The sequence below is a fragment of the Rhea pennata genome, chromosome 11, assembly GCF_028389875.1.
Source record: "Rhea pennata isolate bPtePen1 chromosome 11, bPtePen1.pri, whole genome shotgun sequence".
NCBI classification, from domain to species: domain Eukaryota; kingdom Metazoa; phylum Chordata; class Aves; order Rheiformes; family Rheidae; genus Rhea; species Rhea pennata.
In genome coordinates, this window is record NC_084673.1 from 12174180 (window position 1) to 12317594 (window position 143415).

Here is a 143415-nt window from a genome sequence, read left to right on the forward strand (position 1 = left end):
AGAATAAAATCACATTGCTAGATAACTCACACCTCCCCCCTCACACACACAGACACACACACTCTCTCTCTCTCTCTTTCTCCTCCTCCTCCTCCTCTTCTCCGAAGGTGGGTAGCAGGAGCCATGCAACATCTGCAGAACCGGATGGCAAAAGAGCAGGAGGAAAAATAATCTAAGTGGAGTGCTCAGGGGACACTGAGTTCTTTTTTTCTTTTTCCTTTTTTTCTTTTTCTTCTCCATCTTCTGTGTACCTGTGAGATTCAATTTCACATTTTGCTGAGCCCATTTTGGGGCATTTTATTTTTCTTTCTCTTGGGATTTTCTCCATTGCCAGAGGATGTCTCTTGTTGAGAGGATGCTGAAAGGAAGAAGAAACGAATTCTTTGACTGGCACTGAAGGGGGGGGGATATTTTTCCCCCACATTTTTTAGGTTTTTTTTGTTATTCTTTTTCTTTAGGAAATCATTAACGGGGGGGAGGGAGATTGGTTTGCTTTTTCCCTCCCCCTCTTTTTTTGGAGGGGGATTTCAGAAGATCCATCCTTCTTTCCCCTCCCCTCCAAAGATTTTTTTTCATCCTTCGTCTTTGTGGAAATGTGGACATTTCAGGCAGACAGATTGAGTGGAATTGTCTCTGCTTTAGCAGCGCTTTGTCTCGCCTGCTGTGCGCAAAGGTAAGGATTGCGATCCCAGGCTGTAGGGCAGGGGGGCTGAAACAGGATTTGTTTGTTTTGTTTGGGATTTTCTTCATTGATCTGTATGTGCAGAAGGGGAGGGGGTTCACTCTCCAAATTGCTTCCCCTTCTGCCTGCTTTTATTATTTCCCAGTCTGTGTCATTTTAGGGGGAGGAGGGATGCTCATACATGAGACGTGGAGCATGGAGCAAGCTCCCTGCAGATGGAGCCCACCTCAGCCCACTTGCAGCATGTCCTCCCCCCCCTCCCCGTATGCGCCTAGGGTGGGGGGGAATGGCAAAATGAAACGTTTTGCTGAGGAACATGGTGTCCATAGAAGCTGCCGGACTGCGTGGTACCAGGCTGTGTGCATACACACGCGGGCATGGGGCTGCCTTGGCCATGCCTGTGCCTGCACAGACAGTACACACATAGCCTCACTTGCATCCAAGCATGCTGTGCCTGTCCCCAAAGCCCTGGCTCTGCAGTGTGCGGGAGGCAATGCCTACATCTGTGCCTACATGCAGCTTTACGGTGTGCAAAATAATCATCTGTGTGTGCAGTTAATGAAATACATCGCTGCATGTGTGCATTCATCCGTGCCCATTTGGGTGCACACACATGTGTAACACAGCAGACTTGCAGGGCACGGCGTGGTTCACCTGCTTCTGTGTGTATCCAAATGTTTGTGCTGATACACTGCATACCCAAAATGCAGCTGTTCCTGGAATATGCATTGAACACTCAGAGGGATCCGAGCAACCAAGGGTGCAGGCACAGATCCAGCCTGGACAAGGTGTACAGAGCACACCTGTTTGCTCCAACACAGGCGTTCATCCACTGCCTTCACACCCAGGCGCAGCGCTGCATACTCCCCCTCACACTCCGCTCTCACACGTGTGGGCAGGTGCCTTTATAGCTGCGTGCTCAGAGAGTGCATGAAGTCTGCTGGGGAGGTATTTCTGGCATCTCCTTGCTCAGCCATGCACACTGAGCCATGCGCTCCCAATGCACGCATGCAGGTCCCTGCTCCAGCTTGCAGAGCTGTATATACAAAGATTTATGTTCCCATAGTTATAAACATGCACATGCGCAGCTTCGTGCCCACCTTATCTATACCATTCCTGCGTGGTTCACTGTATACAGAAACGCATACAGAGACATGCTTAGAGGGAGTGTTTGACCAAATAAGTAAAGAGCAGGGTCCACATCAATAGCATTTGCTCAGATATGTCCTTGTGTGTGCATTTATATCTGCTAATGTGCTGAGATTCAGCCATAGCCACATGTACATCTCTACACACCTTGCAGAAAGAACACTCTTCTCATGTGCACACGCCTTCCTTTACTCCCACACATCCTAGCCAGCAGCACACTATGCATGTATGTAGATGTTTGGCTGCAAGGGTATGTGTATTTGTAAAGCAAATGCACACCCACACAGAGTCAGGGACATAATATTCAAAAATTCAGTTCACAGGCTGGAGGCACATGCTTCCTGAGTTGATGCAGACCAGTATTTGCTTGGAAGAGCGCTTACATGCAGCTGTTTGCCCACAGCTGGGCAAATACATGACTTGGCTGTTCACTGGGAGGGAGGTGGCCTTAGAAATTAAAGAGAGCACCAAGAGAGAAGAGACTTTGTCTTTAATCACGATGACAGTTTACAGCCTCCTTGGGCTAACTTGTAGCTGATGATGAGGAAGGGCCCCTAGATCCCTCTTTTCACTCTGTCCATGCCTGCGGGACCTCTGCCACAGCTTCCTCTCTCTGCTTCTGTTTCATTGCTTATAGACAGGGAGTAATGCCACTTCTTCAGCTTATGGCCTCTGTGAGGCTAAACAGAAGTGCCTAAATCCCCTTAAGACATACATTCTGTGTCTATGCTAGGCATATAGATATATGAAAATCTATGTACACAGGAGTAAATATCTGGAGATGAACAAATGCTACTGCACATTATCAACCCACAGTGAACCTACAGTCCAAGCACAATCCAAAAATTCACATAGCTGCCTAGAGATCCACAGGTGCAAGAGGACTTTGCAAGCACAGGCACAGTTTTATGAAAATGCCCAACTGTGCATACTTCTGTGGCCTTGCTTTTACAGTTAATAAAACAATGTGATGAAGACCTATACGCCTACAAGGTGCACATGCAGGACCTCTGCTCAGACACAATGTCCCCTGGCACCACTGGCACAAGTGCTGAACAGTTTGTCCCTGGGCCAGAGCTGGGCCCTGTGAAGTGTGCTGTCTCACATTCACTGTCAGCTGTTCAGATGAAAAATCTGTGCACATGCACAGCCCAGGCATCCAGAGCCTGAACACACACCTAAACTTCCCAGAGGTCCCAGGTTCCCCCACCTACACCTGTGCAGAGAGGCTGGACACTAGGGAACCCCATTTTAGGCACCTGCAAATATCCATTTCTGTGCATCTGCGTAAGTAGCATCTACATTCTTTCTGCAGGCTGAGCAGGCTCTGCACCCACACTCACTTCCATGTGGACCTGGCTCTGGTCACACGCGTGCACAAACATGTTTGTGCACATGTCGCATGTGCTGTACCCTTGAGCTCCAGAGCGCTCGTATGCCTGTAAATCTGCGTTGTGAGGAGAGTGTGCACCGACTGCACAGCCAGGAGATCATGCAGATGTGTATGTATGTGTGTGTGTGTGCATGCATGTACCTGCATGGATATGCTAGCACAAACCCCCACGTCTGATGAGACACCAGGCAGAGGTAGTGCGGCGGTGCAGCCTTCCGGCCCAACTTGGACTGATGCGGAGGCAGTGCTGACAGGGAGACATACTGTTCTGGTGATGGACTGCAAATAGCAGTGTTTGCCACTGGCCCGGGATCTCTGTTCTCATGGAAAATAGGGGACAGAGGGCGATACACAGGCTGGATTTTAAGGTGAGAAGACCTATAAACCCTGCAGCATTGAGTAGGTTCAATATTTTAGCATCCTCTGTTTTCTGGTTTCTCTCCCTTAAATTTGCTTTGACTCCTGGGCTGCTTTCAGAGGGAGCTCCCCTCCTGCTGAAATGGCTGGAGGCACTGGAAGAAGATTAGCGAGGACAGCCACCCCCATCCTGCTGGCAGGCAGAGGGCAGGGGACACAGCAACCCATTACCCTGGCATACAAAGCCAAAGATGGACTCTCCTCCCTGTCGCTATCTCTTGGTTTGTGTTGCTAAGAAGCCACAGTGATGCTGAGTGATAGAATTTTTTTTTTTTACATGCCAAAGATTGGCTGTATGTTGTGGTTGTAGGAAAAGAGTGTTGGTGTTTACCTTCAATGACATGGAGAAATATCTGGGTGCACTGAAAAAAAATAGAGGTTGCATTGGGATGCCTGACAGTGTAGGGTACATGTGTTGGGGGGACAGAGTTGTGTATTGAGGAACTCACTGCATGACCAGTCTGTGTTTGTTCTGTGTAAGACAGGGAGAAAGTGTCCAGTGTGGTGGGGAACAGGAGTGAGCCTTGCAAAAGAGAGATTGCAGCAGCCCTGTGCGCAGAAATGCCGATTCTGTGCACAGCACACTGCGTGCGTGCGTGCGTGTGCGTGTCTGTACCCCATCTGCGGGCAGGGAGCAGTGAGAAGCCCTGGCGCATCGGGTTGGTGGCCACAGAGAGGTCCATGTGGTGACTAGGGCCACGCAGGGGTATGCACTAGCCTGGCAGGATGGCCTGGGACTTTGGGGAGTCCGGGCAGGGGGTTAGTGCAGGAAGAGGAGCCAAAAACACCTGCTGGGACACCTGTGCCATCACCCAGGACCGTGGGTGTTCCAGCAGCTCGAGGCAGCCCGGTGGCCCCTGTGCAGAGCGCACGCGGGTCGGGGGCCAAGAGCTGCGCCACAGCGGGCAGATGCATGTGAGGAGAGGGGAGGCCCTGCCCGCAGCTGCGGTGCCCAAACCCCGTGTGTGCCAGGCGCGCGGCCGTGCAGGCGGTGCCGTGGCAATGGCTGGCTGCAGAGCGGGACCCTGCCCTGGGGCCCGCGGCGTGACGAGGACTCTCTTCTTTTGTATTTCAGCCCATCCACTGGGAATATTTCTGTGGTGAAAGAGATTGTGGACAAATTGCTGAAGGGCTATGACGTCCGCCTCAGGCCTGACTTTGGAGGTATGGCGATCCCTGGTCGTGTGCTGCCCCAGCACTGGGGCCCGGTGTAGCTGAAGAGTGGGGAGCAGAGCACGGGGGCTGCCACTGCACAGCAGTGAGGCTGGTTTGGCTGATCACAACTCGCACCAGCCTGCAAAACTCTCCCCTTTGCACACTGATGTCTCCTGAAACCCTGCTGTTCATCAGCCTTCCTCTCCCTCCTTCCTTCTTCCCACTTTTCTTTCTTTATCTCCTAGTTTCTCCCTTCCTCTCCCACCACCTCCTCTTCTCCCTCTGTTATCTCCTCCTCTCTCACCCTGCTCTGTCTGCTCCTTTCCTTGCTCCGTGGTACCCATAGAACATGTCATCGCCTCCTCGGTCCCACACTAAGTGCTGAGCTCTGTAATGCATCAGTCAGTCAGTAAAACTCCTTTGGTCCAGGCTCAACTTTGCTGAGTCTCACTGAAGACCAGAAGTAAGGGGGAGGGAGGGAACCACTATCCCAGATTCACAGTTTCCACAGGCAGTGACTGGGGTGTTCCCCATGGCAGGATGTGTCTGGGGAACGTTTCTTTGGGACAGAAACACACTGATTTTCTCTGCTCCAGACTTCCCCATCTATCCAGCAGACTTAACCCATCCAGCACTTTTGCTGCTCCTGAGGTCATATTATTTTGCTGTTTTCCCTCCAGAGGGTCAGGGTGGCTGCTGGAATGGCTGTCAGTCAGTCTGTATCTACTGCATCTAGCGGGCTGCAGCGGAAAGCCCTGCCAGGATGCACCCCCCACTAACCATGTGGGATGAAATATTAATTGGGAAGCCAGTGGTCTTGCTGCTATTTGATAGAAGATGCTGGTATCTGCAGAAATAATTCTTGGGTCACCTATCCCACTCAAGAGTACTGTTGGGTCTGTTTATTGGAGAAGCAGACTGTGGAAAGCCCACAGCTGACCACATGGTGAGCAGAAGGTTGGAGTACTTCTGGCTTCAGCTTGCCAAGCTTGGCTATTTTTGGTCTTTCCTCGGCAATGCTACTTCCTCCTCAGAAGGAGGAGTGTGGACTTGGAGGATCTTCAGGCTGCTGGAGAACAGGAACCATATTGAGAAGTTCTTCTCCAAACAACTTCTGGGAAGCAGATTCATGTTTGTGGTCTCAAGAGGGACGTATGCAAGGGCCAGGTCAGTGGTGGTGCAAGAGAAGAATTCTCTTATGAAGGGCCTGGTCTGAGCTCTTGAAGTCAGGGAATATCCTCACTGATTTCAGCAGGTTTGGAAGTCACCCCCAATTTTCTGTGATACTATAAAATAAACTATCTCCCTCTGTAAGCTGAGGTCAGGCTTCCCTGCATTTAACACAAACCTGCACCATTCGCTCCCTGTTTGCTTACCTTCCAGTAGACTGCTCTCCCTCCCTGCACACAGTGTCCCCATAGCCCTCCACATGTCCTTCCCCACAGTGGAGCATGGGCTTTCAGGAGGGCAGCAGAGAGGGCTGCTGCACTCTGGCCCCAGTGGAGAGCTGCTGACTGCGGGAGATGCTCATCCCTCTGAAGGCATCCTTCCGTAGTGCATGCTGGTGCATTTGGGAATTCACTTCAATGCAGTGGGTTACTGCTTTTAGGAGGCTTGTAGCGCTCAGCAAGGAAACGGGTAGCAATGAGCCCCCCTTCTCCCTTCTCTCCTTTGAATGTGGAATACAGCTGGATTTGATTTAAAGGGTCTGTCCAGGAATCACCAAATGTCCCTATTAGCTGACCAGCACCAATCACAGAAATTGGCGCAGTCACATTTTACGAGGGGGAGAACTGCAGAGATGACATAAAAAACTGCAAGAAAACCATCTTGTAAGCTATTGAGATGATTATGATACAGTAAAGCAGTAGGTGATCTGGCTCTGCACAGGCACAAAGTAGAGGGGTGAAGGGTGATGCAGTGGGGAGCTGTGGAACTGGAGTCCAGCTGCCTGGAGGCATAGGGGTCCCAGCTCACAGCATGTGTGCTCTAATGTCTGGTGCAAACAGGCACACGTCCCCCAAGGGCATCCAGCTTGCCCACCAGGACATAAAGCACTCCTTCTTTCAGCCTGGGCAAGGCTGCCAGGTCTCAGTGCAGGCATTGCTGCCTGACCCTGCCAGCCTTGTGCGGTGCAGGAGTTGGGCTAGGCAGACACTGAGCTCCTGCTGACTGTGAGATGGATGTTTCTGGGGAAAACATTGCATTTTATTTCATTTTACTTTGAATTCCAAAATTACAAACAGCATTTTCCTCACTCAAGCAGAAAGACAACAGTAACCTTCTTTTCTGCATATATCTCACTGTCGCCTTTCACCCTTTCTTGTCCTTCTCTCTGCTCGTAAGTGCAAAATCCCAGCTGACAGTGATGGGTGCTTTTGGTACACATTATGCAGGGACACCCAGACAACAGCTCTGGCTGTCCTGCAGTAGGTTTGGCCCTCTACCCTGGAGCATAAGCTTCTCTGGACATAATTGCCCCTGCAGCATTTATAGAGAAGAGAAAGATGGGCTGAGAAGGGGATCTGAAAGCTGGAAATCTTTAGCATTATAAGTCTAGGCAAAAGAGGTGGAAGTTTCCTTGCACTGCTGTTGTCCCCAGAGCTCATCAACTCTCTGAGATCTTGGGCCAAATCCATTGCTAGGATAAATCCTGTGGGATCACTTCAGGAGCTGATCTAACCCCTTATGGCTTCTAGTTCATCTGCAACACTGCCATGGAGAAGGTTAGTCTTTGTACCCCTGCAAGTGGTGTGGGCAGCTGGAGAAGTAACACTTTGGGCAAAGCCTCAGAAGCTCTCCAGGCTCAAAATTAACCTCTCAGGTGAGAGGCAGAGAGAGCAATAGCAAACCCATCCCCACATCTTTATCCATCCTCTTCTACCCTTCTCAGTCCAGGGTTGTGGAGCTACTGTACACCTTTCTGCTCTCTCACTAGCTCTCTTCCAGCTGAAATTCATCTGCCTTCCCACATTATGAAGCTAGTTCCTCTCTTTCACTCTCACACCTCTCTTTTGATCTGTCTCTTGCTCACAGCCCTGCTCTGGCCCCAGCCCATCTGCAATGCCAGCCTAGGATCTGCATGAAATGGGTAGGCAGAGGGAGCAGGGATCAGTTCGCTGGACTCAAAGTGGTGATACTTCCCTCCTCTCCCAGGAGAATAAATGATTTCCAGAGGCACTCAAGGCCTCTATATTGTTGCCCTCAGACAAGGACCTGCCCCATGTCAGTCCACTCACAGCCCCCAGGATATGGTGCTTCCACAGCCCCAGTCCTCTTTTTTGAGAAAGAAAGAGAACTCCAGCTAATGCCAAAAGGAGGACAGGTCTGCTGGGGATTGCAGTTCACTTTTTAATTTTGAGATGCCTCGTTAGCTCTGGGCTGAGCTGAGTGGTTGAGAAGCATCAGCCACTTACTTTCCTTCTCTCTCCCCCATCCTCTTGAAAACCCATTAGGCTGATGAGCAGGCTGGCTCTCAGGGGTGGTGCTATGGCAATGAGTGTGACGTGCTCACCTGGGGACAGAGCTGAACAGGGGGGACACAAGGGAGAAAGGGGCAAAGTTGAAGCCTTGCAGGGGTACTGGAAAATGCTGGGACCAGCTCCTCCAGAAAGCTATTCTGACTCATCTGAGGCAGCCCAAGCAGATCAGGAGCAAAGGGATGGCATTGAAGAGGATGCTTCGGGCTCATCACGTTCATCATTTGAGGTGCAAGTGATAAACCCTTCCAGCTTGAGCAGCCCTTGACTGCCTCCTTTTCCCTCCCAGCCTCTGTACCCAAGCTCTAGGGGAACAGACAAGAGTAGCAGGGTGCTGAGCAGTGCATGAGAGCCCTGTGGTACAAGGACAGATGTGAAGGAGCTGAGCAAGGAGATAGCCTGAAGCAGAAAAGGCAGAGGGTTATTGCAGAGCAGGTATAAGGGCATATATATGGTCAGGACTGTGAGGGAGGATCTGGAACAGGCTTGAAGGAGGGATCTGCAGTGTAGAGGGAAGATTTGGCCAGTACTGTTGAAGACGGAGATCTGTGTCCTGATACTGCAGGAACAGCAACAGTGAGGTGCGAGGTGTTCTGGCAGGGCGTGTTGGGGAGCACTCTCAGCTCTGGGAGAGCAAGGCAGCATGTCTCACAGGGTGATCAAAGGCAAGTGTGTGGGATCCTACTGGCCCTGGTCAGGGAAATGGACAGTGTGGGGACCAATGTCTCCTTTTGGCACGTGTGTTGCAAGTGATGTGTTGCAAGCCAGGCCACAGTACAGAAAACAGGATGTCCACAGTTTGGGACTGGATGCATAGGGGCTGCTGCAGATCAGATCTGAGAAGCATTGCAGAATCAGTGGTGAGGGAGGGAGGGAGCTTTCAGAGCAGCACCTTGGTTATTGAAAGTACTCTTAGCCTCTCACTTTCAGAAGCATTAGTCCATAGGAGGAAAAAAAAAGAAAAGAGAAAAAGCAAATGAAGACTGTATTGCCTTGGGGTAGAGAAGGCAATGAAGGAATGGCAGGAGGATCCCACTTGAGCTCAGTGACTCAGCTGCTCTGTTGGTGCAAAATTTCCAGCTCAGAACTTTGCAAGAGTTTCAGACAGAAGTCTCTGCTTCCCAGGAGTGGATGGAAGGGGGGTTCTGTATGGTTTCCCAGCATCTTTTATAGATCTTGTTAGCTAAAAGCAGGTTGAGGGCTTTCTCTGCTCTTTGTCCCCAGCCCATCTAGAAAGTGTAGGATTCCTGGGTGTTTCTTCCCAGGGTGATGTGTGCAGTGTCTGCAAATACCTGGTGAAAAGGGAGTGATCAGAAGGCTTTGTGATTACACAATAAATCTTTGTTTCAGTGCCTGCGGGTCCAGCAGCCTCCCCTGCTTCATTTTTGACTCAAATTTCCCTAAAGAGAATTAGAACTAAGGGGGTCTTGGCTTCTCAAAGGGACAAAAATGAGCCTGTCCTCTGCTCTTCATCTGCTCTACAGTAGGGACCTGGATTCCAAGTTCCCACATCACCCTTGCCCCCTCTTCTTTGAGAGTTAAACCCCTCCTTAGCTGCAATATCCAGGCCTCCCTGCTTTCTCTCCCCTGCTCCTCCTGTCCTCAGCCCCTCTCTCCTCCCTCACTTGTGCACCTCACCCTGGATCTTGGTTGGTCCCTGCTAGTTCCCCAGCATTTCTTCTTCAGGTGACAACAAGGGCTACACAGAATTCAATAGACATGAGATGAAATCCTCAGCCATTCTCTGTGTAACAGCATCACTTGAAAGTCAGAATTGTAAAAATAAACGATTGCTGATGCACAAAGTATTGTAGTGAAACATCTTCAGTAGTTCAGGGTTCTGAAACCAGCAGGGCTGGGAGGCTGGGCAGCTGTGTTGGCTGGCAGTAATGCAGCAGGAGGCGGAGGGGGAGTGGGGCAGGACATGGAGCTCTGGCTGACCAGCCCTGGACTGCTAGAAGAGATCTCACCATAGAGGTGCTGTGCCATAGGAATAAGGATTTGGCATCTTACCGTAGCCAAGATGGGCAGTGTTGCACGATGTGAAGGTTTCCTGACAATGTCCCCAAGAAGCCTGTTTTCTATTGTGTATAACAATCAGCCGCTCTGGCTGTTTTTCTTTCTTTCTTTTTTTTTTTTTTCCTCTATATGGTTTGCTTGTTTTGACTTTTCTGCTTTTCTGAGGGGAGGGGGGAGATTTTAGGCAAAATGATTCAGGCATTTCTGAGAACAAGCTGAGGCATGTATGTGATACTATTTTTCTTCTTTCAAAATGTTCCAGAGCTACAAAATGGCAGCTCTTCCAGCAGGCCTGGCCCCAGGTGCATGCAAAGCAGGCAGGTGCCCAGGGCCAGCAGCTACTGAACTGACAGAATGATTGTGGCCCCACCATCTATTTTGCCTCTGCAACATCCCAGACTGGCAGGTGCCGCTGAGGGAAGAGGCAGGATCCATAGGGCAGGGGAGTTTGCTATGGGAAGGAGGCATCCATCCCCAGTGGCCCTATGCACCTGCCTCCCCAGTGGCAGTAGGAGCTGTAAGTCCACCTTTCCAGAGCTCTGCCCACAGCTCTCCATCTTGCTCTCCCTCCCTTTCTGATCCAAAATCATTTAATTCTCAGAGCAACCAGATTCATTTTTCCCTAAATGCTTCTGACATGCCTTGAACCAACTCTCTCCCACAGTTTGGGGAAGAGAATTGAGACTTCAGTGGGAAGAGACTCCTTCCACCAGGGCCATGTCCTTCATCTTCACTGTCCACAGGAGAAACTGCCCAAACTTGGACACAGGATTAATCTGAAATTCACAGAGACTTACTAGAGTGGCAAATATCATCCTTTCTTTCCTATACTGAGGCAGAGAGAAGAGAGCAGCTCAGGATTTGAAAGCACAGAGATGAAATGTGGATCAGAAGAAGAGAAGGAGTAATTGAGGAAGGAGAGGCAGGAACTGTTTGGGAAAGTAGGCTAGGGTTTAAGGAGCCATTTCATGGGGAGACTGCTGGGAATGGAGGACAGGCTGGACCTGGTGGAAGGCAGAGCAGGCATCCCAAGTGGAACAAGAGACAGGAAAGGAAGATGTAAACAGCACTGGAAAGGACAGAAGGAAGTGAAAGGGGAAAATGTGGAAAAGACTGTGAGGAAAGGTGGGAGGACGGGAGAAACCCATGAGAGGGAAGAAGCGGGTGAGCTGTATTTGGACCATGTATTTGGGCAAGAAAATGGGGATGTATGGACCTGGTGCTTTGACTTCACCTGGGAGGGTTTTTCCCTGCCAGGGAACATGGGGGCTGGGACACTGAGGAACCTGGGGCCTGGAGGACTGAGCATCCTGTGGCTGGCCTACCCTGAGGAGGGGCAAAACCATCTAGTCAGGGAGAGAAAGAACCAAAATGGATGAGAAAGAAGATGGGGACAGAAATAAGCTGGTAGGAGAAGACCTGAAAGACAGAAAGGACCACACTGGAGAGTATGGTTAGAAGAAGATGCTAGGCCATCTGGGTTGCATTCCATTTCAGAAAAACCCTAACATTCCCAGGTCCCACTATTCCTTCATGTTCAGCAAATGCCAGTGTAACCCAGGGTCAAAGCAAACGTGGGTATTCTACCAGGTATGGCAGTAGCCCTACTCTCTTGCCATTTGGGAGGGTAAGGAATGGGTGTTCTTGGCCAGCAGTCTTGGCTGCAGCTGTGCAGCCCCAACTTCCTCCTCCATTTACATGCCTTCTGGCCCCAGACCATGGGTCACATCATCTCTAGGGCTAATGTAGAAGGAAGATGACAACCTCCTGCTGTTATGTCTTACTTTGTTAATTCAAATGGCAGGAAATGAAAGGATCCAGTCCTTCTTGGGACATATGTGGATGTTAACACATTGCCACATGATGGAATTTCTATTTTTTTCAGTTTGCTCTTTTTATAGGAAATACATACTGTTAAAAGGTTTTTTGAGGGTGTAAAGTCAAACACTCAAGACTTCAGAAATATCAGAACTGAGGTTGTTTCCTAGACCTGGATTTGGTCCCTTTTTAAGTGTGCTTCAGGAGGCACGGTCTGCATCTTCCTGAGCATCTCTTCCTCACAGAGCACACGGCAGATACCATTTATTTAGGGAGCCATTCTTTCTTGTTTCCCTTATTAGAAAGGGGAACAGGCTGGAAGCATGGCAGGGGGGACTAGGTGAGGAGATCATGGCAGACAGTTAAGACAGGTTGAGCCAGGAGAGACTGGAGTGAGATGAATGTCCAGTGCAAAGCCTGGGACTAAGCAGGTAAAGACCAGCCTGGACTCATGCCTTCTTGACTGCTCTGTATTCAGACCTGCTGCTAACACAGAATTAGTTGTTTCTATGACTGCTGTCAAGCACACCAGTATAGCCTAAACATGTACACAGCTCCCCTCTGAGGAGTCAAAAGTATTCCCCACTGTGGGGTGCCTGGTCAGATACGTAATTTTCCAGAATATTTAGCAGCATTATATTCAGCATGCTGTATGTTCAAAGCACAGCTCCTATTGATTTCAGCCACAGCTGTGAGTGCTCAGCTCTGGTGCCCCAAGAGAGAGACATGCAGAGTTCATGAAAACCTGCAAGGTTTAGGTGCCTTGCATAGCACCATGTAGGAACCCCTGTGACACATCCAGTCCTGGAGAAAAGGATTCAGTGACCATCTTCCTCCCTTTCCTGGAGGCCTGCCCCTCACTCACTGCACGGTTATTAGCTTCTTCAGCAAATCAGGCAGTGACCCCATTGAAGATACTCTCCTTCACTATATAATCCTGAGTCATCCTCAGAGCAAATCCATCCTCTGTCAAACAAGGAAGGCGAACAAACAAGGATGTTGTGGATTGTTTTATTAAGAACTGCCTTTATAACATCCTTCAGCAATGGGCATCCTTACATCTGATATACATTTTGAGAGCTTACTTTTCATGCAGTTTTTTAGGTGCAATAATATTTTAGGACATTAGATCAATTCCTTCCTTCAGTGTGATAAAGCTTGGGAACTTCTCTTCGCATGTTGAACATGTTCGTGAATTCAACTAGGGACCCACAAGATCTTTATTATCATCCTTCAGAGATTGGAAGCTCTGACATAAAGTGATGGAGAGAGTTTTAGGTGGTTTGACCAAGACAGCAGTGAAGATGAGTTCTCTTGATTCTCAGTCTGGAGTCAATGGGAGGTGGGTATCTAAACACTGCATGCCTGCCCAAGAGCAGTGCTTGGTAGCACCAAGCATTTTCTGGATTTGATATCAAATGTAGCGCATGCAGTCCTGCTGTCATGCATTAAGCCACTATACTTTTGCAGTAACAGAAGTGATTTTGATTCTCATATTGCACTAAATCCTATGTAGTATAATTGCATTTGGTTGCTCTCCTTCTTCCTTTTCACCCTTGGTTTTTGTAGCTTTGCCCTACCACTCCATTCCACCATGGACACAGCCACTTTCCAGTGCTGTTGGAGCCAGTCTCTGGGAGTGCACTGTAGCTAGTGAAAGGCTATGAGATCTCTTTCCACAATAAAGACCTCATCATAATTTTAACAAAGCATTTATTCCATGAATGTTGCCTCTTTTCTTAGGCACGGATTTTTTATGATTGAATACAATACCTTTGAGTTATTTATTAGTAGAATAATTCCAATAATTATTAATTAATTAATTAATTAACAGATCAAAAATGAGTTGCTATTTAGAGCCAGTTTGGAGGATGTGCACCATCTCACTTGGACGCTAAAGTCAGACAGTGTTGTTCTTCCTCATTGATTAATATCTACATAATGCTCACCATTTCTGTGAATGTTCTTGCCAGTAAACTTGTCCTTTGCAGACTGTCATTGAAGGCAAAATGTAGAAGAGTGCAAAATCTGTTAATATGAGTCTTTCTGATTGGGCAGAACATATTTTCACTGTCCTAAATCTATTCATCACAGTAGCTTTACATATCTGCATTGTTTATTTCCTATGACTGCCAATATCCCAGTCAGGCAGAAAAATACCTTTTTACTTGTACTGTGTAGAACATAAAGGCCCAGTGATATGCTGTAGCTTTAGTTCTACATGAAACACACAGACTACGTGTGCATGTCATTTTTCTCACCTATGTCTGGTTCAAAGAGAAGGCTATTAAAGTGTCAAGCTGAACTGATGTGATACAGTTCTTCAGTGGTAGTGACAGTATTTGGTGTGAAGACTGTAAGATCCTCTCTTGCAGATAGTTTTTGATGGGATTTGTTATGTGTTTGTCTGTATTTCTTGATATTTCTTGGGAAATATCCTGCACTTGTTAAAACATAACTAGAAACATAGACAAGACCAAGATCTTTTTAATGACGGCATAAGGCCCACTCAGGGAACTCACATCACATACATGAAAAGAAGAGAAATGCTAGAAGGTGGAGCCCTACAGCATGAATAGATCTGTGGAATAAACCGGTGTTCTGCAGATCCAGTGATTTCTCCTGTTTCCATTAAATAGAAAGCAACAGAGATCATCCCTTATTAGTAGTCAGTAGGAGCACTGCTGTTTGCTTTGAGCAGGATACGAATTTCAGGATGGCTTGGAAAACACTACATATGCAATTCCAACAGGCTATTCTGTTTTCAGCATTTATGCTTGGTTCTGTGTCAGAGTTAGAAACTCTTTTTCCTCTCTGATCTTTTCTTCTTCCCCTTTCCTTTTCTTCTCTTTGCAGTCCTGGTGGAATAGTACTCTTAAGTGCACTTATAGATGTCTGTGCTTGTGACAGGGGTGAGCCTCAGCCCAGTCTAGCGTGGCTTGAATTTCCCTCCCCAGACCTCAGGACCTCTTACTGCAAGTCTGGGATGGCTCAGAGTACAGCTATAGTTGGAAAAGAGCCTCTGTAAAAATTACATCTTGTTGTTCCATATTTATTCTCCCTCAGTGGTTTCCATGTCAAATTTGCTCAGTTTACCAGTCAAAACAAGATATTTCTACCTGCCAGCTCTGCCAGCTCAGCCTGGGCTCCGGAAATCAAGCTGTGCTCTCTCTGCTCTGGACATCATCACCAGCCAGAAAGAATTCTGGAATCAGGGCTGAGCAGGATGTGATTTTGGTTATGCACGAATATAATTTGTTCTCAGGTAGCATTACTGACTGTGTGTGACAGATAGCAGCAAGGCTTCTGCACTGTACAAACACTAACAGGTCTTTCCTGCTACCTGTGGGTGATGGACTGCTACTACTCTGTTTTACACCTAGCAGATACCAAGGGGGGCAGAAAAACCTGTGGCAGAGCATTGGATAGAACCAGGAAGTTCTGCTTCGCACTATTACTCTTTATTCACAAGAACAGACCTGAGCACCTTCAGTGTTCTGGTCCACTGCTTGGTCACCAAACCGTGACACTTCCTTTGATTCTGGTAACCTGTGAAATCCCCAGAGGGAACAAGTACATGTACTCACTTCTCACTGCAGAGAAATGGAAGGGGTAAAATCATAAGAAAAGGCTTTCACATGCAATGGGCATTAAGTTTGTTCACAAATAGTTCCCTCTCTGACGAATGGGGCAAGAGGGCATTTCCCACCAGCCATTTCAGGAAATAGATTCAGTTATCTCAGGGCTGGCTGAATACTTTTTAAAATGATGTATGGAAGATAATATATTCACTGTGTATGAACATGTCATATAGTAGCAAAAGTGGAAAGGGTATACTCACTATTGCGCTAGTTCCAACCTTTACTCTTCATATGCTTCTGTAATGAGATTCACCACAGGCTATCAGCAAGACGTGACATGAAGGCCTTCTGTGTCACAGTGTAGGCCTCAGGTCTCAGAGCCAGCAGGATCATTTCAGCCACTAAAAGTAGTTTTAGGCTTTTATCTACTATGCAGACTGGCCTCTACTAGTGAGCAGCGACCCAGAAGTAGCATGTCTTACTTGGTTCCTGCGACAGTTTATCGTCAAATGCTTACATTTAAAATCAAAGCTCATCCATTTCAATCCGCAGAGAAGTGAGTATGCCAAACTTGCCCTTTTTGCTTCTACTATTGTGGGTCATAATTGCAGTGATGCCACAGAACCAGACCTGATTTCCTGATCTGGACATCTTTCCAACACCTCTATTATCAGTTAATAGGCAGCTCCTTGATATTCTTCTTGCTCTTCTCTTATACCTCAGCCACAGTGAGTTGTGCAGGTCTTTCTTCAAGTAGTTCTACATTAGTGAGACCACAGCAGATGACTCCTTCAGGTTGGGGGAAGTTTGTGCCATGGGAAAGGCTAGCCCTGGGAAAGGTGTTGTGAGGCTACACTGAGCAGTTCAGCTTGGGAATGCATAAAGAAGGGGAAACCCCACTGCAGTTGGCAAAGCTCTGGTAGGACACTGGGACACTCCCCATGAGAGGAGGCCACCCAGATTACAAATTGGAGTTTACTGGTGGGACATTGTTGCTGGAGGAGGAATCCTCCTTTTCAGCTGGGGAGAGAAAACACTTCTGGGGAACTGGGCTGTAAATCATATATGCAAGAAAGCCCTGTGTGTCAGCCTCTGGGGAAGGGGCTTTTAGAAAACATGGAGCCTTGGCTTCATGCTGATCCTGCCGATAGCATATGTAAAACTCCCACTAGGTTCAGAGTTAATGTGGGCCTACATGTCTCAAAACCTAATCAGGCCTCAAATCTGCAAGCCTTTGTGCTTATCTGCAGTCCATGTTCATCTGGTTTAATTATGCTACTTCCACATGTAGCATCTATTTGGACAAAGCTCTGCTAAAAGTTTTACCAGGCTGAGACTGCACTGACAGAGCAATTGACCCAGTCTAGATTTTTTTTTTTTTTTTTTTCTGTTTTAGAGCAGAGGGGGCCTGTCTAGTGCCCATCGAAAGCAACCAAAATGTGTGGTTCAGACCCTTGAGGAGAACAAAGGCAGCGGGGATCAAAGGTGTGACTGACAGCATCTGCTCTGTTCTTGCAGTCAGGAGGTTTTATATGTTACCTAAAAATGAAAACGTCTCGGCAGATCTATCTCAGCTTGGGCAGGAAATTTTTGGAGGTGGGTGAAGGGTAGACTATGAGCGGAATTTTTCTTCTTATCCTTCTTTCATAGCAAAAAAGCAGAACATTGATCAGAAGTTCCCCTACATGTTTTTCTTCTCTTTTTAATGCTAGCTCGTTGCTAGTATTTGAAGCTAGAGAAAAAAATGATGAGTACTCAAGTTAATAATGCGTGATTATTATGTTGATGAATTGCCGGAGATGAATATATATGTAAAAGCCCTGCAAGATTTGCTCATCCATGCATCCTGAGCGAAAGCAATTATTTTGGCCAACAAATGACAGTTAACTGTATTTCTTAGTAAGAGGTGCTGGGGGAAAAGGTGGCCTGATAACTTTTTTCCTGGTGAATTTCCAGGACTCTTGCAAACTGATCTTTGCTGAAATGTTGGAAGCACCAGCCGAGGGGGCCAATTGTTCAGGAGTGACCAACTTACAGGCTTGAATTCTCCCTCCTATACCCTTCTCGCAACTCTGTCATCAGTGAGTTGAGTCAGAGTTTCTCTGTCTTGAGACTGTAGAGGAAAAGCAGAAAAACCTGAACATGGCACATCCAAGGGACTCATAAAATGGAAGATGGAAACATATAATCCCGTATATAACATTTGGAAAGGGGGAGGCTTGCTTATGAGTGCGCTTTTCTTCTCACACGTTCCAACTCAAGCTCATGCTTTTAACGTGAATGTCATGGTATTTTCGGGTCTGACTCAGTCCTTTCCCCACTGGTAACGCTCACACCGTACGCTGTCCGTACTCCGCCATGTGCAAGCCGCGGGCACACGGGTGACCCCGGGACGGGCTTTGTGCCGTACCGAGGGGTGAAGGAGGGTGTCCAGTGCTGCCAAGAGATCGGTGGGGCGATCCGCTGCTGCTCCCGGGTGCCCCGGTCCTGTGTCCGTGTTTGCCCCTGTGTGACGCGGCCCGGCCTGGCCTGGCCCGGTCCGGCCACCGTGCCCCTGCCTGTGCCCGTGCCACTGCCCGTGCCCCTGCCTGTGCCCATGCCCCTGCCCCGTGCCCCTGCCCGTGCCCGTGCCGCTGCCCGTGCCCGTGCCCATGCCCATGCCCCTGCCCCGTGCCCCTGCCCCGTGCCTGTGCCCCGTGCCCCTGCCCATGCCCCGTGCCCCTGCCCATGCCCATGCCCGTGCCTGTGCCGCTGCCCGTGCCCGTGCCCCTGCCCATGCCCCTGCCCATGCCCCGTGCCCCTGCCCGTGCCCATGCCCGTGCCCGTGCCGCTGCCCCGTGCCCCTGCCCTGTGCCTGTGCCCGTGCTGCTGCCCACGCCCCTGCCCGTGCCCGTGCCCGTGCCTGTGCCCCATGCCCGTGCCCATGCTGCTGCCCATGCCCCTGCCCTGTGCCCTTGCCCCTGCCCGTGCCCCTGCCCGTGCCCGTGCCCGTGCCCCGTGCCCCGTGCCCCTGCCCCGTGCCCATGCCCGTGCCTGTGCCCCTGCCTGTGCCTGTGCCGCTGCCCGTGCCCCTGCCCGTGCCCGTGCCCCGTGCCCCATGCCCCTGCCCCGTGCCCGTGCCCGTGCCTGTGCCCCTGCCTGGGCCCGTGCCGCTGCCCGTGCCTCTGCCCGTGCCTGTGCCCCTGCCCGTGCCCGTGCCCATGCCCGTGCCCCTGCCCCGTGCCTGTGCCCCGTGCCCCTGCCCATGCCCGTGCCCCTGCCCCTGCCCCGTGCCCCTGCCCCTGCCTGTGCCCCGTGCCCCGTGCCCCTGCCCCTGCCTGTGTCCCGTGCCCCTGCCCATGCCCGTGCCCCTGCCCCGTGCCCGTGCCCGTGCTGCTGCCCATGCCCCTGCCCGTGCCCCTGCCCATGCCCCTGCCCCTGCCCCTGCCCCGTGCCCGTGCCCGTGCCCGTTCCTGTGCCCGTGCCACGCACGCCCGGCGGGATCGCCCCCGGCACCAGGCAGCGCGGCACCCTTGGCAGCCGGGAGCCTGCAAGCAGTGGTGAGGAGGTGCGACTAGCTCATTAAAACCGGGGAAAAAGAGGAAAACAACACCTTGCTGTCGTTGCTTTGATAAAAACGACGAGTCGACATACCTTGTTGTCATTACAAGTACTTCCATGTCGGAGTAATGGATTTGCTATGAGCGGAGGAGCTCGTGTTAACCCATTTAAATTAATTTGGTTCGGCTCTCTTTCAGCTCGGGGGATTGGGCGGCTCGGGCTCCGGCAGCGCAGGGGCGCGTTTTCCCAGAGGGGCCGCGGACGGCAGCGCCGCCCGGGTCTGTGGCTGCGTGGCGGACACGCAGTCGGGGCCCGGCGAGAGCCAGCCTCGCCGGCCCCACGGCCGCCGCTCCGCGACGAGGGCCCACGGGCCGGTGGGGCGGCCGCGGGGGCTCCCGGGTGGCGGGACCGCGTGTCCGCCGCCCACGGAGCAGCGCCGCGGGCGGCGGGGGCCGGGGTGGGACGGGCGCCCTGCCTCCGGCCTCCGCGGCCTCCGCGGCCTCCGCGGCCCGCTCCTCTGGCGCTCCCGGCCCGGCCTCCCCGGGGGTGCCGGGGTGCTGCTGAGGCGGGAGGCAGCCGCTGGGGTGCGGGAGCGTGGGGCGCTGCTCCGCCGCGGCTCGCGCCTGGTGCCACCCCTGGGGGACAGCGCCTGGCGCGCGTTGCGCCGCTGTGGGCCTGCTGTAACGCGCTGTGCAACGCGCTGAGGACGTGCTGCTGCCCGCCCGCACGTCGCCCTTGGTGGAGGCTGAGTAAGCAAGCGCTGAAGGGGTCCGCAATGCCCGGTGTCTCGGGTGTTCCCTGGTCAGCTCAGTGTAACCACAGGGAAACGCAGTGTTTTGCAGAAATGCCCTACTCTGCAGCGGGGGGTGGGAGGGGTACAAACACAAAAACCTCCAAGCTAAGCGTGTACGCTGCAGGCTGCAAAGTCAGGGGGCTGGCGTGTGCAGGTGCGCGGGGAGGACACGCGGAGGGGCTCCTGCCCCCTCCGGAGGGGGCCCCCGGCGATCCCTGCTCGAGCAGCACAGCACGCCAGCAGGTTAGGGGCCTCTCCACCCCCTGAGGGCTGGCTCTGCACCTGCAGCTGCCCTGCTCCGGCAAAGAAACCTGTGCCTCTGGCAGCCCCCGCGAAGGACGCGTCGGTCCGCAGCTTGCTGCCATCTGCGCCAGGTGTTGCCTTCTTCAAAGGACGCCTAGTGTTTGGGAATCTTGGTGCTCTTAGTGAGCTCTCTGTTGAAGCAGCGATTGCTTGGAACCTGCTAGTGATGCCAGGATGGAAACAAGCAGATCCGGTATGGTGATGCAGCTGTGTATGTCTGTGACGGAGAGAAAATATCTGAAAAGCATATCCAGTTGATGATAATTCTGGAAACTTATTTTCCCCTCAATTTGTAGTAACCTTAACAAGTGTATATCATCCAGGCAATAATTAGGCATAGAGAAAGCTTGAGAAAAAAATCTCTTTGTCAGTAAGGGTGAAACACCTTTAAATCTCTGACTTCTGAATATTGGCCTAGGTCTCTACCAAGAACAGATGGTATCCTGAAAAGTCAGTTATTTTTCTTAATCTTGAAAGTCCTGTGTGTGTATGTATGAGTATGCTTTGCTGAACTGAGTCCACCAGTAGTGCAGATGTTGTAAGGGCTTGTTGTCTACTCTCTTGTTCATTTTTAAGTCTGTATATATACGACCTTGTTTTTATTCAGTTTGGGTAGCTGTCTACCACCATTTTTTAAAATCAGCCTTGATTTAGCTTCCTCAGTAATCCTTCAAAACCTTTGGGACATCCTTTACACTGTTATTGCAGCCAGTTGATTGTTCTCTGTAACTTCTAAATTTCCATAGGATATTTGCAATATCCCACTCTAATACCTACTAATCCATTAAAAATACCCATGAGATAGATTAGGTAATCCACTGTGCCTTGCAGATTGTGCTCTTTAGTTCTCTGCTTTCCCTAAAACAGTCACAAAATGGTTGCTACATCTGCATTGGAAAAGCATTATTCCTCGGAAAGATCCTTCAGCATCGGCTCACAGGCACAGCTTGTTTGGGAGAGGAAAAAGAATCCTCTCTATCTATTCAGACCTACAGGGACAGCTTCAGTAGACAACACGCTGGAAATGTGGTTGTTACATCAAGGTTAACCTGTAAGTTTGTGAAGTGTCACAAGTTGGTAGTATTTGAGTGGTCAGTTTTATCTTCTCTGCAAGTGCAATGTTGCCTGAAGAACTGGCTTCACTCTTACTTGGAGGAAAGCCTGTCTCCTATTGAAGCCCATGCATATTTTCCATGTTTACATATTTCAAGGATCTAGTCAGGTGCTGTGTGCAGCTCTCCTGGCTCATGAGCAGCTAGGAGCCAGGAGGTGGTATGACTTACAGTATGTGGCTTGGTTACACCCTCCTCTAGCTGTTCCTCTAGCACCTGGTGTGCTGTCCTTGATATCACTGTTCTGGTGAGAACTTGCTCTAAAGCTTCCATTTCTTGGGGGAAGCCCTTAATATTTCACCTTGCTAAATAAGTCTTACAAACTTGATCTGCTTGGTTAATGCCAAAGTCAGGCTTCCAGCCTGTATTGTTATGCTTTCATTAGCTTCCTTGCTCAGGATTGTGCCGTGTCTGGTCTAATGTTAGGCACAATCCTGTTCTGTGTACAGGCTTAATGGCTTAAAAAGTGTCGTGAACTCCCTAAAGAAAGGAAAGGGAAAGGAAAGGAAGGATAGCAAAGGGAAAGAAACCTTCCAGGCAGGAAGAACTGTCTTCTGACAGTCTTACTTGGAAGAATAGCTGCAATCTCCATGAGAATCAGTGATAGATGCTGCTCCTGCCCCTGCAAAACAATGAATCCCTGTGGAAGCATAAAGCATTGACAGCCCTATATGTCCTGGAGACCAGGGCCATATCTTTTAGCTTCACAAGACTGCTTTCCTGACTTGAAATAAGGAAACCTGTTAGCAGCAGCAAGTTCCTTATCTTCCCTGTGCTCCCGGATACCAGAAGACAATGTCGTATTTGCTATCTTCCCATAGGAGCATCTTTCCTCTTTCTGGCAATGTACAAGAGTGGCCCAAAACATAATGTCATGGTATGATTTGCTGTTATAAATCCAATGGATATCATGGAGTGACCCACTAGGAATAGCGGGAGAGTTTTGATATCAACCTCTATTTGATGTTTCCGGCTGTTGTGCTGAGCCTGGCAAGCTTACTGTGTAGCTATTGGCTGGAGGGTAGGGAAGAGGTCAACACTGAGTTATGGAAATAAGAGTAAAAAAAAACAAGTAGAAGAAAGCTTGGAGTGTTTAATGAGTATTTAAAGCTAGATTTTGCTGGGAAAGTTTAAGCAGGTTAAATGACCTTGCTGAACTCAGTGCTTCTAGATGTTGCCCATTCCATCCATGCTAGATGAAAGCAGCTCCCAAAACATTTCCGTTTTCGTAATATGTGGCCAATGTTTCTTGCTCCTTAAGCAATGTTAACTTTTGCTGTGTTTGTGTTTGATGCTGAAGGTAGGTACCTAAGCTAAAAAAGGAAAAGAAACAAAAACTTAGTATTGGAAATTTCATTTTGATTTGGCTTCTGTGTAGCCTGCTGGGATGGCATCTCCTAGAAATGCTTCTCTGAACTGCTATAACAGAGCCCCATTCTTGTTTGAGGTCTGTGAGAACAGCCATAGTGTTGATAGCAATGTCTGAATCTTAAAATCCATCTGTATTATGAAAAAACAGGAGTGTTTTCAGTCTCCCTCTCCTGGGAAGTAGGTGTAGATTAGTCCAAAGTGAACTCAGAAGCATGCTGAGAGCAGGCTAGCTTCTGAGTTACCTTCTGGGGATGTTTCAGAAGAAACTTCAGAGGTGTTTCTTCCCTACCATGACTCAGGACTTCAGTCTGTGGGCTGAAAATGGGGTCTGGTTTGGGAAGGACAGAATGGCATTTCTTAGACAGATACTGCTGCATCCAGGCTAGCGACTGCTTTGTCATTAGGAAGCCTAATGCTGAATTTGAGTTGTGTCCTGCACCTCTGATTACCTGGGAGCTCTTGCCTGCTAACTAACTGTGTCTGTCAGACCTTGTAAAATCAACTCATTGTTGCGCGTAGCAATGACGTGGACTGTGGCTTCAAGTTTTAAACATAAACCCAGGCTGCCCTGAGGTTCAGTACTGTGAACAAAGCGGGGGCAGTGGTTTGGGTAAACCTTCCTGTGCAGAAGGAGCATGTAGATACTGAAGAGCTCTCCCTGATCCAGGAAAGCAGGCATAAGAGCCCCGAAGGAAAAAGTCCTGGGAGTGAGATTGATCTGTGTGCTGGTTTCTCCTTTGGCAAGCCTGAGAATGAACTAACTACTGTTCTTGATGAGAGTGAAGGTTCTTGGAAATGCAAGTGAGGAGGAAAAGGCAGTGCAGTCCTATAGTCATGTATATCGGCTAAGGTTACCTTCCTGTGTCTGCCTGTATCGCCCTGCTTTTGCAGAAACAGCTTTGCCAGGCAGTTTAGGGCAGCTTTATCTGGGCCTTTCTGTTTCTGGACTCTAGTGCCACTGCTCTCCTCCAGCTTCTGAAGGGCTGGGGATAAAGAGACAGGTTTTACATGATCAGAGTCTATGCCTGTGGATACGTGCCATTCTAGGGTAAAACACTGTTATTCTATATGTAAGCTTAGTGGCTGAAAACTCCTTTTCCCTGGCTCAGCAGAAGACATTAAAGTAGCTTTAATGCTGCTGCAGGGATCCCTGAAAACACTCAGAGTGCAAGAATGCAGGTCCCAGGACCATCTCAGGTAGCCCCCATAGGCAGGGTTCAAGCAGAGGATGCTGAGGCTCGTGTGTACAGCCGCATTAGAAAAAATCTCCACTCTTGGCCAAAAGAGAAGGTGCCATATTCCCTCTTCCTGCATGTACGTGCTCTCTGTAATGCTAGGAGCTAGGCATCAGGCACAGGGAAGTTGCTCATTCCCGAGTCAGGCAAACTGCTCCATTAACATCTGTAATCTCCTACACAAAGTGAGCAGCTTCCAGGGTTGGTGCAATGAGGCTGGGGAAGCTTCTTGTCATGAATTCACCAGAAGTGGTTTTAAGAGAATGCTGTATATCAGAGGTTGTTTTTTCTCTTCAGCATGGTGACATGTCATCTTTGCTTCAGTAGTTGCTTTCTGGGTATCATGCTTTGAAAGAGATGTAGACAAATTGGCAAGACACCAAAAGAGAACAGCACTAATTGTCAGAGGTTTAGAAAACATGGTCTCTGAGAAGAAGGTTGAAGAAATCAGGTATATTTAATCTAGAAATGACAGTTCTGGTGGTGGTGGTGGGGATGTCATGGTTTCTCAGTATATCAAAGCTGTTGTCAAAGGATGATTGATTTGTTCTATTGCAATCATTGGGGAGAATGATGAGATGAAATGAACTATGTTTACAGCATAGAGAAGAATTAGTTTGAATGCTTAGGAAAAACTTTCTCAAGTGCAGTGAAATGCATGAAGAGATCATCCAGGGGAGGTGTGTAATTTCTGATGCTGAGGTCTTATAAGAAAACCCCATTAAAGAGGCTGTAAGCCTACTTAGGTCTGCTTCCATGAAGGATTTGGGCTGTACGGCCTCCTGAGATCCTTGTCAGGCCTTTGTTCCTTCAGTTTGGGCTGACGAGTAGGTTTGAGGCTCATGCCTGTCCCTTAACAACTGCAAGCACTGGCTGCACTGGCATTGCCAAGTTCATGTGATCAGAAAAGCTTGAACCAGACACCTCAAAATGTTGACTGTGGCTCATAAAAATAATGATTTTTTTTTAGTGGAGCATAATACAATGCAAACTCTACTTATCTGCTCACTATTTTTTGAGTCTTTTTGGCTGCATCTATATTGCAGTTAGAAATCTGATGGGAGAGAATCAAGCTCATTGCAGTCTAGTTTTCTTGAGTAGGAATGGAGAAGGCAGCACAGCCCTTCCTACAAGCCAGTTGCCCAAGTAAGCATCTAATGTTTTGAGAGACCTACTACACACACTGCATTTTGTGCTGTTATCTCTGGTGTGCTCTGCAGCTGAGCTACCAGGATGAAATCTGGAATGGAGGTACTGACCATGCTGTCATCACCGCTAGCTGAAGTGCAGGCAAACACAGGTGTGAAAACACCTCTTCTTTGCTACAGTGAAGTAAGAAAGACTTCTCCAGTAACATGACTCTAGATTCTGGGACTTAAAATCACGATAAAATAAGAAGTGAATCAATAATTGATTGTTAGAAGAATTTTGCAGTTTAGCACAACTTGTTACCTACCTGAACTGTTTGGTTCTTGTATTTGACAAGTATCACTTGCAGAAAAGGGACTATTTAATTTACTCTCCCTCTCAACTTCCCGAAGTACATTTTTCACAGGCATCATACTGCTTTCTGTTCAAACTGTTGAAGACTTCTCTAGTGATGGTGAGAAATGTGGAGGTGAAAGGGTGTCTTTCATTGAGAAATTCTGCCACATTCACCATGCTCCCTCATTTATGAACTTGCCTACAAATCTTTTCCAGACATAAGCTTTTTCTTTAAGGGGCTGGCAGTGGGGGAAACGGGTCTAGTTTATGCACACATTGGCCAGGCACAGATAAAAGCGTAGACCTTTAATATCAGGCTTACCTCTTTTGCCTCTTCTCAAATTCAAAAATGCAAAGCTCTGCCTCCTGGACAAATTCAGATGACGTTATCTCGTGTTTTAACTACCCTACTTTTTGTATCCCTCTTCCCTGAAGCTATTAACATTGGCAGATTCAATGTCCTTTGTTTGTTTTGTGTACTACTTAAAGCCTGAATGTTGGACACCAGCTGGTCTAGTTTCTTTGGGCTGTGATAGGAGGTAGGACATGCTTTTTTCCCTGCTGGCTTTGCACATGCATCCCTATCCTGAGGAGACTACAAGCCAGCTTTTGTAGCAGGAACAGAGAAGGTGAAATGGCTTCCTTGAGACTCAGCTGAAAATGGATTCAATAAAGTCAGGACTTTACATACGTTCGTCTTTGGCATCTGTATGAAGATCATGTGGGAAAAGCAGAGGCTCCCACTAGCCATGATCTATGGGGAGTGGAGGCCTTAGCAGTGCCTTAAGTGGATGAGCACGAAACACTGCTAAGTGAGCATGAGCTGGGCTGAGCTGAGCCCAGGCTCATGGGGAGCAGTGCTCTGCTGAGCTCAACTCTGTCGTTCATCTCCAAGCTGGGAGCTGGAGCTCTGGATCTTATCCATGGCTTTGACACTGAGTCACTGCATGACCTCAGGCACTCAGATACCATGGTGATGAATACAGCACAAATGTCTAGACAGATAGATTAGATTGAATAGACTCGGCATTTGACAAATACTTGTATGCCACCCTTGTCAGTATTCCCCTGCTATAGCCACCCAGTCCAGTTGTATCAGTGGATCTCTTACATAGCAATGGGGAAGAAACACTTATTTCTTCACTGAGGAAGGAATGGGCACATGACCACAGTACCACAGTTACCACTGGTGACACACAGACTGGGAATAAAGCAGGCAGGAGGGCAACACTTGAAGGTAGCAAAACTGCATGTCAAAAAAGCTCAAGTTGGGAGAGCTGGCTTCTTCCCAATCTGCTGCAGCTCTGCTATGTGGCTCCATCTTTCTTCATGTAAGCAATTACCTGAAAGTTCATCGGGGCAAGGGCTATTTCTTCCTCTTTCTATGGCTCCTATTACAACAAGGCTCATTTTTTTCAGGTAAACAGACAAACTATCAAAAATGAGATTTCTTAAAGGTTTATTGGTGCCCCTCCAGCCTCTGGCATGAGGGAGAATAAAGATAGGATCAGCTCTCCCAGAGTTCTTCTCTGGGAATGACTTTTGGTTATTTTTCACACCTGGCTCCCTTGTGAAGTTGAATGCAACAGTACCACAGAGATGTGGCTAGGAGTGTGCCCCATCTGTAGAGATTTTTGGAGGCTCTGCTAATGGCCTGAGAATGCTCATCTCTGCACAGCTGACAGTAAGTTGTCAGTGCTAGACAGGAGCTCTACCTCTTTAAAATGATATGCATAGTGGGGTCTAATTACAGTTGTTGTTGTTTCTGATGTTTTCAGTGTTGTTCATATTCCATTAAAGGATAATGCTGCTTAATTTGCAGCAGAGGGTCTCAGTTAACAGTACACCCAATCACAAGAAAGCCCTAATGACACTACTTCCCTACTTCTGGTAACACATAATTAAAAAATCACTTCATTTCCAGTTGTGTGGTTCTCCCCTCTCCCCTAGTCTCCTAATTACTTTCTAAGCCATTTCATGATTATCTGTAAATATTTCAGTACTTAGGTCTACAAATGAGTCCATGGAAGAGTTAATACCTTGAGTGGCATAAAGGCTTGCCATTCCCTTTCTAGTACTGCATCTCAGGGAATGGTTTCCCACTTGGCATGTGCAGGAAGAGGGGCTTTGATTGCAGTAGGATAGGTTTCTGGTTTGGCTTTGGAGCTAGGATGTTGATGAGCAAGGGGAGGCACCTGGAAACCCCTACCCAAGCTGCAGGAGGCTCTTTGCTGGTTTTGCTGCTGGATGCAGAAAGTTCTGAACAGCTTAAATTCCACTGAAAGGGCTATCCTCCTGGCTAACTATGGAAGCTGCTATTCAGAGGGGCTTAGGTAGAACTGGGTATGCATAGGGATCTGGTTGGAGATGCTGCACATGTGGAAGTAGGGGCTGAAATGTCCTGTTTCTGCCCTGACACTACCCTGCTTGTGGGAAGCATAATACATCTCTGCTCTTGTAGGAGAAAAGGCTATAGGTCTACCTGCAACTGCCTTTCAGTGTTGTGCTTCTTCACAAATTGGTCTTTGTGGTAGTGAGGCAATGGCACTTGCTTCAGAGTGAGGGTACCTTGGTAACTGGTAAGGGAATAGCTGAATCTCCCAGAAAACTGGCAGATGGATGTCTACCACGGCTCACTGCTTGCTGGAAGAAGATATAGGGGGAGATGTGCACCACAATGCAAATAGTAAAATGGGGAATCATATCCCTGAATCAAGTGCAGTCCTACTATGAAAAGCCACTATAAAAATGATATTTCTCAATCTACAGGTGTGATATCTGTAATCATCTGGTATCTTGAATATTAAAACTCACTTGGGTTTTCAAGCTGAGTACTGCAGAGCTGACAAGGTGAAGGAGGAATAAACTGGATTATTTTTCCTGCGCATATGTTGCACGGGCTTGATTGCTGTGTTCTTTGTATGATCAATCAGCAACACCTTATGCAAGCCCACTGGGAGCCTAGTGATGTCTCTGAAGGCGTTATTTGGACTAAGCAGAGAGAATTGTATAACTGGGGGGTAATTAACTTCCAGAAATTAGAGAATCAAGCTTAGGCTGCACTACCCCTAGGGGTGACTTTGTAAGGCCAGGAGTTAGAGCAATATACTGTTCTCTAATTTGAGCACATGTGGCTTGGAAATCCTTGAGACTTGAGGAATTTGAGGCTGCTTCAAATCATGTCTGTGCACTTCTAGTTAGTGCTGTAATAACAGATGAGGGAAGAGAGCATGAATATGGTCCTAATCTGCTACTTTTGTGTTTCAGGTAACCCTGTCACGGTGGGAATGAGCATCCATATCTCCAGCATTGACCAGATCTCAGAAGTCAACATGGTGAGTTTGAAAGAAAAAAAGAAAAGTAGCAAACTGTTCTTCCTTTTGAGATATGTATTTTCCATTTGAGATACAAACCCAAGAAGGTGTCTCCTTGGAGTAAGCTGAGATCTGAGGGTATACTTCTAAAGAGAAGGGTGCTGACACTTGCTTCATTAAGCTCCTTTTGCAAATCTTCCCTGCAGTTGTGGGAGGAAGAGTGGCACTTGGCTGATAAAGAATCAGTATTTTTTTTGTTCTCCTTTGGAGATGGCTAGAATTTTGTGAGATGATGGAATCTCTGATTTGAAAGACAGGATTCTTCCTCAATAAAGTGTAAAAAATTCAAGTATAATTTCTCTCTATACTGTGACGAAAAAGAAAGTTAATCACTTCTCTAGGCTCTAGTAAATGAGTTTGTCTCCAAATTTTTCCCATTGTACTGGTTTCAGTCTGAGCCTTGCTCCTTCCATCTGCTGACTGACCTGTGTCACTGGGGCTTGATATCTGTTGGCTCCACACTGTCCAACCTCAGACTGAAACAATGCTGAAATTAAACCCTTACAAAACAAGAGAGGCGTGAGTGACCTCTCATGTGTTACACACCTGTTTCTGCTAGTGTTATCTACAATGTCGATGAACACACTGAAAGACTATAACTAGCTTCTTGACATGAGGTAAATTCTAGTAGCGTTATTAAACGCATCTGTAATAGCTCAGGTATTACTAGCTGAGCTGTGAATGTGTTAGCTGTGAATGTGTGAATGGAGGATCTTGAGTCGCATCTCTGGTGCCAGCTGCTCCTTATCTGTAGTAGAGATGCTCATCACTTACCCTTCTGTCCTAGTTGCACATACATCTCTCCTGGCCATTAAATATTATGCCTTGAAACAGTAGATGCTTGCTGCTTGTTTTCAGTGACAAAAAGGCAGTGGTAGCTTTACAGTCAGCTTATGACTGCCAAGTTGAAAAACAGTCAATCACTTCGCAGGCTTATTGGTGGAAATTTGGCATTTATTTGGAAATTTGTACTGGAAGGAGGAGGAGAAAAAGACATGTAATGTGGTTTTGGCTGGCTTTGATGGGCTGGAGCTTTTCTCACAGATGAAAACAAAAAGGTCTTTGAGTTGGCAGCTTTTTGAATATGAAATCTGTTAATGGTGCTGAAATCTATTAACAGTTCTGATCATGGGATGGGTGTACACCCAGGCCTGTGCTCTGCCTGTCTAGAAGAAGCCCTTAGAACTTAGCAGAGGTTGTACACAGAGCTGACTTCTTTCATCTCTCCTGCGTAGGCAGTGGCCGAGTGACTTCTCCTCCAGGCTCTTCTGCTTTCTGAACAGCTGAGTGGTGTGGAAAGCTGGCAGGGGCCACACTTGGCAGCACTTACCCCATTCTTCTTTACTTGACCGATCTAGAAGAGTCCTAGGACAGTTTAGAGCTCTTACTGATCAAGTCAATTAAAACATTGGTCTCCCAATGCTCCTGTCCTATTTATCTGTTTCTGGACTCTCCCGCCCTGCTTCTTTGGCCCACCAGTTCTTTTGCTGTTTTAAGGTGGGAGGAGGAGAAGTAATCATCTGACTAGTAGCTTTTGTTCTAAATTGCTTGAAATTTCTGAATGTATCTGTTGATATAGTCCAGCCTGAAGGGCCAGCTGTGAATTTTCAGGTTCTCATATGAAACCATTTGTTTTGCATATTCTTACACAAGAAGCGTGGGGGAAGGAAGGGTCAAACCAAGACCTGGGGCACTAGTTACGATAAGTGTTACTGACCTAAAGGTTAAATCTCTGCCAAACAGTTACTATTTCTTCTTGATCTAAACTATGGAATAAATTGCTAGTTGAGCAGACTCTCCCTTATAGTCCTCCCATGATCATAATTACCTGTATGGCATGTTATGCCTCAGTCTCTAATGACAGTGACACTGGACAGTGTGCACATATGGAAATTCAGGCTTTGGTACAGACCCTATGTCCCTATCATATTGAGTAGCTGTGCTTGAATGTAGGCTCAGTGCAGAAGAACAGATGGCTTAACCCAGTTACATCCATCTTACCTTTTTGGTCAGAGCTCTAGTCTAAGTCATGTTCTCTCCCAGTCTCGACTTGGACCTGAACTTCCCTGTGTGGTGAGCTAGTTGTCACTGTCTTTGCTAGTCACTGTCTTTGCTAGTGCCAGCATGAACAATTCAGGGTCTGGGCCTATAATGTGGGACCAAGACCCAAACTTACATAAATTTAGCTGGAGGGAGTCAGAGATTTATCTCAGTTGTTACGACTGCCCTGAGCTTTCTCCATAGATGTGAGAAAAGAACTGGACAAATGCAGAGGCAGGTTCAGGATGAATCTTTTTCTGGAAATGTGTTGATTGCCTATAAAGGGTAATCAAGTGCTTTGCTGTACATTTGTTGCAAGTAACTGTGATCAGGCATGTTTACTAGGGAAATAGTACTAGCACAGCCATTCTCAGCAATGCTTTTCAACCCTTGTCATGCAAAGACAACACTCTTCCCTTTCCAGTGACACTCACTTTCCTTCCCACTGGGATCTCTAGGGGAATGTGTATATTTAGTGCTGGAGGGAAAGAGCAATGTTCATATCTCTGTGAGGCACATGCGAGATGGGCTTCCTGGCACCCTAACATGGACCTTCATGCACATGCTGCTCTGGATCTTATAGAACTTGAGGGTAGAACCACTGATGGACACACTGAGCATTTTTGATAGTTGTGCACAGTTTATGACTACGCTGGGTGGCAGGCAGTGTCTCTACCACTCTCCTAGTGATGTTTGAAAGGCAGGTCGCTTCTGTGCTTTTAATTATCCCTCCTAGTCCCTGCTCTAACTTGTCAAGCATAATCTCCTGGTCATCTTTCCTGTATATGTTTGAAGGAGGAAAGATGAAAACAGCTGCACATGAGAGCCTACTGAAGATCAAGATCTACAGGTGTCATGGGAAGGCAGCTTCAGAAGGGGTTAAAAATCAGAATCATGTTAAAGAACACACATTTAAAGAGTGGAAAAGAGAAGGGATTTTATGTGCTTCTTTCTCCTGTGACAGATGCCCCAGAGAAAGGGCTGCATCTTACTCCTGCTCCAGACACAGGTCCTGGCAAGAAAAACAAGGCATTTTTTTGGCATCCTGTGTGATTGGGGAAGGGACTATGCAATGAATAAATTAAAGGTACACAAGTAGAGCAGAGTTGTTATGGCAACCAAATAGCTTCTATTGTTACACAAGGAGTGTTATTACTTACCGCCCCTTGTAGGATAATTAATTAATCCTTAGACATCCTTTCTGGAACAATGAGCCTGTTGCTGAGGCTGGACAGGTTGAGGGGAGCCCCCAGCTCTGCCATGCCCTTTCTTGGGACCCTGAAGCCTGCTGCCTGCACCCATGGTGGACGAACAAGTACTGCCAGTGACTAGCTGTTCCAGGATTCAGAAAGTTGTTTTCCGTAGGATTCCAGCTGAATCCAGTACTGTGGAGTAATATTGCTCTGAAGAGTGCTCCTTTGAGAGCACTCTTTGCCCATGCTCCCATGGGAACTGTATTCCCAAAATGATGATGTGGTGACATTTAATTCTGGAGGCTACAGGGTTTCCTGCTGGAGCAAAGGCAATGCAGTTATGTCTTTATGCTGGAAGTCCCCAGATACTGTGTGATATACAGACTAGGTTGCCTGTCTAAGCTTAATGGTCCTGATGCCTTTATCTACAAAGGTGCTGCATCTCCATCTCCTTGAGGGCCATGCCCAGATTCAGTGACGTGACAGTCATGATGGAGTTGTGCTGTAGTGCAGGAAGTTTCTAGGTGCAGCATTGGCATTGTAATGTTCTCTCAGTGATGATGGACAAAGCCCCCCAAAATGGCAATTTCTTCCTGCCTGTATGTGGTCAGCCCTGTTTTCAGACTCACTTGCTAGAGTAATGCTTTATTACTTTGTACTTATCTTAGCCCTACTAAACAATGCTGAGATGCAGCCTCTGTTCATGTCTGTGATTAGAAAGATTATTTGCTGAGCCAAGATCAGTGATATCAATTGAACTGCCTGAGAAAGCATGCCATGGGCCAAGCCAAATAGATATTGGGGAAGGCATGTTTCACAAGCAGACCCTCTGGGAAGTGCTGATCCGAGAGGAAGAAAGGCCTAGCTGGAGTCTTCTCAGATTCCATATGAATTTGCAAGTGGAGGATTTAAAGGTAGGGAGAAAGAAGAAACATCATGATGATACTCTGTAGCTCATGCAATCTGCAAATAATGGAATCTACTAATTGTCCTTTAAGGAAATGGGCTGAACAAATTTATCTGGCAAATGTCATTTTGCTACAGATGGTTGAATTGTTGTAAGCATGAAACAATGTACTGCTATTTTTAAAGACTTGTTGGTATATAGTGTTAACTGGACAGTGCTGTATTCACACCTCTCCCTACTGTATCCAAGATGCTTACAGATCTAGTAGTACATCCCGACTCTGGAGAATGAAGAGCACTGGCAGCCCAGACCTCGAGTCACTCTGCAGTCAAAGGGGCACACAGACATTTCTATGTCATTGTGGTACATGGCCTGAATGCTGCCCAAAGTCACTAACAGATTAATGGTCTGGTTCAATTGACCTGCTTCAATGGATCCATCTCTAATAGTATCCTGCAATGACTGTCTCAGAAGGAGCTGCAAATCTTTATCCCACTTCCATGTGTCCTTTCAAAGGACAGCTATAGACTGACCTGTTTAGGATAAACTGTAATTGCTGGGTGGTGGGAGGAGAGGCTGGTGCTTCAAGCTGCAGCCTTTTCTCTCTAGATAGTCACTGGGGTCTTATTTTTCTTGTACCAGACATTCACTCTCCCTTCAAGCATTAATGAACTATTTCAATAAGGAACAGAAACAACCAAAAGCTTTGTATGCATTTAAAATAAGAGACAGTTACCCTTCATAACGCTTCAATTTTCCTGCCCTATGATCTGTGCAGTCCTAAACCTGCTCCCTCCTGTGTATCTGCACACTGTAGGCAGCTCAGAGCATCCAGCCGTTGTTGTCATCATGATTTCTTTGTGGCTCCTATAATTTATTCATCCCAAGATGCTCTCCTACATCTGCAATAACATTGTTTCAGTTTGTTATAGCACTAGCTTTAAAGTTTTATAAACCTGGTGACAAGTTGAAAAGTTACAAGCGGATTATTGTAGAAGGGCTAGTGTAAGAAGGAACGTATCCAATGGAAATGTTTGCAGGAATACACTGTTGAAGGAATGATGCTGGTGGGACTGATGTCCCCTTTATGGAGGACACTTTGCAGTGCAGACAGGTTGGTGGTTGGCGCAGCATACTTTGCAAAGCTAACCCTGATGCTTTCCTTCCCTCCTGGTCTTGTGTGAGCCTATTGCCACATTGTTATCAGTGTATTTTTGTAGAACTGGCTGCATCGAAGTTGGCGTACTGCATAGTCTGTCATGACCTTATGGAAGGAACCATTGTGCCTGCTGTTTGCCTGCTTCTAGAAGCTTATTTGAAAGCAAAGTTTTGTCTTGCTTGGAAAAGAAGTTATCCCTCTTCAGGAGAGACATAAAGCATATCTCAAGAAAGTTATGAGCTGCAAGAGTTTTAAATTGGCTTTCAACTCAAATGAAGGTAGATCAGGTATGTGTAAGGGCATTCTTGACTAGGAAAGATCATCCTACCATCTGTTATGCCATCACTAGCAGGGCATCACTCCTTACATTATGCCAATATTTCCATCCATTAGGCATGTTTGAATACAGATTTTGTAGTGGAATCTGTCCCAGCCAGGCTTTGCAGTTCTCTGTTTTCACTGGGTTATGAATGTGCACTACCTATTTGGATTTGATTTTCAAGGTAACCCATATATACTAATACATGTGCATCACTCTGCTCTATGTTGGGCATCATTGGTGAAAGCAGGCATTGTAGATGGCAAAAGTCTATAGAGCAGCTTTCTTTGATATAAATCACCAGTCTCTTAGCTTATAATTTTTCAGAGATGGAGCTCTTGGCCCTTGAACTTTTCCAGAAAGTAGAAAGGAAAGGCAGGAAAATGTACATAACTGTGATCACTGATCAGTATATGTGATCTTCAATCCATTCTCAGTCTGTTCTCTGACAGTCAAATTGTGTATACAGACCCCTGGTTTCCCTGAGACTAAAGCAGCTTTGGCATGAGTCTTAGAGGGTCAGCAGACCCTCTGTATGCCTGCAATAATAGACAGGAAACACCTTTGCTGCAATAAGCTCCTGAAAAGAGTTTTCCATTGGTATCAGTGTCTTGAGTTCAAAAAACAAAATTTTTAAGGAGACTCTTCTGCTACATATATTCTCTTCAAATATATTATCATTTTTCTTATTTTTAACTGAAATTATTCTATTTTATTGTCATCTCTTCTTAATGGAGAAATGGTATAGTCCCAGTAAATGTATTCCATCCCTGGTTATCCAAAAGTTTTAAAACAGAGTTAAAGCATTTGAATACTACAATCAGAGGTTTCTGGATTTATGTCTACAAGATACAAGTATGACAGGACATTCTGGTGCTGTAACTGTTTCCCTGTCGCCTTAGGAATCTTCAGCCCTGTGACACACTGTGGTATCTGAACTGTGTGTATGTATACAACATCCTTGTTAGTATTTAAAACTTCTGAATATTGAAGACTGCTGAAATATGTTAAAGCTGAAAGGCAGCTTTTCTTAACTGATGGACTGTGGATGGTGCACTGTGATAGTACTGCAGGGCTATAGTCATGTTGGATTGCTAGAGGCTCTTAGGATGATAGTGTTGGAGGTAGCAAAGGATGCAGTGGTGCCTTAGTGCTGGACAGGGGCTCGATCCTTCTAGTGTAGCATGGTAAAAATGGTACAGCTCTGAATTATGGAAAGATATCCATAGATTCCATGCTGGCATGAACAGCTAGAGGTTATGTGTTTTTTATAAGCTGGGTATCCAGCTGTGCAGAGTGCCATCAGTTATGCAGTCACCTTGGCTGCCTTTTTGTGTCTTGGCTTCTCCAACAATAGAAAGGTTGTGCATAAACACACAGCCTCTTGGTTAGCAACAGCACCTTGATGCTTTTTCTGTCTGCCAAAGGGGTGTTCAGAGAAATAAAAGATGGTTGCTGAAGGGGAGAGATGAACCTCCAAACCGTTCTAGACATATCATCTCTGAGTAGGTCTTTAGTGCAGGCAGCAGATATAACTGCCTGCTCTGTGGCTCATCTAGATCAATGATAAGGGTAGAAATCCACTGAACTCCTAGAAACATCCTGATGGCAACGTGGATGTCAGTTACCAATTTTCTCTGCTATTGCTGGATTTGAGGTTGCTTCATCCTTGCAGTGTTGACATCCTGTGATGGACTGCTGGGACTCAAGATGTCTTTCACCTGCACTTACATGGTTTTTAAAGCCAAGAGTCAGATTTGCATATCTGCTTGCACCAAACTGGATATAACTTTCTTTAGCAAGAGTTCCACTGATGATACTCAAAGATCTCTTGAACTAAGGTAGTGCATGAAGGCAAAGAAAGCCTCTGGCTCTGCAGTGTGATGGGATGGGGGAGGGGGAACTCAGTTCTGAATAAACAGTGGTCCCCTTTGTGCTGGAGAGGATAGACAGGGATGGTCCTTCTACAGTAGGATGGGGTTCCTGCAAAGAATAGTTAGAATAAAGCAAACAGTTATGGAGTGGCCGGAAGTACTCTCAATTTATTGGTTCTGCAATTGGTTACCGAGAGATTGTCCTGGCTTAGAAACTAGAAAATAGGTCAGTGTGACTCATATGTCAATATTTACTGCATTTATGGCAACTTGTAGAAGGGAAAAGATCTTCTTTCTGATATCTTCAAGGATATTACACAGGTTATCCCACTATTATGGCAGAATATTTCACATCACTTTGGCTGTGGTGTTGGTTGACTCTGCAGAGACATCCTAGTAAATTCACTACATCTCACAGAGCATAGTTGCTAAGTAACAACCCCAATATCACCATACAGTCTCTTCAAATGCTGTGGCTAGCTATAAACTAGGATCTGCACAAAGCACAAGTATTTCCTTCCAAAATGGAGCTCTCAGGGATTAGGTGCATTTGTGATAGATGGTGGCCTGGGAAAGGAGCAGTTCTGCCAGGCCACTGTCCTGCCTAGAGGTATCTTCTCATGCATGGGGGTCAGCCTCATAGCTAGCCCTATCAAGGGGCTTCCTATGGTTGTGCTGAAGGACTCCGAATGTTTTGATCATTACTGAAGTCCATGAATGAAGTGTTTTTGTTGGCTGAGTGAATGATTCTGCCATGTACCTAGGTCAGTAGATATGTAAGTTGTGGAAACAGCTGGAGGAAAAGCTCAGGTGCCTCTCAGCTGAAAAAAAGATTGGAGACTGCTAGACTGGGGAACAAACCCCTCTCCATGAGATTTTATACTCTACCATGTTGGTTTTCTCCCAGTAATCCTGTAGTATTTACTCAGTATCTTAATGGAGGGTTTGGAGGCACAAACTGAAACACAGGAAGTTCCGCCTGAGTATGAGGAAAAACTTCTTCCCTATGAGAGTGACAGAGCACTGGACCAGGTTGCCCAGAGATGTTGTGGAGTCTCCTTCTCTGGAGATATTCAAGGCCCGCCTGGATGCAGCCCTGTCTAACATGTTCTAGGTGACCATGTTTGAGCAGGGAGGTTGAACTAGATGATCTCCAGAGGTCCCTTACAACCTTTCCCATTCTGTGATTCTGTGTTGGAAAGAAGAGAGTCCATGGTCTATTTGCAGCGTGCTTTGAGCTGAACAGTGCTGTGCATTGCAATGCCCTATCTGTTCCTATATCAGCCAAGTTATCTTTAGATCTGAATATGCTGCAGTGTTGTGTGGTAGTGGTATGAACCACTTCAGCTGACACTCCAGCATTCCTGTAGTAGAATTGTTATTGCAGAAGACTTTGCACAGGATAAAAATGTATCTTTTCTATTCAGGATTTTATTCAGATTTTTACACAGGCAGAACTCCCACAGCCTATATATATATGTATATGTGTGTGTGTATATATATATATATTATATATGTAAATATATATCTGTTAAAAAAAAAAGCTGTCTGTATTTGAGAATAACGTGCCAAACTGCCACCTGTTTCAATAGCAATGCTGCAGCATTGGAGAGTATTACTGCAGAATGATAAAGTATCTTCCCACAAGTGAAAGCTTCATCTGGTTTGATTTGATTGAAAACTAGATTAGATCTTGAACATCTGACCTGCTGACATCTTGTCATACATACATTTAAAGTATGTAGCGATAGAGTGTATGTTGGCAAGAGTGCCAGCACCTCAATATAGAATCTAGATCCAAATATGAGTGCATACGTGTTGTGTTGCCATTTGAATATGTAAATAATTCGGGCTATATATAGCTGTATATGTTATGTACATGTTAAGTGAAGGTGGCAGATGTGACATCTGAATAGCTTTGCTGTTTGCAAATGGTAGAGACTAGTAAAGGCTCCCTGCATGCTCCCTACACCTCGGGTGCTTGCTCCTACCACTCTCAGCTTTTCTGCTATCACATTTTTCAGGCCTCTGGAGAAGATTGCGTGTGGGGACAGGAGCTGTTAATATTCTGAGTCTGTGCTGAGTTGCTAGGCTACAGAGAAAAATGAACATTCAAGGAAAAAGGATGGTAAAAGAGAGAGGATCTGCTGAGCTGTTTGAAGGTCCAGAAAGGCCCTTTAATTAGATGAAAGGGGTCATTTAGGGGAAGGAGGGTGTGCATGCACATGGGATGAAATGCAGGCAGTCCTTGCTACCCTGGCAGAAGTGGTGTCTCTGGGCAGCTCTTGCCAGAGAAATGGCAGCAGAAACAGTAAAACAGTAGATTCTCTAGCCACTGTCCCCTTCTGTGTTGCTGTTTGCAGGCATGTACAGCTGTCCTCTTACTGTTTATGCTAGGGTGCAGCGGGTCACCAGGCTGAAGTACGCCCTTTTATACATCCTTCCTCCCTTTTTGCAAAACACTGAGCTCCAATGTGAAGCTCTAGTAAAGAGGGAAGCAAACCCAAGACATGTTCACAACTTACGGGTTGAACCTAGTCTCTGCCTTTCATTGCGTCCAGCCGCTACCACAGTATCTCCTTTAACTTCAGTATGACTACAAAGGAAGACAGCTTGTGGTCTTGTATCTCCCCATTCACTCCCTTGGTCTACTGCATTCTAGGATAGGTCACAGACACAAAATGCTGACCCTTCTGTCTGTCATGAAGTTGGAAATGAGGCTCAAGGGGACTTGAGGGTTTACAGTACTCCAACGCTTATCTGAACCTATCTTTCTAGAGTGTCAGTCTCATTCTTGAACACAGACTAACTTCCCTTTCAGCTCTCTGCAAGTCAGAGTGTTAAGTATCTAGATGTACAGGCTATGAGCAGTCAGACCTGCCAGCTGTCTTGTGTTCCTCTTGCGGAAGGGCAGCTCTGCCCCTTGCTCCTGCCTGTAAGATTTCTATTCCCTCTCAGTATTGCTAGCTGTATCAGAACCCTCAGAAAGATTAAATAGTGCCTTTGGGTGTTTTTATTATCTGGATACTTTATTTACCGAGTTCACATGGGCTCTCTGCCAATAACTTTCAGCCAGCTCTGCAAATAGAGCTCCTTGGCTCCAGGACTGTTGGTCCTGGTACTGCAGAGAGCACTCACTCAGCATGGACAGTGACTGCAGCTTGCTCTCTGCCATCCCGTTGGCTGTGAAGTCAAAGTCTGCTTGCTTGTGGACCTCCAGACCCTGCTGAAGTCTGCGCTTCTTTTCTTCATGCATCCTGTAATAAGCTTGATTTGTTCAGCAGAATCAGGAATATTCCACCCAGCTGCATCTCAGATGCTATCACCAGTTAAGCACACTGCACCTGCCCATCAGGTTTGCACTCCCACAGCCAAGATTTGGATTGCTAAAGTGGAAGATGGGTAGCACAGGATGTATTATGTGGTTGCTGATGCTGGTGTAAATCCTGGCTGGTTCCACTGACTTTATCCTGGCATAACTAATGGCACAATTAATCCATAACTGGAGGCAGAAGGAGACCATTTCTATTGTATTACACCATTTGGTCAATACACTTGAGAATAGAAATTGTTCCCTGCAACTGATTATCCAGTTGGTACTCTTGTCCTTTTTTCAGCTATACTAGTATGATTACAGAATGCACTGTTGAGATGCACTACTGTTGAGGTACTTTATTTCCACCTCTTTTCTCTAACAATAAGTCAACCTTATTAATTCTGTCAACTTAGAGATCACAGATATGGTTATGCAGTGTTCATGTATGGAAGCAGTCACCTTAGGCACAGGACTGGGTCTCTGTGCATGCACATGTTTTGGGATATTTAGCAGTACAATTTTGCAGATCCATTTGGCATAGACTTGTTGAAAAATGGCCTGATGTTTTTCAAACCGTGGGGCTACCATACTCTTCCTCAAGACTACCCTGGATATAATGAACCTTATTGCCAGAAAGATGCTATGCTCTTTTGTCTGCCTTTCCTGCATCTAGTTTCACACCACTGCATGTTCTTACCCTCAGTTATCCTTAACCCTTCTCCATTATGAAACTCTGGAGTCTTCCACAGGGAATTAGCACTATCCTCTCAAACATTTTGGTCAAGCTATTTTGTGCAACCCAAAACTGCATTGGCCTTTTCGACTGCCACAGTGAATTGTAAACTCTAGTTAATATTTTTCCCATGGGAGAAAGTAGTTCTGATGTGCATTACACACTTGGCACTTGCACTGAGATCTAGGGATCCCGAAGTGCTGCATGGGGAAAGTCAGTATCAGTGTGTTAATTTTATAGATGGAAATCAAGGCAGGTGAATGTGCCCGAGTACTCCTAGAGAATTAGCACTGAGTGAGCTGGAATTGATACCCAGAGATGATGTTTTCTAAAGCACCCAATCCCAATGGGCTTTTAAGTCTTTAGAAGTCTCCCCTTTACTTTCCCATTCCTGCAGGTTTTTATCCTGCAATCAGTGTCTATGGGGAGGACTGCAGAACTTATCCTGTTTTGGGCAAGATTTGACAGGTTGGTGTCCAGAAAGACGACTGGCAAGATAGTGAAGATGTTTGGTTAAAAGCCAGCCAAACAAACAAAAATAGACCCAGGAAAGTGAAGAGTTCTGGGACTGCTTTAGAGAGATTGCTTTGTTCCTTACCATGTTGCTTCTGTTAGAAAGCTTTTTGCTTTTTGATGATTACTTGAAGTGAGCATCTCTCAGCAAGCAAGAGGTAAGAAAGCAACTACAAGGCAAAAATTCTCTGAGGGTATGCACCAAGGCTGTGAAGCCTTTTTGAAAGAGTGTAGGTAGCATCAGTGTTCTTCCTATATGACCTCTCCATTGGTACAATCGTTTTCTTTCTCTACCCTTCTGAAGGCTTTTGAAACTGATATCTTCACCAGTCACTGTTTAAATGTCTCGCTCAAATTTAATTTAGTCTAATATGCTAGTTGTTGCATGTTTAATTAAATACAAAATGATTATTTAAAAACATTTTTGAGCTTTAATGGTTGTTTATTAGATATGTCTGCATGTGTATGCAGCTGGCCACTGGAAACAGAGATGCTGTAAGGGCATGTAATGGGCAGGAGAGGAAAGTACCAGAAGATAGACTGGGAGAAGCTGGCTGGGAGATGGGAGAAGAAGAGGTAGGCTACAAGTGCTAGCACTATCCTTGAGCTTGTTGTAGGTGTGCTGAAGGCAGATATATAGCATACTAGTATAGTGTGAGCAAGCAGTAAAATGTGAAGATGGTCTTTCTGAAAGCATCATGTTTTCCTGTTACAGGGCAGCAGAAGCCTAACACAGCATAATCCACTTTAAATTGCCAAGGACTCCAAACCAGAAAGTGTATTGTCATATAAATATGCCTTCAACCTCCCTTTTGCAGCTATGTAGTGGGTGATCATAACACTTCTCTGAGACTTCACAGAGATATTGCATTAATACTTGTGTGAGTCTCAAAGCCTGTGGTAATGAGTAACGTTGTGGATACCCAAGTATCCAGAGAGAGGTAAGGGAAGCAAGAAAAGGATCTAAAATAAGATTTTGCATTAAGCAAATAGGATAAAAATTAGTATAGGGATTTGGAAGGACTTGATGAAGCCCTTTTGAGATATTTGATACAGTAGCAGAACCTAGAAGATGTATGTAATTAGCCTTTATGTCCTGGAGGTGGAGAAAACCATGACATGGGGGCTGTCTGTATGCTATGCTGGTCAAGTCATTCCTTGAACAGACTTTACCAGAGAAAAGCAGTATACTGTACTTCTCAGGGAGAGTGTCAGCTTTCTCCCTTTCCCTCACTATCCAAGGCCACCCTCTTGCTTACCCTTCCCCTGAAAGGGATTGTTCAGGCGGTGACTTCCTGCCTGAACTATTTCCTGGTTTAAATGGGCTTCTTATTAGTTTTTGGGTCTCCCAGGTACTACAGGGAATCCTTACGCCAGTTTCCAGCCCATCTATCAACCAGAAGGTGGTATAAACACCATCCCTTCAACTCTGTGGCTGAATGTCAGTCAAATTGATGCCTTGCCTTGTACTTAACTTAATGTATTACCTTGCTTCTTGGTCTCAGCTGGCAGGCTGGGCAGAGCATGCCCTTCTGCTATGTTGACTTAGCATGATAGGTATTGGCACCAAATATTAGATGAGATGGGATTGATCAGCAGTTAAGGGGCTCCTACTTGGAAAGGAAGGCACTTTTTCAAGTTGTGTTGGAGTTTGGAGTGAAGGCTAGGAGGTGACTCAAGAATGGGAAGACCAAACCATCCTGCTTTTGGGGTAGAGTGGGCTCTGGGATATGTCTAGCCACTGGCCTTCATGGGGAGCAGAGGTAGGAAACCAGAACAGCAGAAGCTAGTATTCAGCAGCTCACAGATTTACAGCTTAAGAATAGAAACTGTTGGGCATTATTTTCTAATAACATGGCATACTGCAGGTGGTGATTTGGGGACTTCTGCCTCTAACACTGAACAAAATTGCTGTTTTGCATATGCTCATAGAGCAGGTGCTATTCATCCCTGTGCCCATCACTTCTACCTTTCTCCTCTCAACCTCTGTTTCCCACATGACTGAGACTGTTAAGCAGCAGACACCTGGTGCTGCCTCCTGCTCAGATGGAGCTTTGCTATACAGAATTAGAAATCTGAAAGCCTTTTCATGAGCTGATCAATCTTCTTTTGGTTTAGGACCCAGTTGGGTATGTCTTCTCTCTTATGCCAGCAGGATCAGCACCAACCCAAGTGCTGCAGTGATGGAGCAGGGCAGGAGAGAAATAGGGCAACAAAATGGAAGTTTACTTGCGCACTCATACCTGTTGAGAATACAGCTGGTATCTGTCCCAGTTTCTGGACATGTGTTCAGCAATTAAATACATGCAAATTACTATAAAAATAGATCAAATCAGTGAGGGCAGCATCTCCAGAAAGCTACTTTTCAAGTCCTGTAAGAAAATCAGTTCATGAGGACAAAGACCTGCTGCACAGAGCATGTCCTAGAGGCCAGCACATTTGTCCCCTTTCATTAATGGCAGAGAGATAGCAGGTGGAAGGGGCTTGCATTGTCAAGAGCCTTTCATGATCCCCAAGTCAGTACTGACATCCGGTTACTCAAAAAAGGGAGAGAGGTAGGAAGAGAGTCTGAGTTTCTTGCCCTCTGGGCTGAAGCTTAGGGAGAAGAGCAGTATCTGGTATTATAACAGTTGTCATGCAGAACTTCAGAATTGTAGCTCAGTCACTCAGTCACTAAAAGAGGAATTAAAGCAATACTCTCCCTAAAGAAAACATAGTAAGTACCAGCGCTGCTGCCTCCTGCCCTAGGCAAAGGTGAGAGTCTAAACAGATTGAACTGTCTTAGAGCTGGAAAGATTTCTATCGTGTCTTTACTGATGTCGGATTCCGTGGTGCTGTTTAAGGTCTGGAATCCACTGATTTATCCTATCTAGGTAGAAATGGACAATCCATTAAGAGGACAAAGCGGATTGCTTACTTAGCAAGCCCATGTGAGAACTGTGGCCTTCTTACTTGTCCTTGTATTCTCCTGTATTATTACACTGCTCCGAATCTTGGCAGCTGGCTGCAAGCATATCCTGTCTCCTCCCCTTAAAAATAATTCCTCTTACTTCCCTTACCTCCTCTTTAAAATGAAACATACTTGAAGACTACTTAGTCCTTTAATTTCTCTTCCAAGAATGATGGGAACAGGAGCTGGTGTTTAATCATTAAAGAAGTTGAAGCCAACAAACTGTTCATTAGCTGCTGGCAGTGGCAGCTTGGTTTTCACCAAGTCAAAGATGTTCCATTTTTTCCCCCTTTTCTGGAGCATCTTGGCTTTCCTAATGTTCTTTTAGAATCTTGGACAAGGAGACCTTATATCATTTGCTTATATGGGGTAGGACTTTTATTTGGTGACTTCCTCCTTCAAAAAGGAGATGCTTTATTAAAACCGAGGTGGAGGGGAAATGAGGAATGAAAAGTCAGGTGGCATAGCTGACTGGAGAGGTGAGTTGCAAAACCTCCTTTTTCCTTTGTGTCCCAAGTAATGCAGCAATGTAAGAGTAGTGTGAGCTCTCCCTTGTAGAAAAGTTAATGCTTCCAAGTAGCTTACAGATATGCTTGGTGAAATGCAACTTTCGCTAGCAGCCTGGAGTAGCTACCTTTCTAGGGAAAGCTTTGAAAGTAAAGGTATCATCTAAGTTATTTATCATAGACAAAGATGGACTAAGCAAATGAGACATCCGTATAGCCAGAAATGCTATATTCTGCATAAAGACATAACTGTGCTCACAGTGCAAGGAGTGTCCCAGCTCACCTTTGTTAGGCCTTTATTAGTCCCTTTTCTTATCTTCCCAGGGTAAAGCATTCCTGTAAGCTTATATTCTCTCACTGATTTAGGCTCCTTAAACTTTACACAAGCAGGTTTGTTCCCATTAGGGCAAGATCTGTCATCCTTCTCTGCTCGGACAGGCAGCTTTGGGCTGCTGTGGCAGGAGGGCCTGTTTCTGCTCCCCAAGTGCACGTGCAGCAGAAATGGGAAAAGGTCCAGGGCAAGTTGAAGACTGCTGTCTGAAGAGAGATGAGCATGGAACTGCCAAAGGGGCACCGTGTGAAGAAGATAAGGAGCCTGGATGTTGGGGGGGGGGAAGATGTTTGGAATATCAACTGTTGGAAACTCACTCTTGAATTCAAACTAATGGTGCCAGCCTATTTCCCTTCTTACTTTGCCCCAGCTATTGTTCCTTTAGACATATCGACCATGTCCCTTGATAAACTGCGGAATACCTGTGCATGTTTCACTGTGAATTTGTTTCCTCTGTAGCTCTCCAGGAAATATCTTCACCTTTGTCCCTTCTTTGCCTCTTGTGTGTCAACATCTCAGCCTTTCACTTATGTGATCTTTGATTTGGGATCTCTGCTGAGTTTCAGGAAAGACTGAGGTAGCTGATAGAGCTGGAACTATCAGCCTCCTTTGCCTGACTGGAGGTGGATGCTAAAACAGCCCTGTGCTCAGGAGCTGGTAGGGTGCACTGTTGTTTTACCATGAGAGTCCCTCAGGTGAGCTTCTCATCCTTCTCCAGAGCTTTTGCAGGTCTCTAAACCAGTTGTCCTGCTTCCTTGGAGGGGAGCAGCTCTGGTATGCAAATGTCTGCCTGCTCCACGTGCTGCTCTTACGTCTATTTTATGTGTGTGTCACATGTGGCAAGAAGAGAGAAAAAAGAGAGCAAACCCTTTGCAAAACCTGAGCCTGGGGAGCAGGGGGAGGTGAAGAGGGCTGGAGCTGGCACCTTGCTCAGAGCTGCTCATCGGAGCAGACTGAATGGAGGAATGTGGGGGGATCCCACTGGGACGGCCATGCTGACAACCTTTCCAGCAGGCGCAGGTACCATCTCAGCATCTTGAGGGGCTGAACAGAAGCCATACTGCTGAATGCAGCCCCGCACACAGCTGCGCCATGAGGCAGCCTAGCGAGGCAGGAAGGGAGCACAGAAGTGCTGTGGTATATAAAAGGACTGCATGCAGCAGCAAGGAGCCATGCAACTTGTGAGCTACAGAGTGCTGGCTTTTGGAGCAAACCAAGGGAGCTGTCCACCATGGAGTGGAGGTTTTGGTGGATACAGAGAGAGGAGCAACTTGTTTTGAAACACCTAGGCTCTTTTAGCATAAGCAGAGTGTGGTTTGTAGGACAGCCAAACTCGGTAAGGCTCATCTGGATCTGAAAGAGGCTCTCCTTGCAAGGCTGTTAACTGCAGCATTTCAGCTTCCTACAGTGGGATGCTGCTCCGGGGAGGAGTGGGCAGATATGGCAAGGCAAGCTGCAGTAGTAAAGCCTGGCTTAAGAAAGGTTGCAGGTTTCTCTGGAAAGCTTGCTTTTCCTGGGGGTGAAAATCCAGAAGGACCAGGTATTGAGGCATGTAACTTCTGAGTAGATCTATTCCCCTTTGCTTGTCCTGGCCTCAGTGTTTTTTCGGAATGAAATCTCAATTCATGATGAATGATTTTCTCAGGTTTTTGCAATGTAGCAAAAAGGATCTCCCTTTTCCTGCATCTCCCCTCCCAGCAACCATCAAATGAAGCAGGAGGCTGCACAGGATGGCCTGGTACATGTGCACTCCTTCCTAGTTCCGCTCCTTCCTTTGCTCTGCCAGTGCAGAGAGCAAACAGTGCCCTCGGCAGAGCGAACTGGAATGGAAAGCTCTCCATCCATGCCACAGCAATGGCTAGCCTCAGCCAGACTTGCCGTTCCCAAGCATCTCTAGAGTCCTCTAAAAAGACTCAATAGGCTCAATAGTAGGAAACGTGGAAGCATTGTTTATTATGTACAAGAAATGTATTGTGTAAAGAAGCCCAAGAACAGTCAGAGAAACAGAGAGGGCTCAACTCAGGGCCTGGCTGGCTGCTGTTCCCTAGAAAAGTCTCTGTGCCTTGGGAGCTTCCTTAGCCCACTGGATCGGATCTAGGCTTTTACTTCTGTACTTTTCCAACTTCGTTCCCATCAAGCCTGGAAGTGTGTAAGAAGCAAATTTTGAAGGTGTATCCCTTGGGTGTTGCTTACCCTCTGCTTTGTAAGCATTTCACTCTTATTTTTTACTTTTGGAGGTCAGTGCAACCTCTTGTCTGCCACTCCCAGGGACTGGCTGGAGCCTGCGATGACAGGAGGCTAGCCTGGTTGAGGGCAGAGGTGTTGCAGAGCTCTGTCGGGGATTAAGAAAATGCAGGTTGCTAATGCAGCTTGCTGCAATGTGCTGTTGAGTTCTTGGGGAGGGAGGATGGAAATGGTTGCCTCTGAGGCGAGTGTGACTGGAGAAGGGAAGAGCAGGTAGTGTAAGGGTAAGAGGCTCCAAGCACTTATGCTCTGCTCTGTGCTCTCACTACAGTTCAGGTCCAAACCCCTTGGGAGGCACAGCAGGGACGATGTTTTCCTTTGTGAGGTCTTGACCAAACAAGAAAATATTGGGGTCGCTGAAAGATTGTCTGTCAGGCTTTTGAGGCAAGAATTTAGCAGTCCTTTAAAAAGCAAAGCAAAACAATTTCTTGGCCAAAAATCTGTCACTATGTTTTTGTTCTTTTCAATACAATACAGAAGATGACAGATACAGCTTATATCCAGATTCCACCAAGGATTTACTCCATGACCTTTGGAATATGCGTATGGGTCTAGATTTCTGAATCATAGTTAGATTCCTGAAGTTGGCATAACAGTGCTGTGGGATTGTTTGAGCTTGTTTTCAGAGGTGCTGAATAAACCTGGCTTCAAGTGAAGCTGTCAGTGGGAGAAGATAGGCAGCGTGGCTCTGTGCTCAGCCCAGCTGTTGGTGCACATGCAAAGTCCTGACGAATGCCTTGCACAGAGGTGGTATGCGCTGAGCAGAAAGAGTCTTGCTGCCCCTTGTGCAAACTGACATGGTCAGGAGTCCCTTGGCACTGTAGGTATCTGCTTATGAAGAGATAATGTGTCCCCTAGCTCGGGGCATTACTGTGCAAGTTCATTTTCATCCATTTGCAGAATGCTTTTTTGTTTAAAGACTTGTGCAAAATTACTGACACTTTTGCTGCAAAGCCTTACAGAGCTTGAGACCACTGCTTACCCTGCCCACTTCCTAATCTACAAACGCTACTTCCTAGCTCTGTTTTACCCATTCAGGCTTCCCCTATAGCAAAAGAATCTCAACTTCTAGCCTATTAGGCTGTTGTGACAGTATTTTCTGTCACTGCGTACTAAACACCTTCCTGTCCTACTAGCATATCCAAGAGGAAATAGGTGTTCTTGTAGTACAGTGCTGTGATACTGTATCTTTGAATAATCTGGTTTAGGACCTCTGGGTCTCCACTGGATGTGTGCTTAATTGGAGATATGCAATGTTGTTTTGTCCCCTACAAGGCTCAGGCTTGCTTCCTTTCTTTCCCAGAAAAAAAGCATATTTCTTATAGGAAGTGCCAAAGACTCTGCTTACCTATAAAGGTCTCGGCAGCATCAGGAGTGAAAGGACTGAGAATTATGTTCCTACCCTGAAGCCAAGCTGACACTTGCATGTTTCTTCTCCCAGGACTACACCATCACCATGTACTTCCAGCAGAGCTGGCGGGACAAACGCCTAGCATATAGTGACCTTCCTCTCAACCTGACCCTGGATAACAGGGTGGCTGACCAGTTATGGCTGCCTGATACCTATTTCCTGAATGACAAGAAGTCCTTTCTGCATGGGGTGACAGTGAAGAATCGCATGATTCGGCTCCATCCTGATGGGACTGTCCTATATGGCCTGAGGTAAGTCTGAGGGGAATCTTTGTTGGTTGTGGCTGAGAACAACGACATCTCATTTAAATTCTCACCTATTCCCAAAGAGATTCTGGCATTTTCTTTAAGCACAGGCAAAGATCAAAAAGAGCAAAAGGTGCTTGAGTGTTGCTCAGTTTTAAGCATCTGCTCTTTCTCCAAGCTGTAAATGGTTGTTTCCCCGTACTGCTATAGACAAATATGGGAAATGGGAATAGTCAGTTCTCTGCATTTCAGGTCACTGTCACTCTTGTTGCATAACACTTTCATTTGAAACTCATTTTAAGTTGCTTATAATTTTCTGCAAGTTTGGCCTATGGAGATGAGCCTTCATTAGTCTGGTATCTAAGGCTGAATTTCATAGCATTTGAGTCAAATCACTTAAGTCCTTTTTGAGTATGAGATAGGAGGCATGTTTTTGTACTATTAAAAAAGTCTCTTGTCTTTACCAGAGCACTTCTAAAGATTGAAGCTTGAAAGTTGATATTTAATAGGGAAATAGTCCTTGGTGAGGAGGGTTTTTGTGGTGTCCGGAATAAATTAGTGTAGCTAAGTTCACAGCCTTTGAAAATGCTGTGCTGGTGTGCAGTGGAGGTGGCAAAGATTGGCCTTACTGTATTATCTGAATGTGTGAAATGCCAGGGTATAAAGGAAAGTTAAATGGGAGGGAGCAGAGGACTAAAAGGGAAGTTTGCAGCCATAGGTAAGATTTAGATGCAAGTTTTGGACTCTACAGCTGATATCCAGGCAGTGATTTTTCTCAGTCCTCTATTTGTGTGCTCTGAGCTGCACTTCTCACAAGTTTTTTTTTTCTTTTCCCTTCTTTTTGAATACCAAAATTCACAGCTGGTTTTTAGACCTGCCTCCACATTCACAAATGATTGTGATAGAAGCTCTGGGCTTACGTCCCAGTGCAACAAAGGGGGAGGAAAGACCTTTCTCTCTCAAAGAAGGTATACCCACCCTTCCCATTTACAGTATCAGCTCCTCTGCTCCTTCGTGTTTTGTAGCAAAGTCTGATTCTATGATGATTTCCTCCTCCTTAACTTGCAGGGCTGTGTCTGGGAGAGCAGGCCTGAATGTAGGCATCACAAAGTAGGAGGCTGCCCAGGACATCTTCCTGCTAGGGCAGCAAGGTGGCTGTGCCTGCTATTTTCCCCATGGCAGAGCTCTGGAAAGCTGAATGAGCAATGGCAGCTCCTGCTGCTGAGGACCAGGCTGGGGTACATGGGGTGATGTTTGTACTTAGTTGTCCTTCCTATTAGCAGATGCCCATTGCTCCAGGCCTGGAGACAGCAGAACGTGTAACAAGCCCAGCTCTATTTCTCTGTCCCAACTCTGCCTCTCTCTTCTTGGGACAAAAGTACCCAGGTCTCTCTTCTCTGACCACCACAGTGATGTTGTTCGGCCTGTACTGACAAGGAGCCCTGAGCAAGCTTTGTTTACATAGCAAAAGGCATGTAGCCTTCACTCACATGACTAACGCAGATTTCCTAAAGAGCAAAGGCAGGGTGAGAAAACACTTTGACTTGGGGCAGGTTGGAGCATGAACTTCAGCCACTCGGGGAGGAAGAGTAAAGAGATGATAAACTTGTGCTTCACCAAAGCTCAGGTTGCTCTCTGTTGCTGAGTTAGCCCATCCGAACACAGAGCTGTCTCTCCTAACTTTCGGGAAGCCTTAGCGTGCACCTGCAAAGCAAAAGAAGCAGAAATGCTAGTATATAAATATCAGCTTCAATTTAGTCAGCTCAAATAATGAGTGGTGTGAACCCTGCAGCACAGGTGACAAACAGTGGAAGTCCTTGGAGGGTTTGCATTCATGCTAGTTCCAGCTAGGAAGCCTGTGCAAGCACCTCCTGCACCTTTCCCTTCCCTTCCTGGCAGGCCCAGTCCCCAGGGGCATGTGCTGAGAGGGGAACTCTGCACTCCCTCAGATGGCCTGTGTAGACAGGTGCAACAAAAGGAAAATTACATTCAGGCCAGAAGGAAGAAAATGACAGCTGTTTTGCCCCTGTAATTTCCAGGGCTGTAGTAAGAGCTGACTGTATTGTGTTAACATTTCACTGTTCTTCCTGAAAACTGTTCTCTCAACCCTGGAAAAAACAGCAATTGCAAAAACCAAGCACTGAGCAATTTCAGCCACTCTTCTCTTCAGTGGGAGCTCCTGGGGCTGTACCTCAGGTCAAGGTGGCTTGCTTTTACTATCCTGAAGACATGCCAGGTTTCAAGAGAGAAGCCAGATCACCCCCTGAATGCTAGAACTCTCTCTAGTTTTATTTATAGGGGTATGGGCAACATTTTCATTAGGGCTTCCTTCCAGCACCTGTGAATTTTGCTGATGTAGGAGTCCTAGGAACAGCTTTGCAGGTGCAAATAATTGTGATATATTCAGTAATACATAAACACATGCACAGCAGGTGTAAGCAGGTAAGAAAACAGTGATCACATTCACCTTTATTGCTATAAAACTATGCCTATGCTTGCCCTGCAAATAGAAGGGAAAATGCATGTTCTCCCTGAATTTTGAAGCCTATTCTTGTTGGCTGTTCCTAAAATGGAGCTGCCCTGATGGAAGAAGGCCAAAGAAGGCAATTTCTGTTTCTCCTCATTTATTTGCTTATTTGTTTTTCTGCAAGCAAGATTCCACGGCTCTGCTCCTTCTCCTGCTACCTTCTTGCTAGTCACTTCCCCCTCCTTTGAGCTGATCCTGTAGCAAAGTGACTCAATCATGTTATTTGTAGCACAACAGTCATTTTTCTTTCCAGCAGTCTCTGATGTCAGAGACCTGGGAGGATGACACCCTGGCAGGCCCCAGCTCTGAGCATGTGATCCAGTGACCTGCAGGATCAGTCTCAAACCCCGAATCAGACCCCAAGATCCAAGTTAGCTCATATAGAAGTCGACAGGTATTTTGTTTCCAACTTCACTGAGACAAAATCAGGCTTCAGATAACTTGTTTCCACAAGGAAATGAAGCCTTTTCTTCCTCCACTTTGCTCCATTGTGACAGTTCTGTGTCAAAGAAGCATATGCTTGTTTTTGATAGAATTAGCAAGTGAGTGGATGAAGGGAATGCAGCAGACGTAATATAACTACGTCCTAGGAACGCATGTGATACAAAGGCTTACTCCAAAATTAATTCACGCTGGGCTTGGATTAAAAGCTGGTTGCCAGGTCTCCAACAAAAGGGATGCATAAACAGTACTGGTTTGAATCAGGGGAGGCAATTCCAGGGCTGCTGCATGGATAGGAGTTGAGACTGGTATTTCCCAGCTCCTTCCTTTACAAGTTAGCAGATGGCACAAATCCCAGAAGGACAAATTGGGGCCTCGAGCTTAGGTGGTTGAGAAGGCACTCTTATCTCTGTGAACATGAAGTGGTCGGCAAGGATGTATAGCTGCGATGGGAGGATACAAACCCACTTGAGCTGTCAGGGCCTGAGGGAAGCATAACCTGGCATGGTCGTGTCTGAACTTGTCGAGCCTCCAAACACCTTGCTGGAATTAAAAGTGCCTGTCGAGCACAGGGAAGTGTCACTTGTGGCACGCAGCAGGAAAGTGCTAAAGCAATACAGAAGCCTGCAATATGAAGGTAGGCTTAAAGCAGCTCCCCACAAAGACAAAGTTATCAGTTGTTAGAGTAGTGGAACTAAGCAGATAAAATAGTGAGGAAAGGCCGACTAGAACCAGTTGAATTTAATGTGCTTTCTCCTCCTAATGTTTTTTTCTCAGAAATTGCATTGGTTTCATCAAATTTTAAACAAAAAAAAATTAGAGAGGAATATTTCATTTAAGAAAAAATGTTTCAGAAAATATTGACATTTCACTCCTAATTTTATGCAGAGAATTTTTTGTTTTTATGTCAATACTTCCCCCACTATTTCAGGATGCCTGTGCTACCACAGCTGACATTTGAGTATCATATAGAATCATCAAAGGCTTTCTCTGGACCTCCAGACAGTGTCTAGCCCACGGCTGCTGTAATACTCAAAAAGCTTTACCAAGCCAGTCGTACATTCTGAATCTCTACATCTAAAGTAATTGAGGGCAACTAGTATATAATATGCGCTAAGATTATTTCCTTTTCTAGACCACGTTACCTTCATATAGTGGTGAAATAAATGCTAGTGTCATCAATATTTTGCTATCTGTTTTCAAAGAACTAAAAATAGAAAATCTGTAACAATGCTGAAATTCTCATACGGTAATCTGAAACCGCATTCCGAAATGAGCTTTAAAATGTTTTTTAGGGTACTCTTGAAGGTATTTGATGTAGTTCTACTTAGGGACAAAACTGAATTTCAGCAAAACGGGTGCTTTGAGTAGCTCCAACTGCATCCTCCAGCTTGCAGGGGGAGTGGAAGGACTGGGACACTGGGAAGCAGAGTGAAGCTGAGTGGACTGCAAGTGAGATGCAATGCCTGGCTGGCAAGGAGCCCAGACAATGTAAACAGAGCAACAGAAAAGCTGCAGAGGAATTTGATGACAGAGAGAAATTCTCTCCTGTGCGGAGAGAACAAGGGATCTCCTGCGAAGGTGGTGGTGGTGGGGTGTGCATGTGAGTTTTGCGTTTCTCATACCCATAATAGTCACTGCAATGAAGTGTGTTTTAGAGACAACGCAATAGCAGCGCAGTTTGGATGGTGTTGAGGCAAAGCAGGGCACTGAGACCAATGAGTGCTCTCCTGGGAAAGCTGACCTCTGCCATCCTCATCAGTGTAAACATTCGGTGCTTGAAGCAATGAGGAAAGTGAGTTGTTATACTTCCAACAACTAAAATTTTGCATTTTGAAAATAAGAAAAGCTGAGTATATCTGCTTTGGCAGCACTTAGTTTCTGCTTGTCAGAAAGGTGAGTTCCCATCAGTCAGCTGCTCCCTGCGAGGCTGTGGCTCCTGGGGGAAACTAGCCCTAGCATTACAGCAAGTTACTGCTGACATGTCCACGGGAAGATCGTGCTCCTGGGAAAGGCAGCAGCTTGAACATTACCTTTAGCTCCCCTTATGTGGGGTATAGACAGAGGCTAACAGAGCTGTGTCTAGCATCCCACTCAGCTGCTCATCCCAAACCAGGTATGCTGCCAACATCTGAGAGCCTCTCTGTCACTCAGGCATGTGAACTGCTTTGGTGGTAGGACTGTCAGAGCTCCTGGTTCAGGGTTAGAGATCCCCATGCCACCCCGCTGTTTAGTTGTGCCATGCTGGAGCTCCTCTGAGGGCGCTTCTGCTTCACAGGTCCCAGCTCCAACTCGGCTCTTGATCAGGACCTGACCCTGTCTGTGTTACATTCCCCAAATCCTGAGCTCTTACTAGTTCTCCAGCTAATTTCTCCCACCTTTGTTTGCAGCTGTCTCCTTGCTCTACCCATGGATGTTATTTGATTTCTTTCAGAATAGAGGCCTGGTAGGTTAAGACTGGAGAGCTGTTCTTTCTTTGCAGCGAGGCCACTGAGCAATTTTCTGATCTCATCTTACAGGTCAGAAGAAAAGAAATCTACTACTTCTCTTTTTGCTTTCTCTTCCCTCTATCAGAAAGGCTGCTCTGAAAATGAGTGAGGTGTAAGGTGTGAGCTAATTTGGGCTCTATCCCCCTAGAAGCTCTATTTGCTCCCCCTTAGTAGATTGGACAAGAAAAATCTCTCCTTTGGCAGCTTGGGCACAAAGAAGTGGATTTGTGTCCATCCAGCTGGCCCCTCAGAGCTGAAGCTGCAGATTTGTACTGTTCTCACCATGGAGCTCTACCGTAGGTCAGTGTCTTAGTGGAAAGATGTGGAGGGACAGGAGTGGGGTTGGGAGAAGAGTTATTTAGGTGAGGGTGAGGAGAAATGAGAGAATTTAATTAAGAACCTTGTTCCCCACTTGGGGTTAGGGAGAGATCCCCATGTATATTTTAGCTTCCATAGCTGGAATGAGGTGCTTAGCTGGGAGCACTGGAAAGAAGTTTAAGAAAGAAAAAGTATTTTAAAAGTATGAAGTTTCAGAATAATAACTTAGAAGTTGGGGAAGAAATTGGAGCTAACTAAAACTTGAGTCAGAGCTGGTCCTCAACCCCTGATGTTGAAAAGTCAAGTGTGGCTTGACTTGCTACCTGTGCTGCATCTCCCATAGCTGTTTGTTAGCAAAATGGAGGTCAAGGCGTATGTAGAAGCAGCTGATCCCCCATTATGTCCTCAAAAGCCACTGGGCAGGCTTGCATGGCCTGTACCCACAGTTAACCCTAGTAGTCCTCTTCAGAGAGTCTGGAGCTGCTGCTTTTGGAATCAGATGGTGTTTTGAGGAAGCAAGTTTTTTCCCTTTACATTTGTTGCTGGCAAGTTTGTTTCTCCTGGCCTGTTGAATATCTGAAGGGTGAAATGGTGTCAGAGGATCTTAACAGTAGAAGTTTAGAGGAAGATCCATCTGAGAAAGAAGCTAAAGGGGGTAAGCAACAGGATAAGAAGAAGAAGGAATGGAGAGATTCAAGTATGGTTGGTTTTAGTAGCAGATCTGAACTCTATGCTGCTCTGTGTCTGATATCTTATATAATCATTCTAAATAAGACAGAAGAAGCCATTAATAAGTAAACAGCAATGAAGAGGATCAGAGAGGGAATAAAATGGCTGATGGCATGCATGCCTGCGAGGAACTGAAAAATTTGTGGTGGACTAGTATACAGGAGAAGTTTTAGCACTCCTTTTTGAGCTACAGATGTGATGGGACTGTCCCACCCCACTGCCTTAGCTCACCTCACAAGAGGTTGGTGGTGGAATAGGAGGGTGAGGTTTCCCTTCTGTGCTGGCAGCTGCTAAACCAACACAAGCTTCAGGTGGGCATTGCTTCCTTGCTGTAACAAGCTGTGACCTGGCACCCATGCTGTGTGACTTAGTGCTCACAGGCTGCTTTTCTGGAAATGGTTTATATCTGTCCCTTGGGTTGAAGGATACTTTCCATAGTGAATTATCTGGGCTCCTGCTTGGGTCCTCCATGTGCTGACCCGAAAGGTGGACATTCATCAGCCCTCAACCTACCAGAACTGCTTGATACCCCATGAATGCATGCTATTTTTTGTTGGTGATTTTTGATTGGGAGGGTTTTTTGAGATACACGGTGGTTTCTCCATAGCCCTGTCTCCCCCTAGAACTGTGCTCCCCTGCCAGCAGTGCAGCTGAGTAACAAGTAAGAGACAACCTGGCTGCTTGATAGCATGACTGTCTGTAAGACCTGAGGAGGAGTAACTAGGACAAGGGCATGAATATGTTCTTTTTGTGGGAAGAGAAGTAGAAGGGTTGTAACATGTAAGGGGTTGATCCTGAATCCTTAAGGAGTGAACAGAAGGAAGTAAAGGGGAGCTAGTATGAGAAAAGGGTGGTGGTGGCCAGATTCAGCAGGTGGTGGGAGGCTGGGAAAGCAGACCACTTCACTGAGTGCATCACACAAAAAGCAGGTGAGCCTCTGATGGGCAGTGTCTCTGTGAATCTCCATTAAGGCAGGTGAAATTTCACACCATACAAATATGAAAAAGGATAGAGATGGGTATAAAAGCAAGAGAAGAGGAGAAGAAAGGAGAAGACACAGCCTGGCCAGGTTCCAGTGCCCGTTTGGAATGTCACAGGGAAGGTGACATCCTTCCCTGGTGTTCCCCCCCCCCCCTACAGCCCATACTCCTTTTTCTCTCTCTCTCTTTTCTCTCCTCCTGGAGGCGGTGTGCCCTGTCTGAAACTGTTTACAGGGGGATGGTTTGTTCTGTCTCTTCATCTCCTTTCTCACAGAATGAGTATTCACTCCTCCTCTGCTTTCTGTCTTTTAACCTCTTGTTCTTCTCCCACTCTCCTTTCCGCAGCTTGTTCTCCCTTAGTTCTCCTCACCCCTCTTCTCTCCTCTGTTCTGTTCTCTCAGTTGCCTCCTGTCATTTGCTATATACTCTCCTGTCTCTCTTCTCTACTCCTGCCTTCTCTATCAATGCTTTCTCATCACTCTTTCTTCCTCTTCTCATTTTTCCACTTCTTACTCTCCTATCAGCCCTTAAGTATGTTTGCCCACTGTGGTGCTTACTGTGCAGCCACCACCTCATACATCTATCCAGTCAGTCCTCCCTATGCAGTATTTGTTGTGGGTGCCAAGCGAACACATCTTTTTATGCAACAATTTAGAGCATATCGAAGTAGTACATAACCATCAAAGCATTAGGTAGAGGTTGGTCCCATGGCCTTCTGGATGAGCTATGCATGGCATGTGCAGTGACCCAGCAGGGTCACTGGTGTGCCCTAATCTTGCTCTAGCACTCTTTTGGCTATATGAGGTGAACAGAACCTCTCATTATTTTGCTGTGTCCTGTGGGTCTATATTACACACCCACCAAAGGAGCTAGAAAAATCTCTTATTGGCTTCCTCTAGGGCACCAACATCCTATATTTTAGGGACAAGTGGGTGATGAGGTTACAGCCAAGCTGCAGGCTTCACTGAAGTTGATGGGTGCTGCATGAAGCAGCAACAGCCAGGCCTGCCTTGGGGGAGCAAGAATGTGACTGTGATGCTCTGGTTCACCTGTGGACCCCAAGCAGGGGACAACAAAGGACCATTGGCGTCTAGGATGCTTCTGAGACCTGATGAATTAAAAATCTTCCTCATTGGGATACCACTTGCTTTAACCATCCCAGGAAGGGCTGGTTTATTAAGGTTGAGGAAGCCCAGAGATAAGATGCAAATTGAACCCAGCACCACAGATCAGCTGCACCTCCCATCTTATCACACTGTAGGAGCTCCAGATCCAGGTGATTCCCATGCTGCTGGTCCCTTAGGGCTTCCTGTGTATGCCTGCACTGTGGGCTATGGCACTGCAGCAGAAATGCTCTGAAAAAGCAGGTGACAGCAGTGAATAATTGTGCTAGCCCAGACTCAGAAATAAAACACGCAAGCTAGATATTCCCAGTTGTAACTTGCCCAAGCAGTGTTGCAGTAAGATCACTAGAAATTCTGGACCTGGAGCCAACTGAGATATCTCTGAAGGATGCTGAACAATGTAGATACACCCACCCTTCAATACAGAGGAAGGGGAAATGCTGTCTGATTCTCTGGGGTTGATGGCATCTTAATCTGTTTTTCTCCTTTCCATTCTACTGTCTTTAGATTCTTTTTACTCTGAATCAACAGGGCTCAGTTCTGCTCTGATGTAAATCTCTGCTGATGTAAATTGGTGTGATCTTGCAAAAATCAGTGGAGTGGCTCTGGATTTATGCTAGCTGTTAGTGTGAGCAGGATTTGGCGCATGGAGTGTGGTAGCCATAGCTCACTGTGTCGTGCTCTGCATTTCCAACAGGCACTGCAGGTGATAAGCAAATCCTGCTGAGAGGCTAGAGGATCCTTCTCATGCCAGAAAAGGCTTCCTCCAAATGTCCTTTGTGTGGCAAAATTAGCCAGCCAGGCAGCAACCCTGGGACAGACATTATGGAAAGGTTTTAGCCCACAGGGTCCCACAAATGGGGTGGAAATTTTTCATTTAATTCATTTTTGCGTCTCACACTTTAGGGAAAATAGAAGAATGCATTTGTCGCTGCTCTTTCCCACGGGTGCGGTATAATATATACAATATATGCTGTGTGCAGCACAGGGGGGATGAGTCATACCTGTTCGTGACTCTTGGTCTCAGTGCCTGGCCATGATGGACTCTGCACCTGCCACTTTGGGCTGTTCTGTCAAGGTATAGCTACCCCCAGGTGTACCTTCATTTCTTCTCCTACACCACACCATCCTGTGTCCAGGTGCCCTGGTTTAGGAGGCTTAGGGTGGGAGAGGTAGTGTATTTCCAGCAGTCCTCCCAGAGATGCCAAATTTGGAGGCTGTAAAACTAATACTTGCATTCCCAAAGCCACTGTGATGATTTTTAAGTGGTTCCTGTGCTGTTATCCTTCTCCCCCTCTGTGCTTTCTCCTACACCCTAACCGCATTACAGATAAAAGGGTTAAGAGCTCACTTAGGCCCCCTGCTCGGAGAGAGGGCAGTTGCAATGTTGTATCTAGACCCAGTGAGGATATATATAAATTCCCTCCGTCTCTTTGAATCTATTTATAGCACGACAGGCAGTGGCAAAGGCTCTCCTCAAGGCTTCATCTCCTACAAACAGTCTTCACAGACAGCAGAGAGATAAATTTAGCACACGAGATTTCTTAAAGAGACAGCTGCTCAGCGGTGCACGCTCGCCTTCCTTGCCTTTCTCCCTCTTACCCCGATGTATGGCTGTTTCAAATGAGTGCTTTATCTTTCCTATCCTTCTCCCCATCCCTTCCAATTTTCCATCCATCTTCACCTTCCCCTTTTCTGGTCTGACTCTTCCTCCTTCATTGATTCCCCCTGCCTTTTTTTTTCTTTTCTTTTTCTTTCTTTTTTCTTTCTTTCTTTTTCTTTCTTTTTTTTTTTTTTTTTGCTTTTTTGCTGTCTCGTTCTTTCCTTCTTTCTGCTCTTTCTTGTCTTTCTTTATTCCTCTCTTTCTCTCTCTCTCTCTCCCAGGCCACAGGGCTCAGAAGATAACAAAGCTTTCTCATTAACAGTTCACTGGTTATGCCTACATAGTAAAAAATGTGCAGCTTGATTAATGCCTTCCAGATGGTTAATTGAAAAAAGAGGGGGGGAATGCACCAGTCTCTCCCCCCTCTTCAGTGCTACATGCGCACACACGTTGCACAGGAAGAAGACTGCATTAAAGGGTGATGGGAGCAGTATATTTGAGAAATAGGGGCAGCCTGTTAACTCTAGGGCAGCATGGCCAAGCTGGTAAGTTAACTGTTGATTTGCTCCATCCCTGCTTCATACCCCATCTAACCCACTCCCCAAAATCACCCCGGCCTAGAGAATGATGCTCCTTTGTGTGCAGTGTGTAACATGCACTTGCACGAATCCTCCTTGCTGGTGCAGCTATCAGCACATGCAAAATTTTTGCCCCAATTTTGTACCCCCCTGCAAAACTGTGCTGTGGGTACCACATGTCTCTGCCCTCCCCATGTGCTCTGATGCCAACCCCCAAAGCAGCATGGACCCCCTTCTCAATCTCTGTGTATTTTGGGGGGTAGGGAGGAAGGGAGCGCACCCCTCCCATCTTAGGCAAATCTTGAATGTGAAATCACTTGTACTAGAATGAATCTGTTAACAGAGCCAAGAGCCGATGGAGCAGGAGCGATGCACTTCATTGGGAAGGGAGGGCCACATTGCTGGGCTCTGGGTATCCACATTCAGAGATTGCAAGATGGATGTGGGTGGGGGGGTATGAATAAGGGGGGCTGGCTTCAGGTCACCAGGACAACTGGGGAGGAAAGGGGGGAGATATCATGATAAATGATTCCTCCACATACCTCATTGCAGAGCAATTTAATCAACACATTTTCTGTTTTGTGGACACATGTCCTCTGTCTCCCTTTTATAAATGGAAACATCTCTCCTCTTCTCCCCTGTCCATAGCCCTGCCTACTCCCAGCTTTTTTGTCTCCCTCATGGATAGATAGAGGAGGAACACAAATCCCTCCCCACCTTGTTAATAAAGATACTGCCTTGCTGACGTGAGTCATGGAAGATTTAAGCTATGCAGTTGAGGGTGATCTGCATCCAGCCCCCCACCCCACACACCTCCCTCCCTCCCACCATGGCTCTCCCTGGTTACCAGGGAAACAGCAGCCCCAAATGCTGCCTTTCTCATCTGCCTTTAATTCCTCATTTCTTTATTTTCCTTTTTTTTTTAAATATATATGTTTTTCCCCTTTCAGAATCACCACCACAGCCGCTTGCATGATGGATCTGAGGAGGTACCCCCTGGACCAGCAGAACTGCACACTGGAAATCGAGAGCTGTGCGTATGCCTTGCACCTTCCTCCTGCACCACCCCATGACAGCCATGCACGGGCAGTGGGAGGGGGAAACTGCCTCCCTGGGGGGCATTATAGGCCACCAGTCCCTAAGGACGCACACCAAGCTCCATGGATCCAGCTGCAAGTGGCTGGAGACCTGCAGCCACTCCAGGGGCTGCAGGTAGGACTCCAGGCTCCCCGTTGAGGGAGCTTCATGGGTGAAAAGCCAAGAAAAATGGAACTGCAGTGGTGGGTTGGGAAATAAGATCCTCCTTGCTCTCAAGAGGGCTATAGGAATCTCTGTTAGCACTGAGGAAGCCCTGGCTAACCTGGCCTGACCTTGTGGCTGACCCTGCTTTGAGCAGGAGGTGGGACTAGAGACCTCCAGAAGTCCCTTCCCACATGAATTTTTCTTTGATTCCTATAAAAAGCTTTTCCTGACCACAGTGGTGAAGGTAGTCCAGCTCTCCCTCATAAAAATGCACCACAGTATCCCCACAGGAATGGTCCAGAACAGCAGATCTCACAGTAATGATGATGCAGCTTCAGTGGTGATTATCAGAGAATTGCTTTTTTCATAAAAGAGGTTCCACAGCATTCGTAGTCAGAAAGCTCTGTGTTGCCTTCGCAGCCCTGCCTGTGCCTGGGAGCCCCAGCTCCCGCTCGTGTTTTGGGTTGCTTAGGATGCGCAGCGATTGCAGCACTTGGCGTGGTGGGTAATGGAATGTAAATTAGGTCCTGCTGGAGGCACTAATGACATGTCATTTCTGGCACTTTTTAGTATTTTGAGAATAGCTTACCGTACAACCAAGAAAACAGAAGGCAGAGAATTACCCACAGTTCCCCATGTTGCGATTTTGTTCTTAATGGGACACGTCAAGCCAATTTGTTAGTCAAAGCTATATTTCCTTACAATATTTCTAAAATCCATGCAGAGATGAAGAGATTTAACATTTATTTCTTCAAAGCTTTTGTCTCTTACACGCTTGGCACATATGAATCCGCAGGGCTCCATTTTGTTTGTTTCCATGTCCATGCACTTTGGAACAATAATCCTGTTCATGGCTTGCTTAAAAAAAGAAAAAAAAAAACCCACCAAAATAACCCTTTAATAGTTGGTTGATGGATTTGTTAAGCAGCAGTGGGTGGCAGGAGTCTCCTATCCCACAGCAGCTAGTGGCAATTGCAGAGGACACCCATACGGACTGCAGCCGTGGGACCTGTTTTTGTGCAAATTGGCCTGGTCACCCCGTCCCCCCTCACAAAACAGCAGACACCTGGGTTAGTTGGTCTTCCTAGGGCGGGACGGCAATCCTCCCTGAGCTGTGCAGTTCATCTCCCTGGATATTTTGGGTGTCCTGCCTTGTCCTGTCACTACCTTTAGCAGTGGTACCTTCCCTTTTTCTCCCTGGCCCCAAAATTTGTCAAATGCCCGTGGCAAAGGGACAGTGGCCAACGGTACAGCTAGATGACATGAACGATGCTAGAAGAAGATTGCAGGAGAGTCCAGAAGATAAACCTGCATTGCCAAGGTAGGTTTATCTATCAGTGATCTATTGATCAGACAGGATTCCCCCTGTCCTGAAGAGCAGCCCTTGCTACATACACCGCTGCGTAATGGTGTGCCAGTGTTCAACAAAAGTGTGATGAGGTAGGCAACAAGCAGGCTGTTAATCTGACATTTTAAAATGTTACATCAATACTTTATGGTATTTAAATTTGAAATGACTTGTCTTTTTGAACGTTCTTTTACTTTTTAAAAGTAAAATGGAAATTTGGTTCTCTTTTAAAAGCTGGAAATCAAAGTGAAGTATTTATATTTAGAATGAACCACCTTTCCCTTTAGAATCACTTTAAAAAATGGTTTCCTGAAAAATATGTTTGATTTCATATTGCATAATGCTATGATCAAAAAAACAGATTGGTACCTGATATCAGCAGGTCATAGAGTATATGGAGTAGGAACTAGTTAACTGAGAGATCTCCTAAAATTAGTTACTGTAATTTGACGTTTTCATTGCTGATCAGGAAGTAAATTTAAAATCACTGCTGTTAAATTTGTGGATGATGAAGACAGCAGTCTGTGTGGCTTGCTTGCTGCACATTTGAATACATCCGAATTTGAATGCATCCAGAATACATTTGAATACAGCTAAATGCGAAGCCCTGTGTCTGGATGTAGGAACCCAGGCCCGACTGACAGACTGAGGGACTGCATCCAGAGAAGTATCCACTGGTGAAAAAGATCAAGGGGTCGCAGTGGCTGAGTACTGCTGCTGGAGGTTTCACAGCAGGGCTCTGATAAAAAAGGCTCGAGTGAGCCTTGGTTATATAAACTAGGGGAGCAGTGAGTCAGAGCAGGGGATCGACTGGCCTCTGTGTATGTTGCTGGTAAGACTAGGAAAGGGGCCATGTCTAATTCTGGTTTCCATAATTTAGAGAGGAAGTTGAGAAATCAGAAGAGGTTGAGAAAAGATGTAGAAAAGTGGTTCAAGGGCTAGAGCAGATGTTTTGCAGTAAGAAACCTAAATAGCTCAATCTGGTTTGTTTACTGCAAAGGAGATGAAGAGGTGACTTGTTTACAGGCTGCATGCACCTCTGCAGAGGGTGAATGCTGGATGGAAAGGGCTTAGTAACCTAGCAGAAAAATTCAGAACAACCACCAGTATCTGAAAGTCTGAGCCAGATAAATTCAAATATAAAATTACACATAGTATTTTTAGCTACAAGTGTTTAAGCCACTGGAATCAACCACCAAGAGAAGTGGGGAGCTCCACGGCTTCTTGATGTTTTCCACACTTGGTCCCAGTATTTTGCTTTTGAAGAGATGCTTCATCCAGATACAAATAATCAGTTCCTGTGCACAAAACTGGGATAATGGAGGCAGTGCAATAGCGTGTGATACTCCAGTGCTTGCAACAGATGATCTTCCTGGTCCAGCTCCTTCCTGCCCTGAAGTTGAAGCTTTGTGGACTTATGTCTGTGGATGTTTTACCATTTACTGCACTGGGAGCAGAAGCAGGCAGTAGTGGGGAGGAGGCAGAGACTTGGTTTAGCTAAGCTACACCAGGAGCAGATCTGGCTTAGCATTTGTTTCTGCCATTATTATTGTTATTATTTTTAGCATCTGTGGATAACTGTAGTAATGACTGAGAGTGCAGGCAAGATGTGGGTTTGGAGACTACAGAGTCGTAAGATAATTCATTTTGGAAGGGACTTCAGGATGTCTCTCGTTCAGAGCTCTGCTCAAAGCAGGCTCAGCTCTGAGATCAGACCAGTAACTCGGGACTTTATCTGCTATGGAGCTGCAGTGTGGCACCATCCTGAAAAGTTTAACTCTGATCCAGGAGAACCTTATGCCTCTGAGGCTTTGGAGGGGAATTCCTCCTCCATAGTGCATTGAACAGCTCTTTGTTCCACTGGCCTCACTGATAAACTGCTGCTGGTTTTGGTGGCAGGTCTCTGCTGCAAGGGTTATGGACTGGGAAGGCTGCTGTGCTGCAGTGCAGGCTGTAAATAAAAGCTGTCTCAGGGCACAGGTAAAGTTCATGTTCTAAATGAAATCTTTCACAGTGAGGTACCAAAGCCTGTGCATTCCTCATTTTCATGCTTGTGTATGCACAGAGGTGCTCCCATTCAGTTCTGCATGTTGACATGCTGCTTGGAATAAGAAACAGTCTGGTCCAGAAACAGCTATGGTGCTTCACAACCTGACTTGCCAGAACCTGTCTTAATTTTCAAGTGGGGATGAATCTTTGTTCTTGAGGGCCCAGTCAGGGTTGTGATCATTTCAGCAATGAGAGCAGAGCTACATGATTTGCTGCCATGGGCCTCACTCCCACTGAGGCCAGAGCAACTGGAGAGTCTCTGAGCCCTGCTCTTGGGGCTGTGTGTTCAGGCTCTTCAGTACTTCCAGCCTGCTTAGCTCTTGTTACCTGGTAGGGATGGTTTGGCATTAAAGTAAGAGGCTGAACCCTTCATGTAGTTAACCTCTGAATGAAACCATTACCCTAAAATGAAAGAGATAAGCATTTGTTGCCAACCTGACTCCTCCTTTCTTTTCCCAATTAATGCTCTTTTCAGCCGGCACTTAGTAAAAGCAACTACCTATCTCAGAGACTCTGTCCACTTCCCAGCTTCAAATTTTAACTGAGAATGTTTTGAATAGGATGGTGCTCCAATGCTCAGATTTCTTTTTTCCACTGCTGTTGTAAATATTTTTCTCTCTGGGCATTTTTAATACTTAGAGGTACTATTTACCAAGTCCACATCAAAAAGTATTGTGTGATCTCCCCCTTCTGGTAAAAGGTGGCAGTTTTTAAAAGCAAAATGCTGGGCTGGTGCATTTGACAGAGGTTTGTGATGCATATGATGAGTCCCTGCCATGTCAGCCATGGAGATTATCTAGCACAGATCAAGAGCTGAGGGATTATTTCCCAACTTTTTCCTCTTGAATCCTAGCCAGAAGTAGGAGCTCTGACCAATTTTTTCTCTTCTCCTGGGGACCATACTGCCAAGCTCAGCTGATGAACCAAAGTATCAGCAGAAGAAAGACTACACTTGCCATCTGATGGCACGGGCTTTCATTTTGGATCCTATTTTAGATCACATTAATAAAAATGGGGATGCCATTTCCTCCAGCTTGTCAGCTTAGTTCTCTCTTTGTGCTTTTCTGCAGATGGTTATACAGTTGATGACATTGTGTTCTTCTGGCAAGGAAATGATTCTGCTGTCACGGGGATGGAAGTGCTAGAACTGCCGCAGTTCACCATAATCGAGCAGAGGCTGGTCAGCAGGGAAGTGGTCTTCACCACTGGTGAGTCTCTGCCCAAAGGATGCAATGGAACATGTAAACCCTGTGCTGATCAAAGTCAATCTGCTTACTCCTCTAATTTAGATACTGAAGCACTAACTTAAGGTCTTCAACTCTTATCCTGCTCCTTTGGAAAAGTGGTGTCTTCTGTGCCTACCAAATTTGCCTTTTTTGACTGCCTATCTTCAGAAAGTTATAGAGTGTTTTTTTTTTCTGCAGTTATTTTCATTTCTCAGGCAAAATACCAACTGAGCTCAAAACAGAACCTCATCAGAAGGTTCTCAGCCTTTGTGTTACTTTTGTGTGATTTGCAACTGGTTCTTGAAGCCAAGGTAGGTGTAACAGTAAGCAGAAGTATATTTCTGTTAAAAAGCTATGGAATGATAGAAACCCATCTGCACACCACAGTCAAAAGACCTAGAGAGAATACCCTGGATGGTTGAAATACTGCTAGTTAAATAGTTGGAGGGGCTTGGATTTTGGTTACTGTCTTTTCTTTGATCTGGCATGCAGTTCGCTGTCAAAGCAGTGTGCCACACATCTGTGAGATAGGATGGTTTTCCAAATGTCATGAAATCACTGCCAAAGGCTATCAGTGGTAGTGGCAGATGGTGCTGTTGTTACAATAGTGCCTGTGGGGCATGCCAGGAGAAGAGTCCATTGTACATGGTGTTCTGGAGGTCCACAATGAGAGGCAGTCCCGGCCCCTGCAGCAGCTTGCAGTTTAAATAGCCAAGACCTATAAAGATGAACAGGTAAAGTACCTTGTTCAAGTTATGCAGAAGCTAAATAATGGAGAGAGAACCTACCTTCCTTTCTTCCCAGTTTACTTTGACCATTAAAGACTGTTATTCTCATACTGATATAACTGCCAGCCAGCAGTTAAACCCATACATCAGACCGGCCTACTATGCTGCTGAAGGCACAGAGGTGGGAAGGGGGAAAGGCTTGGACTTTGTTTCACAGAAAAGAGAGAGGTGATGCTTTGTTTCTGTTAAAATGATCCTGCTCCAGTGAAAAGTACTTATTGCTGTTACTATCCTCATTAGCTTTGTTAAAAGATTAGGAGAAAATTGCAGGAACTTGGAAAAAAAAAAGACCTAAAGATTAACTTAAAGAGCTCCATTTGCATATGAATTTGCCCAGTTTGACTATAACCTGTTTTTAGAACAGCATGGAAAATATGCGATCCAGATCTTCTTTGCTGTTTGGAGGAAAAGCTAGCACATGAAACAATGGAAAATCATCTCACTGCGTCAAGATACAGGGTTAAAGTCTCCCATGCAAGACTGTATCTTATTGGCAAGTAACATAATGGCAGTTTCATCTGAGTACTGAATGGACATTCTCCCATGGTATCTGACATAATAATATTACTTAGGCAGAGTTTCTTTTCTTCTTAATATTCTGAGCAAATTGAGCAGACTCTAAAGAGCCTCTCCCTAAAGCTGACGAGTCTGCAAAATCAAAGGAAGGAAAGAAAAGAGATTCCTCACTGTCACTGACTCTTGAGCACATTTTCCAAATGAAATTCCAGTTTCTAACCTGGGCTCTTACCATAAATACAGCCTTGCCCTCCTCTCAGACAACATCTCTCCTTAATATCTCATTGACAGGTTCATATCTCCGCTTATCCTTGAGTTTCCGGATAAAGAGGAACATTGGTTACTTCATCCTCCAGACTTACATGCCATCCATCCTCATCACTATCCTGTCCTGGGTCTCCTTCTGGATCAATTATGATGCTTCTGCTGCACGAGTGGCGCTGGGTAGGTACCTTTTCATTATATGTTGAGGAAGGTGTTTTCTGAGAAGTCAGCTAGAGTAGCTCTGGGAAGGAAAATACCTCTCTCTTTCTCTTTTTTTTTTTTTTTTTTTTTTTATGAGAGAGAGCAATGAAGCAAATCGGATAGTTCTGTCATACATTCCTTCCCAAAGGAAGGACAACCTGGGAATATTCTGCCTGCAGAGACACTTTTTTATTAGAAAAGCCAGTACCTCCAAAGCTTTAGTCCATATTATTGGAATCGGTAAAAACTGCACTGTAAATTTCTGTGGGTAGAAGTTTAGATTCTCTAACAAAGACGTAAACGGCCACATCTTCTGACATATGATACTGTGACATGCCATGAGCACACTAGTTTTCTCACTCTGGTTGGTACTTGTTTTCTTAAGAAAAAAGTCTGGGCACCTTTTAATCAACAGGTATGCTGGTAATGTGTTAATTGGATGATAAATTCAGAGAATGGGTGGACAAAGAATAGTAAGGATGGTGAATGAGTGGCTGAAAGATGATAAAAATAATTAAAATGGCATTACACATTCTCATGATATTTCATGCCCCAAATACTTTTTGTACCTGAAGATCTTCATTATCAAGGCAAATGTGGGACAGTAGTTAAAGTCGAATTTCTTCTTAAACACATGCTCCCCTAAATAGGGATGTTTTCCTATATGAAAGAAAAAATAAGGTCTTTTAAGCAACAGAAGGGAAGTGGGGGTGGATTGCAGATGAGAATTTTGAAGAAGGAATAGGAGAAAGGGTGGATGACTGGCATTTGAGAATGGGGCTGTGCAGTATTATAGAAAGTTCGGAGAAAACAGAAGAGGCAAAGGAGAAGGGAGAAGGATTTCAGTTGTGAGTGAGAAAAGGCTCAGAAAGGCAATGGAGCAAAAGTGGAGGCTGGATCTTACAGATAAGGTCTGGTGATTTAAATTAGTTCTAGGAGAAGACAGAGGTTTGCATAGAGTCAGAGGAAGGATGGTTTGTACAAAGGAGGATAAGGGAAAGGATTTGAATGTGGTCATTTGGAGAGGCTGGAGCAGAAAGACAGGGAGGGGACAACAAGAACATTACCTTTATAATTATAAAAGTAAGTTGCACTGGCACTAGTGTTACCAGTGAAGGGAAAAAGAAAGATCATGGCAGACTTTGCTGGCACAGTGACAGTACAGACAGAAGGGTGGAGATGAGATGAACAGCTGTTGGATTTCTGCTGACATCTGGATTCACAGAAGAAGACAGAAGAAAAACACTATAGAAGATCAGGATGGGAACAGCTCCTCCTAAGCCATACCTGACAGCTCTCTATCTAACTTGTCCTTAAAAAGCTCCAAAGAAAGAGACTCAACAGCCTCCTCCTGTCCCTTTTACTGGCTTGTACTGTTAGAAAGCTCTTACTTTTCTCTGTTCTAGGTCTCCCTTACAGTTTAAATCACTGAACTTTTTGTCCTATTCTTAGTTGACATGGAGAACAGGTTATTCCCCCTTTCTTTGCACCAAATTTCTGGATATTTTAAAAACTGTTGTCATATCTCCCTTCTCTCTACTCTTGTTTGAACCGAAAACTCTTGGTTCTTTCAGTCTTTTATCAGGAATGACAGTAAATACATGGTAGGGGTGAGGGGGAAACAGGACAAACAGAGATCCAGCATATACAGAGAGAAATTTGAGAGCTATCACTGTAAAGGTGGGAGCTGAAACTAGGAGAATAAATGAAGTCATGGAGACTGAAAGAGTTGGAGACAAATGATATGATCTGGAGAACTGCCAACAGGGAGTTGAGGAGAAGAGACACTAGAAGAAAAGGGAATCATTAAGGTAAGTAAGAAAAGCAGGACAGCTGAGGTAGAAAAGAGAGAAAAGAAGACTAGGTTGAAGAGGCACAGATACTGCCCCAAAAGAAGCATGAAGACCCATTGTCGTCTTTTCAGAGCTTGCATAAAACTGTAGAAGAGACAGATTTGGGACCATCCTGAGACTGGAGGAGGGAAGAGTTTGAGAAGAAGCTCAAGAGGAGGAATGAATGCCATGAGAATAACTATGGGATATCATACACTTGGAGACCAAGAAGGTGGAAAAAAAGAACAATAATGTGGCCAATGAGACCAAGAGATGCTTGTTTCAAGATGCAGACTTGAAAAGGAGAGAATGAGAGCCATGTGAGGCGTGTAAAGATAGCTGAAGCAGTGCATGGTAAAGCTGGTGAAAGGAAGGTGGGAACAGATGTGGTCAAAGATATAGATGGAAGGCTATGAGGCAGGCAAAAGAAGAGAAAGTCATGAAGAGGGAAGCTCTTCTCTCTTTTTCTTGTTCATGGCACTGGAAAGACAAAAGCAGATTGTAAATTCATGCCAAGGGTACTGAGCCATTCAGCATTGCCTAGGGAAGCCTGATGAATTCATAAAGTGGAAAAAAGTGGGGAGGAGGAGAAGTTGAAATACTGAGAGCAAAACTGAATGCTCCCTACCTCACTGAGGGAAAGAAGAAGGGTCAGGGAGGACCTAGACAACAGTGGGATGTTGATCTCCATCATCCTGATGATACTCAGCTTGGACATTTTCTCCCACTGTTGGCTGCCGGTTTATTTTCTGCAGCAATTTATAGTGGATATCTAGGCTTAGAATAACTAGTTTCCTTCCCAGTTGTGCCTCTTCCATCACTCCTGATGTTCAGCCTGGCTGGGAAGAGGGATGGGAAAGCTGAGAGTGCCATTTCAGGAGCCCTCTCACACCTTGGTAACAGAATGCCTGCCCTCTCGTTGCAGGGGTGACCACGGTACTTACAATGACTACCATCAACACCCATCTGCGGGAGACTCTCCCCAAGATCCCTTACGTCAAGGCTATTGATGTTTATCTCATGGGCTGCTTTGTCTTTGTGTTCCTGGCACTCCTGGAGTATGCTTTTGTCAACTACATATTCTTCGGGCGAGGCCCCCGGCAGCAAAAGAAACAGAGTGAACGAATCAGCAAGGCCAACAATGAGCGCCACCGCTACGAAGAGAAGAGGGTGAGAGAGCAGGTTTGTCTCCTTCTTTCGTAGTGGCAGGAGAATTCAGACTCTCCACTGTTCATTCAACCCTGGGTGAGCTGTGGAGCAGCCTTTCTCCTCATCACCAGAGATGAACTCCAATTCCCTTGTCTGGTATACATAGGTCTTCTGAACTTTGCAGGCAGATGCCTAGAAAGATCTCTTTACAGTGATTACTAGGAATTTTTTCTCCTTGATCATTTGATTGTCACCCTGAACCCAGTCTCATCAGGACCATCCTCTTGCAAGAGGAAGGTGTACCCAAAAGTACCCCTGTGGCTTTTGGTCCTACTCCGTTGGCAGAATCACATTATCCAACTCTCAAGTTTGCTGCAAGTGCGGGTAACTGGTCCTTCAGTTCCAGCATTAGTGGACAACCTTTTCAGATGTGGAAGTCCAGGTGCAGTGCCCACAAATAACTTAGCCAGTGGCATCATTGCACCAAAACCAGTCCAAAGTCATCCCTTTTAGTCTGATGGCATAGCCATGTGTGTGCTGTGCATGGGACTTCCTTGCTATCCTTCTCTCTGTTTCCCCTGTTCTAGGTTGACCCTTATGGTAACATCCTCCTCAGCACTCTGGAGATGAACAACGAGCTGCTGGCCACAGACATGATGAGCAGTGTTGGCGACTCTCGAAACTCTGTCATGTCCTTCGAAGGTTCAGGAATCCAGTTCCGCAAGCAGCTGGCCTCTCGGGATGGATTTGGTCACCACCCAACCCTAGACCGCCACATCCCACTGACCCACCATGCCGCGGCCCGCAACCGCGCCAACTGCCGTCTCCGCCGGCGATCATCTAAGCTGAAGCTCAAAATCCCAGACCTGACAGATGTCAGCACCATTGACAAATGGTCACGAATCATTTTTCCAATCACCTTTGGATTCTTCAACCTTGTTTACTGGTTGTACTATGTAAATTGATGCCTGCAGCCTCCAAGAGAGATAGGGACAGACACTCAGACAATGACAACACAAGAGTGTTGTGGTCTTTTGGGTTTGAGTTTTACTCTTTACTATCATTATCATTTATTCCTTTGATTCATTAGATTTATTCTAAGCTTACTCTTCTCTTTTCAGCACATGTAGAACCACGGAGTGTGTGGGGGGGGATAAGGGAGAGAAGGGTGTAAGGGAGGGATTTTGTCTCAATTTTGGTTTTCTGCCAATGGACTTAAACCATTGTAAAAAAGAAAAAAAAACAAAAAAACAAAAAACAAAAACCAAAAAAGAGAGGAAAAAAAGAAAAAAAGACAGAAAAAAGAAAAACAAAAAACAACAAAAAAGAAAAGTTTAAAAAAATGGGGGGGGGAGATTTAAAGAAATTGAGTCAGAAACTGGTGTGGGGGGATAGGTTATCTTTGGCTGTTCTCACTAATGCGCTATCCTCACTTCCATTTCACTATCGAATTTCATCTTTCTCTTCTCAGTATTATTACATTTTTTTAATCTTTCTTCTGTCTCTGCTCTTAACCCCTTCATGTTTATTCCTTCATTGATTCATGAGATGGTGGGGTTTCATTCTCATGCTACAAGATTTCTCTTTTCTTTTTCTCTCTCCCTCTCTCTTGCTTACAAGCCTAAAAGAATCTTTTAAACCAACAAATAAAAGAATATTTATTTTGGAAGCTCTGGGAAGGGGGAAGGACAGGGCAATTATTTGGGAGGGAAGGGGCAATGTGGGCATATGGGAGGTGGGTGGGAGGAGGGAGCTTATCAAAAACAAAGGCACATTTGCAAGTTGCCTTTTTCCACCTTCAGGAGTTTGCAAGCTGTTTTTCCTGTGTGAGTGTGTGTGTGTATGTGGCACATCTGTGTGTGTGTGTGTGTGTATGCGGATATGGATGTGTGTGTGCAAGCATGTTTTCTGGGGTGGGGAGCAGGGGAGGGGGGTTTTGTAATGTCTTTTGTAGAAAGAGAACACAGATGACATTTAACCGGCAGTGTTTTGGGGGGAATAGCAGGGTTTTGTTTGCTCATTGCAACTTTGAGAGTTTGGATGTTGAAGTCCCAGCCTGTATCAGAGTCACAGAGCTGAGGACTGTAGATCATGCAAATATATATTTGCTGAGAAGGAGAGGTTTGGATATCAGCCATGGGACAGTGCCAGTGTCCCCAGCTGGCATCCAATCCCAGGTAGACTAAGCTGATCAAATCCTGAAAGGAAGGGTTGTTCCTAATCTTTCCCACCCTGCATCTTACTTGCTTTAGTTTTGGGAGAAAAGCAGTTACAGGACTCTGAAAACTCAACCCTTCCTCTCTACCTGCTCTTTGTGCACATAGCCAGACAAGGGACTTCATACTCCAGCCCAATGAATGACCTTAGCCAAATACAAAGCCTTAGGCCCAGGGAAGGGTGGAGGTCATTTAAATTTGTTGTGCTTCAGGATGAAAAAATCTGGAAACGATAACTTCCTTGCCTAAGAACTTCAGAAGCAAATGGCGGGCTCGCACCCTCTGATGCAGACTACTTCTATTGGGCCTTGGTGTAGATCCACTAATACATGCAGAGCATAGAGAAGAGCACACCATGTCCCTTCTTGCTGAAGACATAACTAAGGGTGCAGTAGAGTTCCATGGAGCATCCTCCCTCTGGAAAATGATGGTCCGCAAAGACTGGGCAGGGTGACAGTTGCAATGAAAATGCTGAGCCTGTTGGTGCTTGTGGAAGCCCCTAAGTTTATAGTAGCTTCCATTCACAGGCACTTATTATAAAGGGTCAGAAGGGTAACTTGGCCTTGAACTGCAAGGTCAACATTTTCCAAAGGAGCCAGAGACTTTCAGGAAATCTGAATTACTGGCCACTTTGGCAGTCACTGATGATTGATGATCTCGCTTATAATGTTTATAAAAGCCATGAGAATAATAAATTCACAAGTGCAAAACTTTAACCCTAGGATCAATCTGCCATTCCTGGAGTAGTGATGAGAACCTTATTCTTACCCAATGGAGGCTTTTACATGACACACATGCACACTCGTGCGCGCACACACACACACACACACATACCCACACAGTCTTGAATCCCAATATCCCTTTATTTTTTCCTGTAGTGTTCTCTTCCTTTCTCCTTGGTTCCCATTCCTTGGGAAAGCAGAGCAATCCTCTGAGACCAGGGAAACTCTTGTTTTTCTGATGATAGGTGCATCTAATGCACATCTTTTCACTTACTAATTTATGTCTATACAGTGCAATGAAAATGTGAATCACTATAGGCCTGACACAGCAACACTGAAGTTATGGAAAGTTTTGCCTTGACTTGGCTAGAGCAGGATCAGGGCCCATCAGAGTAATAAGTATTGTTATTTTTATATCAGTAATGTGTCTTATGCATTTTCTACTAATAGAATCTTAAGCATAAAAGTAGAGAACCGTACTTCTCAGTTGTTTCCAGTCTGTCTCCCTCTCATGTACATGCATTGCACATATTCAGTCCAGGCCTCCCTGGACTCACCAAGGTTTTAGCACAATTGTTAAATCAGACTTAGATTCCCAGCTGCCCTGCAGAACATTCTCTTGCTGGTTTTCACATTCAAGAGCAATGTCATTTGAAATGGGTTTTCCCAATGTTGTTAATGTTAATGGTCTAGATGGGACTTGATAGGAACAAGAGTCTGAGGAATGAATGGAGCTTGACTGTAGGATTACTGCTCGATTGGGTAGCTTTGTCTACCTGATGCACAGGAAGTTTAAAGTTTGGCCAAAAGAGTAAAGTTGTGCTTTCTACTGGGATTTAATTTGGAAATGGCCTTTAATGGTTTTAAAGGAAATCATAAGTTGCATTTTATGACATTAGCAGTATGATGTAGATGGAAATATGCATATAGGTTGGTGGAAATTCCCAGATGGAGGCTGCCTCAGTTTGGCAGACTCAGTTTTTAAAGGGAGACTAACAAGCTGATTGATTATTAATAAAAATATTAAATACTTACCCTTTATAAATATGATTAAAATGTAAAGGCTGGTCAGAAAAGTAGAAAGGAAAAAAAAGGAAGGTGGTTATAAGAAGCCTTTTAAGATTGGAGAGAGAACAATTAGCCACATGGAAGGTAGTGACGAAGCTGAGGGAGATGACTCAGGTACTCCATTAATTTGGTAGTTTTATTAAAAGCCTGATGCATCTGTAATAGGAGTTAGGTGCCTGAGAGCTCTCTCAGACAGTTCCAATGACCAGCAGTGGCAGTGGCACACAGATGATGCAAAGCCTGCCTAAGCATTTTGTTTGAGCACTGAGCTCATACAGAGTGGCCTCCTGCCAGCCACTGACTGACCCAGTACAGTGCCCTGTAGGTACAATCTGGGACCTCCAGCAACTGGAGATCAGACACAGAGGTCCTGCATTTACTACTCAAGGCTTCAATTGGAGATTGAGCCCAGAATTTCATAGCAACAATCCTAAAGCTTTCCAGGGAAAAAGCACTGCTCAGCTGATTACTTCACTAGTTCAATTTGGAGCCAGGCTCCTTTGTTATTTCCTGGGTTCTCTGTTGGCTGGGTTCTCTTTCTTATCAGGAGTTGTCCTACTTTCTCTCTTTGAATGTTTCTGACCTGTCATTACCAGGTCAAGCTTATTTCATAGGGTCAGTCTTAGTATATACCCAGGCATCTGGACTATTTGGTCCTACACAATAGTCTTTGCCAAAGAGCGTGTGGTCAGGACTTTTCACAGTTCAAGGACTGCCTTATAATTTTTGGTGACAGGGCAGAGTGCTGGAGAACAACAGAGTCCTGTAAGTTGGCTGAGTAATAGAAAATGTGTCTTTGTATGGAGGTGAGGGAAGAATTGCTGAAGGCCTTTAGAAATGCCCTCCTCCAGAACTAAATTGGCAACTCCATCTCTCCCCTCCATCACAGCCTGTATCCACCCCTAAGAGAGATAACAAAGCAGTGTGTCATTCTGGGGTCTGGTGATCCAGAAAGGAAATGGTGGAGAAGAGTAGGAGCATTAATCAACCTCAAGGCTTACAGGTTCCAAGCCATCATTAGCATAGGGAAAGGAAAGTCATGACCCTCTATTACAATGGGTACAAAGCTAGTATTATTGGAAAGGTGGAGTGGATTTCCATGCTGCAGCTTGCGTGCCAGCTGCCATCCGCTTTGGCTTTGTGAAGGGAGAGTAATGAGGAAAGAGGGAGGAAGGAGTGCTTCTCCACAACAGAGCCGCTGACTTTTGCTTCTGTGGTGCTGAAGCAAAGCTGCTTCTGAACACAACCTGGTTTCTTTGCAGCTTGGAGCAGGATTGCTGCTTGTTGGGTCATGCTTTTGGCAAAGACTGTAACACGAGCATGAGGGAAGCACCAGGTTGCTGAGGGAGCTGGGCTGGGGAAGCACATTTTCCAATTTTCCCATTTATAATAGCCTAAGAGATGAATGTGGAGGAGAAGAAAGAAGAAGAGATATAAAATTGAAATCTCTCTCAGGATATATATATATATATATATATATATGGCCAACAAAACCCTATTGCTTCATTTTCTAATACTGTATAGTACTGTCACTCAGGGACCTTTAGGAAATAGGACCTTGGGACTGTAATTGTACCTGTCCCCCTCCTATCCCCCCTTAATACTCAAGTATTAAGAACTGAAGAGAAAATGAGAGATCAAAAGAGGAAAATAAGAGTTCTAGTAGCAAACCCCTGCTATTCCATGGGTGAAAGTAAAGCTTTGGTTACTAACATAAAAGGAAAATGTATACCTTTATATTCATGTCTTCAAGCATAAACCAGCCCGTAGTGTACATAGGATAAGTTCACAGTGCATGAAACAAACAGGACTGTAGGTCTTAACTGGCATCCAGCTTTCTTGCATGCACATCTGACACCACACCAGCAGCTTATGTCTTGCAAATAAGTAGAGAACCTGCCAAGGCTTGGCACTTCCTCTGTCCAATGGACAGCACATCCACTTCCCAGAAATAGAGCCATGCAGGGAACTGATTGGGCCGGTCTGTTGTCCAGATCTGCTCCAGAGGCCCTGGCGGTAGGAGATAAGGGGTGGGGGCTTGCACTGATTTTGTATTTATTTTTGTGGTGAAGAGGAAGGGGTTTTAAATCTCTGAGCTGTTGTCAGGTGCAAGAGAAACCTCTGGAGCTGCAGACCAAAGGACAGTGGCTTTAGGGAAGGTGGTCACTGAAATCCTAAAAAAGAAAATGGGATGAGGAAGAGGTTGTTGATGGGAGAGAGCTGTAACTTCAGAAGCAGGGCAGTTAGGAGCGAGGTAATGAAAATGTATGTGCAATGCAATAGGTTTGAAGGGACTAGAGCTCTGAGAACTGGGGACTTCCATTGAGCCAAATGAGCTGGGTGCAGCTGCAGGCAGCATTCCAGGAAACCCAGCCATGGCAGCAGTACCGAACTGGCAGAGACCAGTCTCTGGGAGCCGGTGAGGTCAGGAAATAAGGAAAGTAGGCAAAGACTCCCAGAGCTGTGCCATCAGTATGAGCTCAGTCCCTTTAGGCAGGGACAATCATTTGCATCTGAACAACGTTGGTGGAGCTGGGCTGGGATACACAGTGGAGCCACAGCCGTCCCAAGCTAGAGCAAAGGCTGAGCTCTACCCTGGTGTCAGAGATCAGAGCCAACTGGGCAAGAAACGCCGTGTGGGTTACCAAATGCTTTTGTGGAGATGAGACTGGGTTTACCAAGCAGGGTGGGATGTCTTTACAGTAGGCATGGAAATTGGGTTGGGGCCATGCGTCGGATGAGAGATGTGAAACCTACATGTTGGAAGCAGGAACTAATGCAGATGCTGGGAGGGAGGGAGGGGGGTAGGGTGGGGAGGGAGGGAGGGAGGGGTATGGAACTGGGGAAGAAGAGTTGTATATAGTGTTGGGGTTTGGGTTTTATTATTTTTGGTTTGTTTTTTGTTTGGTTTTGTTCTTTTTTGAAAAAAAATGTTTGATTTCTAATGTCTTGATGTAAACCAAATAAAAATGGTTCTGTACATTCAGAAGTAAACTGAAGAACAGCTGAAAGGTGACAAGTGTAATAAAGAAACACTCACCTCTGGGTGGATATTATAACACATTTCCCCAGACTTTTCTCACAGGAGCTGGAGAGCAAACCTGTGCACCTGCCTGCACAAAGGCACAGCCCACTGTGATGGTGACCTTAGGGCTGACACCCTGATCCAGCTCCAAGTGTAATAAAGGAAAGGTGGGGAACAGAGGGCAGAAGTGAAGAAGCTTCAGTGTTTGATGCCACCATCCCTGAGGCTATTGGGAGGAAACTGTGTATTAGACCCTGATCTCTTAAATACGTTATCTCTTCCTGGAAAGCCACTCTGCACTATCCCTTACTGTATCCAAGGATGAAGTGATGACGAGACTAAGGTGACATCAGGAATCACTTGCATAAATCTGCAGATGCAATAAAAGCAGTATGAGCCTGAACTTTCTTTGAAAGGCTGTTGCTGCTGTTACTGCTGCTCTCTGCCTTGTGACTTATTTCAGGGTAAGAAGTGCTAGGAAATGCTCAGCTTCTCAGAAGAGTTAGCAAGGAAGCCTTCCACGTGGAAGGATTTTTTTTTTAAGTCTCTTTGCTGTTCAGTAGACCTTTGTTTGGGGTTGCTGGCAGTTTGGGAGGAGATGATGAAGAATGGGTTTGGAAGAGAGGATGCAGAGAAGGGAGCTTGTGTTAAGCTTGGCTGTCTGTTTTCGTGGCCAGTGCCCTTGCAGAGACAAATTCTTCAGCGGTGGTTTATAGAGTGCCTTAAGGTCAGAAGTACAAATGAGTGGGGTCAAGTGCAGGGCACTGACAGGATTTGGACTGAGGGACATCTGATTTCAATGCCAGCTTCCAGGTAGCAGAAATGAGTGATAGGGAAATGCTGATGATGGAGGATAATGGTAGTTGGTCTGAGATCTATGGATCTTTGTGTTAAAATCCCATCTTCATTTGGACTGGGGCAGGCATCAGTGGTAAAAAAAAACAATACAAGAAATGGATTGTTTGTCTTATGTTTAGTGCTTTGGGAAAGCAGAGGGCTGTCTTGTCTCTGTGGAGCAGAAGTGTGGCTTCTGCAGCTGAACCAATGGATGTTGTACCATTTGTGTGATTGCATCAAGGATAAAAAGAACTTTACAGGGAAGACAAGGACTGGATAAAAGTCTGAGTCCTCTCAGGAATGGTCATTCCTCAGCAGTAAAGCTTCTCTCCACTGCAGCTTCCTCTCCAGCTCAGTGCACCCATACCAGTCCAGGCCAACTGCCCAGATTCAGCAATTTCTGCTGATGAGCAGCCCAGGCAGGACTGGTGGGTAGGCAAGATTTTTTTTTTTTTTCCAGAGGCAAAACCAGGAGAAGTTGTGTGAGCAGAAGTCCCTGCACCACATTGTGTCATAGACTAGAAAAGCCTGGAACAAAATGTGGTCTGTGCTTCAAGAAGCTTGTGCCCTCATTCATCCCACCCTAGAGATGCTAGAGCTGCCATTCCAAACCTCCTGTTCTCAGCACCTTGCTCTGGGCTGCCTACTCCCATCTAAGATAGACAGAACTTTCCAATGTCACAGGTAGAAAAAACTTCCTGAGGAACATTGGATAAGTTTATGAGAAAGTGCAGAGATAAGAGATGGTAGACTCATATATGGTTGTAGGGATGTACATTTTATAATTTACGCAGGCTGAACTTAGCATTTATACTGGCAGACTTTCCCCCAGAAAGGATGAGATGGCACTGTGGTCAGCAACATTATTTTATGGAGAGAGTGATGGTTTCTCCTCCAGTGTATTTCAAAGAGTAGATCAGTATTATTTTGCCTTCTGTAAGGCTGCTCCCTCCTAGCTCTCAGTTCTCTCCCTGCTGAATGACATGTCCTGACTGCAGGGAAAATTTCCATACTCAGACTCCAGGTCCAAGTCTCATCTGGGGACCTTGCTTGGCATCTGTGGAGAGAATGTCTGGGCAGGAGGATTGAAGATCTTTTCCCTGACTTTGCCTCCCACTCCCAGACATGTCTTTGACCACAGTATGCTTTGCTGACTGCGCTGCTGTGCTGCTCACGCTGCCCAGCGGCGCAAGTGGCTTGGGCACCACAGAGGCATTGCGAATGGTTTGGAGACCGACAGGCTGGCAGAAGCCAAGCCCACAAGGAATGAAAGAAAACACGATTGCCTGTGGTGTCATGCAAGCACCACTTGAGACCAGAGACAAAGGGCACGCCTGTTTTTTCAACAGCTCAGGTTAGCAGAGGCATTCCTCTCTGTGGCTGGTCTAGGTCTTCTCTGCAGAGAAGACCTAGCTCTGTCTCTGTCTTGTCCCTCTCCAAGCTGCTCTGCTGCACACCTGCAGGGACTCGCTGACCCCGCTCCGTCCTTGAGCAGATCCTCTTTATTTTTACCCATAGAGCAGAGGCATTGCTTTGGTCTCTTCTTTCTCACCACTGTGCCCTGGCCATGCCCAGTGATGCAGGGGTCGGCAGTGCACAACCTTGCCAAGGCGATGGCTGTTCCTAACGAGCCTGCGGGGAGAGAGGACGTGGTGAGCGCAGAGGCGAGTGGGTAACTCCTTGCTGCAACCGTGGCCCAGCATGCAATGTCATGACATGTCAGAGGAGGTGTGCCTTGTGAGGAAGCTGGCGCTGGCAGGGCTGACCATGCTTAATCCAGTTTCTCCAGAGGTGGCGGCCCACAGGACCTGCAGATTTGGGGACCACCCGATGGCCTGCTGCAGGGGCACCTGGGTGTGCATCAAGGATGTTCTGAATAGGAAAATATTCTTTGGATATTTTGAATAGGAAAATAGGAAATAGTGCAGGCTCAGGCTGCTCTTGGAGTTCTCTCCAGCCTCATGCCCATGCGTTTGGAACTAAAGACGTGCAGCTAGAAGCCCACAAGCATCACCCCTCTCTGCAAGCCATCTTCCCTCTGCTGTGTCAGTGCTTGAAGGTATTTCACCTCAAGGTGCCTGTGCTACTAAGCCACAGCCAGCCACCACCCCCAGCCCTTGCCAGCTCCTGGAAAAGTGAGAGTGGAGAGCTGTGTCCCAAGCCTCTCATAGGAATTCCTGAGCATCACCACTGCTCTGCCAAGGCTGGGTGGTGATGAGGGAAGTGGCTGATCAGGAACAGGGGCTTACCCTGAGTTTTCCTGTCCCACTGCTATTGCACTGAAGCAAAAAGTCGAGAGAACAAGCAGAGAAGCAGTGTGAGATGCACAGAGCCCCAGCCCAGCAAAGCCCTGTCTCATGGCTAACTGAGCGTGAGAGCAGCCCTGACAACTACTTGTCTGCTAAAAATCCCACCTGGGCCCGATGGCTTAACTGCGTTGGGGTCAGTGCCCCCAGCAAACCAAAAGGGATCATTTTTAGTTAGCAACTGCCTAGAAAGTCTCAGCAGATGTCACAGGAAAGAGTTTATGTTATCTGGAAAGATACATAGCTTGGTGATGGAGAAATTTGAGTAACTGTGAAAAAACAAAAACTTCAAAAGTTAGCTAGAAAAAATCTCCTCAGTTGGCAAATACATGTGACCCTTGTGGCATGATCATTATCTGGTCTGTGGGAATTTTTCTTTCCATGGACTGACATGTCATGATATTGGGTTTTTGTATGAAATCAATCCCCCTCTCGAAAGTGAAACTGGTTTCTGAAGGCCAAATGCCCACTCATACTGTGCTTGCCACAGGAATGTTATACCAAGAGGTAAGAAAGCAAAAGAGATTCAACCTCGAAAGCCAGGGCATCTTCCCGGTAGTATCTGGGACCATTTATGCCAATGCATCATCCTCTCAAACTAAACTCATCCATATTCCTCTCAAAGACAAAGAAGTGGGAAGATCTTCTCTGACAGAGGGACATCTTATGTGGCCAGAAATTCAGACAACCAACCAGCTGAACAGCAATGACAACAAGACAGGGAGATCAGTAGCAACGTTGATATATATTATCAAAGGGACTGCTGTAAACCATTTAGCGTACTCTGAGAAGCTGTGTTGCATTCTGTACAGCATTACAAAAAAAGAAACAAAAACAAAAATGGAACAAAATACCCATTTTTATGATCTTTAATTTGCATTTTCTGCATGAAATGAGACCTTGATCCTTGCCTTTTTTCACAAAAGCAGATTCTGCTTCAACTAATGTAAAAAAAGGAAAGAAAAATAATATTTCTAGCAAAATGATTTAGATGTAGAAACTTTTGTAAAAAAATGAAAAAAGGGAAAAATAACAAAGAAATAAAACAAAATGACCTAAACAGCCATCTTTGTCTACTCTACAGATGGGATAGTGTGATGGATGGGTGGCACTTTTTGCTTTCAGAGAGGCGGTTCCTGTGCAGGAGAGGCTCTGCTCCATGGAGGCTGGGGTGGGCATGTCACCAGTCACTGCCTGGACACTTTCAAAAACTATCTCTTTTGGTCTTCTTCTAGGGAGAGTGACCAGGAGGGTGAGGGGAAGGGCCGTAAGGGGCAAGGAGAGTGCTCTTGACTTTATTTTGGGGTTTTGTCTGGGGTATTTTTGTTTCTGCATTGACAGTTTTTGAAAAGTGATGATGAACAAAAGTAAAAACAAACAAACTTGAAAATAGTTTACAATTTTGTACAGACCATGATGAATATTAACAACAAATGTTTCTAAAAATGGTCCATACCAGTGCTAAAATAATGTAATGTATACATTAATTTCTTCTCCTTTTTTTGAAAAAGGTGTTAAAACACTAAAAAAAACTTCTTTTTTTAACAAATGATGTATGTGGATAAAAATGTGCTTGAAAGCTATTGGTTAGGAATCTTTCTTGGGCTTTTGATTTTGTTTTTTTTTTCCCCTAGCCAGAACAAAAGTAACACTTTTAAAATACAATCTATAAAGGAGAAACGATCATTTTTTTTCTGCTGCTTGTATGCAAGAGGTTTCAGTTTCAAGGCTCTGTCCTTAGACCAAATCTGCATAGTTGGTCTCTGAGAAGCAAGTCATCCTTGCTCTCCAGAGCACCCATACCTGTCCTTAAGTTTAAACACAGCTACAGTGATGCCGTTTTTGAACTATATGTCCAGAGGACTTTACTAAATTTAGGCAAACTGTTATCTGCATGCTTAACTGTTCTGCTAAACTGAATTGAGAGCCAAGAGTGGAAAGCTGAGATACGTACAAATTGTGATAATGCCTAGAGCAGAGGGCAAAAATTAGAAAAAATCTCCAGCACGATTCTTACACCACAAAGTTGAGTAACTTATCCTGACTCTGAGGAAAGAAGATCAGAGATTATCTTCTCAGCAGCACTTAAATCCTATTTCTACAAGCATATAAAACACACAAGCATTGTGGACCTTGCCATGCTGACCAAAAGTGGAATAGACAGTAGCATTTTTCAAAAATGACTGATGCGTTTAGAGTTGCAAGGCACTGAGGTATTTAATTCAGATCTGTTAATAGGCTGAATCTTAAGCCCCCAAACTTCTTCAAGAAACAGCAGGGCTTGCTCTTTTGGAGTCACCTCACAGGTTTTTTGAGTATGCAAGCAAGGACCTCTGCTACAGAGAGGGCACTTTTGCTGGGAGAGGGGTGCTGCCATGTGCTCGATGCTTGCTGCTGTCGTCTGGCCGCTGCCTCCCCAGACTCCACCATCTTCCTGTCTCCAGCATTGACTGAGGCCTGCTGGCACCCGTGCAGCAAACGTCTGCAAGATCCTGGGGAGGGGAGGGGAAGATGGTTCCTCCTTTGCCTTTGGATTTTTTCACTGAGTGCGAAGTCTGTAATACAAGATCATTACCTCACTGTCTTCCACCTTGACAACTAAACTTTTGCCTTTCTTCGTGAGCTATTAGAAAAGCTCTCCTATTGAAAAGCGCTGAAATTCTGCTGAGGGGAGAGCCTGCCCTTTCCCAGGAGAACTGCCAAGGCCCCCACTGCCTGCTCTATAAGGGTTGCTGCTTGCATTTTTCCACCTGCCAGCCTGCCCTCCAGGCATCCTTCCCATTGGCCCCCATATGATAAACTTTTTGAGATCAACCACGTGAGATAAACATCTGGTTCCCAGTCTTTGGTGTCCAAATCCCTGAAAGTCTCAGCATTTTGTGACTTTCTCACCAAAATCACACATGAATGACTTGAGATAAACAGTCTTTGCTCGCTCCATAGGAAGACTAAAAGATAGTTATTTGTTTGCTTTAAAGGAGAAATAGCAAGTGTCTAATGTCTTCAATGTATTTGAAATTTTCAGTGTCAAAAGATTTAAATTTTTTGTTGATATATCTTTGGAACATCTCATGTCCAAAGATGAATTATATTTTGTCCTATATAAACACAATTTTCATTGCCTCATTTGGAGCAGGCAAAGGCAGAAGGAGGGAAATTCAGAACAAGAAAAACTCAAGGCAAAATGGATACCAAAATTGAAACGAAATAAAATATTGTTTTCCAAGACAGCTGAAAAACATTTCATTCAAATCACCATGATTCCACTTTTTTACAGTTTTTAAAAGCCTGCATATTTTGGAAGGAAAAAATAAGAACTCACCAGCATTTTACAGCCAGTTCTTTTGAGAAGTCTCATCAAAGAGGCTCTGTGCTGAAAAGCCCTTGGAAGTCATTTTCTGCCCAGACAGAAGAAAGAACTAAGCCAGCTCAGCATGATCCATCCACATGGTTTGAGGGAGCCTAAACATTTTGTGCTTGATGCTTAGATCATGCCACTTTCCCCCAGACAATAGGCTTTGCCAAGTGAGGGTGACGGTGAAGCAGCTGTTTAAATCGGGCACTGTGTCAACAGCTTAAATATTAAGCGTTCCATGTGCTCTCATCAGCCCATGGGAAATGTGGTATCAGCCAGAGGAATCAACCTTGAATCGCTCTCATGGATTTTTCTCCCCATACAGAGCTGTTTTGTCATGAATAGCCTGGAGATAGCTCACATACCCATCCAAAGGCAGCTGTGTCACTCCATTTCTTACACCAAAAGGGCTGTGTAGAGACAGGCCATGACTGCAGGGTCTGCTTGTGCAGGCTGCTACTAACACAACAGAAAAATAATTCCAGCTGATGGCACATCCCAGGACACATTTGCTGGAGGCTCCTTCTCCAGCTAAGGCACTTGTTCATCATGTTTGAAGGATTATGACACTGAGGCTCCTTTACCTCCCAAACAGGCAAGTCTGAGGTCTTTGGCTTTTTGGCCAAGGAAATAAACCATAAAACCTGTTTCCTACAAAGCACCAGGCTTCTAGCATCGGTATCAAGCAACTCAGTGACACATGCTGCTGACAAATATAAGGTTAGGGTCTGCACTAGGTTTGGCTAACGGGTTCATTTAAGCTTTGGTGTCAAGCTAAGCACGATGCAGGAGTCTGGTCTTGCAATAACAATGGAACAAATTATGATAGCAAGCTCTGATAAATGCTGATGTTAAATTATGATGATAAATATCACTCTGACTTGTGTTGTGTACTTATGGATCCTAAATTAGGATTTAAAAGAGCTTCCCTAAAGTTTATATGGTGTCAAGGAAGGGCCTGACATCGACCTGTATCCACTATGTGGAAAATCTACCCACTCCTTTCCTCTGTCCCCTCACTCATACGACAGTAGCAGAGCTCAACTTTATCTTCACACCATTCTGTTAGGAGATATTGTCAGATATTGACAGATTAACAGGCAAAACCAGTTAATAAACATAATTTGCTGAAATAAGTAACAAAATCAGCAGATATTAGTAGATATAAGCTTATGTTTTTTTGTGTTTCTGATCCAAAAATTCTGCTGTACAGACATGCAGGAAAAAACTCTCTCCATGCAGAACAAGACACCTTCTTGATGGGCATAAAACACCTCGTGGCGTGATGCACAGCTCCCAGACATACTGTTTTGAGATGTCCCAGCTAACATGTACACGATCTCACAGGATAGATACATCCTCACCCACCCACTGCCTCACACTGTATATTCTCTCACTCTGTGGGTTTATTGATGAATGATGAATACATTTCCAATGGGATGCATTTCAGTTGCTATGCAGAGACATACATTCCTTAGGGAGCTGTGAAGATCACAGAAGAGCTGCTGCCCAATTTATTAACATTCTGAGTTTAAAGGTGGATACTGCGTATACAGCTAAAGTCTCTTTTTATTAGAGGGGCAGAAAGTCATCAGCACTGCCGTTCGCCCTCCTGCTGGGGCAGGAATCGCTGTGGTGTCTCAGCTTTGCACCTGGTCGGCATCATCTGGCAAAGACATCCCTTCCCTGCCGTGCACCAGCTGGCAGAGACGCTGACAAGTCATTTCTTTTGTTTAATACTGGATGATCAAGAAGGATATACAAACTCTATTACTATTTCATATTTCTATTTTTAGTCTCTGTCCCTGTTCCCAAAGGCAAGCTCTCTTTTCTCTAAAGTTTGAGCAAAATCTATTCTGCCATTTTGAAGTTACATGGGTGAAAATGAGCCAACTTTAAATCAGAGTTGCCAACTGCTTTAATTTAATTTGGTGAATTAATCATGAGCCTAGTTCTAAGTCCTTCTTCAAAAAAACAACAACATGTTCTTCGATTTGTGGGAATATATCCAGGGCTGTATTTGCATGTAAAAACAAAAAGTAGGTTTGAATCAGAGAGACAAGCTTATAAATGTGACTGCTAAAGCCAGCTATCAGAAGGCAAATGAAAGGAGTCTACCACTAAATCTTTATTAATCATTCAGTGGGTTTTAAGTCAAAATCAAGATTTTGGGGACAGAGAAAAGGGAAATAATGATTATTGAATGTTTATGACAGTATTTCTGTATCCAGTCCAAAATCTTGTGAGCTCCCCTCCCCTGCAAAATACATATGTATGCAGGTATGCATACCCCGCTGAAGAGCTTAACTCTCTCATCTGGAGCTATCTCAGAACAATGCTTCTGCTCAGGAAGCTGTCAAGGAAATAACCACCATTTAACTGGTGGAAGTACTGGTGACAGAGAAATACAGGACTGTTGCCTCATTTTTACATTTTTGTTGGATGAAATTTCCACCTGGCTTCATGTTATGAAACACTGATGATGATTCACACTAGAGGAGGACGTGACTGCCCCAGGAGGTATGCAAGCCGAGCACGAGGGAGCACCTCACCACAAGAACACTATAAACAAGAAGAAAATCAGAAGTGCAGGGTTCAGGTCTCCAAACATCGTGGTGCAGCATCATACCCACTGGAGCATGGCACAGTCAGGGAGAATTTGTGGTCTGGCTGAGTTACACTGCTGGGGAATTTGTAAGGATTCCTACTGCAGAGAAGAGTGTGTTCCCACTCCAGTGGTGGCTCCGGGAGATGAGGTAGGAATTTCATCCCATCAGCCAATTTTGTCTATTGGCAGAGCGGGCCAGCTGAAGCGAGGCAAGTATTGCACTGTCCTTAGAGGCAGGATAAAGCATCCACTATGCAACTCAGGGAGAAATTCAGATAGCAGTGTGAGCGCTACACTGGTAGAAGCACACTGGGTCACCCATAGTTGCTGTATGGAAAGACTGTCCACTGAAGTGTGGCCAGCAGGCTGAAACAGAAGGGAATGTTTTACTCATCTCCTCACTCTCTTACATATTTCTACTTATACTCGCCTCTCTGCCACCATGCAAAGTTCTTAGGCAAAGTCATGTTGAGGTATTGGGACAATGACAGGCATTTTCTTCACAAACCTTAGGGATGAATGGACAGTCCTCTACAGAATAGGTTTATTTCCTTAAAAATACCCTTAGGTTACCACTTTCCCATCTTTCCTTATGGCTGGACCAACATCTTTGATGGCAGGGAGGGAGCTGATGGATAGGTGACAAAAGGAAGATGAAGCTGCTCACCACTGAGGGGACCTTTGGCAATTTCCCCTCAAAACATGTGTCTACTAACTTTCCTTAAAGAAGGTCATTCACAGGAAAATCCTCTTCCATATGCAGCTCTCTAGAGCTTGCTAGAGGTTCACAGAATACTCATAAATCACAGAGGCAGCTGTTACCATCAGCATTTTCCTTTTCCATTGAAATTGTAGCAGCAGCAGCAGCTGCTGAGTCTGAAGTTAATTTTACGAATTAACCTGAGAATCCCCCACAGTCCCAAGACAGCAACTCTACTTGCTTCATGTACATTCCTGTGAGGGCAAAGCTTGCAGCCTCAATGCTTCCCTAGGCTTTCAAGGAGGAGAGGAAACCTGGATGGTTAAGTGTTTCAGCCAGAAGGCAAGTGGGGAGGACAGGATGTATCATACAGAGGCAAAACATAAAGGAGAAATAGAAACGTGAGACAACAAGAGGCTCCTAGGGCTATGAACGAGATAAAGAAGGAGATGCACAATTATCAGAAGAAGAAAGAAAACTGCGGGACTTAGTAAAGAAAAAAAGAACTGGAAGAACTGGGTGCAGCCAGCTAGGTCACAGGGCCAAGACCCCTCAGCAAGGTGAATGGCTTCATTTTGTTTTATGTGCAGTGAATTTTTTAATACCTACTGTCTTAGAAGTCTTGCACACAAATGTTTGCCCAAGGAGATTTTGCTTTGCTCTCTTTGGTGGACATGCTCTGTGTCTGGGGCATAGCAAGCTTCCTGTGAACCCAGCCCCACACCTCGCCTTTGCCAGCTGGAGCAGCTAGGCCATGCAGAGCATTACAGTGCTCTAACTACCTTTACTCCACCCCTTTTGCCAGCATCTCTTAGTGCCCACCAGAGCTCAGCATGAAGGATGCTAATGCAGTTAAAGCCAAAGAGAGAAAGGAAGAAGAGTGGCTTTTCTCTCTTTCCGTGGAAGGTATCTAGGCTACCTTGCTACCCCAGTGAGCTGCAGAAAATGCTGAACATGACAGGATCTGCTGCAAAAACATACACAAGTACAAGTAGACTTCCTGGCAAGATTGGACCAGAGAGAGCTAAAGCAAAAGGGGCATCACAAGGGTGCAATGCTGAATTCAGCTTAGAAGAAGGGGGATTAAGGCAGCACATATGAGCTGTCCTGCCTACTATCATGTGTGAGGGCCCTGCATGCACCAATTAGCCTAAACAGCCCCACCTGTGGCCCCACATCCTCCAGCCACATTCAGGCTGGGGCCCAGTCCTGATAAGAGCTGTGCTGCTGGTGGGACTGATTCTTTCTGCATGTTATGTTTGCCTGATGATTGCTGGACTGCTGGCAGATCTTGCTGCCAGTCCTGCTTTGCTTGGGCACTGTGAGGCTGTGATCACCCTCAGCTTCCCCCTCATGCAGCTGCTCCTAAAACATGTGAGAGGATTTATCAACAGTGAGCAGCAGGATTATCAGGACTGAAGTCTTCACTTTTAAAAAGGTAAAATCTGAGGAGGCTAGAGCAGGTCTCTTAACAGTCTTATCCACTGTAGCTAAGGTGCAAGGTACCATGAGCTCTAGGGGCCTAGGTGAGATGATATATGTCCTCCTAGGAAAAGTCTTGTAGGGTGAGCTTCAATTGCTTTGTACCAAAGCATGTATTTCAGAATTCTGAAACTGCAGCTCCTGGAAATGCATTAGGGACTTCCTTAGTTGTATTAAATGTGTAATTTAACATGTAAAGGTATTTCATGGTGTTCAGTACTTTAGAGTTTAAAGTTTGTATAGGGTGTTTCTTGATACTGCAACTGTTGAGGTCTGTTGTATTCTTGCTCACAAAGTTGGAGAAAATATGAAAATGGTGACATTGGACTGTTAAAATCCATGCATAACTCTTATGGGCATAGTACCTGCATGATTGGGGCCTGGAACAGGAAGCAAATACAGTTGTTAACATAGATAAGTGAATGGTAAGCTCCAGTAATTGACTTAGATTTCTGTGGTGTTAAAATCCATTCCTTGCATAAAGTTTGCATTTCTGCTGTCCAGCTGGCTAACTGGGATGTGAGGGAGGGACTCAATATTGCCCAGTGGTTGGTTCTTGGTAGACCAGATAGCTCTGTTAGGGACCTGGGAGGAAAGGTCTGAGGAGATGTTTCCTTGATGTGGCTGCTTCTCACAAGGCAGGCTGGAGTATGCATCATTTGCTCATCAAGCTCCAGCTGGTTTATGGATTGAGAAATCTGGGCTGCAAGCATGGCCTTTTCCTGAGCGTGGGATTTACCCTGCTGAGTTCCTTCCCTGAGCTGTGTTCTCTGCTTGTCAAAAACATGTGCTAGACTGGGGAGGTATATGCTTTTCCTCTCTACTGTTTAGGCAAGGCCTTGGAGATATGGTCATCAAAGTGGATGTTTTTATATCTATATTTAGAGCAAAGTGTGGTAGCCTGAAATACAGCTGACTTCTTTCTGAAGAATGATGCCCACATAAGGATTTAATGCAGTTAAACCTGATTGAAATAGAAATTCTGATGAATATTGTTGGGCCTATATGAACATATTCTCAGGAACACTGAAAAGGTTGAGGGAAAATGTTCTTTCCTCTCCCAGTTACAGAGCAGCTGAGTGGTATAAAAGGAAATAAAGCCTGGAGTTAAGTGCTAGATCTACCAGTGCCTGGGATTTCTAGCACTGATAGCTGCTGGGCCAGGATTTCATCCAGGTCTTTTGGGGCATACTTCTGTATGCATTTTTGCCATATCGCTCTACCTTCTCCTGCATCAAAAGTAGGGGAGGGTGCAGGTGCTTTTCTTCTCTCCCTGGTCATCAGACTCCTCTTATCAGGACCTTTCCTGTATTGTGCACAGGGAAACCTGATGATATGCCTTCAGGTGAAGAATTGTTCCGTAATACACAGCCAAAAAGGCTCTGGAGGGAGGTAAGGCAATAGCAGTGGGGATTTTGAGCCTGCTTGCTTCCTAACCTTTATAGGTCCTTATCTCGGTGCAAGGTCAAATCCAGTCTCCACCTGCTTCAGGAGAAGTGGCTTCTGGACATCCTGTGTCCTGCCCTGTCTCTTCCAGTACAGCTATCGCCCTTGTGCAAAGATGTGGGCAGAGCTGGACAGAAAACAAGCTGACAGGGAGCTGGGGTGTGCTCCATGGCCTCCAACTGCTGTGTCAGTGACCATATTGCAAACAGGAAGGCTGTCAAATGGGAGGGAGGGAGCAGCCTTACCTGCCCAGCAGGGTGGGAGCTGCATGCTCAAACTTTTCTGGGCAGAGTCTGCCTGACTGCCTGTTGTAACTGCTGAGCCGGGGGGGGGGGGGGGGGGGAATGGAGGGTTTGTTTGTTTGTTTGTTTTTCCTCCTGCCTCAGTTCTGTGATTCTACTTAGTTTCTTCCTTTTTATTATGGTTTTTAAAAATATAATTAAGCCCTTCGTACAAAATGTCTGATTTGGTTCATAGCCACACACTCTTCTTGCTCTTGCCCTCCTGTGAGAATCACTTCAGTATAACAGACAAAAAAGTGTTGTGCGAGCACAGCCCTACTTACAGGAGGAAATGAAAGTTCAGCATTGTCCCCAGTTTTGGGCTTCAGTATTCTTGAACGTAATGTACTGAACAGAAGAGTCTGAGCCATCATTTCTATAGAAAGGGGATATGTTTTGAGACACGTGTTTGACTCTGCAAGATGTAATCTTGACTAGGGTTGAGCACCTGCATAAGTGGAAGTGGCACTGGTGAGGTGACACTGCATCCCTTTTCCTATGGGAGTAGAGATGACCAGAGAGAAGAATTTGCTGCTTCCTTGCTTATTTGAGCCCCACTGTGCTGACCACTCAGCACAGGGTGTTTGACCTGAAGGGACATGAGCTAGAGGACAGCTGAGCCCTCACATCTACTTGCACTTTTGCTTCCAAGAACTGCTCTTAGGTAAAGAACACTCCTGCCTTCAATTAAAAGAACTAATATACAAAGCAATGATAAATAAAACCCTTCCATGAGCTCTGTAGAACAGTCATGGCACTTCACTGTTGCTAAGCTCTAAAGACCAACTTGACATTTCATTCTGGCTTCTGCACTAAGACACCAGGAATAATAGGGATTAGCTGAGGTTATGCAGATCTTCAGTCCTACAGGTCCTGCAACAACCGGCCCGTCCTGAGTAGAGCCAGAGCTACCCCAAAGCAGCATCCAGTTTGTGAAGTGTTGGGGTCTCAGTAATTCTGCCCTTCCAACTTCAACTCTAAGAGAGGTTCCCGTATAATGTCTGGTTCAATTTATACCTCCTACCTGCTTCTGTCATCTTTAATAAATATATCAGGCCTCTGCACTAGTCTTGTATCTCCTTTTTTAGTTCTTCCTCTCAACATCTGCCCTGGAGTCCTTGGTGAGTTACTTCATTGATTAAACTAGTGGCAAATTTCATCATTTTTGGTCTCCAAACTGATTTTTGCCTTGGGTGTCTGTGGCTGAAAAGAGAGGGCATTAACTCTGAATGGAGAACCCTTGTGATAAAGGGATAGGTGGTAGCACTATGCTGTGCAAAGGGTTGGGACAGTCTCTGGACTAACCATCTCTGAAGGTCCAGCTTTGTATTTGTGCAGAAAACTGGAGAGAGGCAGTCCCTTTTGGGAAGGCTGTGGTGTGGCTTGTTCTCGAGTCATATGCATCCAAGTACTTACCTATACAGATCTTAATCTGAAGCTAAACATCTGAGAGATCTGAACCTGCAGCTTAGACTGTCTGCCTCCCTCAAAACCAAGGCTGTGCTGTGCACTCTGTTTAGCAAAGAGGATTGAGGGTGTTTCTTGGACCTACATGTTCCCTCCCTGGTTTAATTCGATCCTAATTATCTTTCATTGTAATGAAATACAATAGATGAAATTTGTAACAAAAGCAATTTTGATTTGGTAAAAGGGGGGGGGGAAGTGTGCAGTGGGCAGTCAAACGTCAGAAGAGGGAGCCAGAGAGGCTATGGGATCTCTACCGTTTGAGATATTCTGAGTTTGGACAAACCTGAGCAACCGAAGATTTGATCAGAGATTGGACCAGAGACCTGCAGAGCTCCCTTCAGACCTAAATTACTTCATGGGATCACAAACAGTCTTGTCTCCTCCTCTCCTTGTCCTCCCACACTGACAGCCCTTGGTGCTAGGGCTGCCCCTGACATCACGGGACCCATGGGCACAGGCCAGGGGAAAGAGTGTGGAGTTGTGCAGAGACAGTTCTGGAATAGGCTGCAGTGAAGCAAACTGAGCTGGGTGAGGGAGAGCTCTTTATCAGCTGGCTGCATCTAGAGGCCAAGGAATTAAACAAGAAATGTGCAGAAGTGTTGATAATGGAAGAAGGGGTGACAATCAGCAGGAATTAGCCATGGGATTTGTCACTCCTGTTTTTCAGTTACAGTGATTACAGTTAAAATACAGATCTGACTGCATAAGCACCCTGTGCTAAATGGGTATCTGTGTGCTTTCTTTCCCTCCTTTTCTTCTAAGTAATTTATTTAAGGTTTGGTTTCCAGTGACAAAGGTGTGGCAGGCCCAAGAGTCTGACATAGGGGAAAGAGGTGGGTAATACCAACCCAAAATCATGTGGGCTATTCCTCCAAAGCTAGGGAGGATGGGAAGCACTGGGTTTTCCCTGCATAGGGAATAAATCTTTCCAAAGGCACGCAACCATCCTGCTTTCTCTTTCTCCTCTCCCTATTAATTTTTAAACTCTGGTCCAGCAGCTCTGGGATTTAATTAGATCATAGAATTGGTAGATGAGATAGGTTGGTCAGGAGTGTACATGTTACAGCTAGTGTGTAGGCTGGGGAAACGTGCTCTGCTCCTCAGAGGCATCAAGAGCAAGCGGGGACCTTTTACTGTCAGATGGCTTTTTGAGGATGAGATCTCTAGTTTTTGGAAATGGCAGCTGAAGAGCCATCACATGAGTGTTTTTGTAGATATACAATCAACTACCAGCCTGTGGCTGGCACTCATGAAATAGATGTGGGGCTGCAACTGCAGTACCAGCACAGCTGCTCAAAAGCAATATGGAAGGGGGAAATTCTGTGTCTTGTATGAGTGAGAAGTGGAAGGGAACAATCCTAGGTCTCCAAAATGCAAAAGAACAGGGAGTAGAGACCTCTTCATGTGCAATGTGGTGCCTGAAAAATATTTTAGTATAGTCTTGAAAGTGGTGTCTCTGCAGTTAGTGATGGGCCAGTCCAGCCAGTGTGTTCTGCTTCTGACTCCAGCTATACCTCAGCTGCTGTTCAGCACCCAGTAAGGACCATATCTACAGTGGGGTCAGAGTTTGGGGGAGATCTTTGCTGGTAAATAAGGTACCAGCATCACCACAAAGAATGATGTGAAGTGCCCTCATGGGTAACCACAGCTATTTCAACATAAAATTTGCACTATCAGCTCTGCTCTGCAGAGAGCTGAAGTTAGGTATGGAGAGGAATTGGGTAAAGTTGCTGCCATCTGCCTTTTTGGGGGCAACAGTGTCTTCCTTGGTAGCCTTCTGCTTGTTCTTGACATAGTGATGCTATTACTCCTTTTTGTTGGAGAGCCAAGGCTCAGCACATCTGAAATCCAGCAAACTGCTTTTTTTTTTTTTTTTTTTTTTTTTTTTTTTTTTTTTTTTTGTACAGCAGGTAGCAAAGCCAGGAAGAACCCTGACACCTGTCATGCCAAAGGCATGGGGTCTGCAGAGTCCAGGGAGGACTGGTAAAACAAAAGCCAGGGACTTGGCGAGTTGCAAGCCTGCTTCATCCTCCATTCAGGAGGACAAATAGTCCTGGAGGGCTGTAGTGCTCTCCTACAAACACTTACATAACAGGCTCTGGAGGAGGGCAGGTATTTCACGTGCTCAGTATCTTGATCCTGTGAGGTGTCTGTACCCTGCAGTAATTAAAGCAAAAAATGAAAATCCAGGCTCCCTATCTTAAGTTTTCCATCCCTGGACACGTGCTGCAGTTCTTGGGCAGGTGGTTCTGCGCACAGTGGAAAGACAAGCAAGAGCAAAGGCGCTCCTTGTCACTGCGAGTATCCACATCACGCCACAGCACCAAGCCTGGTTACTAGGAAGTGTTGGGCTTTGCCAGCGGGAGACCGAAGGCAGCCCTTAAAGGGTGGAAGTGCGCAAATCCCTTGTCAGAGCAGTGCAGAAGGGAGCAGAGCCTGCACTGGGGCTGAGTTGGCTGCACCAGGAGCAGAGCAAGGGCCTGTGGGACTTGTCTGTTGGTAACGAGCCTTCTCATGCCCAGCTGAGCACATCGCCAGAGTGTCCTCAGGGAAGGGGAGGCAGGCTGCTGGCGGGGGGGTCAGCGGCAGCCTACCCAGCAACGCAGCTCACGCTTGCGCTTCGCTGATCTCTGGAGATGGGCAGCTGTGTGTGAAACGTGTTCATCTTTTTTTCATGAATTCAGCAAGGATTACCACAAAGAGGAATGAGAAAATAGTGTCTTCTGATCATGACTGGAGAGAAAAGGAGGGTGAGGAAGAAAAGAAAAAGCAGAACGGTGGAGAGGGAAGAGAGGAGGCAAGGGAGGGAACCTGCAGTGATTATGTGACCCTGATGGCTTTTGTCTACAACAGTTTTCCTCTTCCATTGCCCATGTATGTCTCTTTTTTCCCCATAGTTGGGCAGATGTCTTGTACCACTTGTGTGACATGGGAGCTTGCTACCTACAGCCTAGAGCTGAGCATCAGGTGAGCTGGAAAAGGGCTGTGTGGTAAAGCATCCATGGATGGGGCAGTGATGTGTGTGCATGGGCTAGCTGAGCCACATACCGGGTCACCAGGACACAATCAGATCTAGCTCTACCTGTAGTCAAATCCCTGCTGCTTTCCATGTTTGGGGATAATGGAGAACAAATGCTGTTTTGTTCAGAAGAAAGATACTGGGCACTGAATCCAGCCTTTCCAAATATTTTGTTTGTTTGTTTGGCAGCTGGTGCCCTGGGGCATTTTGCATGCAAGCACAACCTGAGGTACTTGAGGAAGGAACCATAACGCTTCTGAGGAAGACAGGGTGAGCATCAAATCCCCTGTGAACAGGAGAATGGCTGAAATCTGCCAGCAGAAACAGCCTCCAAGCTGGAAGCACAGAAAGAGAAATTATCAGCGTTATCAAGTCACTTACTGGAGAGCACAGCTTTGCATGGTGAAGGGACCTTCTACAATACTACAGGGAGAGTAGGCAACTGACCCTGTGCCAGCAGAATAGCCTTGGGCCTTGTAGAGATGCCTTTCCATCGGAAGGATCAAGGAAAACTCAACCACTTTCTCAGAGGGTTCCTGCTTTAATACTAACGTAGTCCTTTGAGAAAGAAAAGTAATCTCCTTGCAGTAACATACTGTTTTGGGCAGGAGTGCTCAGCTAGGGTAGGCAGGAGACACTGGGATCACTCTTGAGGGCTAGACAAGCATGCAAATGGGAAGTCCAGTTACATCCCCAAACTCTAGAGTATGAAATACCTAAAGGTGTTTGTAAGAGAAAGCTTCCCCAGCCAGTATGAATGCAGAGAATTACATTCAGAGCTGATGCTTTTCCAAAGTAGGAAGTGCTATTGATGGCTTTTGCAGCTGGGGATAGAAGAGAGGCTGCTACTTGCTCCCAAAACACGGTGGAAATGGAACTCCAGTTCCTGTCTCAGAGAATATTTTCCTGCCTAGTAGGTCACACCAGCCCCATAGGACATCTCCTTGTGTGGGCACCTTATCAGGAGCACAACTGGTCTCTTTTATTTTGCTCAGGGCCCATGGAACATGCAACTTGAGCCACCAGCACTTGGTTTTATTTGGGAAGAAGTTGGGAGCATCCCTATGAGCCAAACAGTACCTCTGTCAAGGGGTCTATGACTTGCCTGATGCTAGAAATGAGACTGCTCTGGAGTCTGCAGGGGAAAGCAGTTGCTTAAAGAAAAGTCAGTTTCCTTGTTCTCCTGACAAACTAAATTGAACCAGAATTTTGAGTGAAGCTGATAATAGCTGTGCTATTTTTATCCATCTGTGTCTCCCTTGCCTCAGCATCAGCGCCGACGTCAAAGGCTCCTCAGACAGGAAAGACCCTGGTCTGCGCTCATGGAAGCTGGTGCTCTCAGAAGTGGCACAGAAGGACTGCAGTGTGCAGATGCCTGCAGCCCTCTCCCTGCTAATTGGCTCTATTCCTCTGGATGTTACTGTTTTGTGCCCAGCTCTTCAACTGAGCGTAAACAATTTTGAAGAAGTTTCCTTCTGCAACAGCAAATCTCAAACCCATATAGCCTTAATAAATAAATAAGGATCCATGTTCTGCCACTGTGGAAATGCAGAATAACTTCGATGGATGTATTCCAAAGATACCAGTGTCAGGGAGAGCCAAATTTAGCCTGAATGGCAGAGGGGGGAAATGGGATGCTTTTGCTCACTGCATTGAAGCATAAACATAATTTCCCTTGTGAAGTTCTGTAGCGATCCTCTGAAACACAACAAAGGGGAAGCATGGCTCCTCAGCACCGCTTCTTTCTTTAGCTACCCTTTGCCGAGTACACCAGGAGCAAGATGCTATCTGCACATTTGAGGCACTGTGCCCCCAAAGAGCATGCCTTCAGAATTTTTTTGGTATATTCCAAGTGGGCTCCTTGACGTCAGCAGTATATGTAACAGCGAAGAGATCAGCAAACAAAAAGGCCCAGCTTGACCCTAACTGCAGTCTCTTCTACCTTAATTTGAACCTAATTTCCTATGTTACTCTGGAAAAAAAATTCCTTTTTGCTATGAAGTAGGGCAAAGCCCTCAATGTTTGCAGGAAGCAGATCAGTTGAATGCATGAAAATGCGTTTTGGTGTTAACTTGCCTCCTTCAAGCTCCAAGCTCATTTTCCTGAACTCAGAGGGTTTTTCCCTTTCCATCCCACAACTTAGCAAAGTGGTATATATGAAAAAAACTGAAAATAAATCAAAAAATACAATGCCAAAGAGCTTCTTCATAATCATCTTCAAGCCAACATCTGTGGAAATGAAATATTTAGCCCAGGATTCATTGCTCTGTCCTTCTGGTGTCAGCTCTAATCTGAGCTGCCACTTAAGAAAATGCACAACAAACAAAAAATAGTCTGACCTTTTCCCTTATGATGATAGTTTGAAAGACATAAATTCAGGACTTGGAATTCATCATAACTAGTTTCTCTACACAGACCAGATTGTTCGGGGGAACTTGTGATGTCCCACCACAGCTTCTGCAGCTCATTTGCACCATCATCTCCTCCCTCCTTGTCTTCCTGTATGCCTTGTTCCCAAACACCCGTGACAGCGTGTACCCAGAGGGGAACAGCAGCTTCAGGTCTGAGGCACTGAGGTTTTTGTCTTCAGAAATGCTTTAGTTTGGCCTCACAGCTGCTCTTGCCCAGTGATAACTGACTTCAGACTCTGGTGAGTAGATACTGAGGGCAAGGAAACATGCTGTGTTGGGAAGGGTGACTTGCACTTCCCCAGACCCTGCCAAGGTTTCTCTGGTGTAAACCTAATAGCTTATCTTGTGGAAAAAACTTTAAACTGATCTTTAAACCTCCTATGATGAAGAGGTTCTATTTGCAAATTTAGTTTTGATTTATTTTTGGCAGCAATAATAGCCAAAATCAAACCAATATTTTGGCTTTGGACAGGGATTGTGTGCCTGGGTGAAATCTTTTATTTATCTGTGTCAGCCCAAAGCTCAAGATATACAGAGCTAAAAAGATCAACAGGAAAATAAAATGCAAAAATTGTCAGGATATAGTGTTTCAAAAGCTCAGGTATGCTTGTTTGGTTAATTTTGGAACTTCTTTTTCCCCATTTGAATTTGATTAATTTTGGAAGTTTTTTTCCCCTCTTGAAATTTTCACCCAGTTTAAGCTGAAAAAATGCATACAAAACCTCAAACACACCTGAACTGTAAAAACGATCTCCCTCTGCTTTTGAATGGCTCCTTTTCCAGGCTGTCAACCACCCACCTAGCTCTTTGCAAAGTCCCCTTGGGAATGAGCAGCCTGCCAGCAGCTTATTCCTGCAGTCCCAGGACTGTGAAATGCTGCTGTTGCTCGCACAAAGGCCTGATGTCTCACTGGGATGCTCCAAGCAGCATCTTGCTGACAAGTCGTCCTCAGCTGCCTGTGTGCACTGCTCCCTGCAACCCTCATGTGCCTGCACCTGCCCATGGTGCTGAGGTCCTACCAGCCCTGGGTGTTGCAGCTGGCTCTGTGCCCCACTCTCCACATCCCTTCCCAGCTGTTCAGACAGTGTCACAGCCTTGGCCAGGATGTGGGCTTGCGCAGCCCCTTGCAAGGCCACCTGGCAAAGGATGCCAGTGGATGCCTCTAGCCATGCTCCTGGGTTCAATGAGCAAGGGATGCCAGTGGCTGAGAGAAACAGGACTGCAAGGAGAGGTGTGGGGCTGTCATGTTCTGTTGCGGAGCTGGCTGAGAGATGCCCAGAGGTTTGAGGCTGCTGCCAGGGAATGGGAGGAGGTGCTTCTGGCACCAAAACCTGCAGGAAGGGTGCCAAGAGGTAGATTTGTGCAGGTGTCTGTTCTGGCATCAGGTTACATAAAACTGATGCAGCATCGCTGTGCGCACAAAATTTCCCTTGAATAGAAAGGGTACATGTGAAATGCAGGTTTGGGAGCTCACAAAAGGGGGAAGGTAGAGACAGCTGCCTTGGCCGTTGTCAGTCCTGAAATTTCAACAGTTGCAAAACTGCTCTTGCATCTTGGGGAAAGGTGACTTATAACTCCCTGTGCGAGCCGACTGGAACAAAACCCAGGTGCAGATGAATGTGCCATGCTGTTCCTGGGCCTTCTCTCTCCTTGTCAGTCTGGGGACACGTTACTATCAATGAAAACCTCAGCTATGCAACACCAGTTTCCTTGCGGAAAACAAACCAGCCTGTTGCCCCCAGCTTTCCTTGCAGAGTAGAAGGGGAAGCCCGTGAAGGGATTGATTGCATGGACTCCTGATAGGTTCTGATCAGAAGACGTTTATCCATATCAGAAGGCAAAATGTATATATCGATACAGCAAGCACGAGTTGTGCACGAGACATACACAGCGCAGTGATTGGGTATACAGCGACGAGCACGCGCTCCAGCTACTAAAGCGATAGGTTATGTCCCTTGATACAATTTTCTCACAAGCAGACACCACGGTTATCTGCTTGGCTCATATTCTGCATTCTTGTTCTGTTTCTCACAGCACACCTGCTTCTAGTCTCAGTTGAAGGACAGGTCGCCTAGCTCAGTGTCTAACAAACCCCACAAGCCCATGCTAGACTGAGCACTGGAAAATGGCTAGCATGTAAAGGTGGACACCAGGAAAACAATCTAGGACAGCTTCCTATCCCTGTGGTTCTACTTCATATGAACAACTGATAGTCAGGACTAATGCAAGAATATGGGTCAAGTAAATTAGCTGAATGGTTCATTGCTCTCTGTGTGGAGAGCAACTTTCTGCATGTAGCTGGGGTTCTGCCTGCACCCATTACGTGAACCAGTAACTGATTAAAGTTGAACAATGCTTGCCCAAGTGCTCTGTTTGGGTTAAGAAGTGTTTATTGGAGGGGGAGTCAAAACTGTTGATTTTAATATTTTCCCCATGGGCTTAAACTAAATTGCAATAGAAAATTAGGGCATCATCACAGCATTTGCACAGGTTTAATGAGATGCACATAAAAGCTCAAGTTTAAAGCTTATCCAGGCATTTGATTTTTTTGGGGGGGGGGAGGAGCTAGTTTAATTATATTCTTTTAGAAAACAAAGTCTTCAGCATGTTGGATGCACTCGTGGAAAAAATTACTCTTGGGCTAGTTATTTCTCTAGAATTATGCTGGTACAACACTTCCATGTGAATCTAGAAAAGAGAACTGGAAAGGATCAGGAGAAATCATCCAGACCTAACCAATGTGTCACCTACCCAAACCATTCCAGCGGGTTTGCATGAATTTACCCATCTTGCTGGGCTCAACCCATAGAAGTCGGCCCAGAATAGCCCAGAGGTGGGTGCTTAGGAAAACCAGCACAACTTTATCCTGCAGTGATGGGTTGTCTCTGAGCTGCAGTGGGTAGTGAGTGGCATGTTACTGGAGATCTCTTAGCTTGGGTACGTGCTGCAGGGGATACCTGTGGGCAAGCCTGGCCTTCTCCTGAGATTTTTGAACTCTCTGATTTCAGCAGTGACCAAAGATCAGAAGCAGAGACCTGTGAACATATTAAATAGCAGGCATGTAAGGAGAATAAGTTAATTCAATTGTATTACAGCTGAAGGTAGATTCAGATCTGTACAGAGTCTGGCACTGGTTCCTATTTTTCACCCGAACTGTTCTCTTCAATTTTATAAATGGCTTTGATATGCGCTGAGTACTAGAGAGGCTGTGATCAGTTTGTTAGAACGAGTTTATTAAAGAAGAGAATTCCCGGAAGAAGAAATTGGGAATGTGGCACTTCTAGTTATCTCCATCAATTGAGATGGATTTTGAAAACCTGAGCTTCCTCTCCGCTGGCTTTGCTGTAGCTCGGTGTTTTGTACAGGCTACCTGCTAAATGCATCTCTGAGCAGTGCTGGGCAGTCTGTCATTCTCCTCTGAGCACTGAGTGATTCCTTCTTCTCTCCCTGCCATGACATAAGTAACCGAAGCAAATTGGCCACATTGCTGAAAAATGCCATTTTGAGGTAGATCAAATCTATATGCAAATTTGGGTCAAATCTCACAAATAGTTTCAGCTGAAAGCAGGCAGGATATTTTCAAAATGTTGAAAAATTTTTGTTTGGATTTCAAACCAAAATGTTTGAAACAATCTTTAAAAAAATTTCAAAACTGATGCAAATTTTTTTTAGCCTAACATTAAAAACATTAAAAAAATGAATGGACTAGAAAATAAATCAAATGATTCTATTCCTGCTGAAGGATCACTTAGGCTTGACCTTAATGACCTTTAGGACCTTACCTTGTTTTGCCAGAGAAGTTGATTAAACCTGGCTCAAATGTCTTCTGATTACTTTAGGTTCAGCTAGTCAACTGAAAAACTGTCTGCTAACACAAATGTAATTCATACACCTCATTCCATTTCTTGCCTTCTGCCCTGGCTTCCCTCTGTACTGGTCACTTTGCCTCCTTCCCTCGTTCAGGCTGATGCTACCCTTCGCTAAATTCTCCCTCTGACTGCCATGCACTCCCTCCTCCCAAGGCTGTTTCTCAGAGGAGGGCCGTTTAATTGTCTGGCATAATTCCCTTATTATTCAGTGCCACATTTGTATGTACACATAATGGGAATGAATAATGGATGCTAATAATGCATAATTAATTCCTAGTAACTGCGTGTTGCAAAGTCACCATCAGAGCTGGAAGCACGACAGGGAAAGTCCCCATCCCTCTCCCAGGCTCCAGCTGAGGAATCAGAAATGGCCCAAGCCAAAGGCAGCTCCCAAGGTGCCCATGCCAAGTCACTCTCTGAATTACAGAGCAGAATTGCAGAGTGGCAGGAGGTAGTGCCATATTTCCAGAGCAGAGGGATGGATGATGCTGGAGATCCACACTGCCAAGAGCTGAATATCCCTGCCCAGCACCAAGTGAAACCGGATGAGGGACCAGATCCTCCTCTACACGTTCCTCATCCTCTCTGCCTTCCTACCCAGCACAGGCCGCCAAACTGGCATCAGCTGGCTCTCCAAACTCCTACAAACATTCCCTGACATTAGGGGAAGAAGGTCAGCCCCTGCATGGAGCCTTGTGCCTCCTGCTTAATCTCTCTTGCTCCTCCATGTAGCCATCAACCAAGCTGGCATTTGAGTGTGGCAGCTTTGATCTTTCTGCCTGCGCTGGGGGTGACCTGGCAGGACCACATCTGCCTGCTGAGGATGATTAAAGCCTACCTCTTAACATATCTGATGGCCAAGGCTCTTCACATTGACTCCAAGAGCCAGGGTTAGGCTTGGAAATGAGCATGGGGAAGGACGAGGGGGAGGTTCTTGCAGTCTACGAAGCCTGTGTTCCTGCCTGAGGAGCACTCAGGCCTCTTCTACTTCCTTTACTTTCCACCAAACATAACAAGGCCATGGGTGGTCTCTGGCTGAGACCAGTCATAGAGCTTTATGTGTGATGGGGAAGGTGTCTCCAGTGCAGAGCAATTCTGTCTTTCTGAGCTGTCTGTTCCTAGCTGGTAATTCCTGTCTGCGTGAGCACATGCAAGCTCCTTGTGTAGTTCATGGCATCTGCTTGTGTAGCCAGTATGGATTTGAATATGCACTCAAAAGAGCCCCTCATTTGTTCCTTAACAAGAAAGCAGAGTAGAGTGTTGTCCAAGTGGACCGTAAGCATAACTGGGGCCATAATTTCTTGCCCCATCAGCCTGTATGTCCTTGTCACAATGTGAGGACAAGAGATGTAACACAGCTTTTCAATATAGCACAACGTTCTTGGTTATGGCCCAGAGGGAAGCTCTGGTTCTGGCCTCAGTTACAGACAAGCCAGATCACCACAGACTTATGAATGCAACAGTCAGAGGATCTGATTCTTATCTTGGAGAAACCTCCATCCCCAGTGCTCTGTTTCCACTGCTACAGCCAGGCTAGCAAGGGTCATGGACTAACATCAGCCCTGAACACCCTTGTAGCACTACCAGTGGTGCCAGTGCTGAGTAGCCATTCAAAGTCTTAACTGAGATGTTCAGCAGCTACTCTGCCGCTCACTTTCCCTGACCCAATTTCCCCCAGATCCCCACTTTCTGTTTAGCTGACGCCAAAACTAACAAGCTGTTGTAATGCTACTGCTTTCCACTAATGTTCCTTCTGCTTTTCCTACTGCTCTCCATTAATGTTCCTTCCCTCATGTTTAGCTTGCACTCCTCTCTGCTCATCATTGCTGACAGTGAAGCAGCTGCTGTCACCCAAAGCTTTACTTAAGGGGGGAAAAATGTTAAAATTGCTCCAAGAGGGACTCTTTTGAAGATCAGTAGAAAGAAAGCAAATTTTCTCAAAGCCCTCTTGTTCTTTTCGTTTAGCATTCACAGATGCGAGATAGAGTTAAGGACAGGGAGAAACATAGAGAGCTGCTTCTCTCCTGCCATAAAGCTCAGCAGAGACTGGAGATCTCTTAAAGCCCATGGATCTGCAAGTCCTGGGGAGGAATCCAAGACGTAGTTTGTGTTTATGAGCAGAAAACTTGGCTAGTGAAGTATCAGTGCATGGATTGTGTCTTCTGCACTGCTGCCATCCTCTAAATAGAGGTTGTCACTGCCTCACTGCAGGGTGCCAGTGAGATCATTAACATACAGCGAAGGAGCAGAGGAGGAAGCCCAGGTGAGACTTAGCCTGGGGAAAGTGCCCCCTTTTTTATCACTTCCAGAAAGAGAGGAGGTTGGTGGGAGCAAAGTTGAGAAGTCCAGGTCTGATTAAGCAAGGCATCAACTCCTGCTCTTCATCAAGGAGCCTCTCATCAGGTCAGTGCTTAGAAGTCCAGGAGGGGGAAAGGTCTTGCCTCAAGAGCAGAGATGGGGTCACTGGGGCATGCCTAGGCTTTGGCAGAGCAGAGCAGCACACCATGTAGTCCCTCTCCCCTTAGCTGACCTCACACTGACCCAAGCCCCTTGCTTCACTGGTGCTCTCCTAGGTGGCCTTGGTAGTTATTGACCTCCACATAGGGCAGGTCACGTCCAAAGAGGTCACAGCCCAGTGCGCTCGTGGAGAGGTGCTTTTCTCCCCTCTCTCCTGCTTTCCTTGAGAAATCTGTAAAACCTCCCAGGCATTTTTGTTTTCTCTGCTGGCAGTGTTTTGGGGAATTAAGGGCACATCCCCGTTCTCCCAAGTCCTGTGTTCCTCTGCAGGCCCACTACCCCCAGGAGCTGGGGACACTTACCTGCTCTTCAGACCTTGAGGTCACGCCTTCTGGCACAGCAAGACACATTTATCCCTCACTGTGTGTGGACAGCCGCCTCCTTGCTGCTGCCTACCCGTGCTGCCTAGGGATCCTCTACTCTCTGCTGCTGCTCGAACAGGCCCTGCACAGTCTGTTGAGGGATGGGAATAGTTCCCTGTGCCATCCTGCAAAACTGCAAAGCAGACACCCCCCGCTTGTCCCAGGGGCGCTCTCCCACCCTCCCAAAGTCAGCAATGCCACCTGCATAATTCACTAGGCCAAAAACCCTGCTCCTCACACTTTCCTGAGTCAAGGCTCACACGCACCTTGCAGCCCTAGCCTTGGCACACACCACCTCAGAACTCCTTGCCTCATTTTGCAGTGGTGCGGTACCAGCATGCTCAAGGTCAGGTTCCCATTTTAAGCATTTCAGGGCATTTAAGCTGTATCAAAAACAGAGGAAAAAGCTCGTGATTCTGTATGACACCAACACAGTAAAAATGCAAAACTGTGTTTGACAAATTCATCAAGTTACACCAACAGAGCATCAGGTGTTTTCTAGATTTCTCCATGCATACTACTGAAAGTGGTAGGAGTTTGCTGGAGACTTTAACCAGAGCTGAGTTACACTCTGGAAATGCAGCTTTACACACGAGCCAACTGCATGCTCATAGTCAAGCACGCAAGTGTGGTCTTCTCCCCACTGTCTTCCTCAGGTCAGTCAAATGGCTGTGTAGGGGAGGGCAGGAGATGCAGTTCATTGTATTCTGCACCCATCAGGTGATTTGCATTTCATTAATTTCTGGATTTACCTGTTGCAAACAGCCACCACATCCTAGAGGAGGCTAGTACAGCAATTACAGCTTATAAGTGTAGACAGGGCTCTGAAAACAAACTTTCACTTCTCTTTCTCGAGTAACATGTAATTTTTACTTTATCAGACAGTCTGACCATCATGCAAATTAGTTATTTTCCCAAGGGATAAAAGTGCTATAAAAAAAGGCAAGCACTAAGCAAAAAGAAAGGATGCTGCCAGCATCCTGGATGGGGAAACCTGAACAAGCGTTTGGGTGAAGCAAATCCTACTCCTCCCCACAGAACACTGTAGGAATCAGTAGTGAGAGGAAGCTAAGTTTTGTCAAAATGGCTAGGAAGTAGGGAAGCCACGATTTCAGTGCCAGGACATGATCCTTATGCCGGGAGAGACAGGCCGAAGCCGTGAGCGGTCACTTTATTAGCACCATGTCGCTGTCCCCTCTTGCACAGAGGTTGGATGCTCACAGCAATAGCAGTTGTGAGTGCTGTGGTTTCTGCAGCTGCTCGTCTTGCTCTGACAGGAAATAACACTGAGTACGAAGGGTGAAAGACTGGTGTCCAAAAGCAAGGCACACGGGCTGGATGTCAAGGAGTTTAGAGATCTCAGTATAATGGCTCTTTAAAAGCCTACTTGAGGAAAGAGAGCTGCTGGCTTCAGACAAAGTTGAGCTGCTGTTAGCAGAGTTAGCTTTACTCAACACAAAGCCTCTGAATTTCTCTTTCTAGCTCCCAGGCTAAACTCAAGAACTATTTTCAAATAAATATTTAGGCAAAGAGTAGTCTGTTACTGACATGGAGCTGAATAAGAAGGAAATTTGAAGGCCTGACTGAACATAAAATTGAGCCTCTATATTTGCTGCTTCTTTTGCTTGCCAGGCTTCCCAGTTTCTCCTCGCACAGGGCTGGTTGTGCCATCAGCCCTGTGCTGGCCTCGCTAGAGTGTCTCCATTAGAGTCTCCCCTTGAGTCACTGCAGTCCAGGGTGTGTGGGAACAAAATTTATCCTATTATGCTCACTTCAAGAAATCCTGAGGGATTTGTGGCCATCTGACAGCTGGTCATGGATGATATCTGGATATATTTTATGGGAGGTGCATGGGGGAGGTTAGTATCAGAATGTCTTGATGGGCTTGACAAGAAAACATATTATGTATCTTTATGCAGTGCATTGCATTGCAGGTGCTTCCCTTGCTCAAACCACTTGAGTATCATGTTGGATCACATTGTACCCAAACTAAGCTACTGCATCTATCAATCCATCTGTTTGTGTTGAAGAATTCCCAGAACTGGAGCATGTCTTCAAATGTTTATTTAAAGTATTTGGCCTGGATAAAGACTTCATATAGTCTGTTGGGAAATGAAGTGTTGCCCTTCATTCAGCTGTGCTGCAGATTGCAACATAAAAGTGAAGGGATGTGTGCTACTCTGAGCCAAGAAATGGCTAGATTGGCTTGAGGCAAATGGAGAGTGGATTTTTTTCTTAAGTCCAGGAAATGGCAGATGGCTTTGAGAACTCACAAATTAGGAATTGTAAGGAGAAGGATCTCTGTTGCTAGCAGAGTTATGTCCTAGCCCCTAAACTATCTTAATCCTGGGAGCAAGCAACAACAGGAGCTTTTTTGTATGATATCTGTAGATATTTTATCTTGGTGGTGAGTTTCAGAGTGCATCTTCCTGATAGAAGCTTTTAGGTAAGTGTTTTGGTATGGTGTTCTTGGGTGAAGCAGAAGGATCTGGCTGTGAAGATGGGGGTCTGAAGATACAAAGCTGCTGCTAAGGTTTTGCCTGAGAGTCTGTGCAGGTGGAGAGAAAACATCAGAGAAGAAAAAAACAGGATAGGAAGTGGTTCAGGGGAGCAGCTTCCTTGTACAGAAAATTTGGCTTTGCTATCTCAGGGCTGGAGCTCAGAGTTGAGGGAGGGAGTTGTGTTTCCCTGCTAGTGCTCGGAGTGTGTATTACTGAGGGGCTGAAGTGACTTTGTGTAGGTCATGGCATTTGATCACAGCACCAGAGGGAAGTATCCTCAGTGACTTCCCAAGTACTGGGGGTGGGTGTCAGTGTGTAATCTCCGAGTGAGACAGCTTGCTGGGTGCTGTGTCTGGCTGTGCAGGTCTAGGCTCTGGGGCAGCAGAGGAATGAGTTGTCCTTGGAGTTGTCCTGTGTATCTGCATTGTCCCAGAGGTGCAAGGACAAGCTGTCATCATACAGGCCAATAACATCTTTTCACTAAAGGAAAATTGAATTTCCATAGTGGTGTGAAGAGAGCGTTGTTGGAGACTTGTTTGTCTTTTGTGGTGTTCATTGTGTACTAGTTCTACCTGAGCCTGATCTGAGGGTACTTATGGAGCTTGTGGTCTTTTCTCTTCTACAGAGTGACCTTTACTGGTGGAAGTTTGACTGGCTGACGCTCTGTTGATGGTTAATGTTTGTCAAAATTAAAAAATACATATATTTACCAATTTTCTTTCCTGTAGAGATCAAAATAATAGCAAAATCAATTTAGATTACATAACACAAAGAAAACAAGTAGATTATCCAAGATGACCAAATTAAGCTGCTCGTTGAATTCATGGTGGCTCTGTTCAGTCGCAACTGAGGGCCTCTGAAGAATGTGCTATTATGTAACTATTACTGGCAGCCAAACGCATGGTAGACTGGGGTTTTGGTGGGGAGAAAGATGGACTCTTCAGTGGGGGCATGGAGAAGTGAAGTACAGATACTCTTTTTAGTGGGAAACATAAAACAACTACTGACATCACATAGGTTTAATAGCACTTGGTATATGTGGTTTACCTTTTTATTTTTCTTCCTGTTCAATAGAAGTGCACAGGTAATAGCACCAATATGAACGGTGCTTTCCCAGGTGAAATGCTGGAAACAAAGCCAGTCTGTGAATAAGGTCAGCAGGTAATAATGTGGAGAGTCTGTCTACTCGAAGTGAAAGGCTGTGTGGGGTGGTAAGGAACCCCCAGAAATACTGGAATAAAAATATCATCTTTTAGGAATGAAAGTAAAAGGAACTTGTAAAAGAGAAAGGAATTGGAGTTGTTGAGTTTTGCAGGCTGTGCAAGTTGCAAGACTCTGTTTTAGCTGTGATACAGTCAGCGTGCTAGATGTCCTGCTCTTGAGTTTTTTGCCTTTGGTGAAGCATTCCTGAAACACTTCTTTTTTTCTGATGTCAAACATTAAGCTGCAAGGCAGCAGGAGGGAAGGGTGAGGCCTGGTGCATGGTAAAGAGTGTCAATGGGAAAGAGGTTTTAAAAATAGAAAATTTCTCTCCTCTATTTGAAGAGTGACATATCTGAAATAGCTGCAATAGGGGCTGTTGAGTCTGAATGCTCCTAGAAAGGAAGGGATGTGGTCAAAGATGGAGGAGGGGAGAGGCAGCATGAGCTCTCCTGAAAAGAAAGGTGCAAACAAGAGCAAGGTTACACCTCATGAGGGTGCAACCTCAAGGTAACTAGTTCATGCCAGTACCGAGCTTGGGGAGACTGCTTTTGGAGATGCTGACAGGTAAAGGGGTTTGGAGCATGAACTGCGCTTTCCTGCCCAAAATGCAGTAGCAGCAATTAGCATTTTGACTCTGGTTTTGCTCAGGTGTTTTTTCTGTTTCTGGCACACAATCAAATCATACAGACGAACAACTTGCCAGTGAGATCAGACCTTTGTGTTCAGTGTGGGCTTGGAGCCAGGTCCCTCTTCCCTGCAAACGCTGGTCACCCCGTCCCTGCTGCAGAACAGCAGCCTGGGAAAAGCCTTGTGGGTGAAGCAGGTGCAGTTGTCTGGTTTGGCTCCCTGTCTGGAGGCTGCCTTGAGCCAGCCGTCGCAGTCCACCACGCTAGCAAAGCAGCAGGAGGGAACCGGGGAACAAGTGCAGCTCCTGTCCCGCTGGCAAGGACGTGCAACTAGTGAACTACTGTAGATCTGACGGATCCTAAGGACACAGCTACCACCACCGCTTGCCTTAAGAATAGGGGGCAGATGCTAGTCTCAGTGGGAAGGCTACTGGGAAAGTTGTATGAGCTGAAACCTGGAGCCATATTTGCCCACCAAGTATTCCTGAACTTACAGTTTATACTGGATTAGAAAAGGCCTAAGATGCCTCTCACAACTCACTATGGTTTTATCTGTATCCAATAGTCCCACCTATGCTTAATTTGATGTTCTACTACCAAAGCCCTTTTTTTAGAAAGAAGAAAAACCTTCCTAGATTTAGTAATACTGGTGAATTTTTCTAAAGACGTAGTCTGAGGATTTGAGATTGTGATGCAAACTTGCTGATTGCTTTCAGATCAAAAGGGACAGAAAAAGCTGAAGCATTTCACTTTGAAATGTCCAAATTTTAGTTGTGATATTTTCAGTGTGAAGCAGCATTTTTTAAAATTGACTCTTTTAAGTGAGCTCCTCTCAGAGAAATTGAGTACCAGGTTGAAAATCCTGCCTTGACTGTGTGCCCCTACTGCAAACTGCCTGTTCTGACAGTGGGAAGATGCTCAACTCCATTTTGATGAAAGCACGGGGCTACTGGCTTTCAATATTTACAGCCTTCACAGTGTAGAAGCTGCTGCTTCTGGAGACCTTCTGCCCTTTTCCCTGTAACGCTTGGGATCCTGTTGTTCAAGGCTAGTTTTCATGCTATTCTGTGTAATTTCTCTGGAGTAGGAGAAGGGCTTCTTCAGCAACAGTGATGTTCTCCTGAGCGTGAAGCACTCTTAAAACAGGATTAACCAGCAAACTGATACAGGGCATGGAGCTGGACAACATGATCCTCCCAAATCTGGCTTTGCAAGTGGAAAAGGAGCTTTGGGCAGGCCTGCCACCTTGCTAGTGGCACAAGGTGAGCCCTCCTCCAGCTATCCCAGGGGAACCATGAGGGAAAATATGTGGGTTAAATGTGGAGGTGTAAGCCTGGAGATACGGGGTCTTGCTTTGCAAGATGCAGAAAGAGAGAGCAACTTGCTGAGGCCTATGTGATGAGTGGGCATGCACACGTGGGGCTGCAGTTTGGGGTTGTTGATAGAAGACCATTTATAACAGGTGTTGTAACTCAGCCCCTGCTGCTGTGGCTCAGAGTCACTCACTGTCTTGCCAAGAGAGCTCTGTGTGTGCAATGCCTTAAAGAGGTGAATCCCACCTCCCTGATGTGCTGTGGCTTTTGCTGCTCACCAAAAGCATGTTCCTGGTCCTGGAGTCTTCTGGCTTGCCCCATACCTCTCAAGAGCTCATCATCTCCCCAATGTGACCTGGGGGTTAAATGAGGCCTTTCCTGGAAAGAGGTGCTTTCAGACAGGTAGGATAAAGGGAAACAGTGTGTTTATCCACAAATCAGATTATAATTCCAGAAGGCTACAGGAAGGGGAGGGAGGCACTGCTTGGAATTTGAAATGAGATTTAAAGGAATAATTAAGGGTTCTGCCACTGAATGATGCCAATGAGCTGGCTGGGAATAAATCAGATTTCACTTGAAGGAAGTGACCTGGAAATATATTGCTGCCTGCTCCTTAGCCAAGCCTCATCACTGTAGGGTGTCATTGAAAGGATGGTGAGGTAAACCCAATCAGAGCTGGGAGGAGCTGGTCAGGGAACAAAACCTGTGGGGTGGGGGCTCTGGAGTCTGTTAGGTGGGCTTTATTCCATAGCATAGAAATCTCTGCTCCATGTAGACTTGCCTTTGTTGATATGATTTTGCCTCTCTTGAAAATGCATACAGAATCTTTTATCAAAACCCCTGCAGACAATTTAACAGCTGGGAGAAGCTGGAATATGATTAATGTCTCGTGAATTAGCCCTGGAGGTGCTTTATGGAAATAAGATTTACAACACTATTACATGCAGACCTGAATGTATTTTACATTTTTAAATGAGAAGAATGAATGTTTCTTTCTGCTCTGTTCTCTGCCTCCCCCTTCCCCTCTGGGTCCTTGCAGAGGTACTGAAAGATGGTCCTAGCCAATGTGGGATGGGAGGCTCTGGTGTTGAGGGAGGTATTGAATTGTGCAGTTAACTGAATGATCTGACTGGCCCCAGTGCTTCATCAAGCAAGGAATCAAAATCTGTCCTGACATGTAGGACGTGATAACAAGTCATTAACAGAGAAATTATAGATGCTGCGATAGAAGGAAGGGATCTATCGGGCTGTTTTGTCCATCCTCTCTCTGCCAACACAGGATTGCTCCTGACAGCATATGGTTCAGTGCTTCTGGAATAATTTAGCTCCTGACACCTTCCAAGCAGCACTGTGCTTCAAGCAGTCCCATTTATTTCAGTGTTTTAAATGTTCTACTTAAGATTTTCCTTCCAGACTACTTAAGTCTTGCTGGAGGGCGACTGTAATCTCTGTGGAAGTAGCAGTAGGTGGAGGTCCTGCCTGGGCACGTGTGCAAATGCTGTGAGAGGATGCTCTGTGGAGACCTTTTGTAGGATAAAAGACTGCTCAGGGCGAGTGTCCCCTTCCAGGACCCTTCTCCAATCAGGGCCATGGTAGCTCAGATTTGTCCTGCTAAGAGAAATATAATGAATGATCCTATTTAGCAGTGGCAAAACTCTCCAATTTTAATACTTATTCTCTTGCAAATGCCGAGGCAGCAGCCACACTGCCTAGAGTTGCAGGTCCCTCAGCTCGCTTTGCTGACGTATCGCCTGCGGCAGCACCACAGGTGACCCTGGCAGCTTGGCTGGGCTGCGAGCATGTGAAAGAGTAGCAGGGCTTCTGAAGCTCTGATTGCCTCTTGCAAAAAAGATCAAATGTGTTGTCTTTCGGTACCTCTAGGAAGGATCAGAAAAGTGCCGTTGAGGTCCTCACTGGTCTGCTTAAGTTAGGCCAAAAGGATATGCGAAAGAAAGTAGTCCCAGGAACTAACTACAGGAGGCCACTGAAAGAGGAACAAACTCCACACTCCAGCCACTAGAACTAAGCGCAGGAGACGACACCAAACTAGTTTAGGTAAACAAGAGGTAACAAAGCTGGTGGAAAACATGGGGATTTATCTCCTTATCAGGAATAGGACAAGTCAGATGGATTCATTTTGTCTCTATAAAGGCAATTGTTTTATCAGTGATTAGATGATAAAAGAAGAGCTTTGGACTGGCTTTGAGTTTGTATTGATTTGAGGCTTCCATCTGCAGGTGTGATGAGACCTGCTGAGCAGCTCAGTCACTCCTATCAGGGTTTTTTAACATCTTCACTTGCCTACCCCTGAAGTTTAAAGGGGGAAGTATACTTAAACTGTACATGCTGGAGAGCACTAAGACCTCTAAAAATGATAATATTTGCATTTAAGTGATATAGCAGGTGAACTAAAATTACAGTTTTCTAGTACTGTTCTTTTACAAACAATACTTTGCATGTATGCCAGAGAAACTACAAATCCCTTAAACTTTCTTGGTTATGCCTGGGAGTTAAGAGGTGGCAGCTGTCTTCATTAGTAATACCTTTTGAGCCCCAGATGTTAGGAGAGTTGTCAAGGTCTGGTCATGCCACTTATACTAAATAGCTGTTTTCTCCATGTGACAACTTGTAGAGAAGTATCAGTATTTGCTGTAGCCAAATCTCTCAACACACACCTGCATGGGCTCACAGCAGCCTTATGTTAAATGCCCTTTGCACCAGGGCTGTGCAGGCTTCAAACATCGGGCCAGGTGCAATTCGTAGACATCTAATTAGCTTAAGAGCAGGCACCTGCACTTTAAAGTGCCATGCAAGTTGTGCAATGCTTTCCTACTGCGAATAGTGCCTTAGGATTAATCTCTCTCAATTTTGCCACCTCAGTGACTACTGTAAACTAGCCGTACAGGATCCTATAACGGTAAGAATAAGTTACTGCTTCCAAAGCCAGGTATCTTGATCCATCTCAGAGATGATAGTCTCTCCCTCTTTTCTTACAAGGAGCCTAGATGATGAGCTAAGACCAGGTCTTTACAATTTTTAAACAGCAAGATGAAGTGAATGGATCCTTCCCCCTCCCAGGCTGGCTAGGACAGGTATATGCTATGCTGCTCCCCCTTGCTTCAGTGAAGGCACAGCCTCATCTCTAGGTTGAGCAGCTGCAGTACTGATACTCTGGAATATGGCCTGGACACTAGCGAGAGTGTTCCTGAGGCTTGGTTTCAATGTGAGGAATTGCTTTCTGTGTTTGTCGTATACTCTGAACAGCAACACACCTACAATGTGCAGGCTATACAGCGCCTTGACAGCAGAGCACTTCTGCCGGTCAAGCTACCTCTCTTCTGGTTCAGGTGCAGGTACACACACCCATACCCTTGTGTTTCCCTTCAAGTTGGAGGCTTTCACAGGAAGGTGAGGGGAAATATTATTTTCCATATGTGAAATGTATTTACTTTGTCAGATGCCTCGGTAAACACAGGGTGGTTTCATATAAAAAAATAGTAATTTTATATGATTTTTTTAACACTTGAAAAAAAAATGTGTTTAGGGGAAGGTTGCTGTGTCAGACCACCCTATCAGCCATAGGGATCTTCAGGCTTGGAACTGGGCCTTTTATACTAAAAGCCTGATTCTGTTCCCAAATATTTTGGCTTATCTCAGATCCTCAAATGATGCTGCTCTATTAGAGGGTCCAGTCAGACCTGTAACTACATCTGGCATGCTATCCTGCTGCAAGCTGCAATTATTCCCTGGTCTGTTTAATTCTTCCTAATAGATGAACCAGTCTGAGGATGATGGGGATCTCTGCAAGCAGGAAGCAGAGGGTGAATATCCACACCTTGCTCTTCTGCAGCTGCAGATACCCAAACCACAACTGGGCTGGAAGGGACTAATGTGATAAAAGTCTAGAGGTCTGTCCCACAGCACTTCTGTGACATGCTGGAAAAAACTTACCCCTTAGTTTGGGATAGGTAAGCATGGTTCAGCTGGGAGATTGGTAAGACATGTTATGGGTTCTGGGAAAGAAGGCATCTATGTGACGGTGAAACTGAAGACTCGCTTAAAGCTCCTGGGTGGCCAGTAGCTGGAGGTCCTGGTGGTGCTGCAGTGCTAGCCAGCTCTGTCCCACGCCAGCCTCAGCTGCCCCATGAGCAGCTACCACTGTGTGATGTGGGGCACTGCTGCAGAGACTGCCCCACATTGCTGTCTTAGGAGATAATGTTAGTTGAGCAGACATTGAGGGGCAAACGACTTCCTTCTGGGCTCACGTGCATAGGGGTGTAGTAGTGCTCAGACACACCAGCGGCTGCAGCTGATTGAGGTGTTTTTCAAAAAAAAAAATGGATGCGGAACTATTATTTTAGATTTTATTACCATCTAGTGGCAGAATTTGAGAACTGAAGTCTTAGATCAGCATTTTTAAGCTATCCTGGAAGAATGCATGGTAAAACCTTATACTGCCTTGGTCTCACTTAATTCCAAGAGAAGGATAAAATTAGAGGGAGGAATAATGATTCCATAAATTGTTCTTGCAAATTCACACTTGCTTAATCTCACTGTGGAAGAGATCACATATCCTTGTTTAATAACCCAAGACTCCTGTGATGTTTTAAGCTCTTGGAAAGTTTAGCCTGCAGGTAGCAAACAAATCCCAGGAGATGTCCTAGAAATTAACTGACAACTAATTCAGGATAGACTGGGAAGAGGGAGCTGATCAAGGGCTCTGGATACGCTGAACCTTCGAGGTCTTGACGTCAACTTGTTGAGCCTGGAGGGCTGCTGAAATAAATTGGGAGGCCTTGTAATGGAGATATCATGGCCTGATTGTTGGGTGTTTTGGGTGACTGGGCCTCATCCCCAAAGGAATTCCCTGCTAGAGGGGTAAAAGCCTGCCAAGGATTAGCAGGAGCAGCAGAGGGAACAGTAATATTCCATCTTCACCCTTAATGCAGGCACTCTCCTGTTTTGTGTGAAAGAGAATTGAATGTAAATTTTGTTAGTCACGGATTCAAGTGTAACAGATGAGTGAACTTTGTCACTTCTCTTTTAAATCTGATTGCCAATCTAGCTAGGTATCTAACCATTTCCAAGGTACTAATCTCCTCCACTTGTTTAAAATAAATAAATAAATACAAATCTTCCAAATTAAAATAGTTTTGTGCTTAAATATCCAGATGGTACAAACATCAACCATAAAAAAAAAAGTGGGGAGGGGGCAGGTTGATAATGATCAGACAGCAAAAGACACAGTCCTGTTAAAGATACAGCAGTGGAACAGTAAACCTTCCTTAGCCATAAATCTGAAGGAGAAAAGACTGCAACTCGAGAACAAAAAGAGGCTGGAAATGACAGCCGCTGTCAGTTAAAAAAAAAAGAAAAAAGAAAGAAAGAAAATAGGGAAGGTTTGTGTCCAAAACACCAGCCCCCATCTGACTCTAACCTTTGCTATTTCTTGGGATGCAGCACAGTTTCGAAATCTGTGCTCAGAAAACGCTCTTGTTGCATGCAGAAGCTTACTGTGAGGTGCATCAGGGTTTGCTCTACTTTGTGTGTTTATAAAAACACTCCATTTGGCTTGTAGTTGCTGGGTATAATGGGTGATCTAGAATTGCAAAACCTGAATTTCCAGGAAAAAAAAAGGGGGGGGGGCAAGGAGGTGAATGATGGAGTGGGATGACATGAGGGAGTCTTTGCACATTTCATCAAGGAGAGGGATTTAGTGAAGGAATTGGGGGCAGCTTTCTGTCCCCTGTAATCTGGGATTCATAAGCCACCTGACTTATACGCAGCCACATAGGAAGAAGGCACTTCTCTTACCTTCTAGAGTTCACTATTTAATGACTTTTCTTCTGAGTACTTAAGTAAAGTTGCCATTTCTGAGCTGGAGAAATAGGAGGAAGTGAATGGGAATAGAAAAGATGAAGTTCTTCACTGTTTCTTCCCTTCCATGCAAAACTTCTGTCATTCTGCTCCTTAGATTTTATGCTATATCACTTACAAAGCAAGCTTTTATCACCTGCTAGAGCAACAAGTGGTCTCTGGCTCCTTAAGAAGCAGTAAGTGGATGCATGAGAGTGAATTTGCAGTAACCTTCCTTTGTGGTAAATGAGTAGGAAGAAAAGAATAGTAAACAATTCTGGCTTAAATATGCAACATCTCTACCAAACTTCTTAGCTGTACTCACATTGCTGTTTGGATTTTTTATGATGTTGAGTCACTGGTTTTGGAAGAAAAGAAGTTCTCTTTAGCTAGATGGATCTTTAAACTGGTCTATCTGGGAAGACTAATAGTTGGTGCCCTGCCAATTGGCACAATCTTAGAAGGTCTCAGAAGGTTTTAGGAGTGAGCTGGTACAGACAGGATCCACCCTGTTAAGACCCTGTCAGATCTGAGCTTGTGCAGGAGAACTCTGGCTGCCAAGGAAGTTTCTCTGGTGAAAATGTATATGGGACTTATTTCACTTCAGATGTGTACAGTTCAGATGTCTTTGAATCAGTTTCCACCTGAAGTTGCCTTTATGGATCATGGAGTGAAAGAAGCATTTCTAGGAGAAAATTTATTTTCAATCACTGTTTTAGAAGGAGATGTTTTGTACTCTGGAAGCAGAGTAGAAGTCCTCTGTCTGTTTCTTCTACTCAGTCCTTGATTTTTACGGGCCAAGCAAAATGTTTATTGACTCTATGCTTTCACTCTCTTGTGATTATAGATATAACGTATGTTGGAAAGGCTTCATTACGATGAAGTGTATACATTTCTATTGCATTTTCCTGCATCTCCTCATGCCGTGAGGTTAAGGCAATAAAAGACATACAGGAGATTCTGGCTCTCTTCTAATGACTTTTAATTTCTCCAAAGGCTTTGGCAATTCTTTGCCTATGTGAACTGCTAGCCTGTATTTATGGCGCAGCAGCTATGAGCAAGTTATAATTGATAGATGAGGCAAAAGCTAAAAAGGGAAGTTTTTCTGACGTCACAACAGATTCAAAAAAAATCACATGCGTCTATCCTGGGAACTCAGCTGCATTCTGGCACTGCATGGGCTATTGCTGCAGTATGAAAAGCAGTCGTAAAAATAAATAGAAGATTCAGAGAAGTAGGTTTCAGTTCTGTCCCTACTGTCCCATTTCCTACAAAAAACCACCTGAAAAATGGAAGAAGCACCATCCAGCTAGATGTGTTTGTCTTTCTGTGAAGAGTGAAGTCATTCCAGCAGGCTTAGCAGTTTCTCAATTGTAAATCCACAGCTTAAGGCTGCTTCTCCATCACAGCATCTGCCTCTGGTCTATGTACCCTCCTTGCAGGACAGCCCAGCTCTGTTAAAGAACGATGCTAGTTGATAGTGCTTATACCCAAAGCATAACAAAAATGCAGCCTATTCTTCAGTTCCTCTGGCAGATGGGACAGGGTTGGACAGACGAGTTGTACAGACTTCCACGTGTCCCTGGGCCAGTTCTGGATAAATGGCTTTAGCACTGAGACATTCACAATCACGCTTCACATGCATGTAAATGGAAGATGCTGTTCTGGGGTCTTGCAGTGCCAGCTCAAAACACTGACAAATCCTAACTTAGCAAAAAACGAAAATATGAAATTGGCTTAAAAGCAGAGCTGGGGGGGGGGGCAGTGGAAAAACAATAATGAAGAACATTCCAGGTTTGTCTTTTAACAGCTTTCTTGATACAAACATTAGGGTGAGAGAAAAATCTCTGCTAACAGATGCTCTGTAAAGATGCAGCATACAGGCATTTCAAGGCCTGCAGAAGCCTCCGGATGCTTACAATTTGCTAGTTATGTTAACGTTTTGCCTTGTTTGACCTATCTCCTCAGGGCAGCAATAAAAATAACCAGTTTTAGTCCACTACTTGGCTGCTAATTGTCCACTTGTAGATCTTGGCCCCAGCTGGGCCTGCTCCTGCCCAAAGGCAGTTGTGTTCAGTAAGTGCCTGTCTGCATTTGCGAACAGTTTCACAATAAAAGCAGGTGGCTGCCATTTTTCGTGCAAGGCAGAAGGAAATGGGGCAAACGGAAAAAACAAACAACGCAAAGCATCTATGAGAAGAGAGCCTCTGCTGCTCAGGGTAAAAGAAATAGCAAAAATCTGCATAGATTAAAACATAACAGAGGAATTTTCTCAGGACATCGGAGGTTCTCGCTGCTTCTCTCATTTCTCTGCTAACCACAGCATTCAGGACTGTCCACTCTGTTTTCAATCTTTATCAGTTGGCAACACCTGTATTTTCCAGTGGAGATGCAGACCCCTGTACAGTTAATTTAAAGCTCCTGATTATGATTTACTTCTGTGAGTTCCCTTGTCTTGACGGCTGACAAGTAGTATGTATTTTCCCTGGGGTGATACAGACCATTGGTGGAAATCTGTAGCTAAGCACAAAGAAAGAAAATGGCAAGAAATCACTCCACTGCTGCGAGCTTCAGAGCTCTTTCTTCTTGAGTAGTGGAAAAAGAAAACTTCTGAACTGCCTGTCACATCCTCTCACCAGTAACAGCCATCACCTGCGAAGAGGACAGCACAGAGCTTGTCTCTGGAAAGAAACAATAGAGGAAAAGAGCCACCAAACGTGCTTGTTCAACACTACTGCTTAGCAGAAGCCAGATTTTTTGTATCAAAAGAAGTTCTGCTATTCCAAAACTGTTTTTCATTCAGAAATGTTGAAGATGAAACCTTTGAAATGTCTTGTCTTGTGACAACTTGTTGGGGGGGAACAAAACCTACCAGCCTCTCAAAGGACTTAATTTCACCCTATCGGAATACTGTATTCCCATATTTATTCAGCTGTACTATCCAGTAGCTACTCCAATCTCTCTCTTATCTATATGCCTACAGTATATACACATAAGCAGAATGGAGAGGATGTTTAGGAATTGACTGCTCACTCTCTCTTCCACTACAAGAGTCAGGAGGTATCAAATAAAACTGATTGGAGCTGTTTGCAAACACACAGATGGCAACGATTCTTCACTCAGCAGGCAGCTGACCTGCAGATCTGCTTGCACAGGGACATTGCAGATGTGTAAAAATTTACACGTGTTCTGGGGAGAGTGGTCATTTAATGAAAGACACTTCTGAGGACTACTAAAGATATAGAAATTGCATCTGCCTCACAGAGTCAGCTGAGCAGAAAGAGTCTGGAGGCTGAGGGAGTATTAGAGAGGATGTATCTTGCAGTATTGCTCTATTCTTACATTCTTTCCATTTGCTTGTGGCTGCTGCTAGAAGTAAGATGCTAGGATCCATTGATGTTGATCTGACTCATTAAGATGCGCTCTTAAACTTCAAAAATTTATGTCCTCTTACAAATTGCATGTCATATAATTTTCTTTGTAAATATATATATGTGTGTGTGTGTATATATATATATTTGGAAAGTAAAAGATGAGCTCTTGCAATATGCTTAAAACGACATGTTTCAGCATTCACAACTTTTTTATTCAACCTTTTAGAATAAAATGTTCTCAGTTTTGTAGGCCAATATTGTTTGGCAAGACCTTTTACATTTGGATACTCATCATTTCTGAACCACAATCTTAGGTGACGAATTTCCCATCATAATGTTCAACATTAACACTTAAAAACAAAACATGGCTCCAGTATCACCTTACCTGAAGAACTATCCTGCATTGAGATGAGGTATAAATGAGCTGTAATTGCTAATTTTGTGGATGGTCTTATTCTAAAATAACTACAAGAAATGTGCTTTTCAGGATGGCCTGGGCTGCAGGATTCTGTGTGCTCAGGCTGTCATGGTAGGGCTCTTCTTTAGTTACAAGTATCTTAAAACTCTGAGGGTGTGGAGGCTTCCCACTCTCCAGAGAGCTGAAATTAAGTCTAATGCTCTTGGATAGTGCTGCAATGGGATGGGTTTGGTAATTGGACAGATTATCGCAGCAGGTTCATCACTTTTGGACAGAATGTGTTTAACACTGCTGTCTCCATCACTCACGCAACATGCGGCTGCAGTCTGTTGCCTGTTTTTTAGCAAATATTGGCTGTGGTAACACTGAAGGATAGGATTTACAAACTTTGCCTGCTGGACAAATAAGGATCTCTTTACACAAATGCCTCAACAATTCTGTCTTCATGGGCATATTAAGAAACTATGAATGTGCTAACACACCTTATGAGGAGTCTGAAGCTTTATGGAGAAGTCAGAAAGTGGCTGGAGAACAGTCAAAGTAGTGGGAAAGGAGGTTGAAAAATTCTGGGATCTGATCACTTTCTAAGTCACAGATAACAGTTTCATAATTACTTGTGCAGACGTATCTGTGGATAACCAAATAGCGGTTTCTTCTTTACCATTCTGATTGGGATAGAGAAATAGGTTTTTGTTATTTGCTCGAACTTGATGAAGAGCACAGAGATTAGAGAGTAGCTGGACTATTGCTTTAGGCCAGAACCTAATGCGCAGCCTCTTCTCTTCTAAGGAGGTGTGAACAGTCTCCTGCCTGGGCTGGACTGAGCTGTGGCTGGGAGTATGCATTTGGGGTTATGAAGCTCTGAGCTGGGGTTGGAGTGATGCAGTCGGGGTATGAAGCTCTGCAGTTTTATTGTCCATGCACCCAGAGCACGAGGAAGTGATAACAACGGAATTATGGTCCTTTCAGACCTCCTCAGTAAATTCAGATCTGCTTGACATGAAAAATTCGGATGGCATGGCAAGCAGTCATGGACAAATCCCATTTCTTGAGAGCCATGACGGGAGTGTTTATGGAAAAGCCTGATGAAAGCAACACTGGACTTCACCCTGCCCAGTACGGCCATGCCCACTTGCTGCTTGCTTACTCAGAGAGGAAAGAAACATTTCTTGACTCATTCTGTTTCTCTCTCTCTCTCTCTCTCTCTTTCTTTTCTTTTTTTTTCCCCCAACCCAGATCTCTTGAAGGCAGTGACAAGTCTCCATCCTTCAATGCATTCAGTATAACTTGAAAACTAGAAGATTCAGAGATCAGCACTAATTGTATTATTATTTGCTCAGTAGATTAGCTCTGAAGAGCTGGTAATTGATGGGCTCTTTGTTCACTGTAGTTTAGTTCCTATGAATTTTTTCTCCAGAAGTAGCTTGCTGCAGTGTTTCTGTCTTTTGAGGTCAAGCTGATGAGCTGTGTGGGTGTTTTCAGACATGAATCACATGCAAAAAGATTGTTTCTTTTTCTTTCTTTGCAATTTACTATATAGCTTCTAAAAAAAAATCCTTCCAAATTCCCAGACCTACTTCTTCAATAGAAAAGCAGTTTCATGATCATTAATTGTCCTCTCTCACCTACAGCAGACTTATCTGTGCTTTTAATCACAATGATAATTGCAGTTTATGTAGATACATCACAGGTTAAGGCAGCATAGGTAGAGCAATACAGGGTCTACCAGGTAGATACTTCAGCAACTGCCCATGCAAGCAGGGGGCCCCTTCATGGGGCCCCCTGCCCACAGCTGCCCACCCAACAGCCACCTGCCCCATAGCCAGAGTGCAAACATGGGTCTGGAGCTGTCTCCTCACTTGTTGCATCTCATGGAGCTGCCTCTGTTTTGCATCAGCATCTCTCAAGTAGAAATATTTGTAAATGTTTCTTCATTAGATACACTGGGCTTGTGCTGTGTGGTCTCAGAGACATCTTGACCTTCAGTAAGGTCTTTGGGTTACCTCAGTCCTGCCAGCAGCAGTGACTTGGGCAGAGAAGTCGGTCAGCCTTCCAGAGCCGCTGTTGACCTGCCCACCTCAGTAGATTGCATCAGCACAGCTTGTTGTATTGGCACTGTCATGAGTTCATTTTGGACCCAACTTAGAAAATTTGTCAATTTTTATGTACTGTTTGCATTTTGATTATTTAAATTATGGTTCCTCTGATTTATATTTAGGTCTGTTTCCAGAAGTAAAGTGTCCACAAGGCCATGAAAGCTAGCTCCGAAAGCTACCTGCATCTAGAGGGAAGGAAATGTAATGCTTGCTGAAGTGAAGCTAGTCCTAGCTGAACAAAAACCCTGTCCTACCTTTTACTGCTGTTCTACCATGGACACAAATTACCTCTTGCTCTTAGTTGTGAATTTCTTCAAGTCTTCATTACTAATCTAGCAAGACTTTTCAGTGTGCAAATGAATGTGTGTTAGCAGCTGGGAAGAGAGTAAGTAACTCCCTGTGACATGAGGAATGAGTCTCCAGAGGAAGGAGGTGAGGTCTTTGATGTTATGTGAATCTCATTTCTGCTAATTTGTGACCCAACTTTTAAAATATTTAACAGCTACCTTGTCCACATTCAGAATCCTAAAGTGTCTATGCATTGTGGCCACACATTATTAAAAACAAATCAAATAATCCCCATTAGGAATCCGATCTGGACCTACCTGACCTTGACTTGAACCTACCTGAGTGCTTAACCAGACTTGGGACCAATATCTAAAGAATGAGTTACTGGGCAAAGCAGAGAGACAGCTGCCTGCCAGCCAAATATAGTCCCACTGCTGCAGATAAGTACTGATGCATTTTGGAGTGATCAGGTCAGTGCTTGTCAGATGAGACAGTAACTTACTGTGTACGTTCAAGGTGCCAAGTAAACTACCTTTGCTTCAGTTCCCCCCCAGCTTTATGTGCTTTGTTTTGCAGGGGCAACAAGCTTTGTGCACATGGTCAGCTATTACATCTCTGCTGACAAGTGATCAATCACTCAGTCACTTCATGGTGTTTGAAGATGTGAGTCTGTGCTCCTAGAATAATGCTCCAGTGTAAAAGAACAGCTACTGGAAACCAGATGAGCATTCCCACCAAAAAAAAAAAAAAAAAAAAAAAAAAAAAAAAAAAAAAAAAACACTGCAGTCTTGATATCTGCACTTCTCTTTCAGCTTCCTGCACTACTGAGCAGCTCTCCACAGGGAACCACAGGAAAAGAAAGAAGCAGAAAACCATGGAGGAGGAGGAGGAGGACAGCACAAAACACTTGTGGAAAAGAAAGTTTGTCAGAGTTTTCAGATATACTTGATTTGTACTTTGGACACTGAGCTAAGTAAGTCCAGATCAAAGCTGACTTTGGTTTTTCATTTTGCTGCGTTTATACCCTCCTGTAGGGAAGGAGCTGCTGGCAATGTTCTGAAGAAGTCTCCACCTGCCTTTTGGGTGCTCTCTGTCTGCCTTGTGTGGGAGATGTAAGGCAAGTACTGTCTAGGTGCATTTGGAGCACAGGTCCCCATTGGTTCAGACTTGGGAGTCTCTGGAGGTGTTGATCAAGTCCACTTCCTTCTTTCAGAACCTCAAATCACTCAGCTTAGTGGCTGTTAAGAAAGCAGACAAGGAACTCCCTTTCATATCTGACGTATTTGACTTCAGTGCAATATCCATCTGTTATGCTAGGCTTTGGGAACAGGGCAGGTTTAGTAGTGCAAAGGGAGCTATGTGTTATGGAAAAGGCAGGTTTGTTTTTCCATTTCCAGCATCCTCTTTAAGGATGTGTTGTTTGATCTAAAGCATTTCAGTGCCTAGTACCCCTTTCCTATTGCTGAGCTCCCAGTTAGCCTCTTGGAGCAGTGCTTGGATAAAATTCTATGTCATATCAGTTTCTTCTATAGCTGCTAATCTTGTGGGCACGTCCAAAATTCATGTCATAAAGTATAATCCTCCGGGGTCTCTGCTATCTGAACTTAAGCATAGACAATCAAAGGCTTTCCGTTTAATACAAGTTAATGTAGTATTAATTATTAATTCAGTTAATACAAAAGTTTGAGGATTTACAGTGAGTAAAATGACAATTGTAGCAATAGAAAACATAGGTACTTGAAATAAAAGATAAACCATCAAGTATCAAACTGATCTTAAATGTATGATCTCTGGGTAAATGATGTAGCCTTTTTAAGGAACACTGCCAGGTAGCACCCTGATGCTACATTTTACCATATTTTTTAGCTTCTAAATTAACAATGTTCTGACATATTCATTTGCTGAGTAATCTAGCCTCTTGTCTGTAGCACAGTGGTAATAAGTGCTTTGCGGGTAAAGAGCTTGAGGATCTGTTGGACTGTTGTCTGTGTAATTCTGGGGAGAGACTGGAGTTGCAGTGCCTTTGCAGTGAAACATTTAGCTGCTTTTAAGCTAAGTCATAGTGCGCAACCTCTCTTCTGTCCTTCATCTTCTGGAGTGGAGCAGTTATGAAGAAGCTTTTAGTGCTTATACATTTAAATACTTAAATGTTTACGCATAGAGACTTATGGTTCTTTGTGCAATTTGAAACACTGTGTTTCATCTCTGATTCAGGAGAGAGAGGCTATTAGACCAGGCGTATTCAGTCTAGTAAGAAATGTCCAAGGGGCGAGATGAGGGGCCTAGGTACATATAGGCCAGACATCAGCTTTTATGCTTTGCAACTGTGGCTGTCAGCCAAGGTAATGAATTTGTTCAGATGCAGCTCTACAGTGGCCACTGCTTACTCTGTTCAGGCCTGTGTAGGTAGAGACTGTGCGGTGAGATGTGGCAGAGGGGAGGTAATAAGGTGAAAGCCTCTTGGGACAAGATTGCCACTAGCCAGTTGTGAATCATTGTGCAAGTGTTGAGACATGCTGCCCCCATCTCCTGAATGTAAATCTCTGCAGGGCAGCTTCCAGAGAAAAAAAGAATTAAATACTGAAACTGTTGGGGGGGAGGGATGTTTTTTTTTAAAAAAAAACAAAACAACAACAAAACAACAACAACAACAACAACAACAACAACAAAACTATTTGTGAGTCCAGGGCATGTCCTAGGCTCACAGCTCTACTCCACATGGAACGAGCAATGCACCATCACACTGGACATAGTGTATCACTGTAGGAATTAAAGGGGGCCTGGGATGCATCAGAGGTATTTCTGTTGGAGCATAGTCACTGTTTTCCTTTTCTGACAGACAAGGTATCAGCATGGAGAAAACTGCGAAGAGGAAACTTTTGGACACTTTTCAACACATGGGTGAAGAAATTCTAAAGCTGGCATCAGGCAGTATGTATAAATGCTTCCCAGACACTTATATTTCTTAGCCTGCCTCTCACAGACTTCCCTTCTGAGTGAGTGGAGCAAAGGAAATGTGAGTTGTCTTTGCGCTTTGCTGTGACCCCAGTTGCTTGCACACAGTTTAGCTCCTCCAGAATGTAGTGCTGTCAATTGGCTGGTTGATTGCCTGCCAGAGTAAGACCGTGAAGCTTTCAGCAGGACTGCCTTTTACTTTGATGTAAATACAGGTTGCATAATGAAAAAAGGACCAAAACATGATCAAAACCACCCCCTATTCTTTAGAAACGACTGCATGAAATGGGGCCTGTTCTGGGTTGACAACATCAAAGCATAGCAGAAGGACATGGTTGTATAGCAATGCTGTGCAGGGCTGCTCTGCATGGGCCTGCACAGCTAGTTTGTGTTCATTTGGCTCTGATCAAGGCTGAAGCTCATCAATAAAATAGTATTGTAGGGTGGCTTGTGTTGTAAGCAAACCAAAGAAGTTTATATCTGGAGGATGGGGCTGCTAGCTCTAGGAGGAAGGGGTGTCATTCACGCTGGGATGTTCACCGTCACTGGGAACTCCTTCAGCCATTTACACATGAGTACAAAGAGGACTCTGTGATCTGTGCTTGAGAGCAGAATAGTTGTTTGTCAGCAACATCTGGATGGTGCTAAGCATCTGGTTGTATCCACTACTTCTGTCTTCTGTTCAACTGCAGGCAAGTCATTCTGGGGAATATTGTGATTCTTAGTTACCACTTACTAAAGAGCTCCAGAGTCACTATACAGCGTTTATTCTTAGTTCGAATGCATACGGGCAATGGAGCCTGCATGGGGACTCCGGCTCAGGGGAGGGTTATGTTCTTTCTATAGCTTTGCTCCTGCTTCCTTGTGTGTCTTGTGTAGCACAGGTGATGATGTTCAGCACTAAGAGTCAGAAACAGCTTTGAGCTTCATCAAGATGCACAACACTACCCAAGACAAGGAGTGACAGAGGATACAGGATTCCCCAAACTGATGAGTGAACAAATCTAGATGGTGACCTCTTGACTATGTTCTGAACAGCTGTTTGGAGCTATCTATCTGTGTCTATGTGAGCCAGTGCAGCAAGGAAAAGGCAAGAGACTGCATACCCCTCACTATGGATGTGTCCCTCCTGGAAGCAGAACGAAGCATGCATTAGTAACTTGCTGCATCATTTCTGATCCTGGGAAGGAGATTCGAAGACAACCACAACGAAGACAACACACCACTTGTTTTACGTAATTCACGGCAGAAAAATCTGCACTGCCCATGTACAAAAGGATAACTAATGTATCTCCTCATCTTCCTGCTTTTTGGTAAAAGTACATTACTGTGCTGCTAGAGCTGAGAGGCAGCAGTTGACGTTCATTTTTGGCTGCATCACTTCTCTCCTTGCGATGCATCATATCTGAGGAAGGAAGGGTCCTCCCTCCATTTCCTTCTCTTCCTACCCATTTACAAATGCCTTTCTAATACCACACTGCTCTTTCATTCTTTACAAAGATGCTGAAAGTACAACTGTAGATATTTACATTAATAGGTTCCATTTATAATGCCATAAATTGCTATTAATAATATTGTTTTAATAAATATTGAAAATTGAAGATCCTGTATGCTCATGTTTCCTTGCAAGGGTGGGGACAAAGGCAGCTATTGCTCCAGGGACCCAAACACTCAAAGCAGTCTCCTGCATGCCACCTTAGCAGCTTCTAGAGCTTGAAAACCCCTGCCAACTTGTGGCTCCCGCTTTGGCCCCACAAATGGATGACTTAGCATCCTGTTCTGGCCCCCAAAACAGTAAAGTGGTATAAAATGGTATGAGCCTTTTGCCTGTAGAGGAGGGTGGAGCACAGGGCAGCTCTGCTCCACCAAAATGAGTTCTGCTGTGCTTTTATTGGGTCTATTCAGGAGTGTAACCAGGAGAGAGTGCTTTTCCTATATGTATGTGAACCAGGTACCTCTTGCCTGTGCTGGGATTCAGTCTGTTATGTTTTTGCTCATATCCACTCATTCTCTTTTACCACTGCTTTACCAGCTCCTCCTGCCCCAGAAACCTGAGCTTCCCTCCAAAACCTGCCACAGGACTGTGGCAATGGGTGCTTCACTTCCATCCTCAGGGACAGATACCTTTGAGTACCAGGAATGCAGGCAGGCAGGGCTGGAAAAGCTTTTATTACCCTAACAGCACAGTCTCCCACTTTATCTTGCTCACCTTTGATCTTGCTCAGATCCCTGAGCAGGGTACTTTCAGGAGGAAACACCGTTTCTGACACAGCTCCTACACCAGCCTCCCACGCTTCTGCACAGGCTGTGCTCAGGTGCAAAGCCAGGCATGCATCTCCACTGCCCGTGAACTGGGTGCTGATCCCCCCCCCCCCATAAAAAAAGAAAGGGGGGGGTAACATCATAGCAAATACTGCAGATCAGCTGCCATCTCTGGCCTTTAGCTAATATCCTCAAGTATCCTCAAGGGATTAGTTTTCATGAGTCTTTCTCTCCTGTTGCTGTTTTTTTATTTCCGTACCAGTTGTGTCCTGGCATCTGGCATTAGCAGTTGCTGTAAGAGTACATTTCACAAGCTGACTCATTGCCTGCTTGAGCAGCCTCCTAGGGCACAGCTGGGAGGAGGCAAAGTTGTTTTTTGCAGAAGGTAGGATACAGGGTAGATGCCTTAAGCTGCATTCCACCCTCAGCAGTGCAGATCTGACTTCACAGTAACTTCAATATGTAAGGGCAGAGCCACCCTCTGCACTAAAAGAGGTATTCTGATGAAGCAGAAAGGCAAGGGAAGAGGGTTTATTTATTAAAGAAAGATGGGAAAGGTTTAGCTGCTGCTGCTGGAACCAACCCTGGGCTTGGCACATCTCAGACAAGCAAAAGATGACAAGCTTCACCCCAAAACTGGAAGCAGGATAGTGCTGGGGGGGGAGGGCTCATTCCATGGCAGGGAAAAAAAAGAAAAGAAAAAAAAAAAAAGCAACACTGCCCATCCATTGCTGCCTGGAGCAGGGCAGATGGTAGGAGGGAATCCCAGCCACAGTATGTAGCACCATGTTCAGGACTGTGTATGTGAAAGCAGACCCTTGCCACCTGGATCTAAACCAATCAGAAAAGGTCACTAAAGCAGCTCATATGTCACCTAGGTTAAAACCTCAGCCCAAAGCCCTGGGTGGCTGCCCTGAGAGCACACGCAGGGCGCTGTTTGTAACACTCTCAGCGCCAATGCCAGAGTAGAGGGATGCAGAGGACACACAGGTCATATACTTCTACATGGGTCCCGCAGCCCCCCCCCCTCCCCCCCCGACTGTCTGGCAGCTCCAGTTCACAGTGGCACTTCAATCAGCAACCACCAGAATCCTGGAAACCACTTGCCTATTTGCACTTCAAAAGTTACCTACTTCCACGCCCATGACTGCTGCACAACATGCAGAGTCTGTTGCCACTGCCAAGTCCCAGCACCTGCTCCTGGACTGGAGGAGGAGCACATGCCCACAACAGCAGTGCACAGCACGATCCCGCTGCCCAGCCTTCCTGCAATGCAATCCTCCATCTCAGGTCAACACCATCATCACACACAATCACCTGAACAAGGAGGAAATTGGGACTGAAATGCCATGAAGAAGGAACACCAGCTTTTCTGCACACTCTTCCATGTGGCCACCAGGCCTCATGCAAGCTGCTCCACAGACAGCACAGCTACTGACCCTGCTCTGCAGCCCCAGTGCGACTGAGAGTCTCAGGGTATCTGCTCACAACACAAAATAGACAAAAAGCCCAAACGCTGCGCTCACAGGTGCCAAGAACACCTCTCTTCCCTCGCGCATCTCTCACCTCCTGCCAGCAGCAACTCCACCAGCAACAAATCAACTGCTGTCCATGTCTTCACAACACATCACCTCCAGCCACCTCAAGGCTGCAAGCCCTCAGACTAACACGATCTCCTTCACCATGCCCACAAAAGCCTGCCTTAACCACACTCCAGTTCAGCTGCACTCTGCTCCAGAGACAAGGTGCTCGACCCTCAGCCCGCCCCTGGACACATCACAGCACAAGCAGCACCAGCTTGTGGAGCCAGACACCAGCGTGCAGCTGCTTCTCTCTCCTCTGCCATGCCACAGCCACTTCTCTTGGGGCACACCAAGCACTGCCTGTGCCCAGCACTGTTCCTCAAAAGCCCACATAAATGCCAACAGCACAAGCACAGGGAAAGGGGGAAAGGGCAAAGGCACCCAGTGGACTACCTGGACTCAGAAAGACTCCCTATCGGTAAAGGTGCCCCCCGACGCAGCTCCCTCACACCTCCCGCTCGCAGCCTGTGCCCACAGCGCAGCAGACCGCAGCATGAACGGCGTTCTGACCCCGGCGCAAGGGATTCGGGTTCACACTTGAGCCCTGCATGGTACGATGCTCTCCAGATGCTCTCCTTCTCTTCCCACCCCTGCCAGAGACACGGTTCTGGACACACGACCGCGCTCATTGCCCAGTCAACAGGGCACACGGATCTCCTTCCCGCCTGGGCCCCATGTGGGACACGAACAGGGGAAGCTGCGTTTAGCTCCTGCAGAAAGCACAGTCCCTCCTACAGCAAATGGCCTGGTTCAGTTCCCACCAAATCCAAACTCAAAGCCTACAGGCTCCCTCACAACTGTGACATGCCAATAGAGAGGTGTGTGGGATTCTTTCAGATTCTAGGGTTAATCGCACCAAACTCCAGAGATAATCAGTTGTCAAGTATAAGAATTTATTAGAGCTAAGCAGTTCTACACGCATGACAGACTCTGGACAACACTAAACAATTCATATCAAACCATCCACAAGTATAACAAAGCTAAAATTATGGTAAAGCTAGAAATATAACAAAACTGAAAATAGAACACACGTATCAGAGCTCTATGGTTAAGCCACAGCTGCTTGGTACAATGACTTTTCTCGGATGCATGGTACAATGACCATTCTCTCCCCTTCCTTGTCCTTATGGGCCATCCCTCTGGTACAGTTTTCCCAGATTGTTCTCACCATGCTCAAGCTGTGCTGGGATGACTCTGGTTCTCCTTGGTAGTTGCCCTCAGGGGCGTCCCCACTGACGAGTGGGTTGTTAGGTCTGCAGGCCAACTGATAGTGAGTCCGAGTCCACACAGAGGTACATGGCTTACTTTCTTTTATTCTTCCCAGGTTTACAGCTTAGTTCGCTATCCTTTTGAACAATGCCAGACCATGGTTATACAACAGAACTGATGGCCTCAGATGATAACAGTATGAATACCAACAGGATGGTCAACAGATAACATTATGTATATTGAACAGATAACCAAGTGCAAAGTTCCACATCATCTAGATGATTACAGTGCGAGTCTGCAGTGTCTCCTTTGCCGACTAGGTTTGTTCAGCACTCAGGGGTCACTGGAGGGCTGCAGCATCCTCCCAGTGTGGTGACTTTGGTCATGGTGCACCTGAGATTTTTTAACTCTTGGGGAGCACCCCAGAGCAAACCTCTCTTCTATGGGCTGCACCATCCTGAGTCCCATACCTGCCTCTGTAGTGCCTACCAAAAGGCTAGTAAGATCCCACTGAACTTGCTTTGCTTCCTCTGTGTGGGCATGGGCCTGGCTGAGGTGAGCCTTTTGCTGCCTTGCTGAGCCATGGTGTCAGCATGAGAAGCAAGGGGAGGGTTAACACTACCTCGGTTTCCTCAAGGAAGAGAAAACATTTGCCTGCCACAGGGTAAAAAGGAGATGTACTTGTTTAAACGCTCCTTACTGTAGAGTGTTTAAACCACTTAAACATCCTTAATGTGGTTGTTACTTTACTGCGGGGAAATGCGCGGAGCCAAACAGTCTGCTAGCCGGGCTCCGCGCGTCCGCCCCGGTTTGGGTCGGGCCCTGCGGAGGCTCGTCTGCACGGCCTGCCCGGCTCCGAGAGAGACCTGCTCCCCACCGAGGGGCGCGCAGGAGAAGCGCACGCTAGAGCGAGCAGTGGGGGGCTCCGAGACCACCCTGGCCCAGGGCAGCCCCGAAGGCGCCCGCAGGCCGCGCGCGCGCTCGGCCGCCCGTTGTGAGGAGCTCACGACACCTCCAGGAGGTCTCTGTGCCCGCCAGCGATGTCACAGCGCCGTGAGGGCGGCCAAGGCCCCCGTTGCCGGGCGGCCTCATTTGTGCACACAGCTTCGGGAGCACCAGCAGACATGGCTGGCTGCTCTGCCTTCGTGTGCCTTCTCCTGTGTGCTCTTGCACACGGGTTCCCCATACCTGAAGGAAAAGAGGCTTCAGCATTGCCTGAAGGTGCGTACACCAACGTAACACCTCCTCTCCAAGACTAACATTTTCTAAGGGTGAATTTCCAGGGGGAAGGCAGCTTCCACTGGCTCCTGCTTCCCTTCATCCCAGTGCAGGAAGGAGGGGGCAGGAGAGGAGGAGCAACTCCACCAAGAAAAACAGAGGGTGGAAGGGAAGAACGGGCATGCTTTCTCAACGCACAGCACTGAACTCGTACACCACACAGCACCCCGCACGTGCTGGGACACCGCGTCCCCACAGCCGTGATACGTGTGATGCTGTGCTCGGCTCTTCACGCTTCAGCCTTCCTCCTCCTCCTCCCTTTGATCTACTGCAGCATGCACCTTTAATATAAACTCTCTCTGTTCCTTTTTCTGCAGTAATCTTTCTGAATGGTTTTGAAGACGACGACCCTGGCATTCTGAGTCGTGGTCCACTCATCATTATAACAAACACCTTGATGCTCATTGCTGTTGTGGTCGTCTTCAGATTCTGCATTTGGATTTGCTTCCAACTCAAAGACAGCAAAGAAATGTAATGTTTAAAATTCACATCCCTTACAAAGGGATAAGTTAGAAAGCAGCTCCCAGTGTGGGCAGGTCCCCAGCACCTCCCTAAAGTTAACACATTATGATTCTGCCTTTCAAAACGACAAGTAAAACCTCTCTGTACAATTCCTAGGTCTCCAGAGGATGATGCTGAGACATTTGCTCGCCAGAACCTTTGCCATTGCGGAGGGGTGAGTCCTGTCCTGCCTCCAGGACCAAAAGCTCCATCCAAGCAAGTCCCTTCAAACCTCCCCCTCTTCAAACTCGCACCAGCAGAAAGCTCATCCGCTGGTGCGTGATTCCCAGCTCCACAGGACTGTGCAGTGTTCGTGCTCCAGATGCGCTTCTCCAAGCGCAGCGAGCATAGAGATCGGGAGCATCGGGGATGACAAGGATGAAAACCTCTACAGCAGCGTTATTCTTTCATCCCTGCCTCCTCCACTGCCCACAGATGAGTTCAGCAGAAGCTCTTCTGTTGACAGGTAACCACCACCACAAAGGCAGAAGACACTTTGTCAGGCTATACTGCACCCCTTTCAAGGGCAGCGTAGCTTTGGGGGCTTCTTTGGGGGCTTAGAGACATATTCTCCTGCTCCCTTTCCTCTGGGGCTGGCCAATAGGCCCTTCGGAAAGCTACTGCACATCACCACTGCTTCCATTTCAGTGCCGCAATGCAGTAGGAGAACACTGCAAACGCAGGTGCACCTGGCATGGATGGAGCTGGAGCAGAGACCAGCGACGAGGCCTGAGCGGGCGGCCGGCCGGGCTGGGCACCCCGACGCTGGGTGAGACGGGGGCGCGTGGTGGGAAATGGGCATCGGGGCTGCTGAGGTACAAGAGTGACACTGACGCTCCAAAGCGCGTCAGCCAGAGCCCAGCAGAGCCCCGGCCCGTTTGCCCACAGACCCACCTACTCCCACGCCCGCGACTCCGCTGCCCGACACCAAGAGTCTGCTGCCACTGCCCAGCCCCAGCGCCTGCTCCCGCGCGCGCCCGCGCAGCCCCGACACCAGGGCATGGACCGTGCCGTCCCTCCGCCCGCCTGCCACGCTGCCCTGCACCGTCCTGGCCGGCGCCATCGCCACCCTCGGCCGCCTGCACCAGGAGGCAACTGGGCAATAAAGATCAAGTGGAGGCCGAGCTCACGCGGCGCCCGAGTGGTGTTTCCTGAGAGCAGCTCTTGGCGGGTGATCCCTGCCGCCTGCAGCCCCCGGGGCACAGAGCCCCTCGGCTCACACACGCTCACACGCCAACGCAGCGGGGCCCCACGGTGTGAGCTGGCATCGCCCCTGTGTGAGAGGGAGTGTGGGGGGACGCCAGCTACAAGACCCCACCAGAGCCCTGCGGGCTGGCAGCCGGCACGCTCTCCTTGCGGGCTGGCACCAGCTCCCAGGCCCACGGCGCTCATGCCAGACAAGCGGCGCGGGGAACTCCGCGGCCCTGCCAGCACCTCGCTGCCCCTCCACACTCCACACCGTCGCGGCCATGCCGGCACTCGCCGCACGAGGGCTTCCCAACGCGGGGCTGCCCGGTGGCCCAGCCTCGGGGCCCTCGGTAGCAGCCGCGCAGGGCACAGGTGAGCCCTGCCGCTGCGCTGGGGCTGCAGGCGGCGTGCGCTCTGCCCCACGTCAACGCTGCCCAAGCCCCAGCGCAGCCCGGCTCCCACGCAGCCTGCCGCCACCATCAGCCGCTCCGTGCGCCCACAGCCGCCCACACGCCCTGCTCCGCCACCCCGCACCCACCACCCCGTCCCAGCGCTGCTCTGCCGCAGCCGCGGGGCACATCCTGCAAAGCCCCCTTCCCTCGCAGCAGCCCGCGGCAAGGCTCGCGCCTCCTCGACAGCCCCCGCCAGACCCCCTGCACCGCCCTGGGCTGCTCCGGCTCACAGGAGCCCGCTCCCGTCACCCGCCCCACAAACCTCGCCCCACGAGCGCTCCCCAGACCCGCGGTGGCGGAAGGGCCAAAGACCGCTGCAAAGCCCTTCAGAAACACCTGCTGCACACGCGCAGGGCCCTGCATCTCCTGCGGAAAGCGTCGCCGCTCTCACGGGGCTCTCGCAGACGCTTCGGGAGCCGGCATGCTTGAGACAAGCGGGGCAAAGCCACCTGGCTTGTAAACACCTCCAGGGATTCTCTGCAAGCAGGTCACAGCCTTGCTGCCTCCTGCACCAGCTCACACATCACACCAGTCAGGAGACCAAACCGCACACCACAACCCGCAGGGTCTCCATGTGGTTCACCAAACACCACAGAGAAGGAACACCAGCTTTTTCCAGACTCACACATAGACTCAACTGCACAAGGCCCCGGGCTACCCTGTCAAACTGGACCTGCTTTGGGCAGGCCAACACACCTGCTGGCCTCCAGGTAGCCTTTCCAGCCTCAACGACTCCTGGGCTCAATCCCTACCAGCACAACCTTCATGGGCACTTCTGCTCCAGCAGCTCCACATACTCTTCCATGTGGCCACCAGGCCTCATGCAAGCTGCTCCACAGACAGCACAGCTACTGACCCTGCTCTGCAGCCCCAGTGCGACTGAGAGTCTCAGGGTATCTGCTCACAACACAAAATAGACAAAAAGCCCAAACGCTGCGCTCACAGGTGCCAAGAACACCTCTCTTCCCTCGCGCATCTCTCACCTCCTGCCAGCAGCAACTCCACCAGCAACAAATCAACTGCTGTCCATGTCTTCACAACACATCACCTCCAGCCACCTCAAGGCTGCAAGCCCTCAGACTAACACGATCTCCTTCACCATGCCCACAAAAGCCTGCCTTAACCACACTCCAGTTCAGCTGCACTCTGCTCCAGAGACAAGGTGCTCGACCCTCAGCCCGCCCCTGGACACATCACAGCACAAGCAGCACCAGCTTGTGGAGCCAGACACCAGCGTGCAGCTGCTTCTCTCTCCTCTGCCATGCCACAGCCACTTCTCTTGGGGCACACCAAGCACTGCCTGTGCCCAGCACTGTTCCTCAAAAGCCCACATAATGCCAACAGCACAAGCACAGGGAAAGGGGGAAAGGGCAAAGGCACCCAGTGGACTACCTGGACTCAGAAAGACTCCCTATCGGTAAAGGTGCCCCCCGACGCAGCTCCCTCACACCTCCCGCTCGCAGCCTGTGCCCACAGCGCAGCAGACCGCAGCATGAACGGCGTTCTGACCCCGGCGCAAGGGATTCGGGGTCACACTCGAGCCCTGCGGGGTGCAATGCTCTCCAGATGCTCTCCAGACGCTCCCCTTCTCTTCCCACCCCTGCCAGAGACACGGTTCTGGACACACGACCGCGCTCATTGCCCAGTCAACAGGGCACACGGATCTCCTTCCCGCCTGGGCCCCATGTGGGACACGAACAGGGGAAGCTGCGTTTAGCTCCTGCAGAAAGCACAGTCCCTCCTACAGCAAATGGCCTGGTTCAGTTCCCACCAAATCCAAACTCAAAGCCTACAGGCTCCCTCACAACCTAGGAAGCTCCAGTGGGACTTGCTTTGCTTCCTCTGTGTGGGCATCGGTCTGGCTGAGGTGAGGGGGGGGTCTCTGCCTTGTGGGACCATGGTGTCAGCTCGAGAAGCAAGGGGAGGGTCACCACTGCCTCCATTCCTTTGCAGAAAGGAAAACATTCGCCTGCCACGGGGTAAAGAGGAGGCGTTCCCATCCAAACGCTCCCTGACGCGGGCTGGTTTTTTACTGCGGTGGTTGTTTTACTGCGGGGAAACGCGCGGAGCCAAACAGTCTGCTAGCCGGGCTCCGCGCGTCCGCCCCGGTTTGGGTCGGGCCCTGCGGAGGCTCGTCTGCACGGCCTGCCCGGCTCCGAGAGAGACCTGCTCCCCACCGAGGGGCGCGCAGGAGAAGCGCACGCTAGAGCGAGCAGCGGGCGGCTCCGAGACCACCCTGGCCCAGGGCAGCCCCGAAGGCGCCCGCAGGCCGCGCGCGCGCTCGGCCGCCCGTTGTGAGCAGCTCAAGACACCTCCAGGAGGTCTGCGCGCCCGCCAGCGATGTCACAGCGCCGCGAGGGCGGCCAAGGCCCCCGTTGCCGGGCGGCCTCATTTGTGCACACAGCTTTGGGAGCACCAGCAGACATGGCTGGCTGCTCTGCCTTCGTGTGCCTTCTCCTGTGTGCTCTTGCACACGGGTTCCCCCTGCGCGGGGAAAGAGAGGCTTCAGCATCGCCTGAAGGTACGTACACCAACGTAAAGCCTCCTCTCCCCCACCAGCATGCTTTGAGGGTGAACTTCCACGGGGAAGGCAGCTTCCACTGGCGCCCAGCAGCCCCTGGGGCACAGGGAGCCTGGGGGGGGGGTCCCCTCCAAAGCTGAGAAGGCTTCAGGAGGAGCTCCGCTGCAGACACCTGGCTTTCCAAAGCCCTCTGCACCGCCCTCCCGTGCCGCCCTCCCTGGGCGCTCACAAGCATCTGCCGCGCCTTGTCCCAGCCCTGCTGGGTCTTGCTCATGGTGGCAGGCTCCCGCTTCCCTTCATCCCAGTGCAGGAAGGAGGGGGCAGGAGAGGAGGAGCAACTCCACCAAGAAAAACAGAGGGTGGAAGGGAAGAAGGGGGGTTCAACGCACAGCACTGAACCAGTACACCACAAGGCATCTCGCATGTGCTGGGATGCCACATCCCCACTGCAGAAAGACACGTGCCATGTCTTTCTCCTCACACTTCAGCCCTTCTCCTCCTACCTTTGACCTATCACAGCATGCACATTTAATATAAACTCTGATCTCTGTCCATTATTTTGCAGCATCCTTCCCCAAAGGCTTTGCAGATGATGACCCTGGCGTTCACACCACCCTCTTCACAATATCAAACATTGTGATCCTGAGCGCTCCTGTGGTCGTCTTCGTAATCTGCATTTGTCTTTGGTACCACCTCAACTCCAGCAAAGAAATGTAAGGTTTACAATTCACATCCCTTACAAAGTGTAAGTTGCAAAGCAGCTCCCAAGCTGGGCACGTCCCTAGCCTTAACCTCTCACAACATGTCTCAGGGCCCACCCAGAGCAACTCCCTTGTAGCGCTGACCCACAGCACCACAACCCTCCCGCTCCACAGCTGGCAGAGGGATGGCCAGAAAGCAGCAGCCAAGTGTGGACCTGAGTCAAGGGCATGGAGCCACCACTTGCAGGGAAGGAGACAGCTGCCCTCAATGGGCAGCAAATACAGATGCTGAAGGGCTTCCAGGAATTACTGGCAAATGGGTTAAACCCAGCTACTTAGCACCCTTCTCTTTGGGGGGGGGGGGGGGGTTGGGAGGAGCCTCTCTTGCCAGTCTGCTCTCATGGCCCGGCAGAAGGAACAGCACAACTGCAAGGCACTGTTACAAAGTGGCACGAAGGGCTTACATTCGGCCTGCCCATACCTTCAAGGCTTCGCAGAAAGCTCCCAGGCTGGCATCGTAACCCTTTCTAAAGGCGGCACACCCGACCAAGGACGCGGAGTCCTGCTAGTCTTCCAGGGGCTTCCCTCGGCAAGCAGAGCACAGCACAAGCTCCCTACTAGCAAGCCAAAGGGCTTGGCTTTAGCCTACCTAAAGTTAACACACTACTAGTCTGCCTTTCAAAAGAACAAGTAAAACCTCTCTGTACGATTCCCAGGTCTCCAGAGGATGACGCTGAGCGATTTGCTCACCTGATCCTTGGCCACCGCGGAGAGGTGAGTTTGCTTCTGCTTCCACGACAAAAAGCTCCATCTGAGCGACTCCCTTCAAACCTCCCCCTCTTCAAACCAGCACAAAGCTCACCTGCTGATGCTTCGTTCCCAGTATCCCATGAGCCTGCAGTGCACCTGCTCCAGGTGCACTTCTCCGAGCGCTGAAAGCATAGAGCTCGGCAGCAGCTGGGATGACGAAGATGAAAACCTCTTTGGTGGCCTCTTCCTTTTATCCCTGCCTCCTACCCCAGACCTACAGGAGTTCAGCAGAAGCTCTTCTGTTGACAGGTAACCACCACCACAAAGGCAGAAAACTCATTAGTCTAACTACACCGCACCCCTTCAAGGGCAGCATAGCTCTGGGGGCTTCTTTCGGGGCTTAGAGACATATTCTTCTGCTCCCTTTCCTCTGGGGCTGGCCAATAGGCCCTTCGGAAAGCTACTGCACATCACCACTGCTTCCACTTCAGTCCTGCAGCACAAGAGGAGAACATAGTAAATGCAGGCACACCTGGCACAGACAGACTCAGAGCAGCGACCAGCGACGAGGGCTGAGCGGGCGGCTGGCCAGGCTGGGCACCCCGATGCTGGGCAAGACGGGGCCGTGCAGTGGGTAACAGGCATCCGGCCTGCTGAGGTACAGCAAGAGCGACACCAACGCTCCAAAGCGCATCAGTCAAAGCCCAGCAGAGCCCCGGCCCGTTTGCCCACGACTCCACTGCCCAGCCCCAGCGCCTGCTCCTGCATGCGCCTGCGTAGCCCCAACACCAGGGCATGGACTGTGCCGTCCCTCCGCCCGCCTGCCGCGCTGCCCTGCTCCGTCCCGGCCGGCGCCATCACCACCCTCAGCCGCCTGCACCGGGAGGCAACTGGGCAATAAAGATCAAGCGGAGGCCGAGCTCACGCGGCGCCCGAGTGGTGTTTCCTGAGTGCAGCTCTCGGCAGGTGATCCCTGCCGCCCGCAGCCCCTGGGGCACAGTGCCCTTTTGCTTGCACCAGTAAGCACCTAGCTGAGATGAGCCTTTTGCTGCCTTGCTTGGCCATTGTCAGCTTGAGAAGCAAGGAGAGGGTCACAGCCATCTCAGTTTCTTCAGGGAAAGGAAAACATGAGAGGGTGGGATGGGGTATACAAGTTACTAGACCTTGTCACAGCCCTGCAAGAAGGGTGAGGCCTTTCTGAATGGAAACAATAAGCTAATTTTTGGACAGTTGTTTTGTAGCCTGTAGGAGTCCTCACCCTGGCTCATACTGTAGCCAACTGTCTATTTTACCTCTTCTACAATATAGGCTTGGAACAGATGTCTATTTTCAGCTTGGGCAAACAGGAAAGTGAATGGCATGTGATATGCTGCAACCTGGACAGCATCCTTCCACTGTGAGCATGGACAGTCTTCTGCTGCCACATTGTCTGTGCTGGAATCTTATTCAATGAATCCTGAAGTTTTGGGCTATGTCTAAGGAATGATCTTTGGGAGAAATACAGAGCCTTCTAGAAGAAACCCACAGTGTTAAAAATACACTGATAGGATTTCAAAAAATTAGATAGTGAAACACAGGCAGTGCTGCCCTTTCTGGTTCCATGTGATTGTCAGTAAGGGACAGTTTTCAAAAGACATCCCATTTCTGCAACTGCTAGTAGTAACTTCACCTAAGGGAAGGAGCTGAGGGAAATGGGCATTAGGGCCCCCTGGGGCATAAGTATAGGCAAGTTGATTCCAAAAAGCACTTTAGGGCACACTTACTTTGAAAGGCATACTGAAGCGTCTCAGACTTGAGGGGACTTTCCTGCAGGAGGGTTGTGAGGAGTGCCATGACTGTACAAGAGAAATGGGCACTAAACACAGTACAGTACACAGGAGCTTACAGACCTACCAGGCTATTTATCACACTGCAGAGAGGCCCAGAATCTCTGTCAAGCACTGCTGCTAGGTAGCTCACCCAGCAGGAGACGGATGGGGAGCACCATGGAAAGCACACAACAGCCCTGTGCAGCCTGGCCACGGCTGCTGGGGGTCTGGTCTGGACCTGCCCACAGGCAGTCATTGTGGAAGGGCAGGCATCCAAACTCTCCAGGACATGCCTGTTGCTTAGAAAGGCGTCCCAGTGGGTCTGTGATAACTTGGCCGCTAGTGGAGGGTCTTAGAGCAAACACTGCTGTCAAAGTTGCACAGACAGATTCACTGAATGTTTGGCATAGGCTTAGGATGTGTCTTTAGCACAGGTGCTATTGTGCATCTCACTGGTGGGTGATACAGCACTGCAGAAGAATGCTTCAGGATGCATTATGGCCCATAACAGCCATATCAAAATGGTGGCATTACAGCAACCCCCTACCATGCATTTAGCTCTCTGGTGCAAAGAGCGTTTTCATGAACTATAAGAGCAAAATTCTGTCCTTCAAAAACATCCAAAGAGAAAATACAGTTCACAGCTGAGGCAAGCTGTCTTTCTGTCTTTCTACAGTCAAGTTTCTTGCAGCCCCAGTTTCCTCATGTGGGGAGCAGTTTTCTGCATACCTTCCTTGATTCCTAGCATGACAGATGTGTTTTTGCCAGTGATACGCAGAGGTTCTGGTTTGTACCTAACCTGCATTTCTGTGGAAGTCTGATGAGCTTTATTTTTCAGAAGTGTGGTGTAAAAACAGTTTGTCATTTTCCAGCATTGTCAGGACCCTGCGATAGGAACACAAGTAGAAAGTCACTATTGTTTATGGCACTTTTTGAGAGACGCACTTTCCTTTATATAAATAGTGACATCATTCAAATACTGCTTTTCTAAATACCATAAGTCCTCCCTTCACTTTGAGACAACTTCCAATATCATCTTGCTGAGGAGTCAAAGAAGGGCAACATGAATTTGGCTTGACATTTTTCACCTATGTATAATTTCCACAAGATTTTTAGAAGAGGATTGTTTGATTGGTGATTCATAGGCTAGAAGCAATGCAGCCAGGCTTCTGAACTACTTTCCACCATCTCAGCAAGTAACTCTTCCAACATGAAACTGCAGTAGATGAGTAGACTCCTGTAATGCTTACTATGGCGAAGCAGTACAGTAGTTGTAAATATGCTGTTCACTAGTTTTCCAAATACTTGTCTCCAGACAAGATGTTAAAACTTCCATAGCATCACACTGACTACTTAGAGATTTCACTGTAAGCTCCTCACTTGGCCTGTAATTGTTCACTTTTTCAGATCACTCCTGTTCTGAAGCAATGTGGTTTTCCCTGCAAGTCTCCCTTCTCACTGCAAGAGACACAACTCCATTATTTCTGCAATGGACTCTAACTTGCAGGTTTATGCTGGGCAGTGAAAACAACCCAAGGCTGCTGGTTTCTCACCACATAAGTAACTAAATTTCACCTCAGAAATACAGTATCTTATTTATGACTGAGAATACTACTATAGAAGACTGAATAGGCATTAGCTTTTACATTAAAATTGCATCACATCATCCTGTGCTCTACTGAGATTCAATAGCATGTAACAACCATAAACCAGTACCTTTCAGTTCATCTGCCAGGTCACTGTCAGGGTCAGCTGCTCCCTCTGGGCTGGGGAGCCAAGGGCAACACCAGCAGGGCAAGGGCCTCACCAGCCAGCCTGACCTGCAGCACTCAGGCCAGAGAGCAGAGCCAGTCCGTGGGCAGCAGCCAGGTTCAGCTGAGGGCCCAGATTCCAGGTGAGCCCAAGGCATAAAGCCGGTCTGAGGTCAAACCGGAAAGTTGATCTGCAGGGCAGGGCTGGAACAAAGCCAGGTGAGGGTAACCATGTTCAGACGCAGACCAGTCATCACTGGGCAGATCCACAGGGACAGAATAAGGCTGAGGTTAGCCTAGATAACAGGGGCTGACCCGAATCAGAGGGCTGCAGCCAAGCAGAGCTGTGGCTGAGCTGGAAACCAGCACTCCTACAGCACAACTCAGGAAGGGAGTACATGCCCCCAGGTGAGCTTAAATAGAGCTCCAGGGCCCACCAGGGGAGGGGGAAGGCCCCAGGTGAAGCTGGTCAGGGCTGTTGAGACTTGGTAATGTCCTCACTATCCTGACACTCATTGATCAAAGTGGTTTGCAAGATCATATACTTCTGAGAGGTCCCTGACTCCAAGACAGGACATTTTTAACAGACAGTTCTTGCTATTCAGCTTTTAAACAGAAAACTCATTTCAGCAGTTGGTATATCACAGTAAATCATGATTTTTTTTCTGGTTTGTAGTGGAGATAAACTGCTCCATAGTTGCTTGAAATGATTTACCCCATAAACCTGTCTTCTCTTATGAAAAATCCAAGCAGAAGAGGGCTCAAACCTAGTGAATTCTTTCTCCTGAACAGGCTGTATTAGCCCTGCCAGCCAAGGACTGTCTGCTCCAGGCGTTAGACCTCCACCTGTGCTACAGAAACAGCCCATGGCACAGTTAATGCAACTGCATGCTTTTGTCCTTGTCAGCTGTGCGGTTTAGGAGCACTCAGGGACAGCAACTGCAAGAAACGACAGGGAACACAAGAGGGAGCTGATTTGCAGCCTTGCAGGAACAAGGGGGTTCGAACCTAGGTGTAAAAGAGAAAAGACTCGATTTCACAGCAATAGAAATCAAGGCCAAAGCCCAGACTATCAAAACATACTGGTTTCAGATGTAGGTCTCTCTGTGAGGATTTGGCATCACTCCAGCCCTTTGCAGCATGCACTAGCAGGAGAGTGAGTCAGGATCACTCAAAACAATAACCCTGGAGTGTCCACTCAGACCTTGCCCTGATTTATGCTAGATCCCTCAATCCACTGCTGCAACTGTTTTTGAGTTTGTCTGGTTTTGCAGTCTTTCTTCCCCTGTGGCAATATAGACATGAGCAACAGCCAAGGAGGGCATTAATTGGGCTCTAGCTTTGAGTTGAGCAGCTGAAAAAATATGAAAGGGAGGTTAATTTAAAAAGTTAAGGAAAGCCATTGCCTGCTCCAGAAGCATCTTGTTCAGCTTCCTACCTGCAGCAGGTGGCGCTCCCCTTCTACAGATAAAAGATACCTAGTCCCTGTGTGCCTCACTGTAAACAAGAAATTGGTCAAATGTTCCCTTTCCTTGCCAGATACGGTGGGAAGCACTGCACTGTTGAATTATTCCTACAGCAGCCATAAACTGGATCCAGCTCTCAGCTGAGAGAAATAAAGGCAGGATTAGTGGTGGGTATTGGACACAGTCAAAAACTGGAGTTCCTAGAGTCTTTGACAGTCAAATGAGAAGGGTAACTTCAGATGTTTAGAGTTCTGAAAAGTCTGGTATTTGGCAAATACAGCCCTGGGTCAGCTGTGCTGCCTTCTGTAAACTGAAATGTCCTCTGAATTATTCCAAAAAGAAAAAGAAAAAGAAATGGATGCACTAGAGAATAAATAAAAATGAGGCTAAACATGGGATCACTGTCCTGTCACTACCAAGTATCATCATTAATGTTGCTGCAACCATTCAGCATCAGGAATAGGTGATCTGTGATAACAGAAATCTTTATGTTGACTTCCTCAGCTTTGGGCTGGAGCAATTTCTTAAAATAAAGCACATCGAATATTGCAACCAAAAAATGTAGGAGAACCCAGGGTTTCTGTCATGAGGGACATAAAATTCATCTGTGAAGCCTGTCCAGAAAAATCACATCTAGCTGATCTTCTAGTGCTTTCCCAAGCTTCATAGAAATTTGGATTCTGAAGGGTACAATGGAAAACATTATGGTCATCTAGTCTAACCTCCTCCATACACAGGCCACAAGATTTTTCTCAGAAATTTAATAAAATATATCTTGGAGATGCATTCAAAGCCGTGATAGTCTATCAGCTCACCCAAGCAAGTTTTTGCAATGTAAAATCATCTTGTTGCTCAGAAATGGCACTTTCACTAAAGGCAGTAAATTTCTACTTTCAGCCACTAAAACTTGCTAGGCCTTTTGTCAACATAAATAGAAGGATCTCCTTTATAAAACTCTTGTCTTATAAGTAGTCAGACTACATCTTTACAATTTTTTTTAATAAACTGAATAGAGAGTTCCTCAAATTTTATACTGACTTTTCTCTTTTTTAGACATTCTTGGATCAAGTTCCTTTGAACTCTCTTGCATTCTACTTCCTCCTAGAAATCTGTAAACTAGAACTGGACCCCCATTCAAATATACAAGACCCAATGCCTTCCCTTTACTTCAGATTTTCTTCTAATTTTTTATTTCTTTTAAACAAAATATTACAGCTTTGACACAGCACTTCTCTGACAGCCCATGTGCAGGCATCTGAGTATGACAAGCCCAGGCACTTTTGCCCATGAGCAGCCTTCCACACTTTGAAGCAAATGAAAAGCAAAACCAAACCAAAAGTGGAAATATCTTGAAGTGTATTTCCTCTGTTCAAACAGCTAATTTAGCATCTATTAGACTCCCAGGGAGTTCAGCAGACAGCAGATCAGGCCCTACATGTTATTCAAGTGGCATCTAAACATAATGTTTCATTGACTACAAACTTAAAACAGCTAACACACTAACAGCACTGCTCAGCTCTTCTTTGCACAGGTCTTTGCATACTTTCTTCAACAAATACCATGAAGTTTGTAG

General features: G+C 46.4%; 1 protein-coding gene and 1 long non-coding RNA gene across 4 annotated transcripts; both read left to right on the top strand.

Annotated features, from left to right (window-relative positions):
• The first annotated feature begins 593 nt into the window (after positions 1–593).
• Positions 594–71016, top strand: GABRQ (gamma-aminobutyric acid type A receptor subunit theta). Of its 3 annotated transcripts, none has more exons than XM_062584497.1 (9): positions 594–673; positions 4717–4805; positions 28800–28867; positions 48433–48653; positions 60387–60469; positions 65146–65283; positions 66897–67049; positions 69828–70084; positions 70639–71016. In XM_062584497.1, the coding sequence occupies exons 1-9, from the start codon at positions 594–596 to the stop codon at positions 71014–71016; spliced, it is 1467 nt and encodes a 488-aa protein (XP_062440481.1). The 3 variants fall into 3 exon arrangements, with proteins under 3 accessions (XP_062440481.1, XP_062440482.1, XP_062440483.1); XM_062584498.1 differs by having other exon boundaries at positions 69828–70072; XM_062584499.1 differs by lacking the exons at positions 594–673; positions 4717–4805; positions 28800–28867 and adding an exon at positions 41659–41685 and having other exon boundaries at positions 69828–70072.
• A 51000-nt stretch (positions 71017–122016) lies between these two features.
• On the top strand, positions 122017–122524 carry LOC134145423 (uncharacterized). Its single transcript, XR_009959605.1, has 3 exons — positions 122017–122080; positions 122230–122338; positions 122452–122524. It is a non-coding gene; the product is annotated as an uncharacterized LOC134145423 (long non-coding RNA).
• The last annotated feature ends 20891 nt before the right edge of the window (positions 122525–143415 follow it).

Excerpts from the sequence above, each read along its gene's own strand:
- GABRQ (XM_062584497.1), top strand. The coding sequence starts at position 594 with ATGTGGACATTTCAGGCAGACAGATTGAGTGGAATTGTCTCTGCTTTA. Across the intron at positions 674-4,716 it reads CTCGCCTGCTGTGCGCAAAG|CCCATCCACTGGGAATATTT; the intron begins GTAAGGATTGCG and ends TTTGTATTTCAG. Across the intron at positions 60,470-65,145 it reads CACACTGGAAATCGAGAGCT|ATGGTTATACAGTTGATGAC; the intron begins GTGCGTATGCCT and ends GCTTTTCTGCAG.